The sequence below is a fragment of the Cheilinus undulatus genome, linkage group 18 (assembly GCF_018320785.1).
Source record: "Cheilinus undulatus linkage group 18, ASM1832078v1, whole genome shotgun sequence".
NCBI classification, from domain to species: domain Eukaryota; kingdom Metazoa; phylum Chordata; class Actinopteri; order Labriformes; family Labridae; genus Cheilinus; species Cheilinus undulatus.
In genome coordinates, this window is record NC_054882.1 from 44,095,901 (window position 1) to 44,240,079 (window position 144,179).

At 40.6% G+C, this 144,179-nt stretch overlaps 5 protein-coding genes across 7 annotated transcripts; 3 read left to right on the plus strand and 2 right to left on the minus strand.

Annotated features, from left to right (window-relative positions):
- The first annotated feature begins 21,094 nt into the window (after positions 1-21,094).
- LOC121526785 (glucosamine-6-phosphate isomerase 2) lies at positions 21,095-29,693 on the plus strand. The gene is made up of 7 exons (XM_041813528.1): positions 21,095-21,174; positions 22,095-22,231; positions 22,305-22,406; positions 25,187-25,369; positions 25,456-25,640; positions 27,011-27,185; positions 28,247-29,693. The coding sequence occupies exons 2-7, from the start codon at positions 22,108-22,110 to the stop codon at positions 28,303-28,305; spliced, it is 828 nt and encodes a 275-aa protein (XP_041669462.1). The 5' UTR covers positions 21,095-21,174; positions 22,095-22,107; the 3' UTR covers positions 28,306-29,693.
- A 796-nt stretch (positions 29,694-30,489) lies between these two features.
- Positions 30,490-42,941, minus strand: LOC121526765 (cytochrome c oxidase subunit 8B, mitochondrial). The gene is made up of 2 exons (XM_041813490.1): positions 42,781-42,941; positions 30,490-30,815 (listed from the first exon to the last, which is right to left on the minus strand). Exons 1-2 carry the CDS (start codon positions 42,895-42,897, stop codon positions 30,720-30,722), a joined length of 213 nt encoding a protein of 70 aa, XP_041669424.1. The 5' UTR covers positions 42,898-42,941; the 3' UTR covers positions 30,490-30,719.
- A 6,583-nt stretch (positions 42,942-49,524) lies between these two features.
- dapp1 (dual adaptor of phosphotyrosine and 3-phosphoinositides) lies at positions 49,525-77,365 on the plus strand. Its single transcript, XM_041812449.1, has 9 exons — positions 49,525-49,673; positions 50,720-50,842; positions 50,997-51,130; positions 65,736-65,866; positions 67,599-67,646; positions 67,800-67,862; positions 67,990-68,075; positions 72,883-72,970; positions 77,099-77,365. Exons 1-9 carry the CDS (start codon positions 49,615-49,617, stop codon positions 77,120-77,122), a joined length of 756 nt encoding a protein of 251 aa, XP_041668383.1. The 5' UTR covers positions 49,525-49,614; the 3' UTR covers positions 77,123-77,365.
- A 1,382-nt stretch (positions 77,366-78,747) lies between these two features.
- On the minus strand, positions 78,748-94,346 carry lamtor3 (late endosomal/lysosomal adaptor, MAPK and MTOR activator 3). The gene is made up of 7 exons (XM_041812450.1): positions 94,216-94,346; positions 93,947-93,994; positions 91,677-91,711; positions 91,535-91,593; positions 88,493-88,626; positions 88,171-88,234; positions 78,748-79,102 (listed from the first exon to the last, which is right to left on the minus strand). The coding sequence occupies exons 2-7, from the start codon at positions 93,953-93,955 to the stop codon at positions 79,029-79,031; spliced, it is 375 nt and encodes a 124-aa protein (XP_041668384.1). The 5' UTR covers positions 93,956-93,994; positions 94,216-94,346; the 3' UTR covers positions 78,748-79,028.
- Positions 94,347-95,381: 1,035 nt separating this feature from the next.
- On the plus strand, positions 95,382-111,164 carry LOC121526442 (protein YIPF7-like). Of its 3 annotated transcripts, none has more exons than XM_041813036.1 (6): positions 95,382-96,709; positions 99,071-99,193; positions 99,564-99,709; positions 101,593-101,738; positions 101,848-102,029; positions 110,637-111,164. In XM_041813036.1, exons 2-6 carry the CDS (start codon positions 99,072-99,074, stop codon positions 110,797-110,799), a joined length of 759 nt encoding a protein of 252 aa, XP_041668970.1. In that variant the 5' UTR covers positions 95,382-96,709; position 99,071; the 3' UTR covers positions 110,800-111,164. The 3 variants fall into 3 exon arrangements, with proteins under 3 accessions (XP_041668970.1, XP_041668972.1, XP_041668973.1); XM_041813038.1 differs by lacking the exon at positions 95,382-96,709 and adding an exon at positions 99,343-99,451 and having other exon boundaries at positions 99,122-99,193; XM_041813039.1 differs by lacking the exon at positions 95,382-96,709 and adding an exon at positions 99,298-99,451 and having other exon boundaries at positions 99,141-99,193.
- Positions 111,165-144,179: the final 33,015 nt, after the last annotated feature.

Genomic DNA, 144,179 nt, shown 5'->3' on the forward strand with positions numbered 1-144,179 from the left:
AGTTGAAGACCCCTGTTCTAGAGCAACGTATGCTTCCATACAGATAATGTCTGTCAGGGAAGGCCTAGCATGAAATCTTTTACCACATCAATTACAACATCATGGCTTCACAATAGATGAGTCTGAGTCCAGACTTTTCACATTGGCCCATTACAAAATGAAAAATCCAGCAAAGAGGACCCAGGACTGTTAAGAAGCTATAGTCCTACATCAGACTAAAATGGTACAACATTCCTCTCCATCAGCTGGTCTCCTCACTTCCAGACGTTTACAGACTGTTTTTAAAGGAGAGGGGATGCTACACACTGGTAAACATGGCCTTGTCCATACTTTTTTGGGATGTGTGGCTGCCATCAAATTCAAAATTCTGTTGAGACGTTGAATCTGCTTCTTCATTTTACTCACAGCCGTTGGCATTTGAAATGTAATAAGCATTATTCCACTGTCTGTCCCTCAGGAGACGGGCTCCTATCCAGCTCCTTGTTAAAAACCAAACTGACTCTGACCACCATTCAGACTCCTGCTCTCTCTTTGGGATGAGGACGCCGTCCAAAGGTGTGAAACAGACCCAGTAAAAGGTGTGTGCGTGCACCTGCTCAGTTTGGTCACGGTGCATCTGTTTGTACCATCAAATATTCAAATTAGAGCAGCAAAGAGCGCGTCCATCGGAGCAGAAAACAAAACACGGCAGAGGCTGAGCTGCTCTGTTTAATCAGGCTTCAGTGCATCATAATGAAGTAATTAGTCAGTATTTATACATGTCACAGTTAATCAGCAGCAGGACTTTCAGAGGTGCGGACGCAGCACTGTTTACTGTGTCAGCCACGCTGAACTCATGACCCTGATTCAGACAGGCAGGATGGCGAGTGACGGCGGTGAGTGATGAAACCAGGAGGCAGCGTGACCAATGAAATAACACGTCCTGAACTGAGCAGGAAACTTGTTGCCTTAGTTATTTAAAATAATAGATGTAATAATATTTATTATTCAGTGAGAAAACTGTGACAAACCCAAATCCATGAAGGTGAAACTGGACATGAAGTTCCAGTCAAACATCTGGATAATAATAGCAGCAGGTGTGTGTGTGTGTGTGTGTGTGTGTGTGTGTGTGTGTGTGTGTGGATATTCTCCTCATTATGATAGAAGCTAACCATGTTTACAGACTGAAGCAATCTTCATCCTCAGAGTGTGAAGAGGAGGAGTTTTACTGACGGACTGGAACTACCGCCTGATGTTATAGACAGTTCCAGAATGTGACCAAAGCCTGGGGGAGAAAAAGAGCTTCAAGTCCAGTGAACATGTCTCAAGTAATTGTGGTATAAATACAGCTGTGTCTGGAAGGACCAGTCACTGGTTCATCAGTATTCCTGGCTACCATTACACCATGAAGGCAAAAGTACACTCAGAGAAAAGGTGACTGAAAGTCTAAGTCAGAAACATCTCCAAGTCTCTGAACATCCCCCAGAGTTCAGTTAAATCATCATGAAGAAATGAAGGAATATGTCACATGTGTAAATCTGCCTAGATCAGACCGTCCTCACACACTGAGTGGGCGTGCAAGAAGGAGACTAGAGAGAGAGGACACCAAGACACCTGTGACTACTCTGAAGGAGCTCCAAGCTTCAGCAGCTGAGATGGAGAGACTCTGCAGACAACAACTGTTGGCCGGGTTCTTCACCAGTCAGAGCTTTATGGGAGAGTGGCAAAGAGAAAGACACTGTTGAAGAAAACTCAGATTCAATCTGGACTAGAGTTCACCAGAAGGACTGTGGGAGACTCCATGGTCAAGAGGAAGAAAGGTCTTTGGTCTGATGAGACCAGAATTGTCAGTCACATGTCACTGTCCTACTTTAAGGGCCTCATGTGTGAATTACAACACAAGGAGAAAAGGTCTGCACACCAAGGAGCTCCCATATCAGCTTTCATTAGCAATCGTGACTTTCAAACCAGAATGCACTTCTTCAGACTTATGAATGTATCTGAGAGTAGCCATTTGAAACAGCTGAAAATCAGCATTTATTTCCGAGAGTATACAAAATTATATATATATATATATATGTATGTATGTATATATATATATATATATATACATATATACGTATATATATATGTATATATATATGTATGTATGTATATATATATATATATATACATATATACGTATATATATATATATGTATATATATATGTATGTATGTATATATATATATACATATATATATATGTATATATATATGTATGTATGTATATATGTATATACATGTGATGCACACATAACAGAAACAACATATAAGTACACATACAGAAAAGACATAAATACAAGAGGCACCTCTAAAGCTAACTTTGACTAGAGTAAGTCAAAGGACAAATGAAAATATTATAACATCCATTATAACACAATGCATGCTATACTGCGTGGTGCAGTCATGGCCCAGTGAAAAATACAGAATCTGGATCAGAACCATGGATCAGTCTGTCTGATAACAAACAAGACCAGGTAAAAACCTAGTCTGTGACTGGCTGCAACTATCTGGGATGTCTGTTGAAATGTCTGACAGAAATGTGTGTTCTGGCAGAGGGATTTTGTCAGGATTGTTAGTAGTTTATTATTTTTAGCCAAAGTTAAATGCACAAAAACCTTTCCTCTGCACAAAACAAGCTGTCTGTGTGGCTCTGTGCTCCGGTTTTAACAAGAACAGCGGTCCAGGTCAGAGAAAACTGCAGTGATTGATTGGATTAGATTGATTAGATAGGAAATAAGCTCTAATTACTGCACTAGCAGGCCTGCTAGACTCCCAATAGCTGTGGACAACAACTAACCCTGTCCCTGCAACTATCACATAATCAGTCAGTCAGACAGTCAGTCAGACAGTCAGTCAGTCAGACAGTCAGTCAGACTGACAATCAATCAGTCAGTTACTCAGAAGGTCAGTCAGACAGTCAGTCAGACAGTCAGTCAGTCACACATTCAGTCAGTCAGTCAGACAGTCAGTCAGTCAGACACTCAGTCAGTCAGACAGTCAGTCAGTCAGTCAGTCAGTCAGACACTCAGTCAGTCAGACCCTCAGTCAGTCAGACACTCAGGCAGTCAGACAGTCAGTCAGACAAACACTAAGTAAGTAAGTCAGTCAGACAGAAAGACAATCAGTCAGACAGTTAGGTAGAAAGTCAGGTAGTCAGTCAGACAGTCAGTCAGTCAGTCAGGCAGTCATGACAGTCAGACAGACACTCAGTCATTCAGTAAGTCAGTCAGTCAGACAATCAATCAGATATTCAGTCAGTCAGGCAGTCAGTAAGTCAGTCAGACAATCAGTCAGACTGACAATCAATCAGTCAGTTAGTCAGACAGTCAGACAGTCAGTCAGACAGACAGTCAGTCAGTCAGTCAGTCAGTCAGACATTCAGTAAGACAATCAGACAGTCAGTCAGTCAGACAGTCAGTCAGACAGACAGTCAGTCACTCAGTCAGTCAGACAGCAAGTCAGACAGTCAGACAGTCAGACAGTCAGTCAGTCAGACAGAAAGACAGTCAGTCAGTTATGACTGTCACGTATACAGTCAGGTAGTCAGTCAGACAGTCAGTCAGTCAGTCAGGCGGTCAGACAGTCAGTCAGACATTAAGTCATTCAGTAAGTCAGTCACACATTCAGTCAGACAATCAGACAGACAGACAGTCAGACAGTCAGTCAGTCAGTCAGGCAGTCAGACAGTCAGTCAGACATTCAGTCATTCAGTAAGTCAGTCACACATTCAGTCAGCAAGTCAGACAGACAGACAGTCAGGCAGTCAGACAGTCGGACAGTCAGTCAGACAGTCAAGACACTCAGACAGTCGGTCAGACAGTCAGACAGCCCCAAAATGTCAGTCAGTCAGTCCGTCATTCAGTTAGACATTACATAAGACAATCAGTCAGTCAGTCCGTCAGTCAGACATTCAGTAAGACAATCAGGCAGTCAGTCAGTCAGACAGACAGACAGTCAGTCAGTCAGACAGTCAGACAGTCAGTCAGTCAGTCAGACAGACAGTCACTCAGTCAGTCAGTCAGTCAGACAGTTAGTCAGTCAGTCAGTCAGACATTCAGTAAGACAATCAGGCAGTCAGTCAGTCAGACAGACAGACAGTCAGTCAGTCAGTCAGTCAGACAGTTAGTCAGTCAGTCAGTCTGTAAGTCAGACAGTCAGACAGAAAGTCAGTCAGTCAGTCAGACAGACAGTCAGTCAGACAGTAAGACAGTCAGTCAGTCAGACAGACAGTCAGACAGTAAGACAGTCAGTCAGACAGACAGTCAGTCAGACAGTCAGTCAGACAGACAGTCAGTCAGACAGTAAGACAGTCAGTCAGACAGACAGTCAGTCAGACAGTCAGTCAGACAGTAAGACAGTCAGTCAGACAGTCAGTCAGTCAGTCAGACAGTAAGACAGTCAGTCAGACAGTCAGTGAGTCAGACAGTCAGTCAGACAGTAAGACAGTCAGTCAGACAGACAGTCAGTCAGACAGTCAGTCAGTCAGACATTCAGACAGACAGTCAGTCAGACAGTAAGACAGTCAGTCAAACAGACAGTCAGTCAGTCAGTCAGTCAGTAAGACAGTCAGTCAGACAGACAGTCAGTCAGACAGTCAGACAGTCAGTCAGACATTCAGACGGACAGTCAGTCATACATTCAGTAAGACAGTCAGTCAGTCAGTCAGACACTAAGACAGTCAAACATTCAGTCAGTCAGTCAGTCAGACAGTCAGACATTCAGTATGACAATCAGACAGTCAGTCAGACAGACAGTCACTCAGTCAGTCAGACAGTCAGACAGTCAGTCAGTCAGACAGTCAGTCAGACAGACAGTCAGTCAGAAACTCAGTCAGTCACTGAGTCAGTCACACAATCAGTCAGTCAGACAGACAGTTAGTCGGACAGTCATACAGTCAGTCAGACAGACAGTCAGTCAGTCAGTCAGACAGTAAGACAGTCAGTCAGACAGTCAGTGAGTCAGACAGTCAGTCAGACAGTAAGACAGTCAGTCAGACAGACAGTCAGTCAGTCAGTCAGACAGTAAGACAGTCAGTCAGACAGTCAGTGAGTCAGACAGTCAGTCAGACAGTAAGACAGACAGTCAGTCAGACAGTAAGACAGTCAGACAGTCAGTCAGACAGTAAGACAGTCAGTCAGACAGACAGTCAGTCAGTCAGTCAGACAGTAAGACAGTCAGTCAGACAGTCAGTGAGTCAGACAGTCAGTCAGACAGTAAGACAGTCAGTCAGACAGACAGTCAGTCAGACAGTCAGTCAGTCAGACAGTCAGACAGACAGTCAGTCAGACAGTAAGACAGTCAGTCAGACAGACAGTCAGTCAGACAGTCAGTCAGACGGTAAGACAGTCAGTCAGACAGACAGTCAGTCAGTCAGTCAGACAGTAAGACAGTCAGTCAGACAGTCAGTGAGTCAGACAGTCAGTCAGACAGTAAGACAGTCAGTCAGACAGACAGTCAGTCAGACAGTCAGTCAGTCAGACAGTCAGACAGACAGTCAGTCAGACAGTAAGACAGTCAGTCAGACAGACAGTCAGTCAGTCAGTCAGTCAGTAAGACAGTCAGTCAGACAGACAGTCAGTCAGACAGTCAGACAGTCAGTCAGACATTCAGACAGACAGTCAGTCATACATTCAGTAAGACAGTCAGTCAGTCAGTCAGACAGTCAGACAGTCAGACAGTCAGTCAGACAGTCAGTCAGACAGTAAGACAGTCAGTCAGACAGTCAGTGAGTCAGACAGTCAGTCAGACAGTAAGACAGTCAGTCAGACAGACAGTCAGTCAGACAGTCAGTCAGTCAGACAGTCAGACAGACAGTCAGTCAGACAGTAAGACAGTCAGTCAGACAGACAGTCAGTCAGTCAGTCAGTCAGTAAGACAGTCAGTCAGACAGTCAGACAGTCAGTCAGACATTCAGACAGACAGTCAGTCATACATTCAGTAAGACAGTCAGTCAGTCAGTCAGACAGTCAGACAGTCAGTCAGACAGTCAGTCAGACAGTAAGACAGTCAGTCAGACAGACAGTCAGTCAGACAGTCAGACAGACAGTCAGTCATACATTCAGTAAGACAGTCAGTCAGTCAGTCAGACAGTCAGACAGTCAGACAGACAGTCAGTCAGACAGTCACTCAGACAGTCAGGCAGTCAGACAAACACTCAGTAAGTCAGTCAGTCAGACAGAAAGACAGTCAGTCAGTCAGACAGTCAGGTAGGCAGTCAGACAGTCAGTTAGTCACTAAGTCAGAGAGTCAGACAGTCAGACAGTCATTCAGAAACTCAGTCATTCAGTAAGCCAGTCATACATTCAGTTAGTCAGTCAGACAGTCAGTCAGTCAGACAGACAGTCAGTCAGACAGTCAGTCAGACAAACAGTAAGTCAGTCAGTCAGACAATCAGGAAGGCAGCCAGGTAGTCAGTCAGACAGTCAGTCAGTCAGTCAATCAGTAAGTCAGTCACACATTCAGTCAGTCAGTCAGACAATCAATCAGAAATTCAGTCAGTCAGTCAGACAGTCAAGATAGTCAGACAGTTGGTCAGACAGTCAGACAGTCACACATTCAGTCAGTTAGTCAGTAAGTCAGTCAGTCAGTCAGTCAGACTGACAATCAATCGGTCAGTTAGTCAGACATTCAGTCAGTCAGTCAGACAGTTAATACAGTCAGACAGTCGGTCAGTCAGTCTGTCAGTCAGACAGTCGGTCAGTGAGTCAGTCAGTCATTGAGAAGGTAAGACACTCAGTCAGTCAGTCAGTCAGTCAGATAGTCAGTCAGACAGGATATCAGTCATTCAGTTAATCAGACAGTCAGTCAGACAGTCAGTCAGTCAGGCAGACCAACATTCAGTCAGTCAGTCCATCAGTCAGACAGTAAGTCATACAGTCAGTCATACAGTCAGACAGTCAGTCAGTCAGACAGTCAGACATTCAGACAGACAGTCAGTCAGACAGTCAGACAGTCAGACATTCAGACAGACAGTCAGTCAGACAGTCAGTCAGTCAGACAGTCAGACATTCAGACAGTCAGTCAGTCAGACAGTCAGACATTCAGACAGACAGTCAGTCAGTCATTCAGATAGTCAGTCAGTCAATCAGACAGTCAGTCAGTCAGACAGTCAGTCAGACAGTAAGTCAGTCAGACAGTCAGTCAGTCAGTCAGACAGATAGTCAGTAAGAAAGTTAATAGGTCAGTCAGTCAGTCAGTCAGACAGTCAGGCAGACAGTCAGTCAGACAATCAGTCAGTCCGACAGCCAGAAAGTCTGTAAGTCACTCAATCAGTCAGATATTCAGTCAGTCAGTCAGACAGTCAGTCAGAGACATTGTCAGTCAGTCAGTCAGTCAGTCAGACAAACAGTCAGTCACTAAGTCGGTCAAAAAGTTAGTTACAGAGTCAGGTAGTCAGATTGTGAGACATTCAGACAGTCAGTCAGTCAGACAAACACTCAGTCAGACAGTCAGTCAGTCAGTAAGTCAGACAGTCACTCAGACACTCAGTCATTCAGTAAATCAGTCACACATTCAGTCAGTCAGTCAGACAGACAGTCAGACAGTCAGACAGTCAGTCAGTCAGACAATCAATCAGACATTCAGTCAGACCTACAGTCTTAACGTCAGTCATTCAGACAATCAATCAGACTTTCACTCAGTCAGTCAAAAAGTCAGACAGTCAGTGAGTGAATCAGTCAGTCAGGCAGTCAATCAGTCAGTCAAACAGTCAGTCAGACAGTCAGCAAATCAATCAAACATTCAGTCAGTCAGACAGTCAGTCAGTGAATCAGTCAGTCAGTCAGGCAGTAAGACAGTCAGTCAAACAGTCAGTCAGACAGTCAGTCAGTCAGACAGTCAGTCAGACAGTCAGTCAGACAGACAGTCAGTCAGTCAGACAGTCAGTCAGTCAGCCAGTCAGTCAGACAGTCAGTCAGACAGACAGTCAGTCAGTCAGACAGTCAGTCAGTCAGACAGTCAGTCAGACAGTCAGTCAGACAGACAGTCAGTCAGTGAATCAGTCAGTCAGTCAGGCAGTAAGACAGTCAGTCAAACAGTCAGTCAGACAGTCAGTCAGTCAGACAGTCAGTCAGACAGTCAGTCAGACAGACAGTCAATCAGTCAGACAGTCAGTCAGACACTCAATCAGACACACAGTCAGTCAGTCATTCAGACAGTCAGTCAGACAGTCAGTCAGTCAGCCAGTCAGACAGTCAATCAGTCAGACAGTCAGTCAGACACTCAATCAGACACACAGTCAGTCAGTCATTCAGACAGTCAGTCAGACAGTCAGTCAGTCAGCCAGTCAGACAGTCAGTCATTCAGACAGTCAGTCAGACAGTCAGTCAGTCAGTCAGTCAAAGGGTCAGTCACACATTCAGTCAGTCATTCAGACAGTCAGTCAGACAGTCAGTCAAAGGGTCAGTCACACATTCAGTCAGTCAGTCAGACAGTCAGGCAGACAGCCAGTCAGTCAGTCAGACAGACAGTCAGACAGTCAGTCAGTCAGTCAGTCAGTCACACATTTAGAAGGTTAGTCAGACAGATAGTCATTTAGTCAAACAGTTAGTCAGACCTACAGTCAGTCAGTCAGACAGACATTTAGTCAGTCAGTCAGTCAGTCAGTCAGACAATCAATCAGACTTTCACTCAGTCAGTCAAACAGTCAGACAGTCAGTGAGTGAATCAGTCAGTCAGGCAGTCAATCAGTCAGTCAAACAGTCAGTCAGACAGTCAGTCAGTCAGACAATCAAACATTCAGTCAGTCAGACAGTCAGTCAGTGAATCAGTCAGTCAGTCAGGCAGTAATACAGTCAGTCAAACAGTCAGTCAGACAGTCAGTCAGTCAGACAGTCAGTGAGACACTCAGTCAGTCAGACAGTCAGTCAGTCAGCCAGTCAGACAGTCAGTCAGTCAGACAATCAATCAGACATTCAGTCAGTCAGTCAGACAGTCAGTCAGTCAGCCAGTCAGACAGTCAATCAGTCAGACAGTCAGTCAGACACTCAATCAGACACACAGTCAGTTAGTCAGTCAGTCAGTGAGACAGACAGTCAGTCAATCAGTCAGTCAGACAAACAGTCAGTCAAAGGGTCAGTCACACATTCAGTCAGTCAGTCAGTCAGTCAGACAGACAGTCTGTCAATCAGTCAGTCAGACAAACAGTCAGTCAAAGGGTCAGTCACACATTCAGTCAGTCAGTCAGTCAGACAGTTAGACATACAGTCATTCAGTCAACCAGTCAGTCAGACCTACAGTCTGACAGTCAGTCAGTCAGTCATTCAGACAGTCAGTCAGTCAGTTAGTCAGTCAGACAGTCAGTCAGTCAGTCAGACAGTCACTCAGACACTTAGTAATTCAGTAAGTCAGTCACACATTCAGTCAGTCACTCAGTCAGACAGACAGTCAGACAGACAGGCAGTCAGACAGTCAGTCAGTCAGACAATCAAACAGACATTCAGTCAGTCAGTCAGACAGTCAGACATTCAATCAGTCAGACAGTCAGTCAGACAGACACTCAATCATACATTCAGTCAGTCAGTCAGACAGTCAAGACAGTAAGACAGTCAGTCAGACATACAGTCAGTCAGTCAGTCAGACAGTTAGACAGACAGTCATTCAGTCAACCAGTCAGTCAGACCTACAGTCTGACAGTCAGTCAGTCAGTCATTCAGACTATCAATCAGACATTCCCTCAGTCAGGCAGTCAGTCAAACAGTCAGTCAGACAGTCAGTCAGTCAGTCACAGCCAAGGACTAAAATAGAGCCATGTCTCTACAGACTTGACTGTATTTCCAGGTCAGACTGCTCTCGCTCCTTTGCAGTGTCTCTGTTTGGTCCTCATGTCAGGACTCCTGAAAGAATTTTCCTGAAAGAATTTGAAATCCCAACAGCTCTTCATCTGGTTAAATTAAAGTTAAATTAAAAAATCATCTAGAAAAAAAAAGAAAATTGAATGCTGATGATCCAAGGATGTAAAGACACTTATTTGATTTTAAACTACAAACTCATAAATTTGGCCAATCATGATTCCAGCCATCACAATGAATACTAAATCAAATATGAATTATTGTGGCCTAAGTTTAACACTTTCTACAATATAAATGGAGTTTTGTGAGCACAGGAATAGCAGTATGTTCATAAAAATATGCAAATGTGAGTGTTGGATTGATAATGTCAAGCATTGAGGGACTTTCTGAATAGCATTGACACGCCATCTCATTCTAACTGCTTATGAAAGTCAAGAGAAGCTTCATCAGTGACAGAGCCTCCTTTAATTTCCAACCATCTCTTCATGAATAAACATACATGTAAATATCAGTGAAGATAAGGTCAGAAGACACATTTTTCCATTTTAATCTGTATGCTAAACCAGACGACTCCTCAGTGTCCTCAGATAACAGATCTTTTTATCTAACCTTCGGCTCAAATGATGGGATTTTTCCTGAATGACAACCACCAAATACTGGAAAAACTCGAGAGAGAAAACTGTTCATGAAAAGTAGCAAAACAATACACATGTAGAGTCTTATCTTACATTCACATTATCACATATTAAATACAAACTCTGGTGCATCATGGACAAAGAAATAAAGCCCACATAACATCTGAGAAAACAAGGATGAGGTGTTTAAGTGTTTCTTTAGTCATGTTTGCTGCACTGAAACTTCAACTTATATTATTGGGAAGCTGTTCTTAGAAAGTTCTATTTAATTACCTTATTAAAATGAAATCAGCTGTATTTGACGTTTTTATTTTCATAAACAACAAATATTGATTGGAAAAGATAACATGATGATGGATATCACTCTGCCGTTCATTAATGAGCCACTGTTGGTTTCAGATCTTTGCAAAGATCGCCCTCCAGTGGACAGAAACAGAACTACATCACAGCGTTTGGATTTTCACCTTATTTCTTCATTTCCAGTTACTGTTTTGTCCTTTACTGCATTTTTTTTTTTACTTATTGACTTTTTAGGTGATCATATATTTTCTATACTCTTTAAATCTAATTGTTGTCTAAACTGTATTGTTGCATTCTTGGCCAGGTGACAATGAGACTAACTTGGTTAAATAACCTGGTTTCTTGGAAAATGCTAAATAAATTCAAGATATAATAATTATTATTATTATTATTATTATTATTATTATTATTATTATTATTATCACTAAGTAAAGGGTTAACAAATAAATAATGCCAGAGCATCTTACTGCATTTTCACAGAACTAGGAAAGTGCACAGAACAGTCCAAGTTTGAGATCACTGGACCAAACAGAAAAACGTTTGTGAGTCCCAGAACAAAAGAAAAGATACAAGAACAGAGCTAAGAACGATCAGTAGGAGGCAGTGTGATGGTTGTTTATAATAGTAATGATTAACACTAGTCTATTATAATATTAATGATTAACACTGGTCTATTATAATATTGATGATTAACACTGGTCTATTATAATATTATTGATTAACACTGGTCTATTATAATATTGATGATTAACACTGGTCTATTATATTATTGATGATTAACACTGGTCTATTATAATATTGATGATTAACACTGGTCTTTTTTAATATTGATGATTAACACTGGTCTATTATAATATATATGATTAACACTGGTCTATTATAACAGTAATGGTTAACACTGGTCTATTATAATAATATTGATGATTAACACTGGTCCATTATAATATTGATGATTAACACTGGTCTATCATAATATTGACGATTAACACTGGTCTATTATTATATTGATGATTAACACCGGTCTATTATAATATTATTAATTAACACCGGTCTATTATAATATTATTGATGAACACTGGTCTATCATAATATTAATGATTTACACTGGTCTATTATTATATTGTTGATTCAAACTGGTCTATTATAATATTATTGATTAACACTGGTCTATTATAATATTGATGATTAACACTGGTCTATTATAATATTGATGATTAACACTGGTCTATTATAATATTGATGATTAACACTGGTCTGTTATAATATTATTGATTAACACTGGTCTATTATAATATTATTGATTAACACTGGTCTATCATAGAATAATTGATTAACACTGGTAATATTATAATATTATTAATTAACACTGGTCTATTGTAATATTATTATTAACACTGGTCTATTATAATACTGATGATTAACACTAGTCTATTATAATATTGATGATTAACACTGGTCTATTGTAATATATTGATGATTAACACTGGTCTATTATAATATTGATGATTAACAACGGTCTATTATAATATTATTGATTAACACTGGTCTGTTATAATATTGATGATTAACCCCGGTCTATTATAATATTATTGATTAACTCTGGTCTATTAAAATATTGATGATTAACACTGGTCTGTTATAATATTATTGATTAACACTGGTCTATTATAATATTATTGATTAACACTGGTCTATTATGATATTGATGATTAACACTGGTCTATTATAATGGTAATGATTAACACTGGTCTATTATAATATTATTGATTAACACTGGTCTATTATAATATTGATGATTAACACCGGTCTATTACAATATTATTGATTAACAATGGTCTATTATATTATTGATGATTATAATATTATCGATTAACACTGGTCTATTATAATATTATTGATTAACACTAGTCTATTATATTATTGATGATTATAATATTATTGATTAACACTGGTCTATTATAATATTATTGATTAACACTGGTCTATTATAATATTATTGATTAACACTGGTCTGTTATAATATTATTGATTAACACTGGTCTGTTATAATATTATTGATTAACACTGGTCTATTATAATATTGATGATTAACACTGGTCTATTATTGGTCTAATTATAATTATTGATTAACACTGGTCTTTTAAAATATTGATGATTAACAGTGGTCTATTATAATTATATAATTAACTGGTCTATTATAATATTATTGATTAACACTGGTCTATTATAATATTGATGATTAACACTGGTCTATTATATTATTGATGATTAACACTGGTCTATTATAATATTGATGATTAACACTGGTCTATTATAACAGTAATGGTTAACACTGGTCTATTATAATATTGATGATTAACACTGGTCTGTTATAATATTATTGATTAACACTGGTCTGTTATAATATTATTAATTAACACTGGTCTATTATAATACTGATGATTATAATGTTATCGATTAACACTGGTGTATTATAACATTATCGATTAACACTGGTCTATTATAATATTATTGATTAACACTGGTCTATTGTAATATTATTGATTAACACTGGTCTGTTATAATATTATTGATTAACACTGGTCTATTAAAATATCATTGATTAACACTGGTATTTTATAATATTATTGATTAACACTGGTCTATCATAATATTGACGATTAACACTGGTCTATTATTATATTGATGATTAACACCGGTCTATTATAATATTATTAATTAACACTGGTCTATTATAATATTATTGATTAACACTGGTCTATTATAATATTGATGATTAACACTGGTCTATTATAATATTATTGATTAACACTGGTCTATTATAATATTGATGATTAACACTGGTCTATTATAATATTGATGATTAACACTGGTCTATTATAATATTGATGATTAACACTGGTCTATTATAATATTGATGATTAACACTGGTCTATTATAATATTGATGATTAACACTGGTCTATTATAATATTGATGATTAACACTGGTCTATTATAATATTGATGATTAACACTGGTCTATTATAATATAAATGATTAACACTGGTCTATTATATTATTGATGATTAACACTGGTCTATTATAATATTGATGATTAACACTGGTCTATTATAATATTGATGATTAACACTGGTCTATTATAATATTGATGATTAACACTGGTCTATTATAATATTATTGATTAACACTGGTCTATTATAATATTACTGATTAACACTGGTCTATTATAATATTGATGATTAACACTGGTCTATTATAATATAAATGATTAACACTGGTCTATTATAATATTAATGATTAACACTGGTCTATTATAATATAAATGATTAACACTGGTCTATTATAATATAAATGATTAACACTGGTCTATTTTAATATTGATGATTAACACTGGTCTATTATAATATTGATGATTAACACTGGTCTATTATAATATTATTGATTAACACTGGTCTATTATAATATTGATGATTAACACTGGTCTATTATAATATTGATGATTAACACTGGTCTATTATAATATTATTGATTAACACTGGTCTATTATAATATTGATGATTAACACTGGTCTATTATAATATTGATGATTAACACTGGTCTATTATAATATTGATGATTAACACTGGTCTATTATAATATTGATGATTAACACTGGTCTATTATAATATTGATGATTAACACTGGTCTATTATAATATTGATGATTAACACTGGTCTATTATAATATTGATGATTAACACTGGTCTATTATAATATAAATGATTAACACTGGTCTATTATAATATAAATGATTAACACTGGTCTATTATAATATTGATGATTAACACTGGTCTATTATAATATTGATGATTAACACTGGTCTATTATAATATTGATGATTAACACTGGTCTATTATAATATTATTGATTAACACTGGTCTATTATAATATTGATGATTAACACTGGTCTATTATAATATTGATGATTAACACTGGTCTATTATAATATAAATGATTAACACTGGTCTATTATAATATTAATGATTAACACTGGTCTATTATAATATAAATGATTAACACTGGTCTATTATAATATAAATGATTAACACTGGTCTATTTTAATATTGATGATTAACACTGGTCTATTATAATATTGATGATTAACACTGGTCTATTATAATATTATTGATTAACACTGGTCTTTTAAAATATTGATGATTAACAGTGGTCTATTATAATATTGATGATTAACACTGGTCTATTATAATATTATTGATTAACACTGGTCTATTATAATATTGATGATTAACACTGGTCTATTATATTATTGATGATTAACACTGGTCTATTATAATATTGATGATTAACACTGGTCTATTTTAATATTGATGATTAACACTGGTCTATTATAATATATATGATTAACACTGGTCTATTATAACAGTAATGGTTAACACTGGTCTATTATAACAATAATGATTAACACTGGTCTATTATAATATTGATGATTAACACTGGTCTATTATAATATTGATGATTAACACTGGTCTATTATAATATAAATGATTAACACTGGTCTATTATAATATAAATGATTAACACTGGTCTATTATAATATTGATGATTAACACTGGTCTATTATAATATTATTGATTAACACTGGTCTATTATAATATTGATGATTAACACTGGTCTATTATAATATTGATGATTAACACTGGTCTATTATAATATTGATGATTAACACTGGTCTATTATAATATTATTGATTAACACTGGTCTGTTATAATATTATTGATTAACACTGGTCTATTATAATATTGATGATTATAATGTTATCGATTAACACTGGTGTATTATAATATTATTGATTAACACTGGTCTATTATAATATTGATGATTAACACTGGTCTATTATAATATTATTGATTAACACTGGTCTATTATAATATTGATGATTAACACTGGTCTATTATAATATTGATGATTAACACTGGTCTATTATAATATTGATGATTAACACTGGTCTATTATAATATTATTGATTAACACTGGTCTATTATAATATTGATGATTAACACTGGTCTATTATAATATTGATGATTAACACTGGTCTATTATAATATAAATGATTAACACTGGTCTATTATAATATTGATGATTAACACTGGTCTATTATAATATATATGATTAACACTGGTCTATTATAATATTACTGATTAACACTGGTCTATTATAATATTGATGATTAACACTGGTCTATTATAATATTGATGATTAACACTGGTCTATTATAATATTGATGATTAACACTGGTCTATTATAATATAAATGATTAACACTGGTCTATTATAATATTGATGATTAACACTGGTCTATTATAATATATATGATTAACACTGGTCTATTATAATATTACTGATTAACACTGGTCTATTATAATATTGATGATTAACACTGGTCTATTATAATATTGATGATTAACACTGGTCTATTATAATATTGATGATTAACACTGGTCTATTATAATATTATTGATTAACACTGGTCTATTATAACATTACTGATTAACACTGGTCTATTATAATATTGATGATTAACACTGGTCTATTATAATATTGATGATTAACACTGGTCTATTATAATATTGATGATTAACACTGGTCTATTATAATATTGATGATTAACACTGGTCTATTATAATATAAATGATTAACACTGGTCTATTATAACAGTAATGGTTAACACTGGTCTATTATAACAATAATGATTAACACTGGTCTATTATAATATTGATGATTAACACTGGTCTATTATAATATAAATGATTAACACTGGTCTATTATAATATTGATGATTAACACTGGTCTATTATAATATAAATGATTAACACTGGTCTATTATAATATAAATGATTAACACTGGTCTATTTTAATATTGATGATTAACACTGGTCTATTATAATATTGATGATTAACACTGGTCTATTATAACAATAATGATTAACACTGGTCTATTATAATATTGATGATTAACACTGGTCTATTATAACAATAATGATTAACACTGGTCTATTATAATATTGATGATTAACACTGGTCTATTATAATATTGATGATTAACACTGGTCTATTATAATATAAATGATTAACACTGGTCTATTTTAATATTGATGATTAACACTGGTCTATTATAACAATAATGATTAACACTGGTCTATTATAATATTGATGATTAACACTGGTCTATTATAATATAAATGATTAACACTGGTCTATTATAATATTGATGATTAACACTGGTCTATTATAATATTGATGATTAACACTGGTCTATTATAATATAAATGATTAACACTGGTCTATTTTAATATTGATGATTAACACTGGTCTATTATAATATTGATGATTAACACTGGTCTATTATAACAATAATGATTAACACTGGTCTATTATAATATTGATGATTAACACTGGTCTATTATAACAATAATGATTAACACTGGTCTATTATAATATTGATGATTAACACTGGTCTATTATAATATTGATGATTAACACTGGCCTATTATAATATAAATGATTAACACTGGTCTATTATAATATTAATGATTAACACTGGTCTATTATAATATAAATGATTAACACTGGTCTATTATAATATAAATGATTAACACTGGTCTATTTTAATATTGATGATTAACACTGGTCTATTATAATATAAATGATTAACACTGGTCTATTTTAATATTGATGATTAACACTGGTCTATTATAACAATAATGATTAACACTGGTCTATTATAATATTGATAATTAACACTGGTCTATTATAATATAAATGATTAACACTAGTCTATTATAATATAAATGATTAACACTGGTCTATTTTAATATTGATGATTAACACTGGTCTATTATAATATTGATGATTAACACTGGTCTATTATAACAATAATGATTAACACTGGTCTATTATAATATTGATGATTAACACTGGTCTATTATAATATTGATGATTAACACTGGTCTATTATAATATAAATGATTAACACTGGTCTATTATAATATAAATGATTAACACTGGTCTATTATAACAGTAATGGTTAACACTGGTCTATTATAATATATATGATTAACACTGGTCTATTATAATATTGATGATTAACACTGGTCTATTATAATATAAATGATTAACACTGGTCTATTATAATATTGATGATTAACACTGGTCTATTATAATATAAATGATTAACACTGGTCTATTTTAATATTGATGATTAACACTGGTCTATTATAATATTGATGATTAACACTGGTCTATTATAATATTGATGATTAACACTGGTCTATTATAATATTGATGATTAACACTGGTCTATTATAACAATAATGATTAACACTGGTCTATTATAATATTGATGATTAACACTGGTCTATTATAATATTGATGATTAACACTGGTCTATTATAATATAAATGATTAACACTGGTCTATTATAATATTAATGATTAACACTGGTCTATTATAATATAAATGATTAACACTGGTCTATTATAATATAAATGATTAACACTGGTCTATTTTAATATTGATGATTAACACTGGTCTATTATAATATAAATGATTAACACTGGTCTATTATAATATTGATGATTAACACTGGTCTATTATAACAATAATGATTAACACTGGTCTATTATAATATTGATGATTAACACTGGTCTATTATAATATTGATGATTAACACTGGTCTATTATAATATAAATGATTAACACTGGTCTATTATAATATTGATGATTAACACTGGTCTATTTTAATATTGATGATTAACACTGGTCTATTATAATATTGTTGATTAACACTGGTCTATTATAATATTGTTGAGTAACACTGGTCTATTATAACGTAATGATTAACACTGGTCTATTATAATATTGACGATTAACACTGGTCTATTATATTATTAATGATTAACACTGGTCTATTATAATATTGATGATTAACACTGGTCTATTATAATATTGACGATTAACACTGGTCTATTATATTATTAATGATTAACACTGGTCTATTATAATATTGACGATTAACACTGGTCTATTATATTATTAATGATTAACACTGGTCTATTATAATATTGACGATTAACACTGGTCTATTATAACAGTAATGGTTAACACTGGTCTATTATAATATAAATGATTAACACTGGTCTATTATAATATTGTTGATTAACACTGGTCTATTATAATATTGATGATTAACACTGGTCTATTATAATATTGACGATTAACACTGGTCTATTATATTATTAATGATTAACACTGGTCTATTATAACAGTAATGATTAACACTGGTCTATTATAATATAAATGATTAACACTGGTCTATTTTAATATTGATGATTAACACTGGTCTATTATAATATTGATGATTAACACTGGTCTATTATAATATTGATGATTAACACTGGTCTATTATAATATAAATGATTAACACTGGTCTATTATAATATTGCTGATTAACACTGGTCTATTATAATATAAATGATTAACACTGGTCTATTATAATATAAATGATTAACACTGGTCTATTATAATATAGATGATTAACACTGGTCTATTATAATATAGATGATTAACACTGGTCTATTATAATATTGTTGATTAACACTGGTCTATTATAATATTGATGATTAACACTGGTCTATTATAATATTGATGATTAACACTGGTCTATTATAATATTGATGATTAACACTGGTCTATTATAATATTGATGATTAACACTGGTCTATTATAATATAGATGATTAACACTGGTCTATTATAATATTGTTGATTAACACTGGTCTATTATAATATTGATGATTAACACTGGTCTATTATAATATTGATGATTAACACTGGTCTATTATAATATTGATGATTAACACTGGTCTATTATAATATTGCTGATTAACACTGGTCTATTATAATATTGATGATTAACACTGGTCTATTATAATATTGTTGATTAACACTGGTCTATTATAATATTGATGATTAACACTGGTCTATTATAATATTGATGATTAACACTGGTCTATTATAATATATATGATTAACACTGGTCTATTATAATATAGATGATTAACACTGGTCTATTATAATATTGATGATTAACACTGGTCTATTATAATATTGATGATTAACACTGGTCTATTATAATATTGTTGATTAACACTGGTCTATTATAATATAGATGATTAACACTGGTCTATTATAATATTGATGATTAACACTGGTCTATTATAATATTGATGATTAACACTGGTCTATTATAATATTGATGATTAACACTGGTCTATTATAATATTGATGATTAACACTGGTCTATTATAATATTGATGATTAACACTGGTCTATTATAATATTGATGATTAACACTGGTCTATTATAATATTGATGATTAACACTGGTCTATTATAATATTGATAAAGTCCCATTGCTGGTCTTAAACTAGCGTACACCAAACTGGTTGTCTGCTTTGAGCCGTCCCCTGGGAGCAGTGAGCTGCACCTGTCATGACCTCAGGATGACCTTACCCCCATCCCAACCCTTGATAGTGGTTGCCAAGCAGGGAGGGATTGATCCCCTTTTTTAACATAATTTAATATGAGCTAAAATTCAGCAACGATAATGAAATAAATAAAAATAAATAAAAAAAAATGATAGTAAAGTTTTAAGTCCAAGTGAAATATTTCAGCAAGGACTAGGGACAGAAAAATGCACATATCCTCTACAGTGATTTAAATGCTGCAGCTCGGCCTGTGTCTATCAGAAGTTTGAACTATTGAAAGACTATTATCAGAATCAGAATCTAGTTTTATCTTCAAGCCATTCTAACATTCAAAGATTTTGACTTGGTGTTTGGTGTAAATCAAATAACAGAAGAAGAAAAAAATATTAGAAGTCTATAAAAACAGCAGCAAATCTGCTGACAGGGAACTTACATGGATGAATATGAAATTTAAGTATCAACATAAAAGTAGAAAGATTAAATTGTAAAAAAAAAAAAAAGAAAAAAGAAAAGAAATAAAAATTTAGAATAGAATAAAAACATCACAAAAGCATGGAAGCAGTCACTGAAGTCAAACAGGGATGCAGAGGACCACAGCTATTCCTTTTTAAGTTTCTTTGTTTATCAGCAGTCTATCAGTTATATTACATTTATATTAAAGATGTTTCAGGTGTGTATTAAAATAAATAAGATATATAAAAAGATGATAAAACAGTAACAACCCTGAAATAATCTCAAATTAATCAAATCGGAAAAATTGTTGTTTGTGATTGGAGTTTTTTTACATAAAGGTTTTATAAAAAACTGGTCAGGGGAGTTGATCATGTGACGAACAGACGGTTTGGAGGAACTGGCCTCTCGGCTGACAAAAAGCGTTACCAAGCAGGTAAAACACGAACTTGTCATCTTTGATAGTTGATTTTTATTGTGTTTGTTAGTTTCTATTGATCATACGTGCCGCAGTGACGTAGCCGAGTTTAAACCCGGAAGAGTTTGTATTTGCTAGCTGCTAGTTAGCATTAGCTGCTGCATCACCAAACTCCATAGAAAAATCAGAAAATTTAGCCGAACCCTGTAAACGGCTGATTGAAGCTTTTATCGATCAGTAGTAGAACAGAAATCCCGACAGCCTTTGCCGGGTAGGTTCAGTTTCAGCAGGCTTTACACAGAAGTGACGACATGTTTGATGACAGCCCTGATAACCGCGTATTAAAGTACAAACGAAGTGTCTGAACCTCAGGGAAGTCTGGCGTGGTGTTACGGTTTCAATAGTGACCGTGCTAACTGGTGATCTCCAGCCGTAGGCGTCAGTGGCTGCCTAGTTGGAAAAACACCGTGAATGCCTCTTTATTGAAGCATTTAATTTAAAACTCCGCAGCTGATGATATTTAAACATGAAGAACTACAAACTCAGAGACTTTAGGTAATCAAACACCTTTAGCTGTATCCACGACAACCGCTTTGGCTGTAAGTCACACCTTAACACGGTAGCCTGTTGAACCGCAACCCTGGCTCCAACAAGCGCCTGTTCATGAGAGCCTTCACCATCCGCTGTTCAGAGTGTAAATGTGAATCAGGTCGGACTGAGGTCAGTCAGAAAAGGTCAAATGTCTCAGTTTAACATCTCACATGTTGTTTGTGTGCCGTATAGAATATGGCTTTATGACTTTTTCAGATCATTGCTCTTTTTTGTACACTTTACACAGTGTCCCAGCTTTTTTGGAATTGGCGTTATTCAACAGTAAAGTGGGACGTGATGCTGGATAAACCATTCAGATGTTTTTCAGATCCTTTTTGCTCACTCAGAAAAACCGTCACAATGAGGCTGGTGATTCTGGACGACTACGATCTGGCCAGTGAGTGGGCAGCTAAATACATCCGGAACAGAATAATCCAGTTTAAACCGTCTGCACAGAGATATTTCACTCTGGGCTTACCTACAGGTGAGACTCATCCATGCACAGAGGTATCTATCTTCTGCTGACAGCCTGTTCATTCTGAACTCCTCTCTTTCAGGAAGCACTCCCTTCGGCTGTTACCAGAAGTTAATAGAATATTACAGAAATGGAGATATTTCATTCAAATATGTGAAAACCTTCAACATGGATGAATATGTAGGTGAGTACTTTAACCCGCTGGTACTAAAAGACGACCTCTGGTGCGGTCGTGTCCCTGCAGACCCAGTTTAAATGACCTACTGTTAGTTCTGCTTGGATCGGTACATACTCCTAAATGGTTTCTGTTAACACTACAGGTAATGTTTCACTCCGTGGCGACATAAAAAAGACCAAACCTTTGTTATGTCTACTTTTATTTGAACTCAGATATTTCCAACAGTTTCAAAAGTCAGAGAAATGTTTATATTTGTGACGTGTTTCCTCTCATCCTGACGGCGGCCATGACAGTCATGTTTGTTGTTGCCGTGATACGCTGCTGTTGCGGTCCTGTATCTCACTCCCGTCTGCTGCTGCTTATTTGTGATGGACTGTGATTATTCTCAGTTAATGACTGAAGGTTTTGTGGCTGAAAGCCCTCCACTGATGTGACCTGGAAGGAAGCAAGAGCACGGCTTTAACGTCGCTCCAGCCCTGATCAGAGTCATGTACCTGTAACCAGTGTTTGCTTATTATCGTGTAATAATAATGTAACAGATGTAATAGGTAGTAAATAGAGTAGGCTAGAAACAGAAGAGTAAGAATGTCTGCTGGAGGGCAGGGACCAGTAAATAAAGACCAGTAAAAAGGGTATTTGAGTTATATGATGTGTATTATACAAATTAAAGGTGCAAATGGGATCCCAATATTTACAACACTGCAGATTTACAATACGAAAACTCAATAGTCTCTGATGAATAGTTCAATCAAAATCCAAAAGTCCTTTCTTCTACAATTGTGAAGCAGCGTATCATAACCTAGTCCGTTATGTTTATTGTTTAGGGTGGATTGTCCGAGAGCGCATAGATGTCCGAGGAGTTGTAGGTGGATTCGATGCGTAGCTTGGAGTTGGAGGGAGAACAGAAAGACAGGCAGCACAGCCTCCTACCAGACCATGGATAGTTGCACACAGAACAGGGAACGGGGTCAGCTCCAGGCCGATTTCACTAGCTCGCCATCACTTTAACCCTTTCATAGGGCACCTGGCCAGTTCAGTAAGCACAATGCACAAGACAAGACAAGTTCCCCAGTCACAAGATGATCTATTTTGGTTCCTGTAAGCTGCTGTCCCTTGACTTCTCTCCCACACACTAAAGGAAAGGAAGTCAGGGCAGCTTAAACATTACCTCCAAAGGATGTGATTGGATAACTAAGACCATGTGAACCTGTCATGTGGTGTGTATATAGGAGGTGTAGAAAACCAGTACTGGATTAGAATGGAATGGATTGGATTTCATTACTTAAATAGGTGGAAAACTAGCACTGGCCTACAGGGAATGGAGTTAAACCCTGGGTTACATACCGCTTTCCCACTAAAATTAGCGCGTTAAAGCGGGTTTTTAAACGCGGGTAAACCCGCTAACAATCGGTAAATGACTCCTTCCCCATTGCCAGCAGACCCGGGTCTGATCGCCAGCAGACGAGCTGCATGGCTGTTTGTTTTTTTTTTTCCTCTGGTGCGTCAAGCTGATGTCATCACGTTGCTTTTCCAGCTCAGTCTGTCTATCACAAAGATATCTGCTGAGAATAGTTCCTGTTCTACTGACATATTCAGCTCCTACAGCCGTGAATTTCTCATGGATTATCTAATAAAGCGCAACGCTTCCTACTTATGAGCACAGCCAAATAAAGTTAAGGAGAACCTTTTCACATCTATCTGCTTCTTGGAAATATTAGGCAAACATGGATCTTTTTAATGATTTAACACAGAACTTCAGCCTGCCAAACTCCGGTCTCCTCCATCAGCTGTCATCAGGCTAAACAGCTGATGGAGGAGACAGCAGAGTTTCAGACTGAGATTTAAGGGTGAAAACTAAAGAAGAATATATAGTCATTACCAAGGACATATGATAAAGGGAAATAGGAACAACCTTTTGAAAAGTCTCCCATTCTCCAGCTGTGTTTTTACGCAGGAAGCGCTGCGCTTCATGTGATAATCCATGAGAAATACAAGGCTGTAGAAGCCTGGCTGGTTCATGAAAAAATAATAGCTTTCAGCAGATATCTTTATTATGACAAGAGTGAGTTAGAAAAGCAATTTTAGTGTTTATATGTGCTGTTAAACTGCGCTGCTGTGCTGCAAAACTTCTGCCTTTAAACTCCTGCCTCCTCAGGCTTAAACGCACAGCAGACAGAATAAAGTTTCTGTGCAGCAACAACAAAAAGGATCTATGAGATCACAACAGGCAAGAAGTATGAACGCACTGTATTAATATAAATGTATATGTAATGTATGTAACACCTCATCCGCAAGGTGACAGGTAATGGCTAGCAGCCATCATACTGTGTTTTTCTTCCTTTATGTGAAAGTAACAGTTTGTGGTAAATGGGTTCACATCATCGTCTGATATCGATCACAGGCCTCTAAATCCAATCAAATCAAAATCGAATCATGGCAGACTGTGATATCAGCAGGTCTACCTCACATTAAGGGTCTGTCTCACATGAAGTTTTTTAAGCCCCTGTTCCTCCTGGTTCTCTCCAGGTCTACCTCACATGAAGTTTTTTAAGCCCCTGTTCCTCCTGGTTCTCTCCAGGTCTACCTCACATGAAGTTTTTTAAGCCCCTGTTCCTCCTGGTTCTCTCCAGGTCTACCTCACATGAAGTTTTTTAAGCCCCTGTTCCTCCTGGTTCTCTCCAGGTCTACCTCACATGAAGTTTTTTAAGCCCCTGTTCCTCCTGGTTCTCTCCAGGTCTACCTCACATGAAGTTTTTTAAGCCCCTGTTCCTCCTGGTTCTCTCCAGGTCTACCTCGTGCTCATCCAGAGAGCTATCACTCCTACATGTGGAACAACTTCTTCAAGCACATCGACATCGATCCTGCCAACGCTCACATCCTCGATGGAAACGCCGACGACCTGGAGACAGAGTGTGCAGCCTACGAGCAGAAGATCGCCGAGGCTGGAGGGATCGAGCTGTTTGTAGGAGGTCAGACATGTTTGAGGTTTTGTTGTCTGCTGTAGAACATCTTGGTTCCTTTCTTACACCCAGACTTTACCCGCTGATCTCTGCAGGAATCGGCCCTGATGGCCACATAGCGTTCAATGAGCCAGGCTCCAGCCTTGTTTCCAGGACCAGAGTGAAAACTCTGGCTAAGGACACCATCGTGGCTAACGCTCGATTCTTCGGCAACGACCTCTCCAAGGTTCCTACCATGGCTCTGACTGTGGGTGTCGGAACAGTCATGGACGCCAAGGAGGTTAGCTTATTGCTCCATTAAAATAATTTTATACAACTATCCAAACTTTCTATAGGTTAAATCATATGAAACTGTATTTGTAAGATCTACATATGAACTAAGGAGCTCCATTAGTGACAGGATGCTGTGTGAAGGAGACGTATCCCAGGTCTTTTACACTCCACAACAGAAACAGCTCCAGGTAATCGTGCAGTAAACCATATTCATATGTAGAGTCAGTACACATGTCTGTGTATAACTACATATGTGTATATAGGTGTCTACCTATTTCTAATATGTGATATGTTCAACATGTACATAACAGCTGTAAATAGAATTTATAATTGTTTTGATTCTTAAAGGTGCAGTGTGTAATATTTATCCTGGTAGCATTTAGTAAAACAAACTTGGTTAAATGAAACATGATGTGAATAGGTAGGTCTATCCTAATTAGTGTTTATCCACCTGAAAAAAATGTGTTTTTCTTTATTATTAACTCAGAATAAGCAATCTATTCATACATGGGGAGGGTCCCCTCCATGGGCGCCGCCATCTTGAATTTATTGCATTTTGCATGTTTCTCTGGTGAATACTGTGGCAACCAGTGGAATTTAAAAAATAAAAAAGTGTATCTGTTATTTAGTCGCTTCTGTGGCACCATAGAAACATGCAACATGCAAAAATTCAAGATGGCGGCGTCCGTGGAGGGGACCCTCCCCATGTATGAATAGATTGCTAATTCTGAGTTAATATAAAAAAAAAAACACGTTTTTTTCAGGTGGATAAACACTAATTAGGATAGACCTACCTATAGACATCATGTTTCATTTAACAAAGTTTGTTTTACTAAATGCTACTAGGATAAATATTACACACTGCACCTTTAAGTTACATTTCTATACTTCCTGTTTTGTATTTATTCATGTGTGCTTCGTTTTTCCACTCTTGCTGCTGTAAATTTGGAATTTCCCCCTGCAGGACTAATGAAGGAATGTCTTATCTTACATGCAGGATTAGTCAGTGCAGGATGGATTTTAGTATCAGATTAATGCTGCTGCTGTTGGAGTAGAGCTATTGTCCAACATTTCAGCAGGAATCAGTCAGAAACTGGGAATCAAAGGGGGCAGATTCCAGTCTCATCTATATTTGATAAAAACAAATCTTTTTGATGCTGTCACAGAGCCAGTCAGCGTTTAGATCTCTGTACTTCCAGGAGCACGTAGGAAACGATCGACCTGACGTCTTTAAACGTGTGTTTCTTCTCTCCGTGTGAAAAGACCTCACCAAGCATGACATTTTACTGTCTACAAATCTGAATTTTTGGGCCTGATCTAACCTGGATGTAGTATTTGCTTCTTCATATCATTTCAAAGTGTTTGCCGTCCATTCAGGTGATGATTCTGATCACTGGAGCTCACAAAGCCTTCGCTCTGTACAAAGCCATAGAGGAGGGAGTGAACCACATGTGGACGGTGTCGGCCTTCCAGCAGCACCCCCGCACCATCTTTGTCTGTGATGAAGACGCTACGCTGGAGCTACGTGTCAAAACAGTCAAATACTTCAAAGGTAACGCAGAGTCCATGCAGCCCTAAAAATAAAGTTGCTGAAGATGTAACTAATATAATTCATATAAAAGCTATAATCCCCCCAAAATGTACAGATTTTTTGGAATTTGAAATCTTGGCTCGGAGATAGTTCATCCAAGTGTCTGATGGAGATGTAAATGACCCGGGAGCATGCCTGGACCCCGTTGGTTTGGGCAATGCCACAGACGTTTGCTTGTCTTGGTCCGCCCCTGATGCCAGCCTTATGGACCATTTTAGGGTTAGGGTTAACCCTAACCCTGTGCAAATATATAAACACCTCATCCTGGAGGGTCTAATCACCCATGTTTTTAGGATAAAATCTGCTCCGTGCCTCTTTGGAGTTCCAGTAATCTTCGTCTTTGTTGTTTTTCAGTCAGCAATGATAAAATGAAACACGTTATCAGAATCTGGAAATGTAACAAACAGGCTGAACTGAAACAGAACAGCTTGATAACATTTCAGCGTCACAGGAACATGGCCACCACTGTGGAAATATGAATGTAATATTTATATTGATTATTAATATTAATAATACTAATAAACAAATATCTGATATAGTCTCTTCTAAAATTAGCTCGGCTGTTAAACACTTCAAGCTTTTAATTGTGATTAATCTCAGAATTTCTGCGGTTAATTGCAATTAATTTCCCTTTTGCCACAATTTAAAATTCCACTGTTTTGCATTTAAAACAATTTTTTGTTTCATTTTGGATTTTTTTGGTAAACTAAGGGAAAATGACTTTCTGATGACAGTAAAGCATGCAATGTAACTTTATTTAAAAAAAAATATTACACCGCTGATTATGTTCCTTCATTTTAGCTGCCATGAATGCTGGCAGCCCCAGAAGTCAGATTAAAAAAGTGAGCAGAGGATATCAAAATCACAAAACAGTTAATTAATAATTGAAGTGTTTTATACTGAATGAAATAATCAGTGGTCAGTTGAATAAAAAGAGAAGCTGACGTAGCAGAATGGCTCCTGAATGTTGTGCTGCATCCCCAGATTTGCTGATTCATTGTTGTGTTTCACTCTCGTTGAAGGTCTGATGCATGTCCATAACAGACTGGTGGACCCGGTTCTCAGCATCAAGGAGAAGTAGAGCAGATGAAGATCCTCAAACATCAGACATGGATGGAGGTCATTCTTCCTCTGGTTCTGTCATCAGAGCGCTTTTCTGACCTGGTAGAAGGTCCACCCTCACTCAGAGGTGTCATAATGGGAATCTTGGGTATGGTCATCATAAAACATCCTCACTGATTTTAGTAGTTTTCTTTTAAAGGGATACTGTCAGTTATTCAAGCACTCCTGGGGGTCTGGGTCTATATGGAGGCAGGAAACATGAAGGTTTCAGTGAGTAAAGTAAACTCAGACTATCTCTGCTCTCAGCGAAGGAAACTGTACTGTGTTTTATTTTATTTTTCTTCTTTATTTTTCAATCCTAAAGGTCAGGGTAATGGGGTCAGGGTTAGGCACCCCAATCCTAAAGGTCAGGGTAATGGGGTGGGGGAGGGGGTAATATTAAAAATAACTCACTACAAACTAAGTAAAAACCCTACAATGGTTAGTACGCCACTTCCCACCCCACGGTCTAGGTCTGCAGCCTCTGGTGAGTCCAGGTATCTGGTCTTGACTGAAGATGTGTTAGTGCAGAGTATAGACTCACATGTGCCGTGAACGGAGCATCATGTGAACAACCCCAGAGTTGATTGTACCCAAAACTGCTGCAGAGCCAGCAGACGTCAGGATGATCCAGTTCCGCTGAATCAGATCGCTCAGAGTTGGACTGCCTTCGCTGTCTGCACTTTTAAAGAGGGGGGGTTTATCAGGATAGAAATAAGGATTAATTACTTGATTTTCTACGATGCTTACATCCTTTTCCTTCGTGGTTGAATCCTTTCTGATAATTCTAGAGTAACTACCCTGGGTTTTTCTCTATTTTCATCACATAAATATGAAAGTTGAATAAGTTGTGGTTGTATCTGAAGGGAGATGGTAACCTCTGCCTCTAGATTTAAATGTCTCTGACAGTTTTATCCTGTCTGGTACTCACTCAGCCTCTGAAAGCTGTGAGATGTGGCTGAAAGTTCTGAAAGAAAAGATTGTTACTCCAGCTCATCATAAGGTCACAAACCAAACTCTTCCTCATTCATCTCCTGTATTTTCACTATTTTCACTTTTCTGGAGTGTCACTGTGAAGCATGTCTGCTGGAGTGCAGAGATCTGGTCGACTCCACTGGTTGTGATGTTCATTTCTACTTTTTGTTCATGCAGCAATGAGTGGATTCAACACCATCTGCTCAGACTCTGGATTTTTCAAAACTCCAGCATCTTTAATTTTTTATACCAAGGTTTGAAACATTCCTTTTGATTTGATCCTGAAGTCACTCTGCCTTTTCATGTGGCTGTTACACTTCCTCTTCATGTTTTGCACAAAAGGATGTAGTTTTTAACTTTCTGTTTTGTAATGACAATAAACAGTTTGCTACATTTGGTTCCCACTTTTTTTATGAAAATTATATAAAGACAAAGGATGCTGAAACTTTTTATATCCTACATTACTGACATGGATATAAACAAAGACAATACAACCTCTCTGCATGCTTATTGTATCATCTTTGTTTATAACCATGCTTGGCTAATAGCAGATATGTAGACTTTCTAACACATGATCACGGTTTAGTTGTAACCGACAGATAAAGCTACACCTGGCTGATATATTGTATCTCATATTTTGACTGTTTAGAGTCACAACTTTGAATTTTATCTTCTATCTTGGCCTTTAAACTCATGATTTTAACTCTGTCTCATATATTTGCCTTTTAAAAACCTTATTTTGACTTTTTGTATTTTGACCTTTAGGACTTATAAAGTTGACTTTATATGATCAGATTTTGAGCTTTAACTCATTTATTTATGTAGCTTTTATTTGACATGGACAGTAACATTATTGCTGTGATGTTTAATCATTTTGACCTTTTTTTTTTTTTTTTTTTTAGAAATTTTGACATCATCTATCATCTCTGTTTCATTTTCCCTATAATTTATTATCTGTAAAAACACAGTAGAGAGTGTCTGGTTTAATCTGGACCCTGTTAGGCCCTCAGGTTAGACCTGAATCCAGATCTCAGCCCCTGCTGTGATCAAGTCTGACACCCCCGATGTAGACAGTCTAAAAGACATGTTGTGCTGTGAATCTTTGGTCTGAACTCATTTTTAAATTCAGGCGCATCAGATCCAATGAAAGATGAAACAAAATGCGGTAACAAACAAGCAGGCAGCATAGTTAGAGTTATAGTTAAAATTTAATCTTGTAACGTACTCCCCGAGAGGAAAGATGTACAACACAATATCAAAGGTATGAATGTGAAGAAGTCAGCATTGTTGAAACAGTCGTTCCATTTGGGATGTGGAGTGGAGGCGTCAGAGAGGTAGAGGACAGGAGGTCAACTCTGCAGGGAGAGGATGATGGTCCCAGGGCTGAGGGTGCCTGGTTAGAGACTGCTAAAATGTCCATTATTCGGTCTTCTTGTAGTCCTCCAGGTGAGACAGGATCCACCCCGCTGGTCCTAGGATGGCGAGGGAGAACAAGCCAATCCCAACTGCACTTTCCTAGACAAAAGGGGGGATAGGTTGGTTTACAGCCAATCAGCATCTTCACTGTCAATGACACACCATCCCCCTGCTGGCCCTGAATTTCACTCAGGAATGATGTAAAAACAAGCCAGCTGCCTGTTCAGTAGGGGTGGGAACCGAGAACCAGTTCCAATTGGCTTAATCCATCAACATCATTTACATTTTACCTTAACGATGGGTGATGTTAAACAGAGATTGGACTTTATAATAATTTATGTCTGTTGTGCTTCAATGGTGAGCTCCGTCCTGTTTACACCGATCTTATTCAAAGTTACAGAATACTTAAGCGCATAAGACAACCAACAAGCAGTGAATAATTTCATCTACATTTCACATTAAACGGGTAAAGATACGTTTAAACATTTTTAAAAACCCTCAGTGGTTTCTGTTGTACCTGGCATGACTGCAGCAGCACCTGTGAGCGTGTGGAATATTTTCTCATCACCGATGTGCCCAGAAAGAAGAGTTAGAGTGTTTTTAAGCTCACGTTGTTTTAGATCACATTGGAGCCAGCGGAGCACATCTAATACCGCTTTCCCACTAAAATTAGCGTGTAAAAGCGGGTTTTTTAAACGCGGGTAAACCTGCTAACAATCGGCAAGTGACTCCTTTCCCATCGCCAGCAGACGAGCTGCGTGGCGGTTTTTTTTCTTCCTCTGGTGTGTCAAGCTGATGTCATCACGTTGGTTTTTGTGTAGTAACAAAAAAAAGGATCGATGTGATCGTTTCCAACAGCAAATAATGCAATAAATAAATAAATGAAAGGTTAATAGATTATATCGTTTGAGAAGGCTCTCTTTCCAGCTGCGCTTTATAAGATAGGCAGGAGGAATTAAAGACTGTGCTAAATCTGTCCGAGGGAAAAATATTTTTCTCAGTGCATATCTTCATTATCGCAAGACTGATCTAGCAAAGCATTTTAGTATTCATGTGCCATGAAATTACACAGCTGCACCATGTTGATGACAAGGAGGACTGATCACTGTCATGCACCCACATGTGAAATAAAGGCGTGGTCATGACGACAACTAAACACATAACAGTGAATGTGCAGTACTTTCCCTCTGTAAGACAGATTCATTGTTCTCTTAGATAAATCTCTTTAAAGTGAGTGACTGTGAGAGTCGTTGCCACTCAACATTTTAGCTATGTTGTTGTATATAGTTGCGTCTTGCACAGTCCCTGTGACCTGGCGCCGAATCTCCTCTTCTCCACGGATCAATAGACGCTCTCTGATCTCGCTGTCTTGCCAGTGCTGTGCCATCTTGCAAATATAAATCTCACATGCAGAGTCCCTCCTAACCCTAACCCCTCAGCTGCCGACGTCTTTTAGTTGCTCCAAGTTACGGGCGTGATATTATGACGCAGGCACGTTACGCCAAAGTCATCCCGCATTCACCCGGGTGTGACGTTCCCACTGGAGCCGATCTGAGGTGAGCCGATAAAAACCCGTGTCCATTGCAGGGTCGGTCGCAGGTCTGAATGCCGATTAGAGCCTTTCCCACTGCCGTCAGGAGCCGATTGTTTGCGTGTTTAAACGGGTTTTTCAGCCAGTGGGAAAGGGGTATTACAGTCTGACTTTAGAGAAGGCCATACCCCCCGTCAGAGCTGCGCCCGCGCCGTGCCAAGCCATAGCATGAGTATCTGTGCGCCAGTCTATAGTGAGTGTTCGTCTTTTACAAAACTGTCCCAACAACATTAACAGGAGTTCAGTCATCACTTTGTAGAGCGTGTTCAGACACAGACAGTGGTGCTGTGTGAGGAAAAATACACACATTCTCGAGGAATTTATTATTAATGTGCGCTAATCCCACAGCACCGTCTCCATGATGGTAATCAAAGCAACACTGTGGCTATTTCCCTTAGAATACAGTATTACCTTATTACTACCCATTTCTAGTGAACTGTCACAAACAGACTAAAGTGGTCAAAATGCGGCTTCATTTCTCCAAAGATGACGCACACAGAGCGATGACAAACGCTGTCAAACACTGATGTCTGATGCATGACATTCATCTTCAGCTGTTAATTCAGCAGGAGTTTATTTTGGTACTCTGGAGATCTGGAATCCAGAGAGTAGTTTCATTTTTATTTTAAGGTTTTATCTTTTAAAGAAAATGAGCAGTAGAACTGTATTCTAATTCAAGTTCACGGATTAGAGATCCAGAGAGCAGTTTGTCTTAACAGAGACACATCCAACAAAAAAAGAGATTTTTTTGTATGTTATTGAATGTTCTCCTCCCAAACACTGATGTTTAACATTTTTAGCAATCCAAAAACAAAATTCACACAAAGGAATCGATAAAGAATCGAACTGAAAAGAAGAATCAATTACAGCATCGATATCTATAAAATCTTACAAATTCCCACCCCTACTGGAGATCAACAACCTAAATGTAATATGACTTTAAACGCTACAGATTTAGTCCACTTTAAAGAGCGCTGTCTCTACATTAATGGATATCTTTGAATAATTCTACTCATTAATGAGGACATGGTTCTCTACATTACAGTTCTCTACATTACAGTCACTGAGGACACGGTTCTCTACATTACAGTCACTGAGGACACGGTTCTCTACATTACAGTTCTCCACGTTACAGTCACTGAGGACACGGTTCTCTACATTACAGTCACTGAGGACACGGTTCTCTACAATACAGTCACTGAGGACACGGATCACTACAATACAGTCACTGAGGACACGGTTCTCTACAATACAGTCACTGAGGACACGGTTCTCTACAATACAGTCACTGAGGACACGGTTCTCTACAATACAGTCACTGAGGACACGGTTCTCTACAATACAATCACTGAGGACACGGTTCTCTACAATACAGTCACTGAGGACACGGTTCTCTACAATACAATCACTGAGGACACGGTTCTCTACAATACAGTCACTGAGGACACGGTTCTCTACAATACAGTCACTGAGGACACGGTTCTCTACATTACAGTCACTGAGGACACGGTTCTCTACATTACAGTCACTGAGGACACGGTTCTCTACATTACAGTCACTGAGGACACGGTTCTCTACATTACAGTTCTCGACGTTACAGTCACTGAGGACATGGTTCTCTACATTACAGTCACTGAGGACACGGTTCTCTACATTACAGTTCTCTACGTTACAGTCACTGAGGACATGGTTCTCTACATTACAGTCACTAGGACACGGTTCTCTACATAACAATGACATGGTTCTCTATATTACAGTTCTCTACGTTACAGTCACTGAGGACATGGTTCTCTACATTACAGTCACTAGGACACGGTTCTCTACATAACAATGACATGGTTCTCTATATTACAGTTCTCTACGTTACAGTCATTGAGGACATGGTTCTCTACATTACAGTTCTCTACATTACAGTCACTGAGGGCACGGTTCTCTACATTACAGTTCTCTACATTACAGTCACTGAGGACATGGTTCTCTACATTACAGTCACTGAGGAAACGGTTCTCTACATTACAGTCACTGAGGACACGGTTCTCTACATTACAGTTCTCAAAGTTACAGACACTGAGGACCCGGTTCTCTACATTACAGTTCTCTACATTACAGTCACTGAGGACATGGTTCTCTACATTACAGTCACTGAGGACATGGTTCTCTACATTACAGTCACTGAGGAAACGGTTCTCTACATTACAGTCACTGAGGACACGGTTCTCTACATTACAGTTCTCAAAGTTACAGACACTGAGGACCCGGTTCTCTACATTACAGTTCTCTACATTACAGTCACTGAGGACATGGTTCTCTACATTACAGTCACTGAGGACATGGTTCTCTACATTACAGTCACTGAGGACACGGTTCTCTACATTACAGTCACTGAGGACACGGTTCTCTACATTACAGTCACTGAGGACACAGTTCGCTACATTACAGTTCTCTACATTACAGTCACTGAGGACATGGTTCTCTACATTACAGTCACTGAGGACACGGTTCTCTACATTACAGTCACTGAGGACATGGTTCTCTACATTACAATGACATGGTTCTCTACGTTACAGTCACTGAGGACACGGTTCTCTACATTACAGTCACTGAGGACATGGTTCTCTACATTACAGTCACTGAGGACACGGTTCTCTACATTACAGTCACTGAGGACATGGTTCTCTACATTACAATGACATGGTTCTCTACGTTACAGTCACTGAGGACACGGTTCTCTACATTACAATGACATGGTTCTCTACGTTACAGTCACTGAGGACACGGTTCTCTACATTACAGTCACTGAGGACACGGTTCTCTACATTACAGTCACTGAGGACATGGTTCTCTACATTACAGTCACTGAGGACACGGTTCTCTACATTACAGTTCTCTACGTTACAGTCACTGAGGACATGGTTCTCTACATTACAGTCACTAGGACACGGTTCTCTACATAACAATGACATGGTTCTCTACATTACAGTTCTCTACGTTACAGTCACTGAGGACACGGTTCTCTACATGACAGTCATTGAGGACACGGTTCTCTACATTACAGTTCTCTACATTACAGTCACTGAGGACACGGTTCTCTACATTACAGTCACTGAGGACACGGTTCTCTACATTACAGTTCTCTACATTACAGTCACTGAGGACACGGTTCTCTACATTACAGTCACTGAGGACACGGTTCTCTACATTACAATGACATGGTTCTCTACATTACAATGACATGGTTCTCTACATTACAGTTCTCTACATTACAGTCACTGAGGACACGGTTCTCTACATTACAGTCATTGAGGACATGGTACTCTACATTACAGTCACTGAGGACATGGTTCTCTACATTACAATGACATGGTTCTCTACATTACAATGACATGGTTCTCTAAATTACAATGACATGGTTCTCTACATTACAATGACATGGTTCTCTACATTACAGTCACTGAGGACATGGTTCTCTACATTACAGTCATTGAGGACACGGTTCTCTACATTACAGTCACTGAGGACATGGTTCTCTACATTACAATGACATGGTTCTCTACATTACAATGACATGGTTCTCTACATTACAATGACATGGTTCTCTACATTACAGTTCTCTACATTACAGTCACTGAGTACACGGTCCTCTACATTACAGTCATTGAGGACACGGTTCTCTACATTACAGTCACTGAGGACATGGTTCTCTACATTACAGTCACTAGGACACGGTTCTCTACATAACAATGACATGGTTCTCTACATTACAGTTCTCTACCTTACAGTCACTGAGGACACGGTTCTCTACATTACAGTCATTGAGGACACGGTTCTCTACATTACAGTTCTCTACATTACAGTCACTGAGGACACGGTTCTCTACATTACAGTCACTGAGGACACGGTTCTCTACATTACAGTTCTCTACATTACAGTCACTGAGGACACGGTTCTCTACATTACAGTCACTGAGGACATGGTTCTCTACATTACAATGACATGGTTCTCTACATTACAATGACATGGTTCTCTACATTACAGTCACTGAGGACACGGTTCTCTACATTACAGTCACTGAGGACACGGTTCTCTACATTACAGTTCTCTACATTACAGTCACTGAGGACACGGTTCTCTACATTACAGTCACTGAGGACACAGTTCTCTACATTACAGTCACTGAGGACACGGTTCTCTACATTACAATGACATGGTTCTCTACATTACAATGACATGGTTCTCTACATTACAATGACATGGTTCTCTACATTACAGTCACTGAGGACACGGTTCTCTACATTACAGTCACTGAGGACACGGTTCTCTACATTACAATGACATGGTTCTCTACATTACAATGACATGGTTCTCTACATTACAATGACATGGTTCTCTACATTACAGTCACTGAGGACACGGTTCTCTACATTACAGTCACTGAGGACACAGTTCGCTACATTACAGTTCTCTACATTACAGTCACTGAGGACATGGTTCTCTACATTACAGTCACTGAGGACACGGTTCTCTACATTACAGTTCTCCACGTTACAGTCACTGAGGACACGGTTCTCTACATTACAGTCACTGAGGACACGGTTCTCTACAATACAGTCACTGAGGACACGGTTCTCTACAATACAGTCACTGAGGACACGGTTCTCTACAATACAGTCACTGAGGACACGGTTCTCTACAATACAGTCACTGAGGACACGGTTCTCTACAATACAGTCACTGAGGACACGGTTCTCTACATTACAGTCACTGAGGACACGGTTCTCTACATTACAGTCACTGAGGACACGGTTCTCTACATTACAGTCACTGAGGACACGGTTCTCTACATTACAGTCACTGAGGACACGGTTCTCTACATTACAGTTCTCTACGTTACAGTCACTGAGGACATGGTTCTCTACATTACAGTCACTGAGGACACGGTTCTCTACATTACAGTTCTCTACGTTACAGTCACTGAGGACATGGTTCTCTACATTACAGTCACTAGGACACGGTTCTCTACATAACAATGACATGGTTCTCTATATTACAGTTCTCTACGTTACAGTCACTGAGGACACGGTTCTCTACATTACAGTCACTGAGGACACGGTTCTCTACATTACAGTCACTGAGGACACGGTTCTCTACATTACAGTCACTGAGGACACGGTTCTCTACATTACAGTTCTCTACGTTACAGTCACTGAGGACATGGTTCTCTACATTACAGTCACTGAGGACACGGTTCTCTACATTACAGTTCTCTACGTTACAGTCACTGAGGACATGGTTCTCTACATTACAGTCACTGAGGACATGGTTCTCTACATTACAGTCACTGAGGACACGGTTCTCTACATTACAGTTCTCTACGTTACAGTCACTGAGGACATGGTTCTCTACATTACAGTCACTAGGACACGGTTCTCTACATAACAATGACATGGTTCTCTATATTACAGTTCTCTACGTTACAGTCACTGAGGACATGGTTCTCTACAGTTCTCTACATGACAGTCACTTGAGGACACCGTTCTCTACATTACAGTTCTCTACATTACAGTCACTGAGGACATGGTTCTCTACATTACAGTCACTGAGGAAACGGTTCTCTACATTACAGTCACTGAGGACACGGTTCTCTACATTACAGTTCTCAAAGTTACAGACACTGAGGACCCGGTTCTCTACATTACAGTTCTCTACATTACAGTCACTGAGGACATGGTTCTCTACATTACAGTCACTGAGGACATGGTTCTCTACATTACAGTCACTGAGGACACGGTTCTCTACATTACAGTCACTGAGGACACGGTTCTCTACATTACAATGACATGGTTCTCTACATTACAATGACATGGTTCTCTACATTACAATGACATGGTTCTCTACATTACAGTCACTGAGGACACGGTTCTCTACATTACAGTCACTGAGGACACAGTTCGCTACATTACAGTTCTCTACATTACAGTCACTGAGGACATGGTTCTCTACATTACAGTCACTGAGGACACGGTTCTCTACATTACAATGACATGGTTCTCTACGTTACAGTCACTGAGGACACGGTTCTCTACATTACAGTCACTGAGGACATGGTTCTCTACATTACAGTCACTGAGGACACGGTTCTCTACATTACAGTCACTGAGGACATGGTTCTCTACATTACAATGACATGGTTCTCTACGTTACAGTCACTGAGGACATGGTTCTCTACATTACAATGACATGGTTCTCTACATCATAGTCACTGAGGACACGGTTCTCTACATTACAGTCACTGAGGACACGGTTCTCTACATTACAGTCACTGAGGACACGGTTCTCTACATTACAGTCACTGAGGACATGGTTCTCTACATTACAGTTCTCAGTTACAGTCACTGAGGACATGGTTCTCTACATTACAGTCACTAGGACACGGTTCTCTACATAACAATGACATGGTTCTCTACATTACAGTTCTCTACCTTACAGTCACTGAGGACACGGTTCTCTACATGACAGTCATTGAGGACACGGTTCTCTACATTACAGTTCTCTACATTACAGTCACTGAGGACACGGTTCTCTACATTACAGTCACTGAGGACACGGTTCTCTACATTACAGTTCTCTACATTACAGTCACTGAGGACACGGTTCTCTACATTACAGTCACTGAGGACACGGTTCTCTACATTACAATGACATGGTTCTCTACATTACAATGACATGGTTCTCTACATTACAGTCACTGAGGACACGGTTCTCTACATTACAGTCACTGAGGACACGGTTCTCTACATTACAGTTCTCTACATTACAGTCACTGAGGACACGGTTCTCTACATTACAGTCACTGAGGACACGGTTCTCTACATTACAATGACATGGTTCTCTACATTACAGTTCTCTACATTACAGTCACTGAGGACACGGTTCTCTACATTACAGTCATTGAGGACATGGTACTCTACATTACAGTCACTGAGGACATGGTTCTCTACATTACAATGACATGGTTCTCTACATTACAATGACATGGTTCTCTAAATTACAATGACATGGTTCTCTACATTACAATGACATGGTTCTCTACATTACAGTCACTGAGGACATGGTTCTCTACATTACAGTCATTGAGGACACGGTTCTCTACATTACAGTCACTGAGGACATGGTTCTCTACATTACAATGACATGGTTCTCTACATTACAATGACATGGTTCTCTACATTACAATGACATGGTTCTCTACATTACAGTTCTCTACATTACAGTCACTGAGTACACGGTCCTCTACATTACAGTCATTGAGGACACGGTTCTCTACATTACAGTCACTGAGGACATGGTTCTCTACATTACAGTCACTAGGACACGGTTCTCTACATAACAATGACATGGTTCTCTACATTACAGTTCTCTACCTTACAGTCACTGAGGACACGGTTCTCTACATGACAGTCATTGAGGACACGGTTCTCTACATTACAGTTCTCTACATTACAGTCACTGAGGACACGGTTCTCTACATTACAGTCACTGAGGACACGGTTCTCTACATTACAGTTCTCTACATTACAGTCACTGAGGACACGGTTCTCTACATTACAGTCACTGAGGACATGGTTCTCTACATTACAATGACATGGTTCTCTACATTACAATGACATGGTTCTCTACATTACAGTCACTGAGGACACGGTTCTCTACATTACAGTCACTGAGGACACGGTTCTCTACATTACAGTTCTCTACATTACAGTCACTGAGGACACGGTTCTCTACATTACAGTCACTGAGGACACAGTTCTCTACATTACAGTCACTGAGGACACGGTTCTCTACATTACAATGACATGGTTCTCTACATTACAATGACATGGTTCTCTACATTACAATGACATGGTTCTCTACATTACAATGACATGGTTCTCTACATTACAGTCACTGAGGACACGGTTCTCTACATTACAGTCACTGAGGACACGGTTCTCTACATTACAATGACATGGTTCTCTACATTACAATGACATGGTTCTCTACATTACAATGACATGGTTCTCTACATTACAGTCACTGAGGACACGGTTCTCTACATTACAGTCACTGAGGACACAGTTCGCTACATTACAGTTCTCTACATTACAGTCACTGAGGACATGGTTCTCTACATTACAGTCACTGAGGACACGGTTCTCTACATTACAGTCACTGAGGACATGGTTCTCTACATTACAATGACATGGTTCTCTACGTTACAGTCACTGAGGACACGGTTCTCTACATTACAGTCACTGAGGACATGGTTCTCTACATTACAGTCACTGAGGACACGGTTCTCTACATTACAGTCACTGAGGACATGGTTCTCTACATTACAATGACATGGTTCTCTACAATACAGTCACTGAGGACATGGTTCTCTACATAACAATGACATGGTTCTCTACATCATAGTCACTGAGGACACGGTCCTCTACATTACAGTCACTGAGGACACGGTTCTCTACATTACAGTCACTGAGGACATGGTTCTCTACATTACAATGACATGGTTCTCTACATTACAATGACATGGTTCTCTACATCATAGTCACTGAGGACACGGTCCTCTACATTACAGTCACTGAGGACACGGTCCTCTACATTACAGTTCTCTACATTACAGTCACTGAGGACACGGTTCTCTACATTACAGTCACTGAGGACACGGTTCTCTACATTACAGTCACTGAGGACACGGTTCTCTACATTACAATGACATGGTTCTCTACATTACAATGACATGGTTCTCTACATCATAGTCACTGAGGACACGGTTCTCTACATTACAGTCACTGAGGACACGGTTCTCTACATTACAGTCACTGAGGACACGGTTCTCTACATTACAGTCACTGAGGAAATGGTTCTCTACATTACAATGACATGGTTCTCTACATCATAGTCACTGAGGACACGGTTCTCTACATTACAGTTGTCTACGTTACAGTCACTGAGGACACGGTTCTCTACATTACAGTTCTCTACGTTACAGTCACTGAGGACACGGTTCTCTACATTACAGTTCTCTACGTTACAGTCACTGAGGACACGGTTCTCTACATTACAATCACTGAGGACACGGTTCTCTACATTACAGTTCTCTACATTACAGTCACTGAGGACACGGTTCTCTACATTACAATCACTGAGGACACGGTTCTCTACATTACAGTTCTCTACATTACAGTCACTGAGGACATGGTTCTCTACATTACAGTCACTGAGGACACGGTTCTCTACATTACAGTTCTCTACGTTACAGTCACTGAGGACACGGTTCTCTACATTACAGTCACTGAGGACACGGTTCTCTACATTACAGTCACTGAGGACACAGTTCGCTACATTACAGTTCTCTACGTTACAGTCACTGAGGACACGGTTCTCTACATTACAGTCACTGAGGACACAGTTCGCTACATTACAGTTCTCTACATTACAGTCACTGAGGACACAGTTCGCTACATTACAGTTCTCTACATTACAGTCACTGAGGACACAGTTCGCTACATTACAGTTCTCTACATTACAGTCACTGAGGACACAGTTCGCTACATTACAGTTCTCTACATTACAGTCACTGAGGACACGGTTCTCTACATTACAGTCACTGAGGACACAGTTCGCTACATTACAGTTCTCTACGTTACAGTCACTGAGGACATGGTTCTCTACGTTACAGTCACTGAGGACACGGTTCTCTACGTTACAGTCACTGAGGACATGGTTCTCTATGTTACAGGGTGTTATCAGATGTCCTGTTAGCATTATGAACTATCTGCCTGTCATAGCGTAGCATTATTAAACTGATAACACGACTAAAAAGAAAATAAGCAAAGACTCAGAAACCCATCCCACCACCCATATCAACCACTAATTAACCCTCTAATAACCAGTATCTACCACTTATTAACCCTCTAATAACCGGTATCTACCACTAATTAACCCTCTAATAACCAGTGTCTACCACTAATTAACCCTCTAATAACCAGTATCTACCACTAATTAACCCTCTAATAACCAGTGTCTACCACTAATTAACCCTCTTATAACCAGTATCTACCACTAATTAACCCTCTAATAACCAGTATCTACCACTAATTAACCCTCTAATAACCAGTATCTACCACTAATTAACCCTCTAATAACCAGTATCTACCACTAATAAACCCTCTAATAACCAGTATCTACCACTAATTAACCCTCTAATAACCAGTATCTACCACTAATTAACCCTCTAATAACCAGTATCTACCACTAATTAACCCTCTAATAACCAGTATCTACCACTAATTAACCCTCTAATAACCAGTATCTACCACTCGGTGACTCTACTGTCCTCTAGCCTCGCCAAGGACGGTTAGCATGTAGCTAGCGCTAGCTCCGCTGTTAGCTCGTAGCAGAGGGTTGAATGAAGAAAAGCAGACCCACCACTGCTCCGACCTTATCCTTGGCCGGTCTGGTGTACAGGTTTGCCCTCTGAACGGCGCTCTGTAGCCGCAGAGAAGGGGCAGCACGGCTGGCGATAACTCTCAGGAGTCCCGACATGTTGGTCTGCTGTCTGAAGAAGAAGCTATGACGAAAGGCGGAAGTGAGGTCATTTCCTGTCGCCGTCTTCTTCTTCGTTCGATATTTGTCCAAAGTAACATCACTGCCTACCTCTGGATGTAAAGTGGTACAACAGTTCTGTATGGAAACGTGCTCTAACATTACACAGTTAAGAAACGTCAGTATGCTGGGGCCAGGGTAGGGTTAGAGTTAGAGTTAGAGTTAGGTTTTAGAGTTAGAGTTAGAGTTAGGTTTTAGAGTTAGAGTTAGAGTTAGGGGTAGAGTTAGAGTTAGAGTTAGAGTTAGAGTTAGGGGTAGAGTTAGAGTAAGGTTTTAGAGTTAGAGTTAGAGTTAGGGGTAGAGTTAGAGTTAGAGTAAGGGGTTGAGTAAGAGTTAGAGTTAGAGTTAGGGGTAGAGTTAGGGTTAGAGTTAGGTTTTAGAGTTAGAGTTAGAGTTAGGTTTTAGAGTTAGAGTTAGAGTTAGGGGTAGAGTTAGAGTTGGAGTTAGAGTTAGAGTTAGGGGTAGAGTTAGAGTTAGAGTTAGAGTTAGGTTTTAGAGTTAGAGTTAGAGTTAGAGTTAGGGGTAGAGTTAGGGTTAGAGTTAGGTTTTAGAGTTAGAGTTAGAGTTAGAGTTAGAGTTAGGTTTTAGAGTTAGAGTTAGGTTTTAGAGTTAGAGTTAGAGTTAGAGTAAGGTTTTAGAGTTGGAGTTAGAGTTAGAGTTAGGTTTTAGAGTTAGAGTTAGAGTTAGGGGTAGAGTTAGAGTTAGATTTAGAGTTGGAGTTAGGGGGAGAGTTAGAGTAAGGTTTTAGAGTTGGAGTTAGAGTTAGAGTTAGGCTTTAGAGTTAGAGTTAGAGTTAGAGTTAGGTTTTAGAGTTAGAGTTAGAGTTAGAGTAAGGTTTTAGAGTTAGAGTTAGAGTTAGAGTTAGGTTTTAGAGTTAGAGTTAGAGTTAGAGTTAGGGGTAGAGTTAGAGTTAGAGTTAGAGTTAGGGGTAGAGTTAGAGTTAGGGGTAGAGTTAGAGTTAGAGTTAGAGTTAGGGGTAGAGTTAGAGTTAGAGTTAGAGTTAGGGGTAGAGTTAGAGTTAGAGTTAGAGTTAGGGGTAGAGTTAGAGTTAGGTTTTAGAGTTAGAGTTAGAGTTAGAGTTAGGGGTAGAGTTAGAGTTAGGGGTAGAGTTAGAGTTAGAGTTAGAGTAAGGGGTAGAGTTAGAGTTAGAGTTAGAGTTAGAGTTAGAGTTAGAGTTAGTGGTAGAGTTAGGGGTAGAGTTAGAGTTAGAGTTAGAGTTAGGGGTAGAGTTAGAGTTAGAGTTAGGGGCAGAGTTAGAGTTAGAGTTAGGGGTAGAGTTAGAGTTAGAGTTAGAGTTAGGGGTAGAGTTAGAGTTAGAGTTAGAGTTAGGGGTAGAGTTAGAGTTAGGGGTAGAGTTAGAGTTAGAGTTAGGGGTAGAGTTAGAGTTAGAGTCAGAGTTAGGGGTAGAGTTAGAGTTAGAGTTAGGGGTAGAGTTAGGGGTAGGTTTTAGAGTTAGAGTTAGAGTTAGAGTTAGGGGTAGAGTTAGAGTTAGTGTTAGAGTTAGAGTTAGGGGTAGAGTTAGAGTTAGAGTTAGGGGTAGAGTTAGGGTTAGAGTTAGAGTTAGAGTTGGGGTAGGTTTTAGAGTTAGAGTTAGGGGTAGGTTTTAGAGTTAGAGTTAGAGGTAGAGTTAGAGTTAGGGGTAGGTTTTAGAGTTAGAGTTAGAGTTAGGGGTAGGTTTTAGAGTTAGAGTTAGAGTTAGAGTTAGGGGTAGGTTTTAGAGTTAGAGTTAGAGTTAGAGTTAGGGGTAGAGTTAGAGTTAGGGGTAGAGTTAGAGTTAGAGTTAGAGTTAGGGGTAGAGCTAGAGTTAGAGTTAGAGGTAGAGTTAGAGTTAGAGTTAGGGGTAGAGTTAGAGTTAGAGTTAGAGTTAGAGTTAGGGGTAGGTTTTAGAGTCAGAGTTAGAGTTAGAGTTAGGGGTAGGTTTTAGAGTTAGAGTTAGAGTTAGAGTTAGGGGTAGAGTTAGAGTTAGAGTTAGAGTTAGGGGTAGGTTTTAGAGTTAGAGTTAGAGTCAGGGGTAGGTTTTAGAGTTAGAGTTAGAGTTAGAGTTAGGGGTAGAGTTAGAGTTAGAGTTAGGGGTAGAGTTAGAGTTAGAGTTAGGGTTAGAGTTAGAGTTAGAGTAAGGGGTAGGTTTTAGAGTAAGAGTTAGAGTTAGAGTTAGGGGTAGGTTTTAGAGTTAGAGTTAGAGTTAAGGGTTGGTTTTAGAGTTAGAGTTAGAGTTAGGGGTAGGTTTTAGAGTTAGAGTTAGAGTTAGAGTTAGGTTTTAGATTTAGAGTTAGAGTTAGAGTTAGGTTTTAGAGTTAGAGTTAGGTTTTAGAGTTAGAGTTAGAGTTAGAGTTAGGGGTAGGTTTTAGAGTCAGAGTTAGAGTTAGAGTTAGGGGTAGGTTTTAGAGTTAGAGTTAGAGTTAGAGTTAGAGTTAGGGGTAGGTTTTAGAGTTAGAGTTAGAGTTAGGGGTAGGTTTTAGAGTTAGAGTTAGAGTTAGGGGTAGGTTTTAGAGTTAGAGTTAGAGTTAGAGTTAGGGGTAGAGTTAGAGTTAGAGTTAGGGGTAGAGTTAGAGTTAGAGTTAGAGTTAGGTTTTAGATTTAGAGTAAGGGGTAGGTTTTAGAGTAAGAGTTAGAGTTAGAGTTAGGGGTAGGTTTTAGAGTTAGAGTTAGAGTTAGAGTTAGGTTTTAGAGTTAGAGTTAGAGTTAGGGGTAGGTTTTAGAGTTAGAGTTAGAGTTAGAGTTAGGTTTTAGATTTAGAGTTAGAGTTAGAGTTAGGTTTTAGAGTTAGAGTTAGGTTTTAGAGTTAGAGTTAGAGTTAGAGTTAGGGGTAGGTTTTAGAGTTAGAGTTAGAGTTAGAGTTAGGGGTAGGTTTTAGAGTTAGAGATAGAGTTAGAGTTAGAGTTAGGGGTAGGTTTTAGAGTAAGAGATAGAGTTAGAGTTAGAGTTAGAGTAAGGGGTTGGTTTTAGAGTTAGAGTTAGAGTTAGAGTTAGAGTTAGGGGTAGGTTTTAGAGTTAGAGTTAGAGTTAGGTTTTAGAGTTAGAGTTAGAGTTAGAGTTAGGGGTAGGTTGTAGAGTTAGAGTTAGAGTTAGGTTTTGGAGTTAGAGTTAGAGTTAGGGGTAGAGTTAGAGTTAGAGTTAGGTTTTAGAGTTAGAGTTAGAGTTAGGGGTAGAGTTAGAGTTAGAGTTAGGGTTAGAGTTAGGGTTAGAGTTAGAGTTAGAGTTAGAGTAAGGGGTAGGTTTTAGAGTTAGAGTTAGAGTTAGGGGTAGGTTTTAGAGTTAGAGTTAGGAGTAGGTTTTAGAGTTAGAGTTAGAGTTAGAGTTAGGGGTAGGTTTTAGAGTTAGAGTTAGAGTTAGAGTTAGGGTTAGGGTTAGGGTTAGAGTTAGAGTTAGAGTTAGGGGTAGGTTTTAGAGTTAGAGTTAGAGTTAGGGGTAGGTTTTAGAGTTAGAGTTAGAGTTAGAGTTAGGGGTAGAGTTAGAGTTAGAGTTAGGGGTAGAGTTAGAGTTAGAATTAGAGTTAGAGTTAGGGGTAGGTTTTAGAGTTAGAGTTAGAGTTAGGGGTAGGTTTTAGAGTTAGAGTTAGAGTTAGAGTTAGGGGTAGGTTTTAGAGTTAGAGTTAGAGTTAGAGTTAGAGTTAGGGTTAGAGTTAGGGGTAGAGTTAGAGTTAGAGTTAGGGACCTGAACATTTTCTGGACTGACAAATAACCCTTGTATAACCACAACATGAGACGTGAATATTGGCTTTTTATTAATCCTATTTCTGTTTTCTGAATAGTTAATTTTAATGCCAGTGACTGGCTTTCAAATACAAAAACACTCATCAGAAAGTGGTGAAGGGTATCAAAGCTCAGTTAATGAGCCTCTGCTTTTTTTTTTGTTTGTTTGTTTGTTTGTTTGTTTTTTTCGATCAGGGTTTCACAACATAGAACAGAAAAAAATACCTTTATAGTCATTGCACATTGTGCAAACTGACTACTTTATAAAAACAGAGAACATATAAAAACATTTCTGTCTAAAAGAAGGCATCCAGTGCAAACATCCAGGATTTCATGAAAAGAGAAAGTTCACATGATTACTTAAATCTGCCTTCTATCATCTCAAGAACATCTCCAGACTCCGACCATCACTCCCTGATTCTGGGGCTGAAAAACTCGTTCATGCTTTCATAACCTCCCGCCTGGACTACTGTAATGGAGTCCTGTCTAGAGTTCCCAGCAAAACCCTGGACAGGCTTCAGTACGTCTAAAACTCTGCAGCTAGAGTTCTCACCCGCACTAGACCCTGGCAACATTTTTTAACTAGAATGATCCTGATCTACTAAAAAAACAAGTTAGGCTGTGTTGGGATCAGGTCAGAACGTAAATGTTGCTGGCAGTTAAACTGTTTAAGTCAGTAAACAGGGAACAGTCTAATTCCTTTAAACAGTAAAAACTAACTCTCAGTGGGAGCTGACGGAAGTACGCTGCACTTTTTGGTACTCAAACAACGATCAGGAAACCCTAACCCTCCACCTGCAGCTTAAAAACAAACGAGGAGTACATAAAGTCTGCGAATATCACCCTGATGTTACTATTTCTAATATAACCAGGGTTACATTAGTCCGGACTGTGTGATGTGATTTGAATGCATCTTACTTGAGTTAGCCACAAGAGGTCGCTGTTAGACTATGATGAGTGTTTCTACACCCAGTTAAGCTACAGTAGAAGCAGTGTTGTAGCTGTTAGCCTGTTAAAGATTAATGAAAGTGTTAAACTTAGAGTCAGTGGACTTGATGACGGACTGTCAGCTTTTATAGTCGATGTTTTTGGAGCGTTACGGCTGACGAGGATGTGAGAGTTTTCCTTCATGATTCATTCAGTGAGAAAACTTTGATTAGAACAGTGAAAAAAATTAATCAAGGATGGAGCTTAAGTAAAGGCAATATTATAATTTCTTTACCTGACGCTTTACGTGGAGGGTCAGATTTTAGGAGGAACTGGACACGCATGTTTTTGGTACAGGTGGGAGGGAGGGATGACACACACCGCACAGGCAGGTGTTAATGGTCAGGAAATCAGGAGGAATGGGCAGGTAGGGTGTTAGCTGTTCCACGCAGGGATCTATCTCAACGTCCGGTCAGATCAGCTCTGTGTGAGAAAGAAAAAGAAAACTGGTTTTCTCTCATTGTCTTGCTGGGCTCCCAGTGCGCGTGGGCCGGGGACGCGTGTGGAGAGACAGACAGAGAGCGGCGAGGCGAGGCTGGACTGTTTCATGAAGGAGGGGCACAGAGGTTAGAGGAGGGCAGGAGTGGATGATCTGTTAGATTGGTGGAACTATTCAAAATGTTCAGGGCTCATGACCGCGCCCCCTCTCAGCGTGGCGCCCTAGACGAACGCCTATGCCCAGAACCGGCCCTGCATCTTAGGCTCCTTGTCTCTCCATTATGATGCATTCAGGGACGATGAACAGCCATTGGTTGTCACAGCCCAAGTGACATTTTTGATTTATTTATTCTTATTGAAAAATAAAGTTTCAATCCACAACAAAAATCCCAAACCTACTGTCTTTCACTGACTTTGGCAATGTTTCAGTCAGACTGTAGACGACTCCACAGATCAGAGAATGGACAGATCACATCATAATAAATAAAGGATCCAAATATCAGAAAGTGCCATCATTCACCTCCATATAGAATCTCATCCTCAAGAACTGGTCTATGGGCTGGATCTCATTTAAGGCTTTAAAATTTAGCTCTCTCTTTTGGAAACAGTCGATGTGAGTTTAACTCTTCCTTACATTCAGGATTTCTTCCTCCTCATATTCCTGAAAGATATTTTTCTTTTTTACTGGGTTGAGGTAAAACTGCCGTAACTAAAACTGTGTAATAGATTTGTTGGTAGATTTGTCATCACACCTCGACTGCAGAGCCATCTCAGTCCAGGTGAAACCTTGGAGTGGATAATGTCTCTGACCACTGATATCAATGAGGTTGGGATGGCTTTAATGCCCTGGTTTAGAATAAGTAATGTAAATAGAATACATTTCCACAGCCCAGACTCCTGAGGAAGAAAAGAGCACAGATCTATTATTCCATCCGTGGCTGTTGTGTGGGGTAAAATTATGTTAATAAATCAACGTCCAATAGAGCAGGACCTGCTGATGAATGGCCTAGAGTGTAACAGGAAGTCAGAATCACAGCAAAGGAGAAAGCCCCCCCCCATAACAACAACAAAAGTCGCTAAATGGACACTGACAATAATAAAGCAATTTATCTGTTCCTTAGGACATGTCCAAGAGGTCCCATCAAAACTGAAAAAATGTACTGGGGACATCATAAAAACGAGCATGTATGAAAAAATGAAACCGATAATAAAATAATAATAAAAAAACACTTTTACGCACATTAGTGTGATTAAATATGAAGACCTCAGTCTTTAAAATGACTTTTGAAATGTTTTATTTTGAGTAAAATAAAAGGAGAATATTTTCAACCAGTTTTACTTCTTCAGGAAAGTTTACTATGTTAAAAGTCAGTCTCGTCATGGAGGAAAAAACCTGAACGGAAACCCCCCCAAAAGCAGTAACCCATTCTTGCACATGCCTGTAAAGATGTAAATACTTCCTCTGAGGCGTGTCTGACACACTGGCAGCTTTCACTTCTGCGTCGCTGCTTCACAGAAAACTCCGGCTGGTCCTGCAGAGATGAGTTTCTACAGCGATGTTTCTACTGAAGACTCCAGCGATGAGTTAGAGACTCTGGGGTAAGAATATGTGGATTAATGAGACTAATATTAATAGATTTATGGAAGAATGTCTCCTACCAGTCAGCTGCTGCAGAGAGAAAGGCAGAAACCAACGAGTCAAAGGCTCCAGTGCTACCAGACTGCTAAAATACCCTGGTACATTCATTATGTAGGAACAAGACTTCACCATCTCTGGGTGGGTCACTCTAACTTACTGAGAGCTGGATTAAACATCTGTCTGTGGGATCACTGTTCTAACAGAAAGCAAACGTTTTTTTTTTTTAACACTGGTCTGTTATAATATTAATGATTAACACTGGTTATATATAATATTAATGATTAACACTGGTCTATTGTAATATTAATGATTAACACTGGTTATATATAATATTAATGATTAACACTGGTCTGTTATAATATTAATGATTAACACTGGTCTGTTATAATAGAGCATGGTGGACCATTCTGCATCCTGAGTTCACTGAGAAATGGGCCTCTCGTAATTACACATCAACACTTAACTTCTGCTGCTTCAGGGAGTGAGATAACAATGAAATTAAGAAGAGCAGATTTTGTCCAATGTGTTGCAAAGCAATGCATTAGTGAACTCTGGTTTGTTTTTGTTATCATCGTCCTAGGAATTTAGGAGTGGGTTAATCCTAACAAGACTGAAAAATAAGTGGGTGTACTTTGTATACTCTGCACTACATCACTGGGCAGACCTGGCCACCATACAGAAACCCAGCCACAAGCACTTTTGGTGGTTTTTGGATAAGACCAGGTTTGGGTTGGTTGGAACGTTTTGACGAGGAAATAGCCTCTGCAGACTGCTGGAAACTACTAAGAATGCATTACCTGCATTATTTACTCAATCAGAGTTGTTAAAAAGTGTAAATCATGGCCCGTGATGGCTTGTGGAATTATTCACAGTGCTACAGTAGCATTAATTTAATGTTTTAGGTTTTTCTCAGGTATGAGGCATTTCATATAAATCCTGTCTTTCTATCTATGAAGACTTTATCTGAATAGAGGAACTGACATGAGACGTCTTTATTTCACTGAAGGTGGTACCACTATGACCTGTCACGCCACGCTGCAGAGGCCCTCCTGCTGTCCAACGGGACTGATGGAAGTTATCTCCTCAGAAACAGTAACGAAGGCCTGAGCTGCTTCGCCTTATCAGTCAGGTCAGTCTACACTTTTAATGCTGAATGAGATATAAATCTGAATATCGTCATTCGACTCACTCTGTGATCAGAGAGTGCTGATAGAAATAAAGAACAATGCTGATTTTCATTTAAATGTCTCTGAATCATCATGTATTGTAAATTTGTCACACAGGGCAAAGGACTCTGTCAAGCATTTTCACGTGACACGCAGAGACAACAGCTACGTGTTTGGCTTTAATGAGTTTGCAACACTTCAGGACTTCGTCAACCACTTTGCAAACCAGCCTCTGCTGGGCAGCGACACAGGTACCCACAACAGGAATCCATTAAAGGAGACGGATTATAGCCTTTCTCTGGTCTAAATCAAACATCCATTCTGAGCATAATATGCTTATTTAATCCCAGTAGAAATCCTGTTGATGGAAATGTTTCAGAGGTTTCATTTGTTGGAAGGTGGTGTGAACAAGATGGAGCCGGGTACTAGCCAAGCAGGCTCTAATGTTTTTGTTTCAAGGATTAAAAGTGGAGGGTTTGATTATGAGCAAGTCCAGAATCAGGTTGCAATACTGTGATACAAAATCTCAGAGTGCTTTAGTTTTCAGCCTGAATTGGTATCCAGTTTTTAAAAAAACACAAGGAGCAGCTGGCCGATGCTAGCCACATAGCTCTCATTTTATCCCAAAGGCCAGGAATGGCCATCATGTTGTTCACTTGTGGTTAAACAATTTTTTTCTGATTCTTTCCAGTTTCCTAGCAGGAATCAGTAATATTTAAGAGAGCTGTAGAGTATCAGATTAGACTACTATTTACTGTCTGCTAATACCTTCATTTCTATTTGGGGTTTGTTCCCTTCTGTGGAACTGGAGAGACATGCAGGAATCCAAGATGGCAGAGTCTGTGGAGGGCATCCCCCCTACTTATGAATTAAAGGCTTATTCAAAATTGTTAAAAATAAAACAATATTATATAATAAGGGGATTACACTGTTACAATGTCACAATGCCATTTAGCAGATGCTTTAATCCAAAGATAAAAGATTAAACTGTCATTTAGAAAGGACTTTTTATACACGTCTATGATGTTGTAGATGTAGTAGCTGTAGATGTAGTTGTAGATGTAGATGTAGTTGTAGATGTAGATGTAGTTGTAGATGTAGATGTAGTTGTAGATGTAGTTGTTGTAGATGTAGTTGTAGATGTAGATGTAGTTGTAGATGTAGTAGATTTAGTTGTAGATGTAGTAGATGTAGTTGTAGATGTAGTAGATGTAGATGTAGTTGGAGATGTAGTAGATGTAGGTGTTGTTGTAGATGTAGAAGTTATAGATATAGACGTGGTAGCTGTAGATGTAGTAGTTATAAATGTAGTAGATGTAGATGTAGATGTAGTTGTAGATGTAGATGTAGTTGTAGATGTAGATGTAGATGTAGTTGTAGATGTAGTAGATGTAGTTGTAGATGTAGTAGATGTAGATGTAGTTGTAGATGTAGTTGTAGATGTAGATGTAGTTGTAGATGTAGTTGTAGATGTAGATGTAGATGTAGTTGTAGATGTAGATGTAGTTGTAGATGTAGTTGTAGATGTAGATGAAGTTGTAGATGTAGTAGATGTAGTTGTAGATGTAGTAGATGTAGATGTAGTTGTAGATGTAGTAGATGTAGTTGTAGATGTAGTAGATGTAGATGTAGTTGTAGATGTAGTAGATGTAGTTGTAGATGTAGTAGATGTAGATGTAGTTGTAGATGTAGTAGATGTAGATGTAGTTGTAGATGTAGAAGATGTAGTTGTAGATGTAGTAGATGTAGATGTAGTTGTAGATGTAGTAGATGTAGTTGTAGATGTAGTAGATGTAGATGTAGTTGTAGATGTAGTTGTAGATGTAGATGTAGTTGGAGATGTAGTAGATGTAGGTGTTGTTGTAGATGTAGTAGTTATAGATGTAGACGTTGTAGCTGTAGATGTAGTAGTTGTAAATGTAGTAGATGTAGATGTAGTTGTAGTTGTAGATGTAGATGTAGTTGTAGATGTAGTAGATGTAGTTGTAGATGTAGTAGATGTAGATGTAGTTGTAGATGTAGTAGATGTAGTTGTAGATGTAGTAGATGTAGATGTAGTTGTAGATGTAGTAGATGTAGTTGTAGATGTAGTTGTAGATGTAGATGTAGATGTAGATGGAGATGTAGTAGATGTAGGTGTTGTTGTAGATGTAGTAGTTATAGATGTAGACGTGGTAGCTGTAGATGTAGTAGTTGTAAATGTAGTAGATGTAGATGTAGTTGTAGATGTAGTTGTAGTTGTAGATGTAGATGTAGTTGTAGATGTAGTTGTAGATGTAGTTGTAGATGAAGTAGTTGTAGATGTAGTTGTAGATGAAGTAGATGTAGATGTAGTTGTAGATGTAGTTGTTGTAGATGTAGTTGTAGATGTAGTAGATGTAGTTGTAAATGTAGTAGATGTAGATGTAGATGTAGTTGTAGATGTAGATGTAGATGTAGTTGGAGATGTAGATGTAGATGTAGTTGTAGATGTAGATGTAGTTGTAGATGTAGAAGATGTAGATGTTGTTGTAGATGTAGTAGTTATAGATGTAGACGTGGTAGCTGTAGAAGTCGTAAATGTAGTAGATGTAGATGTAGATGTAGATGTAGTTGTAGATGTAGTTGTAGATGTAGATGTAGTTGTAGATGTAGTTGTAGATGAAGTAGTTGTAGATGTAGTTGTAGATGTAGTTGTTGTAGATGTAGATGTAGTAGATGTAGTTGTAGATGTAGTAGATGTAGATGTAGTTGTAGATGTAGTTGTTGTAGATGTAGATGTAGTAGATGTAGTTGTAGATGTAGTAGATGTAGATGTAGTTGTAGATGTAGTTGTAGTTGTAGATGTAGTAGATGTAGTTGTAGATGTAGTTGTAGTTGTAGATGTAGATGTAGTTGTAGTTATAGATGTAGTAGATGTAGATGTAGTTGTAGATGTAGTAGATGTAGTTGTAGATGTAGTTGTAGATGTAGATGTAGTTGTAGATGAAGTAGTTGTAGATGTAGTTGTTGTTGTAGATGTAGTTGTAGATGTAGTAGATGTAGATGTAGTTGTAGATATAGATGTAGATGTAGATGTAGTTGTAGATGTAGTTGTAGATGTAGTAGATGTAGATGTAGTTGTAGATGTAGTAGATGTAGTTGTAGATGTAGTTGTAGATGAAGTAGTTGTAGATGTAGTTGTAGTTGTAGATGTAGTTGTAGATGTAGATGTAGATGTAGTTGTAGATGTAGTAGTTGTAGATGTAGTTGTAGTTGTACATGTAGTTTAAGATGTAGATGTAGTTGTAGATGTAGTTGTAGTTGTACATGTAGTTTTAGATGTAGATGTAGTTGTAGTTGTAGATGTACATGTAGTTGTAGATGTAGTAGCTGTAGATGTAGTTGGAGATGTAGTTGTAGATGTAGTAGATGTAGATGTAGTTGTAGATGTAGTAGATGTAGTTGTAGATGTAGATGTTGATGTAGTTGTAGATGAAGTAGTTGTATATGTAGATGTTGATGTAGTTGTAGATGTAGTAGATGTAGATGTAGTTGTAGATTTAGTTGTAGTTGTAGATGTAGTAGATGTAGTTGTAGATGTAGTTGTAGTTGTAGATGTAGATGTAGTTGTAGTTATAGATGTAGTAGATGTAGATGTAGTTGAAGATGTAGTAGATGTAGTTGTAGATGTAGTTGTAGATGTAGATGTAGTTGTAGATGAAGTAGTTGTAGATGTAGTTGTTGTTGTAGATGTAGTTGTAGATGTAGTAGATGTAGATGTAGTTGTAGATATAGATGTAGATGTAGATGTAGTTGTAGATGTAGTTGTAGATGTAGTAGATGTAGATGTAGTTGTAGATGTAGTAGATGTAGTTGTAGATGTAGTTGTAGATGAACTAGTTGTAGATGTAGTTGTAGTTGTAGATGTAGTTGTAGATGTAGATGTAGATGTAGTTGTAGATGTAGTAGTTGTAGATGTAGTTGTAGTTGTACATGTAGTTTAAGATGTAGATGTAGTTGTAGATGTAGTTGTAGTTGTACATGTAGTTTTAGATGTAGATGTAGTTGTAGTTGTAGATGTACATGTAGTTGTAGATGTAGTAGCTGTAGATGTAGTTGGAGATGTAGTTGTAGATGTAGTAGATGTAGATGTAGTTGTAGATGTAGTAGATGTAGTTGTAGATGTAGATGTTGATGTAGTTGTAGATGAAGTAGTTGTATATGTAGATGTTGATGTAGTTGTAGATGTAGTAGATGTAGATGTATTTGTAGATTTAGTTGTAGTTGTAGATGTAGTAGATGTAGTTGTAGATGTAGTTGTAGTTGTAGATGTAGATGTAGTTATAGATGTAGTAGATGTAGATGTAGTTGAAGATGTAGTAGATGTAGTTGTAGATGTAGTTGTAGATGTAGATGTAGTTGTAGATGAAGTAGTTGTAGATGTAGTTGTTGTTGTAGATGTAGTTGTAGATGTAGTAGATGTAGATGTAGTTGTAGATATAGATGTAGATGTAGATGTAGTTGTAGATGTAGTTGTAGTTGTAGATGTATTAGATGTAGATGTAGTTGTAGATGTAGTAGATGTAGTTGTAGATGTAGTTGTAGATGAAGTAGTTGTAGATGTAGTTGTAGTTGTAGATGTAGTTGTAGATGTAGTTGTAGATGTAGTTGTAGATGTAGTAGTTGTAGATGTAGTTGTAATTGTACATGTAGTTTAAGATGTAGATGTAGTTGTAGATGTAGTTGTAGTTGTACATGTAGTTTTAGATGTAGATGTAGTTGTAGATGTAGTTGTAGTTGTACATGTAGTTTTAGATATAGATGTAGTTGTAGATGTAGATGTAGTTGTAGATTTAGATGTAGTTGTAGATGTAGTTGTAGATGTAGATGTAGTTGTAGATGTAGTTGTAGATGTAGATGTAGTTGTAGATGAAGTAGTTGTAGATGTAGTTGTTGTTGTAGATGTAGTTGTAGATGTAGTAGATGTAGATGTAGTTGTAGATATAGATGTAGATGTAGATGTAGTTGTAGATGTAGTTGTAGTTGTAGATGTATTAGATGTAGATGTAGTTGTAGATGTAGTAGATGTAGTTGTAGATGTAGTTGTAGATGAAGTAGTTGTAGATGTAGTTGTAGTTGTAGATGTAGTTGTAGATGTAGATGTAGTTGTAGATGTAGTTGTAGATGTAGTAGTTGTAGATGTAGTTGTAGTTGTACATGTAGTTTAAGATGTAGATGTAGTTGTAGATGTAGTTGTAGTTGTACATGTAGTTTTAGATGTAGATGTAGTTGTAGATGTAGTTGTAGTTGTACATGTAGTTTTAGATATAGATGTAGTTGTAGATGTAGATGTAGTTGTAGATTTAGATGTAGTTGTAGATGTAGTTGTAGATGTAGATGTAGTTGTAGATGTAGTTGTCGGTGTAGATGTAGTTTTAGATGTAGTTGTAGTTGTAGATGTAGATGTAGTTGTAGATGTAGTTGTAGATGTAGTTGTAGATGTAGATGTAGTTGTAGTTGTAGATGTAATTGTAGATGTAGATGTAGTTGTAGATGTAGTTGTAGTTGTAGATGTAGTTGTACTTGTAGATGTAGTTGTAGATGTAGTTGTAGTTGTAGATGTAGTTGTAGTGGTAGATGTAGTTGTAGTTGTAGATGTAGTTGTAGTTGTAGATGTAGTTGTAGATGTAGTTGTAGTTGTAGATGTAGATCTAGTTGTAGTTGTAGATGTAGTTGTAGATGTAGTTGTAGATGTAGACGTAGTTGTAGATGTAGTTGTAGATGTAGTAGTTGTAGATGTAGTTGTAGATGTAGTAGATGAAGATGTAGTTGTAGATGTACTTGTAGATGTAGTAGATGTAGATGTAGTTGTAGATGTAGTCGTAGATGTAGTTGTAGATGTAGTGGATGTAGATGTAGTTGTAGATGTAGTAGATGTAGTTGTAGATGTAGTAGATGTAGATGTAGTTGTAGATGTAGAAGATGTAGTTGTAGATGTAGTAGATGTAGATGTAGTTGTAGATGTAGTAGATGTAGTTGTAGATGTAGTAGATGTAGATGTAGTTGTAGATGTAGTTGTAGATGTAGATGTAGATGTAGTTGTAGATGTAGTTGTAGATGTAGATGTAGTTGTGGATGTAGTAGTTATAGATGTAGACGTGGTAGCTGTAGATGTAGTAGTTGTAAATGTTGTAGATGTAGATGTAGTTGTAGATGTAGTTGTAGTTGTAGATGTAGATGGAGTTGTAGATGTAGTTGTAGATGAAGTAGTTGTAGATGTAGTTGTAGATGAAGTAGATGTAGATGTAGTTGTAGATGTAGTTGTTGTAGATGTAGATGTAGTTGTAGATGTAGATGTAGTTGTAGATGTAGTAGATGTAGTTGTAGATGTAGTAGATGTAGATGTAGATGTAGTTGTAGATGTAGTTGTAGATGTAGATGTAGATGTAGATGTAGTTGGAGATGTAGTAGATGTAGATGTTGTTGTAGATGTAGAAGTTATAGATGTAGACGTGGTAGCTGTAGATGTAGTAGTTGTAAATGTAGTAGATGTAGATGTAGATGTAGTTGTAGATGTAGTTGTAGATGTAGATGTAGTTGTAGGTGTAGATGTAGATGTAGTTGTAGATGTAGTTGTAGATGTAGATGTAGTTGTAGATGTAGATGTAGTTGTAGATGTAGTTGTAGATGTAGATGTAGTTGTAGATGTAGAAGATGTAGATGTAGTTGTAGATGTAGTAGATGTAGTTGTAGATGTAGTAGATGTAGATGTAGATGTAGTTGTAGATGTAGTAGATGTAGTTGTAGATGTAGTAGATGTAGATGTAGTTGTAGATGTAGTTGTAGTTGTAGATGTAGTTGTACTTGTAGATGTAGTTGTAGATGTAGTTGTAGTTGTAGATGTAGTTGTAGTGGTAGATGTAGTTGTAGATGTAGTTGTAGTTGTAGATGTAGTTGTAGATGTAGTTGTAGATGTAGTTGTAGTTGTAGATGTAGATCTAGTTGTAGTTGTAGATGTAGTTGTAGATGTAGTTGTAGATGTAGACGTAGTTGTAGATGTAGTTGTAGATGTAGTAGTTGTAGATGTAGTTGTAGATGTAGTAGATGAAGATGTAGTTGTAGATGTACTTGTAGATGTAGTAGATGTAGATGTAGTTGTAGATGTAGTCGTAGATGTAGTTGTAGATGTAGTGGATGTAGATGTAGTTGTAGATGTAGTAGATGTAGTTGTAGATGTAGTAGATGTAGATGTAGTTGTAGATGTAGAAGATGTAGTTGTAGATGTAGTAGATGTAGATGTAGTTGTAGATGTAGTAGATGTAGTTGTAGATGTAGTAGATGTAGATGTAGTTGTAGATGTAGTTGTAGATGTAGATGTAGATGTAGTTGTAGATGTAGTTGTAGATGTAGATGTAGTTGTGGATGTAGTAGTTATAGATGTAGACGTGGTAGCTGTAGATGTAGTAGTTGTAAATGTTGTAGATGTAGATGTAGTTGTAGATGTAGTTGTAGTTGTAGATGTAGATGGAGTTGTAGATGTAGTTGTAGATGAAGTAGTTGTAGATGTAGTTGTAGATGAAGTAGATGTAGATGTAGTTGTAGATGTAGTTGTTGTAGATGTAGATGTAGTTGTAGATGTAGATGTAGTTGTAGATGTAGTAGATGTAGTAGATGTAGATGTAGATGTAGATGTAGTTGTAGATGTAGTTGTAGATGTAGATGTAGATGTAGATGTAGTTGGAGATGTAGTAGATGTAGGTGTTGTTGTAGATGTAGAAGTTATAGATGTAGACGTGGTAGCTGTAGATGTAGGTGTAGTTGTAGATGTAGGTGTAGATGTAGATGTAGGTGTAGGTGTAGATGTAGGTGTAGGTGTAGATGTAGGTGTAGGTGTAGATGTAGGTGTAGTTGTAGGTGTAGGTGTAGATGTAGATGTAGGTGTAGTTGTAGGTGTAGGTGTAGATGTAGGTGTAGGTGTAGGTGTAGATGTAGGTGTAGATGTAGGTGTAGTTGTAGATGTAGGTGTAGATGTAGGTGTAGGTGTAGATGTAGATGTAGGTGTAGATGTAGATGTAGGTGTCGTTGTAGGTGGAGATGTAGATCTAGGTGTAGATGTAGGTGTAGATGTAGTAGATGTAGATGTAGTTGTAGATGTAGAAGATGTAGTTGTAGATGTAGTAGATGTAGATGTAGTTGTAGATGTAGTAGATGTAGTTGTAGATGTAGTAGTTGTAGATGTAGTTGTAGATGTAGATGTAGATGTAGTTGTAGATGTAGTTGTAGATGTAGATGTAGTTGTAGATGTAGTAGTTATAGATGTAGACGTGGTAGCTGTAGATAAAGTAGTTGTAAATGTAGTAGATGTAGATGTAGATGTAGTTGTAGATGTAGTTGTAGTTGTAGATGTAGATGGAGTTGTAGATGTAGTTGTAGATGAAGTAGTTGTAGATGTAGTTGTAGATGAAGTAGATGTAGTTGTAGATGTAGTTGTTGTAGATGTAGATGTAGTTGTAGATGTAGATGTAGTTGTAGATGTAGTAGATGTAGTAGATGTAGTTGTAGATGTAGTAGATGTAGATGTAGATGTAGTTGTAGATGTAGTTGTAGATGTAGATGTAGTTGGAGATGTAGTAGATGTAGGTGTTGTTGTAGATGTAGAAGTTATAGATGTAGACGTGGTAGCTGTAGATGTAGTAGTTGTAAATGTAGTAGATGTAGATGTAGATGTAGTTGTAGATGTAGATGTAGTTGTAGATGTAGTTGTAGATGTAGATGTAGTTGTAGATGTAGTAGATGTAGATGTAGTTGTAGATGTAGTAGATGAAGTTGTAGATGTAGTAGATGTAGATGTAGATGTAGTTGTAGATGTAGTAGATGTAGTTGTAGATGTAGTAGATGTAGATGTAGTTGTAGATGTAGTAGATGTAGATGTAGTTGTAGATGTAGAAGATGTAGTTGTAGATGTAGTAGATGTAGATGTAGTTGTAGATGTAGTAGATGTAGTTGTAGATGTAGTAGATGTAGATGTAGTTGTAGATGTAGTTGTAGATGTAGTTGGAGATGTAGTAGATGTAGGTGTTGTTGTAGATGTAGTAGTTATAGATGTAGACGTGGTAGCTGCAGATGTAGTAGTTGTAAATGTAGTAGATGTAGATGTAGATGTAGTTGTAGATGTAGTTGTAGATGTAGATGTAGTTGTAGATGTAGATGTAGATGTAGTTGTAGATGTAGTTGTAGATGAAGTAGTTGTAGATGTAGTTGTAGATGAAGTAGATGTAGATGTAGTTGTTGTAGATGTAGATGTAGTTGTAGATGTAGATGTAGTTGTAGATGTAGTAGATGTAGTTGTAGATGTAGTAGATGTAGATGTAGATGTAGTTGTAGATGTAGTTGTAGATGTAGATGTAGATGTAGATGTAGTTGGAGATGTAGTAGATGTAGGTGTTGTTGTAGATGTAGTAGTTATAGATGTAGACGTGGTAGCTGTAGATGTAGTAGTCGTAAATGTAGTAGATGTAGATGTAGATGTAGTTGTAGATGTAGTTGTAGATGTAGATGTAGTTGTAGATGTAGATGTAGTTGTAGATGTAGTTGTAGATGAAGTAGTTGTAGATGTAGTTGTAGTTGTAGTTGTTGTAGATGTAGATGTAGATGTAGTAGATGTAGTTGTAGATGTAGTTGTAGATGTAGATGTAGTTGTAGATGTAGTTGTTGTAGATGTAGATGTAGTTGTAGATGTAGATGTAGTTGTAGATGTACATGTAGATGTAGTTATAGATGTAGTTGTAGTTGTAGATGTAGTTGTAGTTGTAGATGTACATGTAGTTGTAGATGTAGTAGATGTAGATGTAGTTGGAGATGTAGTTGTAGATGTAGTAGATGTAGATGTAGTTGTAGATGTAGTAGATGTAGTTGTAGATGTAGTTGTAGATGTAGATGTTGATGTAGTTGTAGATGAAGTAGTTGTAGATGTAGATGTTGATGTAGTTGTAGATGTAGTAGATGTAGATGTAGTTGTAGTTGTAGATGTAGTAGATGTAGTTGTAGATGTAGTTGTAGATGTAGATGTAGATGTAGTTGTAGTTGTAGATGTAGTAGATGTAGATGTAGTTGTAGATGTAGTAGATGTAGTTGTAGATGTAGTTGTAGATGTAGATGTAGTTGTAGATGAAGTAGTTGTAGATGTAGTTGTTGTTGTAGATGTAGTTGTAGATGTAGTAGATGTAGATGTAGTTGTAGATATAGATGTAGATGTAGATGTAGTTGTAGATGTAGTTGTAGTTGTAGATGTAGTAGATGTAGATGTAGTTGTAGATGTAGTAGATGTGGTTGTAGATGTAGTTGTAGATGAAGTAGTTGTAGATGTAGTTGTAGTTGTAGATGTAGTTGTAGATGTAGTTGTAGATGTAGTAGTTGTAGATGTAGTTGTAGTTGTACATGTAGTTTTAGATGTAGATGTAGTTGTAGTTGTACATGTAGTTTTAGATGTAGATGTAGTTGTACATGTAGTTGTAGTTGTACATGTAGTTTTAGATATAGATTTAGTTGTAGATGTAGATGTAGTTGTAGTTGTAGATGTAGATGTAGTTGTAGATGTAGTTGTAGATGTAGATGTAGTTGTAGATGTAGTTGTCGGTGTAGATGTAGTTTTAGATGTAGTTGTAGTTGTAGATGTAGATGTAGTTGTAGATGTAGTTGTAGATGTAGTTGTAGATGTAGATGTAGTTGTAGTTGTAGATGTAATTGTAGATGTAGATGTAGTTGTAGATGTAGTTGTAGTTGTAAATTTAGTTGTACTTGTAGATGTAGTTGTAGATGTAGTTGTAGTTGTAGATGTAGTTGTAGTGGTAGATGTAGTTGTAGTTGTAGATGAAGTTGTAGATGTAGATGTAGTTGTAGATGTAGTTGTAGATGTAGTTGTAGTTGTAGATGTAGTTGTAGTTGTAGATGTAGTTGTAGATGTAGATGTAGTTGTAGATGTAGTTGTAGTTGTAGATGTAGTTGTAGATGTACTTGTAGATGTAGACGTAGTTGTAGATGTAGTTGTAGATGTAGTAGTTGTAGATGTAGTTGTAGATGTAGTAGATGAAGATGTAGTTGTAGATGTACTTGTAGATGTAGATGTAGATGTAGTTGTAGATGTAGTAGTTGTAGATGTAGTTGTAGATGTAGTTGTTGATGTAGATGTAGTTGTAGATGTAGTTTTAGATGTAGTTGTAGATGTAGTTGTAGATGTAGTAGATGTAGATGTAGTTGTAGATGTAGTAGTTGTAGATGTAGTTGTAGTTGTAGATGTAGTTGTAGATGTACATGTAGATGTAGCAGTTGTAGCTGATGTAGTTGTAGATGTAGTTGTAGATGTAGTAGATGTAGATGTAGTTGTAGTTGTAGATGTACATGTAGATGTAGCAGTTTTAGCTGTAGTAGTTGTAGATGTAGATGTAGTAGTTGTAGATGTAGTTGTAGATGTAGTAGTTGTAGATGTTGTTGTAGATGTAGTAGATGTAGATGTAGTTGTAGATGTAGTTTTAGATGTAGTTGTAGATGTAGTAGATGTAGATGTAGTTGTAGTTGTAGATGTACATGTAGATGTAGCAGTTTTAGCTGTAGTAGTTGTAGATGTAGATGTAGTAGTTGTAGATGTAGTTGTAGATGTAGTAGTTGTAGATGTTGTTGTAGATGTAGTAGATGTAGATGTAGTTGTAGATGTAGTTTTAGATGTAGTTGTAGATGTAGTTGTAGATGTAGCAGATGTAGATGTAGTTGTAGATGTAGTAGTTGTAGATGTAGTTGTAGTTGTAGATGTAGTTGTAGATGTACATGTAGATGTAGCAGTTGTAGCTGATGTAGTTGTAGATGTAGTTGTAGATGTAGTAGATGTAGATGTAGTTGTAGTTGTAGATGTACATGTAGATGTAGCAGTTTTAGCTGTAGTAGTTGTAGATGTAGATGTAGTAGTTGTAGATGTAGTTGTAGATGTAGTAGTTGTAGATGTTGTTGTAGATGTAGTAGATGTAGATGTAGTTGTAGATGTAGTAGTTGTAGATGTAGTTGTAGATGTAGATGTTGTAGATGTAGTTGTAGATGTAGTAGTTTGTTGTACCTAATGCTACTTCGCTAAATATTTCACTTTGAAATTTTCCGGAGCGTTGTAAAGAATTAAGTTTGTTTCTTCATCTTTAAACCTTTAATCACATTTTCAGGTCTGAAGTTTTATTTTTGTACAACTTCTCTGCACTAGCGGCGCCAGGATTTTAATTGTGGGTGGGCCTCCAGAAAACTAGTTGGGCCAGTTAAAATAAGCCAAAAATAGTGTTCCCCTTCATCTCTGTTTCAGCGCTTTTCTGCGGTACTGAGGACAGTGACTCTGTAGCATACCTGTGTGGCTCTTGAGTCGCTGTCCTCAGCTCAGTGCTCAAGCAGACAAAAACATACACCATAACGCTATCATAAGTCACCTCTGCCTACTACCAATATTATTTTCACCCCAGAAATTGTGCAAACAGCAGCGTTTCCGCTAGACTTTTTTGTCCCTGGTCAAAATGACCGGCAGTCTTCAAGAATTCTGACCATTTAGAACAACTACCAGACATTTGCTTTAACATTATTTTGCTGCATTAACAGCAGCAAAATGCATAAATCTAATATTCTGTGATACACGGATACATAAAAGTCTGCGCTAAACGGGACTGAAGACATTTTCTTTCCAGACCTGACCCAAAACTGAGACAGTAGAAACCAAGCCAACAGTAAACCTGAGTAATTATTACCCTGTTATTACAGACTGGTAGACACCTACACATGGTTAACCCAAGACACTACTGCACAAAGACTTTCTCTAATTTTTCTTTGTGTACATGGTTTAAAGTATTAAAATGAAAGCTGCGCGTTTTTCTTACACATGCAGTCAGTTACACAATCTACGCCCACGTTAAACTCATAAACAACAACAGTTAGCTTCACATAACCACTGTTAGCCTGTTGGCACATCTAAGCTGGTCGCTGTCATAACGAAGCAGCTTACAAAAGCCAAATACCATCCTTCACCGACAACAACGAAGCATCCAAGCACATAGAAAATAGCGCTCTGTTAACAGGACTCTGCGTTAGAACTCTACATTTCAAATGAAAAATGAGTCTTACCGTCAGTTGCTAATATCAGTCCCTATGATGATATCACTGTAACCTCCAATAAAGCAGTAAATCCAACCATCCTGGTTTATTTGGACTGGTCCCGAAAAGACAAGAGCTCCACAGCAGATAGTCCGGTCCAAACCTCCTCTCATTAACGGCTTATCCAAGACTACTTCTGCTAGTTAGCCGGCGTAGGCCTCTCTCTCGCTGCTGCTGCATCGGTGTTAACGACGCTCAGGTATAGTCCCCTTTGTTTCAGCCTCTTCATTACTCGCAGCGATGGCACAAAACCCCCCCATACCGCTGATGATATTAAGCCTTTGGATAACCAGGAAAACTTCACTTAGATTAAAATTCTGCCTTACGAGAAAGCTCTGGTCAAACTTTTCCTGCAGAGTCTCCAGCAGTACTGAGCATGCGCAGAGAGGTCGGTTTGCTTTGACTTCATCGTGCATACATAATTAGCCATGTGCTTGCCATCTGAGGAAATAAACAACCCCAGCACCGCAGGACAGTAGATGTAGTTAGATTAGGCAGCTTTTAGTTTATATTAAAGCATTCTCGCAACATATCTTCTAGGTTACACAATATATAATATGGAAGTATTTAGTATTTACTAATCTGGTCATTGGCATGTTTACTGCCGGACTTCCGCCCTTTTTACTGGCCAATGACCGGCTAACGGAAACTCAGCATACAGACAGCTAGAAACTAATGATCACATTAGCCTGTTACTTGCCTTGCTAGTGTGTGGGGGTGGCTACGAGGACATGATGGGGAGAGGGCGGCTGAGCTGGACGGAAACTCGTCTCTCGTAACTTTACTTAAAATGGCGGGAGTTTCCTCCTCCTGCTCCTCGGAGCGTTTCTAGAGCTAAAGTTACCGTCTGTGTCAGTCTCGTTGAGCTTGCTGCTTGAAAAGCTAGCGCACCATTATCATTCATTTCATTGGATCACTTGCTGGTGACGATGCAGCCTGTGGGCCTGTAGGCTTAAGAGTCCTCACGTGGGGTACAATCCTCTGATTGGCTGAGAAGCTTTCACTCAAAGCTTTCCTCAGGCTTCTTATTGGATGAACAGCTAGAGTGAAAACTAATGCTGTGTCCAAAATTAGTATGGGCCTGGATCAAAATGGGCGGGCCCGAGCCTAAAATGGGTGGGCCCAGGCCTAAAATGGGTGGGCCCAGGCCCACCCGGGCCCAATAGTGGCGCCGCGGGTGCTTCTCTGATACCATGTCCACACTGGTGTCAGCTACAGTGGAATGTTAAAGGGGACATATTTAACCCTTTAAGACAAATTTATATGGTTCTCAGAGCCTGTGAAGTTTGTTGCCGTTTCCATGTCTGTGGCTTTAAATGTTAATGAGCTGTCTGACCTTGCCCATGACTCCGCCCTCTCAGGGAATGGATGTGGCTTATTGAATGTGGCTCTATCTAAAAAGCTTGTTTCAGCACACCTTTTCTTAAAGGTGGAGAAAGAGAGGAGCGGATCTTTCTGATTCTTGAGGGGATTGTGGACAGGGGTACATATTTTTGTTAGAAAAGCCTGAAAAAGTGATTTTTGCATGAGACCTTAAATATTGCCATATTGGATATCTTCAGAAATCCACTATTGTGCACCTCCTCATATGACACATATTTTAGATAATTAGACTCCTAGGAACTGTAGTAAATGTTAAGTTTGATTTTCTCCAGTTAAATGTACTAAAGTCTCCTTGTATGATGTTGTTCACTTCCTTAATCCTGTCTGCTGTTTTACCAGGAACTCTCATCGTGCTGAAGTGTCCTTACCCGTGGCGTGTGGAGGAGCCGTCCATCTACGAGTCTGTACGAGTTCACACGGCGATACAGACGGGCCGCACAGAAAACGACCTGGTGCCAACTGCACCGTCGGTATGACACCTTCCTGCTTCACCCACTGACCGCCAATAGAGAAAAATACCAGTTCCACCTTTGGATCAGTGTTTATTGAGCTAGAAAATAATTCTGTATATAGAAAACATGGGTATTTAAACATAGGATGCATGGGGGGGCAGGGGTCAGCTCCGCCGAGTTTTCACCATGTAGCTTCCTACCACAGTCAAAGACATGGTTGTAGGTTAGCTGGTGACTCTAAATTGACCGTAGATGTGAGTGTGGCTGTTACAGCCTGAGTGTTCAGCTGGACCCAGAGAAGCAGGACACTTTTAACAGTTCAAAAAGTTTCTTTTATTGCCTCTCTAGAGACACAGAAAGAGAATGCACAATACTAGAAAACCCCTGCAGGCTGTGGCTGCTGGAGGCTGGCTGACCACAGTCCTGAAGCCTGGAGCACAATGAGGCAGCGAGGCACCGATCTGGACAAACACAAAAGAAAAGATGATCAGAACGGATAGTTTGGTAACAAAATACTAGGAAAACTTTCACCTGGAGAAACAGAGACTGGCACTACTGAACAAGATGGAATTATCTGGCAGAGTAGTGGAGGCTGAGCCGGTCTTTATGGAGAGGTGAGCTGATTGGAGAGTGCCATCAGGTGTGCCCCGCTGCACTCAGCAAGAAAGTAGGTCAGCCACGCCCCCAGCCCCAGCCACGCCCCCCCCCCAGCCACAGCCACGCCCCCCCAGCCACAGCCTGCACTGCAAGGGAGAAAACAGGAAAATGAAAACCAAAGCACCACAGAATCTTTCTAGACCAAAACAAAAATCAACACACAATAAACTCAGACCATACCAGTGGCTGCTTGTTTAACGCTGTAAAGCTCTACAGTGACGGTTCTGGTTCCAGAAGTAAATTTCCCATTCAAATCCTCCGTTGACATTTCTAAAAATCCTGCAAATAGACTTGTTTAATGCATGGACCAAGAAAACTGGCTACTTGAATATTTTTGACAATAAAATGTTTGATTCAGCCCCCCCCCCCAAAAAAAAAAAAACCGAAGCATTTCTAAACAGAGGAAAGGCAAAGGATGAGTCTTTCTCATCCCTGAGGAGGAACTCTTCTGTGCCGAATCGTTTTCATTCAGCCACATTCGAGGGTTTTCCAGCATGGACAGCCTGTCAGAGGTCAGGCAACAGCATCTAAATTGGATTTAATTTGGACTTTTACAAGGCCACTCCAAAACATTCATTTGGTTTTTGAAGCCATTCAGAGGAGGACTTGCTGGTGTGTGTGGTGTGTCCTGCTGTGTAACACAAGTGTGTTGAGCTTGAGGTCACAAAATGACAGCTTGACATTCTCCAGGATTTTCTGGTAGACAACAGGATTTGTGGTTCCATCAATTACGGACAGTGGTCCAGATCCTGAAGCAACAAAGCAGTCCCAGACCATCACACTGCCTGCAGGTCTGCAGGTTTTTCTGGCTTCCTCTGTAACCTCCTGGATGAGTTGTGGATGCATTTTGGAGTAATTTTGGTAGAATTCACTCCTGGGGAGGTTTGCCACTGTTCCAAGTTTTCTCCATTTGTGGATAATGGCTCTCACTGTGGTTGGATGGAATCCCAAAGTCGCCTATGCACCCTTTTGTTCTAATAATTGCTTTTTTCCCCTAAGAACACCCATTTAAACAGATTTTAACCTGCTCCAAAGTCGACCATTTAAACATCATGTAATGATCTGACGGTTAACACAGAGCTTGTTGTTCCAGCTCGGCACGAAGGAAGGCTATCTGGTGAAACAGGGAGCCATAGTGAAGGTGAGAGGAGAGCTGCATACACCACTAATCACCTGTTTCTGTGATGGTAGATTTGATCTGTTTCTGAATCATGTGGTCTCCCATCTGACTCTGAGCTAAACTTTCAAATTTACCTGCTCTCTGAAACCTTTTTTATTTTTTATTCTTTGGCAGAACTGGAAGCAGAGGTGGTTCACACTCAACAGATATGAACTCAAATATTTCAAAGAAAAAATGGTGAGTCTGCCTTTGGCATGTTGGCTTCATGTGCTGTTTTAAACTACAAACAGAGCAGATTTGATGATGACTTTCAGCTTCCACTAGTCACTTATGGTAAACTCTTCCTCACATATTTGTGTTTCAGTGTGAGGAGCCCATTAAAATCCTGGATCTAAGATCCTGTTCAGCAGTCCAGTTTGATTATTCTCAGGACAGAGTCAACTGTTTCTGGTAAGTATCGGGCAGCATCTTCAGTGAAAGGGGGTCCGGTTTTTGATTTACATGAAGGAAGGTGGAAGCTTATAAACCACATTGCTCATGTTTATGCAATCCACTTACAAAAAACCTCCAATAGCTGAGCAGCAGCCCTGCAATGTTGAAAAATGAAGCCAGTGTGTGGCCGTCCATTTGTGGCTGCAGAAGTCTCATGCACACAAGTATTGCATCAATAGGAATAATGTCCATTTGTGATCATACTGGACAATACAACAATTACAGTAGAATACATAAATGGTATTACGTGACGATTTGTTTGGTTATGAATGAAAATGCAGAGAGTAATGGTAGTTATGAAGGGTGTATTTCTCAATTAAAAACACAAACATTAAATAGCATAAGAACACAAAAATGAAGAATTAATGGTACTGCTGTCAACATAAAAGTCTTTCATTTTCCAGAAGTTAGAGGTACTTATACAAAGTGGCTCTACTGTAAACTTAAAGGCCTTTGTGCATTTCTGGAAACCTGTCAATACTACTTAACACAAAAATTATTGCAGCATTTTATGAAAACTTCCAAAACTTTTTTAAAGCCATTCAGAGGTGGACTTGTTGCTCTGTTCTGGATCATCATCCTGCTCCAGAACCCAAGAGTGCTCGAGCCAGAGGCCATGAAGTGATGGTGGGACCTTTCTTTTCAGGATTTTATGGAAGAGAGCAGAATTCATGGTTTTAGTGGTCGAGGTCCTGGTCCAGACCATCACACTACCATCACCATGTTTGAATGCTGATGTGATGGTCTTCAATAAAATGCTGTGTTAGATTTATGCCAGATTTAACTTTCCAAAAAGTTCATCTTCGTCGTGTTAATCCACTGAATTTCTCTCCAAGCACGTCTTTGTGTTTGCTTTGGTCAGGTGTGGGTTCAGTCTCATAACTCCCGTGGATGCCATTTTTGCGTAGTCTCATTCTTATTGTTGAATCATGAAGTCTGACCTGTGAGGCCTGCAGGTCTTTGGATGTGGTCCTGGGTTCTTTTGTGACCTCCTGGATTGGTCGTCAGCGTGCTCTAAATAATTTTGATAGGCCAGCCACTCCTCAAAGTTTTCTCCATTTGTGGATAATGGCTCTCACCATGATTGGATGGAGTCCCAAAATCTTCTAAATGGTTTTGTAACCCTTTAAAGACTGAGAGATGTCACTGAGTTTGTTTTTCATCTGTTTTTAGAATTTCTTTAGATGGCGGCATGATGTGTTGCTTTTTGAGATCTTGAAGTCTAGTTCACTTTGTCAGACTGGTTCTGTTTAGTGATTTCTTGATTCAACAGGTCTGGCAGTAATCAGATCATTCATTAAAAATGCTGTCAGGAATCATTCATGCTGTAAACAAAGAATTGATCCAACAAACACACAGATAACTGTAAATGTAATACGATAAAGAAGGCATTTCACTGTTCATTGTTGGTACAATTTCTGAAAAGCCAGTGTGTCAGACAATCAGTGGAGTCATCTGTGTCTACTCTTTCACAACGCAGCAATCAGACGACAGAGTGGCTGTTTTTGTGGCTGCTGTACTTCTGCATGGCAGCAGAACGTGACATTTGTCATTTTAAAAAAGAGAAGTCAGATTAGTTAAACAGCTGAAGGAAACAGGAGGGAAGGAGAAGTTAGCTCAAGCTGAAAGGCAGCAGAAGCTTAAAAGAGGTCAAAACCACTGAAACCAAGCAGCTGCTGCCAGCACAGCTGTTCATCAGGACGAACAGGAAGAGCTGGCTGGTTCTCAGAATGTCCTCCTCCTCCTCACCTTTGATAAATATCAGCAGGTGTCTGCAGTATCAAGGTTTCAGCTCACCTGAATTTAGCCAGAATGAAACATGAATTTAGAGTTTCCTGTCTTTGTTTTCAAAAATAACCCGTCTGAAATGTATCGTCATCAAAACCATTTCATCTGCATAAAATACAGAAGTGCACTGTTGGGGGCTGTAAAGAGCCCGTCACCAGTCTGTCTGTCTCTGTGAAGCTGCATTAGCTCACTGACCATGTCAAAAATGTCCCAGCAGCCCAAACTGGGCCTGTTCCCAACCTCTGATGGTGCTGGGCGTGGTTTTGTCTTCAGACCACTGTTGGCCATTCAGTGGGTATAAAAGGAACATCTTAGAGAGGCAGAGTTTCTCAGAAGTAAAGATGGGCAGAAGTTCATCAGTCTTCTAAAAACTGTGGAAACATTTCAGAAAAATGTTCCTCAATATAAAACTTCAAAGACTTTGAATATCCCTCCATCCACAGTCCATGATGTCATAAATCATTCGGAGAATCTGGAGAAGTCTCTGAGAACACAAGGCTGAAGGTCAGTGCTGGATGCTCCTGATCATTGGGCCAGAAACCATCGTCAACACAGTTCACCTCCATAAATGCAGGTTTAGACTGAATCATGCAAAGAAGAAGCTGTATGTGAACACTGCCATCTTCTTTGGCCCACGCTCATCTAAAATGACTGAGGCAACATGGAAAACTGTTCTGTGGGCAAAAGAATCAAAATCTGAAATTCTTTTTGGTAACCAAACTGGACGGTCACTTTCCTCTTTAGACCACAGACCACCCAGCTGTCCAAGAATGGGACAACATTCCTCTCCCAGGTATTATCACCTCAGACGTTCACAGACTGTTGTTAAAGAAGAGGGGATGCTGCACAATGGTAAACATGACCCCGTCCCTACTTTTTTGAGTTGTGTTGCTGCCATCAAATTCAAAATGAGCTAATATTTTCAGGAACTGGTCAAGATGTCTCAGTTTCAACATGTAATATGTTTGTTAATTTTTCATTGAAGTTAAATATGTGAAATTAAAATATAGAAATGTCTAAAATATATAAATAAATCATTGTTTTAATTTACAATCTACACAGTGCCCCAATTATTTTGGAGTTGTGGTTGTAAAATGTGTTCTTTATGAAATACTAAAGATGCTTCTCTGAAGCTTTGGCCATGGATCGTTTCCGTCTGAGTTATACCCATATATAAATGTATCAGTCTGATTAATACTCATATATAAATGTATCAGTCTGATTAATACTCATATATAAATGTATCAGTCTGATTAATACTCATATATAAATGTATCAGTCTGATTAATACTCATATATAAATGTATCAGTCTGATTAATACTCATATATAAATGTATCAGTCTGATGAATACTCATATATAAATGTATCAGTCTGATTAATACTCATATATAAATGTATCAGTCTGATTAATACTCATATATATTAATGTATCAGTCTGATTAATACTCATATATAAATGTATCAGTCTGATTAATACTCATATATAAATGTATCAGTCTGATTAATACTCATATATAAATGTATCAGTCTGATGAATACTCATATATAAATGTATCAGTCTGATTAATACTCATATATAAATGTATCAGTCTGATTAATACTCATATATAAATGTATCAGTCTGATTAATACTCATATATAAATGTATCAGTCTGATTAATACCCATATATAAATGTATCAGTCTGATGAATACTCATATATAAATGTATCAGTCTGATTAATACCCATATATAAATGTATCAGTCTGATTAATACCCATATATAAATGTATCAGTCTGATTAATACCCATATATAAATGTATCAGTCTGATTAATACCCATATATAAATGTATCAGTCTGATTAATACTCATATATAAATGTATCAGTCTGATTAATACCCATATATAAATGTATCAGTCTGATTAATACCCATATATAAATGTATCAGTCTGATTAATACCCATATATAAATGTATCAGTCTGATTAATACCCATATATAAATGTATCAGTCTGATTAATACCCATATATAAATGTATCAGTCTGATTAATACCCATATATAAATGTATCAGTCTGATTAATACCCATATATAAATGTATCAGTCTGAGTTATACCCATATATAAATGTATCAGTCTGATTAATACTCATATATATAAATGTATCAGTCTGAGTATTACTTTTATAGAAATGTATTTTCAGTTATTGTTTTCAGGATACACAAACAAGTAAAAATGTTATATGAAAGAATAAAAAACACTAGTACAGGTCAGTCTCCTGGTTAATGGCTTGGATCAACTTTCTGTCTGTTTTTGATGGCTTTGTTTGGCATCTGATAGATTTAGAACCGCCCACAACAGGATATAACCACGGCTGAATATGCAGGTCAGAGGTTACTGTTGGACATTTGTCTAAAAGAATATTATTTAGCGCAGGCATCCAGGTAATAACGGTCTAAAACAACATTACCACGTATTATCCACTGCTTTGACTCTTTATTTCAGTAAAATACTGTTATTATTGAATAATTTCCAGCAAGTTTCATGAAAGTACACTGATTTTATCTGAGTTATAAGGAAGTGAAGATGAGTGCTGAGGTTCTTTTCGCTGCTGGTTAAACAGGAAGTAGAGTTAATGCAAAACTTCAGTGTTCATTCTCTCCTCTGAGTCTAAAGTCTGAATCTAAAGTGGATCCAGATTATGAAACTAAAGTTTGGAGGTTTTTATGCCTCATAAAACCACCAGGCTGTAGCTCTGGTTTTTGTAAATGACCCATAAGATGAGAGATGAAGTTCTCATTAAAGTCTGGACAAAGTCCTCGATCCATCTCTGTTACAGGTCAGGACGGTCTGTGTTTGTCATGGTGTTCTAGACGGGCTCATAGAGTCAGCAGCTAGCTAAGAAGAGTGTCTGTTTTTTAAAGTTTGACTGAAGTTATGAAAACTAGAGAGTAAAGGATGATGAACTAGTCTTCCTTCCTCTCTCCGTCCACAGCCTGGTGTTTCCTGAGAGGACGTTTTATCTCTGTGCAAAGACGGGGGTGGAGGCGGACGAGTGGATCAAGATCCTGAGGTGGAAACTGGTGAGTCTCTCACTCAGTGTTTCACAAACCAAGGCAATAACTAAGACATTTTTTTTAATATCAGGAAAAGAATTAGAATTACAAACCCACTCTCTGATGGAATGCCTTCAGTGTGTATGGATGAAGTTTAGAAAGAGTTAAAGATCACACCCGACGACCGTTGGCGCCCGGGTTCAAGTCCAGCCTGTGTCTTCTTTTCACATCCCTCTTTCCTACTCTCCCTCTTTCAATAAAGGAATAAAAGCAGAAAAATAATCTTGGAAAAAAGTTAGGACATGGATGAGAAAGGACTGGGAAAGCTGTGAAAGCTTAGAAACAGCTGGACTGGGAACCAGTTTGGCTCCGCCACCCATACTGGGAGACACTGGTGTTTGGTGCAGTGTTGCCAGATCTCCCGAGACAAATAAGCAACCAGGCCTGTGAAAACAAGCCCAAAACAAGCCACTTCTGCTACAGAGCCCCCCCCCCAGGTTCCAGGGAGAGAAAAATCCATGGAGATGGATTGTAAACTGTCACATTACAGTTTATTCTTCTCCCCCCTGAGCTTCAGGAGAATGACCCCAAGATGTACTTCAACCACCTTTTCACATTATATCAAATATAGACTGGTGTACCAAGTACATTATATACACAGGAAACCTCTGATAATTAAAATTCGCACACAAATAAATATCATCCTGAACTCACAGATTCTTTATTATTGCTTTTATGCACTCATCTTCCTTTTTTGTTTTAGTTACAGGACTTTGCACTTTGTCCCGGGCATTGTTGCTCAAAAAAACCTCTCCCACAGTCCACCATCAGTCGCGCTTTTCATTTAAACGTCACTGACGTTTTCCTTAACAGAAAAACAACAGATTGCCCTGCTCTGCCTCTGATTGGTTAGTACTCGTTGCCATCAGGGTCAGCTGTCCTTAACTGTTACAGCAGTGTCAGCATTCACTGTATGACTTCTATATTTATACACAAGACCAAAACTTGAGATATTCCTGCTGGTACTACGGTCAGATAGACGCACAGATTCTCACTGACGAGTGAAATCAGGAAGGACCAGGAATACACCCTTGTCTGCACCTACTAATAACCAAAGTCTGACCCTGCCCCCCTCTTATGGACAATTTTAGACTTTTAAAAAATAAAATGCTGGAGATGTTGTTTGAAACATTTCGCCCATGATGGAGTCTGTCTTTAATTCATTAACTGGCGCTATTAAAGCATTACTGCCCAATCCAAAACTATGATTGTGTTCATTTTCTGCTCTTTAGAGACCCACAAACCAATAATTAGGAGACTGTTCTTTAACTTGTAAGCAGCAAAATTCTCTCCTTTTGACGATGAGTTTGAATTATTGTTTATTTACTAAACGTGGATAGAGAGAGAGGAAAGAGAGGCGGGGAGAGAGTGAGAGACAGTTAAAAGAGCAGCTTGCAGCGCTGTCGGTCTACAGTTTGATTTTTGCTTTAAAATGATGTAAAGTCATTTAGATCAGACAGAGTAGAGAGATTGAGGAGGGCTCAAAATACTATGTCATCAGCTCTAGACACGCCCTCAAACAGTCAGCTGGGCTGTGGTGGAAAAGCAAACCCCTGCTGCCCTGGGCTGCCGAGTCAAACCAAGTCGAGCTGAGCCGAGCCATGTAATGGAAAAGCCCCAATAGAAGCAGGATGCAGGTGGGAAAAAACTGCTGTCTCCTGTGTGTGTGTGTGTGTGTGTGGGGTGGGGGGGTGGGGGGGGCAGAGGGAACAGTCAAGACAAACTATCCCACGTTTAAATGACACATCGAAAACATCTGACCTGGGAACGAGCCCAAATAAGCAACTACACTTTAGAAACAAGCCCAAAAAAAACAACGCGACCTGCGACTACCAATATTTATAAGCAACTTTACAGAAAAACAAGCCCGAAGTCGCTTTAAATAAGCAGACTTGGCAACAGTGGTTTGGTGCATGTCTTCCTCCTGCCCCATATTTCCTGTCTCTGTTCAGCTGTCCTATCTGAATAAAGGCAAAAATCCCCCAGAACACCTGGAACATTCTGCAGGTATGCAGGTTCAGTGGTAACAGGCTATCGAACTGTTGATGCTCAAATATAGATTCAGGAAGTGAAACTTCTGTATTTTCTAGATTCACCTCATACAAAGGGAAATATTCCAGACCTTTCTTTGTTTAAATCTTGATGGTTACAGCTAAGAGCTCACAAAAATCAAAACCACTATCTGAAAATATTAGGATATTGTGGATAAGTCCAGTTTCTTGTCAGCTATTTCTCTCACTACAACTAGAACCACGGGGGTGACTGCTGGTTGAACCGCTGACTCTGGAGGACAGAGGTTGAGGAGGGTAAGCCACAGAGGGTCCCTGCTGGAACAGGCTTTCCTCTCAGTCCTGGATCAGAGCAGATTCATGGGAAGATGACTGAAGGGGAAAGTGTGGTGAGGAAAGGAACGAGCAGCAGGGAAGAGCCCAGCCTTCAGAGGACCAGCAAACAAAACACATTCAAGAACTTAGGGGGGCTTCTCCAGGACTGAGACTGGAGTCAGAGGATCAGGACCCCCCACACAGACGGGTCCAGGAAGTGGACTACAAGTGTGCTGTTTTAAGCGTCTAAGGAGAAAAAGAACGCTGCTCAGTCATGCAAAGTACTGACCAAAGTCAGTTTGCATTACATTTGGAAATCCAGGTCCCAGAGTCTGGAGGAAGATCTGAGAGACTCTGAATCTGAAGTCCAGTGTTTCCAGTCTCCACAGTCAGTGATGGTTTGAGGTCCATGTCATCTGCTGCCGTTGGTCCACTGAGCTCTAAAGTCCAGAGTCCCATGAGCGGTCTACCAGGAGATTTTAGAGCCTTTCATGCTCCCATCTGTTCTATGGATCTATCTGATCTATGGAGATCCTGATCTCTTTTCCACCGTCCCACAGTGAAGCCAGAACCACCAGAACCCGGTTTACTGACCCCGGTGTTACTGGGTTTGACTGGCCAGCCAACTGGTCTGACCTGAACCCCATAGAGGATCTCTGGAAACTGAAAGACCCCAGACTCAACAATCCAGACCGGCTGAAGGCTGCTATCAGAGAACCTGGACTTATAACCCCCCAGCAGTGCCATGGACTGATCGCCTCCACGCCACGTCACTTTGAACAGTTACTGAGAGCATAAATGAGCAGAATTTTCCAGGTCAACATTTCTGTTATTAATCCTTTTTGTCTTTTGTAATTTTCTGATATTTAGAGATAGTTGACTTTTGATTTGTGAAAGCCGTAATCATCAAGATTAAAACGCACAAGTCTTCAGATATTTCACTCTGTATGAGATAAATCTAGAATAATGGACGTTTCCCTTCTTAAATTAAATCACAGCATAAAATTAACTTTTTCATGATATTCTCATTTTTTGAGATGCCCCTGTATGAGAGATGCCTGTATTTTTATCAGTGTTTTGAATCAATTCAGGCATTGATAATGCATTAAGTGTGTTTTAGATTAATATTAATATTAACTCTAAAGGTTAAAAATGTCTAAAATGTGACTAAAACTAGAAGTCATTTTGATTCTAAAGACTAAAACTAAGACTAATTTTATAATAGCTGCCAAAAATGAACAGTTCTGTGATCAAGGCCAGAATAATCGATCATTTCAGAGCCGGCAGCCGTTCTTCCAGTGTTTCTCTGAAAACTACACACCAGGAAAACATGGACTTAAATTACAGCTTCATCCTTGTAACTCCTCCTTTTATGTCATTATTATAGAAGTATGATAACAACTGCATCTGCATCATTTTAGCGCTTATTTAGATTTGCTTCTTTCATTCTCCACTGTTGATCACGCAGCACTGACAGGAAGTAGGACACGTACCCATAACTGAAACTGCTTCCTCATTCACTCCATGTCATAACTTGGCAAAGAAAGCTAACACTGTTGATAAAATGCAGCAGACACATTCTTGGAAATCCCCAGAGGTTCAGAAAAGACGGGACAGGCTGAGGGAAGTTTGTTGTTACAACACTCAATGACACGTGTGTCTGAGGGAGGAAGACACTAGAACTGGGTCATGTCATCAGACTTGTGTAACACTGACCTTATTACTGAAAAAGGGCTTTCGTGTTAACATAAATATATCTTTATGCTTCCAGTCACAGATCAGAAAAGGTCGATGACTGCTGGAGATGGACAGCTCCACCTTTCCAGACGACATGACCTGAGCTGGACCAACAGCGAAGAGGAGCGGCGGTCAGCAGTGAAGACCAAACACGCAGAAACTACACTCCCACTCTTTTCTCTGAGTGCTGACTGAAGGCAGACAGCTCAGATGTGATGCCACTGTTTTCCTTTGACATTATTTATTAGGTATTGTCACAAAAATAAATGCTATTATTCATTTTTATTGCCCAAAACTTGCAGCTCATCTCTTGGATCTCCTGATGTTGTATTGTGATGTGAACATGCATTATTTTTAAAGAGATGCAAAATCAACACTTACTACTGGCTAAAGTATTCATCCTTGAACTTTTCCACATTTCTTCACATTACAACCACAAATGTAAATATGTTTTATTGGGACTTTGCCTGATAGACGAACACAAAGTGGTGAAGTGGAAGGGAAATTATTCGTGGCTTCAAAAATGTTTTACAAATAAAAATCTGAAAAGTGTGTTGTGCAAACGTATTCAGCCCCCTGGAGTCTGATACCCATGAATAAAATCCAGGTCAACCAATCACCTTCAGAAGCCCCTAATGTGTAACTACAGTCCACCTATGTGTGATCTAGCCTCAGTCTGAATCCAGCTGTTCTGTGAAGGCCTCAGACGGATGTTAGACAACATCAGTGAACAAAAAGCACCATGAAGCCCAAGGAACACACCAGACAGCTCAGGCAAAAAGCTGTGGACACACCAAACATACAGCCAGAGCTACAATGGAATGGTTTAGACTGAAGCATATTCATGTGTTAGAATGGCCCAGTTAAAGTCCAGACCTAAATCCCAGTAAGAACCTGTGGCAGGACTAGAAAACTGCAAAAATGTCTCTAGATGTGCAAAGCTGGTAGAGACAGACTCCAAAAGACCTGCAGCTGTAACTGCAGCCAAAGGTGGATCTACAAAGTCCTGACTCCAGGGGCTAAATACTTTTGCACACCACAGATTTTCATTTTTAAAACATTTTAAATCATGTATATTTTTTCTTCCACTTCAGAAACATGAACCATTTTATGTTGATCTATCACATGAAATCCCAGTTAAACATATTTATGTTAGTTGTTGTGGCGCTGGTGTTCGCGCTGCAGCGCTGCAGTGTTCGGTGATGGCCGACACCTTCAGAAACGTTCTACCGCCAGGCTCTTTACTGCTCACCTCAGAGTTCATATTGTTTTCCATGGGTGTGTTTGACCTTCAGGAACACTTTAGTACATAAAAGATCAGCACTAATGAAAATCCTTCCATCCAAACCAAACGGAGTAGAATCCCTGCAGGATGCATGTTTAAATGGTCGGTTCCTGTGTGCTGAGGTCGAATGTCCCGAATAATTAGGAAAATGTCTGGAGTCTATGAGTGAAAGGGGCGTTAGACTCAGCATAAAACCCTGCAGCTCTGCATGTCTCTGTAAAACACTTTAATGTGTCTGTGAGAGATCACATGAAAATTACAGAAAAATACTCCACTAAAGGCTGGCTGCATCCTAAATGTCATGAAAAATCACTCTCAGAAGTTTATGTCTGCTTTGTATTTTAGTTTGAATAGACACTGACAGATAGAAAGTAGAAGATGAGAGAAACTACTTTAGGTGCAGAAAATGAAACATTTATTCAGACATCTGGATATTTGATTAAACATAAACTTCGTCTAAACTGTGAAAATGCTGATAAAGAAAACCTAGACAGAAAGTGGCAGAAAAGAAAATCAAAAAAAGACAAACAGAGTCCAATCACTTCAGGAAAAAATCTGTTACTTGGAAGAATGGTCAAATTTCCCTACATGACTTGAATGCACCGTTAAAGAGAGATTCAGTGAGCTTGGTGTGATCCGGAGGTTCCTGCTGTGGACCGTGATCAAGGTGAGACTGACTTTATGTCACCTCCACCACCTGCCTCAGCTCCTCTATAAGTGGAGCCAGCTCCTTCTCCAGACTCATGATGAGGCCTGAGGACACAGAAAGAAACCCGTGTTACTGCAACACTCAGACGCCAAACAAAGAATGAAGCTGCTGCTGTGAGATGGAACAGAGACAGGAAGGTTCATCGAGCTCTAAGAACAAAATTCACTGATTGATCTGCTTCTAGAGAAAAGGGTAAATATCACAGGGAGGACTACTTTAACATCACAGGGACTACTTTAACATCACAGGGACTACTTTAACATCACAGGGACTACTTTAACATCACAGGGACTACTTTAACATCACAGGGACTACTTTAACATCACAGGGACTACTTTAACATCACAGGGGACTACTTTAACATCACAGGGACTACTATAACATCACAGGGACTACTTTTAACATCACAGGGACTACTTTAACATCACAGGGACTACTTTAACATCACAGGGACTACTTTAACATCACAGGGACTACTTTAACATCACAGGGACTACTTTAACATCACAGGGACTACTTTAACATCACAGGGACTACTTTAACATCACAGGGACTACTTTAACATCACAGGGGGACTACTTTAACATCACAGGGACTACTTTAACATCACAGGGACTACTTTAACATCACAGGGACTACTTTAACATCACAGGGGGACTACTTTAACATCACAGGGGGACTACTTTAACATCACAGGGACTACTTTAACATCACAGGGACTACTTTAACATCACAGGGGGACTACTTTAACATCACAGGGGGACTACTTTAACATCACAGGGACTACTTTAACATCACAGGGACTACTTTAACATCACAGGGACTACTTTAACATCACAGGGACTACTTTAACATCACAGGGACTACTTTAACATCACAGGGACTACTTTAACATCACAGGGACTACTTTAACATCACAGGGACTACTTTAACATCACAGGGACTACTTTAACATCACAGGGGGACTACTTTAACATCACAGGGACTACTTTAACATCACAGGGGCTACTTTAACATCACAGGGACTACTTTAACATCACACGGGGACTACTTTAACATCACAGGGGGACTACTTTAACATCACAGGGGGACTACTTTAACATCACAGGGACTACTTTAACATCACAGGGGGACTACTTTAACATCACAGGGACTACTTTAACATCACAGGGACTACTTTAACATCACAGGGACTACTTTAACATCACAGGGACTACTTTAACATCACAGGGACTACTTTAACATCACAGGGACTACTTTAACATCACAGGGGGACTACTTTAACATCACAGGGACTACTTTAACATCACAGGGACTACTTTAACATCACAGGGACTACTTTAACATCACAGGGGACTACTTTAACATCACAGGGACTACTTTAACATCACAGGGACTACTTTAACATCACAGGGACTACTTTAACATCACAGGGGGACTACTTTAACATCACAGGGACTACTTTAACATCACAGGGACTACTTTAACATCACAGGGGACTACTTTAACATCACAGGGACTACTTTAACATCACAGGGACTACTTTAACATCACAGGGGGACTACTTTAACATCCTGGGGGACTACTTTAACATCCTGGGGGACTACTTTAACATCACAGGGACTACTTTAACATCACAGGGGGACTACTTTAACATCACAGGGACTACTTTAACATCACAGGGGGACTACTTTAACATCACAGGGGGACTACTTTAACATCACAGGGACTACTTTAACATCACAGGGGGACTACTTTAACATCACAGGGACTACTTTAACATCACAGGGACTACTTTAACATCACAGGAGACTACTTTAACATCACAGGGACTACTTTAACATCACAGGGACTACTTTAACATCACAGGGACTACTTTAACATCACAGGGACTACTAAAACATCACAGGGGGACTACTTTAACATCACAGGGACTACTTTAACATCACAGGGACTACTTTAACATCACAGGGACTACTTTAACATCACAGGGACTACTTTAACATCACAGGGACTACTTTAACATCACAGGGGGACTACTTTAACATCACAGGGACTACTTTAACATCACAGGGACTACTTTAACATCACAGGGACTACTTTAACATCACAGGGGGACTACTTTAACATCACAGGGACTACTTTAACATCACAGGGACTACTTTAACATCACAGGGACTACTTTAACATCACAGGGACTACTTTAACATCACAGGGGGACTACTTTAACATCACAGGGGGACTACTTTAACATCACAGGGACTACTTTAACATCACAGGGGGACTACTTTAACATCACAGGGGGACTACTTTAACATCACAGGGACTACTTTAACATCACAGGGGGACTACTTTAACATCACAGGGGGACTACTTTAACATCACAGGGACTACTTTAACATCACAGGGACTACTTTAACATCACAGGGACTACTTTAACATCACAGGGACTACTTTAACATAACAGGTAATACTTTAAAATCACTGGGAGTACTTTAACATCACTGGGACTACTTTAACATCACAGGGACTACTTTAACATCACAGTGACTACTTTAACATCACAGGGACTACTTTAACATCACAGGGACTACTTTAACATCACAGGGACTACTTTAACATCACAGGGACTACTTTAACATCACAGGGGGACTACTTTAACATCACAGGGACTACTTTAACATCACAGGGACTACTTTAACATCACAGGGGGACTACTTTAACATCACAGGGGGACTACTTTAACATCACAGGGACTACTTTAACATCACAGGGACTACTTTAACATCACAGGGACTACTTTAACATCACAGGGACTACTTTAACATCACAGGGACTACTTTAACATCACAGGGGGACTACTTTAACATCACAGGGACTACTTTAACATCACAGGGGAATAGTTTAACATCACTGGGGACTAGTTTAACATCTCAGGGACTACTTAAAAATCTCGGGGACTACTTTAACATCACTGGGACTAATTTAACATCACAGGGACTACTTTAACATCACAGGGACTACTTTAACATCACAGGGGGACTACTTTAACATCACAGGGACTACTTTAACATCACAGGGACTACTTTAACATCACAGGGACTACTTTAACATCACAGGGACTACTTTAACATCACAGGGGCTACTTTAACATCACAGGGACTACTTTTACATCACAGGGACTACTTTAACATCACAGGGACTACTTTAACATCACAGGGGGACTACTTTAACATCACAGGGGGACTACTTTAACAACTCGGGGAATACTTTAACATAACAGGGACTACTTTAACATCACAGGGACTACTTTAACATCACAGGGGAATACTTTAACATCACAGGGACTACTTTAACATCACAGGGACTACTTTAACATCACAGGGACTACTTTAACATCACGGGGGGACTACTTTAACATCACAGGGACTACTTTAACATCACAGGGACTACTTTAACATCACAGGGACTGCTTTTAACATCACAGGGGGACTACTTTAACATCACAGGGACTACTTTTACATCACAGGGACTACTTTAACATCACAGGGACTACTTTAACATCACAGGGACTACTTTAACATCACAGGGACTACTTTAACCCCACACGGGGACTACTTTAACATCACAGGGACTACTTTAACATCACAGGGACTACTTTAACATCACAGGGACTACTTTAACATCACAGGGGGACTACTTTAACATCACAGGGACTACTTTAACATCACAGGGGGACTACTTTAACATCACAGGAACTACTTTAACATCACAGGGACTATTTTAACATCACAGGGGCTACTTTAAAATCACAGGGGCTACTTTAACATCACAGGGGGACTACTTTAACATCACAGGGACTACTTTAACATCACAGGGACTACTTTAACATCACAGGGGGACTACTTTAACATCACAGGGACTACTTTAACATCACAGGGACTACTTTAACATCACAGGGGGACTACTTTAACATCACAGGGGGACTACTTTAACATCACAGGGGGACTACTTTAACATCACAGGGACTACTTTAACATCACAGGGGGACTACTTTAACATCACAGGGACTACTTTAACATCACAGGGGGACTACTTTAACATCACAGGGGGACTACTTTAACATCACAGGGACTACTTTAACATCACAGGGACTACTTTAACATCACAGGGACTACTTTAACATCACAGGGACTACTTTAACATCACAGGGGGACTACTTTAACATCACAGGGACTACTTTAACATCACAGGGACTACTTTAACATCACAGGGGGACTACTTTAACATCACAGGGACTACTTTAACATCACAGGGACTACTTTAACATCACAGGGGGACTACTTTAACATCACAGGGACTACTTTAACATCACAGGGACTACTTTAACATCACAGGGACTACTTTAACATCACAGGGACTACTTTAACATCACAGGGACTACTTTAACATCACAGGGACTACTTTAACATCACAGGGGGACTACTTTAACATCACAGGGACTACTTTAACATCACAGGGACTACTTTAACATCACAGGGACTACTTTAACATCACAGGGGGACTACTTTAACATCACAGGGACTACTTTAACATCACAGGGACTACTTTAACATCACAGGGACTACTTTAACATCACAGGGACTACTTTAACATCACAGGGACTACTTTAACATCACAGGGACTACTTTAACATCACAGGGACTACTTTAACATCACAGGGACTACTTTAACATCACAGGGACTACTTTAACATCACAGGGACTACTTTAACATCACAGGGACTACTTTAACATCACAGGGACTACTTTAACATCACAGGGGGACTACTTTAACATCACAGGGGGACTACTTTAACATCACAGGGACTACTTTAACATCACAGGGACTACTTTAACATCACAGGGACTACTTTAACATCACAGGGACTACTTTAACATCACAGGGACTACTTTAACATCACAGGGACTACTTTAACATCACAGGGACTACTTTAACATCACAGGGACTACTTTAACATCACAGGGACTACTTTAACATCACAGGGACTACTTTAACATCACAGGGACTACTTTAACATCACAGGGGACTACTTTAACATCACAGGGACTACTATAACATCACAGGGACTACTTTTAACATCACAGGGACTACTTTAACATCACAGGGACTACTTTAACATCACAGGGACTACTTTAACATCACAGGGACTACTTTAACATCACAGGGACTACTTTAACATCACAGGGACTACTTTAACATCACAGGGACTACTTTAACATCACAGGGGGACTACTTTAACATCACAGGGACTACTTTAACATCACAGGGACTACTTTAACATCACAGGGGGACTACTTTAACATCACAGGGACTACTTTAACATCACAGGGACTACTTTAACATCACAGGGGGACTACTTTAACATCACAGGGACTACTTTAACATCACAGGGACTACTTTAACATCACAGGGGGACTACTTTAACATCACAGGGACTACTTTAACATCACAGGGACTACTTTAACATCACAGGGACTACTTTAACATCACAGGGACTACTTTAACATCACAGGGACTACTTTAACATCACAGGGGCTACTTTAACATCACGGGGGGACTACTTTAACATCACAGGGACTACTTTAACATCACAGGGACTACTTTAACATCACAGGGACTACTTTAACATCACAGGGACTACTTTAACATCACAGGGACTACTTTAACATCACAGGGGGACTACTTTAACATCACAGGGACTACTTTAACATCACAGGGACTACTTTAACATCACAGGGACTACTTTAACATCACAGGGACTACTTTAACATCACGGGGGACTACTTTAACATCTCAGGGACTACTTTAACATCACGGGGGGACTACTTTAACATCACAGGGACTACTTTAACATCACAGGGACTACTTTAACATCACAGGGACTACTTTAACATCACAGGGACTACTTTAACATCACAGGGACTACTTTAACATCACAGGGACTACTTTAACATCACAGGGGCTACTTTAACATCACGGGGGGACTACTTTAACATCACAGGGACTACTTTAACATCACGGGGGACTACTTTAATATCTCAGGGACTACTTTAACATCACAGGGGGACTACTTTAACATCACAGGGACTACTTTAACATCACAGGGACTACTTTAACATCACAGGGACTACTTTAACATCACAGGGACTACTTTAACATCACGGGGGGACTACTTTAACATCACAGGGGGACTACTTTAACATCACAGGGGGACTACTTTAACATCACAGGGACTACTTTAACATCACGGGGGACTACTTTAACATCTCAGGGACTACTTTAACATCACGGGGGGACTACTTTAACATCACAGGGACTACTTTAACATCACGGGGGACTACTTTAATATCTCAGGGACTACTTTAACATCACAGGGGGACTACTTTAACATCACAGGGACTACTTTAACATCACAGGGACTACTTTAACATCACAGGGGGACTACTTTAACATCACAGGGGGACTACTTTAACATCACAGGGACTACTTTAACATCACAGGGACTACTTTAACATCACAGGGGGACTACTTTAACATCACAGGGACTACTTTAACATCACAGGGACTACTTTAACATCACGGGGGGACTACTTTAACATCACAGGGACTACTTTAACATCACAGGGACTACTTTAACATCACGGGGGGACTACTTTAACATCTCAGGGACTATTTTAACATCTCAGGGACTACTTTAACATCTCAGGGACTACTTTAAGGGGTTAGGGTGAATCAGTTGCAGTCTTGATTAGAAATCTCCAGAGGGGATAGAAGGTGTAAAACATCCTCACATGATTATTTAAACTTCAAAGTTCAGTTTCTTTGAAACTCTGTTGCTCTTTTAGTACCGTCTATTGCCACTGTGTTCGTAGTCTGTGTATATAGTTGGTATGATACGGTAGTTGAGCTCACAGCCCATGAGTTGCTCTGTCCTCCTCCACCTGTCGCCCTAGCTGAGGAGCGCTCTCAGTCAAACCAGCGCTGTAAAATGACTTACTTACTGAACCGTATGCTCCGTATTATCTTTAAATGCAGTTAAGATCTCAAAGGGTGGGAAGAGCAGTTAAAAATGGCACCAATCCCTGCTGGTGTGATTTGTGTTGTTATATATAACAGCACATTCTGAGCACAACGACAGGAGATGACTTTTAATGGGGTTTGGTTTGTGCCGTGTGTGACGCAGCTGCACACACTCCTGGTAATGATGCTGCATGTCTCAGTTCTTTGCACTGATCAGATAGTCGTCCTTAGGTAAAAGCTGCTGTCTGTTCTTTGGATGCTAAGAACAGGTATCACAAGTGTGGGTTATACGCTGGATTACAGGGTTTCTGCTACATGAAATTGATCGTGGCGCACCGCCACACCAAAATAAAAGCCGCCATGCCTTCGGAATTATAATCTTTTTTATCAGATGCTAAAAATGTAAATTATACTGTATAAATGGATCCATATAAACATATAGTCTATACTTGCACACATTTACGTACCACAGGAGTTCGAAATCGTAATCAACAAGTGTGACACTGCTCTTCAAGTAACTTAATTTTGAAAAATGAACACTGGAGTCCATACTTCCGGTCTGTCGTCACACACGGACGGCTGATAAACCCTATTTTTGCTTAGTTTAGTACTTCCCTGTTTATAATCTGGTGATTAGAAGTAAACTTGAGGGTTAGGGTTAGGGTTAACCCTAACCCGACCCTAGAAATATTCATCATCAACCGTGTATCATGATGGGGATGAGACACTAGCGATCTAAAAATAGCTCGTTGTCGTAAAAACTCTGGCAGAACTTTCGTTCCATTTCTGTTAAAATAGAAGCCTGGATAAAAACAACAGTGATGGACGGTCAGGCGTTCATTTCATCCGTGATTTTTGCCTCACTATGTGTTCTAAATGTTTGCTAAAGTAGGAGAGAAGAAGGAGAATTGTGAGCTTCACAGTCACAGGGCGACAGAAGCAGTTGTGTGTGTGTGTGTGTGTGTGTGTGTGTGTGAGACAGAGAGTGCGGGTCGGTCTGACAACAAGCATTAACGAACTAACGTTAGCTTGTTGAATAAGTGAGTGATAAATGTTTCTAAGTTATAATATCAATAGCTTTTATAGGCTGAGGCTTACCTGTGGCTCCTCTGGGATAAAATATTTGCAAGAGGACGTAATAAAAGCAGAATCCCAACATAAGTCTTTCATTCACATCATATCAGGCTGTTGTCATTAGTATGACCTTAAAGTGTTCATGTATGTTTGTAAGGAGGGAGGCAAAGTTAAAGCACAAGAAATATTATTTTCATTTTTTGAAAATGATATTTGCGTGTTTATCCTGTGGCATGTTCAAGTTATTTAATTTAAGAGAACTAAAAAAAATGTTTTCTTTTAGTTTTAAGAATATAGACATTTAAACTCCAACATTATTTTGACAGCTTTAGAATATCCATGTTCAATGGACCTCAAGGGACCCCAATGTTTTTTTTTTTTGGTTTTGTTTTGTTTTTAAATATTAAGTTTTAAGTTGTGAGAATTTTTGTGATAATTTTACTCAAAAAAAAAAAATCGGGGGGGCAAAGCCCTCCCCCATTTTCAAAAAATCCTGGAGGAAACCCTGGATTACATCTCATAGTCATAAATAGAAGCCATAACCTGAAGTTTGAAATCACTAAAATAGCTTGCATTAACAGGCTTTGACATGTATGATTGATTTTGATGATGTTAGTTTAACAGGGGCCGTATTAAAGATCTGTACAACTTTACATATGACACTGATGACTAAGTGAGCTGGAAACTACTCTAGAATTAAAAGCACAGTGAAAACAGGAAGTTTTATCATTCAAAGAAAGAACAGGGCTTTTTTTTAAAGCATACAGGAAGTGTTAATGAGTGTCACATTCTTATGAGGGACGAATAGACAGGTAACACTAAGAGCTGAGAATGCAGAAGTTTAGCAGCCAGCAGTTTTTAACTCTGGATCTCACAGAGCATGACTGCTTCAGAGTGATAGTTCAGTCATGTTTCACTCATGATACATGAATCTAAACGTCAATGACAGATGTACCTGTGTTGGCGTTGCTGCTGGCAATGAAGCTGATGACCAGAGGTAACCGGTTGAACTGCACAATCTGTTCAGCACAAGGAAACAACAGACATGATCAGACAGAAAAAGATGCATGGAAATTCAAGAACTAGAAGGTATGCAAACATTTCCTCTGCTCGTGTGTTTCACAGATCTGAGAAATAGTCTGTAAAAAACATTCTAGGTAATCCCATACAAACCTTTTCTGATATATTCAGTGTATGATACATGTAAAATCACATCATTAAATCAGAAGCTTTCTAAAAAGACTGAAGCTACACAAGATCAACACACTGTAGTGCACCTGGTAGGCGTTGTAGTAGCAGATAATGCTCTTGTTCTTGGAGAGGCCCAGCTTGCTGCCCTGATCTGTGGCCAGAGCGAACGTGGACAGGAAGCCCGGTCTCAGAGCGTGGACCGGGGCGTTGTCATTGGCAACTACGAAAAAACAGAAGCAGTGTTAACAATGAAATCACATCTACAGAGAGTGGGTCACTGCTGCTGCTCCAACCTGCTCAGAAAAATCGTCCTTCAGTGTAAACAGATTTATTCACTTTCAGTCCTCTGTTCATTTTGCTCAAGCATAAGGTTGGGAAATTAATCACAAATTAGATTAAATCGTAATATGGCCTGCTGCAATTTACAAATTGCAGAAGTTGCACGATTACTTAACTTGAAATTTGTCAAAATAGCAGTTTAATACATTCATTTATTGCAGCAGCAGAGATTTTATGCACATAATGCAATTATTCAAGTGTCATTTTTTTAATGATTAACAACAATCCTCCTTTTCAAGGATGTTTGTTTCAGTCAAAATGAGTGACATAAAAATGATAATCCCCTTCAACAAAGCAATGGGTATCAAATATGCAATTTGAGCAGAAATAACTACTGTAGTTCATTCTATCTAATGTTGATAAAACTTGCCTTTACTTCACACCTCTGAAGTCAGCTTATAGCCAGCTCCACCTCCTCCACCCCAGCCTCCTCCTTTATAGACTAAAGCTCCACCTCCTCCACCCCAGCCTCCTCCTTTATAGACTAAAGCTTCATCTTATCCACCCCAGTCTCCTCCTTTATAGACTAAAGCTCCACCTCCTCCACCCCAGCCTCCTCCTTTATAGACTAAAGCTTCATCTTATCCACCCCAGCCTCCTCCTTTATAGACTAAAGCTCCACCTCCTCCACCCCAGCCTCCTCCTTTATAGACTAAAGCTCCACCTCCTCCACCCCAGCCTCCTCCTTTATAGACTAAAGCTCCACCTCCTCCACCCCAGCCTCCTCCTTTATAGACTAAAGCTTCATCTTATCCACCCCAGCCTCCTCCTTTATAGACTAAAGCTCCACCTCCTCCACCCCAGCCTCCTCCTTTATAGACTAAAGCTCCACCTCCTCCACCCCAGCCTCCTCCTTTATAGACTAAAGCTCCACCTCCTCCACCCCAGCCTCCTCCTTTATAGACTAAAGCTCCACCTCCTCCACCCCAGCCTCCTCCTTTATAGACTAAAGCTCCACCTCCTCCACCCCAGCCTCCTCCTTTATAGACTAAAGCTCCACCTCCTCCACCCCAGCCTCCTCCTTTATAGACTAAAGCTCCACCTCCTCCACCCCAGCCTCCTCCTTTATAGACTAAAGCTCCACCTCCTCCACCCCAGCCTCCTCCTTTATAGACTAAAGCTCCACCTCCTCCACCCCAGCCTCCTCCTTTATAGACTAAAGCTCCACCTCCTCCACCCCAGCCTCCTCCTTTATAGACTAAAGCTCCACCTCCTCCACCCCAGCCTCCTCCTTTATAGACTAAAGCTTCACCTCCTCCACCCCAGCCTCCTCCTTTATAGACTAAAGCTCCACCTCCTCCACCCCAGCCTCCTCCTTTATAGTAGAGCCCGACCGATTAATGGGGCCGATTATAGCGTTTCACAGATTAATCAACATCGCCAAAATGTAGTCGATATATTAATAATTTTTTGTGGGGATTGTCTCTGCTCCTGTCGCTCTGTGTTGTGTCTCCATGCTGGACTCAGCCCGAGCCTGTCCCCTCCCCCTCAGACGCAGAGTGCAGCAGCAGCTCTCCCTCACTCAGTGTTGCCAACTTAGTGACTTTGTCGCTATATTTAGCAAGTTTTCAGACCCCTCTAGCGACTCATTTTCAAAAAAGCAACTAGCGACAAATCTACCAACTTTTTCTGGTGTTACTTGAGAGTTTTGGAGACTCTGATGTAAAAGCACGTATCGTTGTTGCTTTTCTCACTGAGCAGCGCTGCTGCTGTGGGCCCCTCTCTGTCTCTAAGCACTCACAGGCAGCCTCGTCCTCGTGCAGTCGACTGCAGCAGAGTAGAGGACTAACGCCGTTTCAGACTGGGATCGTGTTTTGCTGCTTGCGTGTGCAATGCGTGTCAGCTCCGGTTCCTGCCGGTGCGGCTTTCACACAGGGCGCGAGTTTTCTGCCTGTCAGCCGCATCTCCCTGTTCTCAAAGCGACTTCATTCAGTGTAGAGAGGAAGTGTGTCGGGAACTTCTCAAAATAAAAGTATTCTGTACTAGTGAACAGAGTTTCTCTACAGAAATGCTAAACCGGGCTTTTACTTTGAAAAGCACAAACCAGAAAAGCATTCATATGGTGTTTATGTTTCCTGTGACATATTCTACCAGTGTGGAGACAGAAAGTTTCACTAATAGTAGATCTTTGGAGAACAACTTTATCAAACAGGTGCATTTAAGCTTGTGGCCTTCCTCAGTGTTATCAAGAAACACACTGTAAACATATTCTATGTGCATATTTGCCACAACCATGTAAATATGGCTCTCCATTTATCATTTTCCGGTCTAATATGGTCCACAGCCACAGTATAAGACTATTATACAGCGTTTTAATGTGGTCTAAGTTGCATCTTTGTGAATAAACAAAGATAAATGCAAGTGGTTATTCACATGTCCACATTTGTGTTCATGTACAGTATATATCCTGTTTATATCAATGTTCTTATTTCATATATCGGCCAATATATTGGATATTAGCTGATATATCGGATATCTGCTTTTTTTTAGCCTCCAATATCCGTTTTGGCCCAAAAAATCCCATATCGGTCGGGCGCTACTTTATAGCATAAAGCTTCACCAGCCCTACTCAAGCATTAGGGCCTATTATTCCACATCATTATGAACTTTCTGTTACTGGGAAAATAAAATGCCACTACAGATTTATCATCCCCATTAGGGAGACTCACATCTCTTGAAGGCTCTTTGCACAATCAATCCCTTGTTTAGTGTTTGTCACTCTTAAATTTAATATAGGTAGAATGAATGTTATCTAAAAAGAATTAAATGATACAGTCATGGTCTCCTACCTTTAATAACTGGGACGCCATCTCTGTCTGTCACCACGATAGCATGAAGACCTTCAACACTGAGGACCAACAGCAGATTTAAAATGATTCAACAACATATAACCCCATATCTGTAGAATGTGTCTGCATCACTGGTACACACCTCTGCAGCTGTTTGTACAGGTATCTCTTCAAATCCTGCAAAAGACAAAATAAATAGACATAATTAGCCTTTAAATACTTTAACCATCAGTTATTTGCCAGAAAATCTTTCATCAATCAGGAACCATGCAACCTTCCTCACAGGAAATGTGCCAGTGAAGGAGTTGTTATCCTCTCAATGCTTTAAATCTTTGGATACTGTGCACCATGGAGCGCTGAGGTTTATAACAAACCTTAAGCCTTTAACTCATCGCTGTACCCTGTAAGATCGAGTTGGCTGGCCTTCTTTATCAAAGCATAGTCTAAACTGTTGGCATGTTTTTATTTATAAGGCTTTACTAAATCTGCTTCCATCATACTGGTGTGATCTTATTCATGTGGAAAGTTCTGGAAGTTACAGTCTTCGCTCTGTGACTCAGGCACAACACTTATTTTTGCTCTCTGTTCCCAAAGTCTGTCTTAAAATGGGTAAATCTACTGCAGGAGACTCTATGTCTGGGGGAGCTGGTCTCTTTAAATCTTTTTTAAAGTAGATTGAAGGCGTTGGAGGACGATGCTTTAAGCTGTAGATGTTCTGACCAATGACTCTGTGCTCTGTGATTTGCGATATGTGTTTGTGACTGTTATATTTCATATCTGTAACTCTGTTCTTTGTGCTGCTGCCTTTCTTGTCCAGGACACTCTTGTAAATGAAATTTTTTATCTCAATGAGGTTTTCCTGGTTAAATAAAATAAAAATAAAAATAAAAATAAAATGATCATTTTCTGAACTGAACACAATTTTCATCATTCTAAACATTTTTTTTTAACTGGAGGCTCAAATCGTTTATTCCCCTCTGAGACACTTCTGTCTTTATTTGGACTGTTTTTTTGTCTCTTCCAATATTGCCCATAAATATAAAATCTAAATATATGAAATTATTATCTGGAATAATTTTAAAAACACTTTTCTAGAAACCAGCCAATGATTGACAATTCCAGTGCATGTCAGTGTGATTGACAGAGGGCTGACAGCCTCTCATGCACTCTTTAGACATTTTTCTACAGACGTTCTTTAGTCTAGTGAGGCACTTTTCATTGAATTAGACTGTCTGTCTTATAAAGAAGAGGATGGCTCCCTCCCATGTCCTCAGCCTCACTCAGCTCTCATCCTAGTTTTGATGTTGACCAGTAAGGCTGTCTGTACAGACATGTTCCTGTATTTTTACTGTTCCTTTCAGAGTAGGGAGTGGTATGAGAAAACTATCAAAATATATCCACTTCACACACATTTTCACCACACAATCCTTCAATTCCTATAATTTCCAGTGCTAAATATTTCAAACCAGGTGATGCATATTCATATTCACCTTTCCTTAACTCACAGGTGTTAAATCAAAGGCTGGGGGGCCAAATCTGGCCTTCAGGATGACCCCATATTTCTGCTCTAGCTGGCCCATCAGGCTGAGGCCTGCAGATTTCCTCCAGTATGAAAATGTGAACTTATCCTGTTGATTTAAGATTTTCTTGTTAGGTCATAAAATCTGAAAAGCTCCAACCCCAAGCTTCGACTTCATAATCCCATAGTTTGACCTTTTAGACTCACAACTGAACATTTTGGATCATATTTTGACTTTTAATTTCATGAGTACATTTTTTTTTTCATACTTTGACCTTTAAAATTCATGATTTTGACTTTCTTTCTAATATATCTGTCTCATATGTCTTTTATATAATATTTTATTTCTGGTGAAATGAGGTTGGCAGTCTCTGGTTGAAAAGGGGACCCTGTTAGACCCTCAGGCTAGACCTGAATCCAGGATCCGGCCCCCGCTGTGACTGAGTTTGACGCTCCTGATTTAAATCATAAACGCTGAATGCCAGAAAAGTAAACTGATGGAATTTAAATCCATCTTCATCAAATGAAGCTCACATAAGTCACTAAACAATCTACCACCCACTGCTCAGTTCAGACACATCTGCACCCCTGCTTTATGTATAATCTAAATGAGAGCCTGTTCATGCTTTCTGTGAATGATCTTTCCTCAGTGCTCTGGTTTGGCATCGTGACCTTCATCTCAGCTGTGTGAACAGGTTAAAAGGTTAAAGGTTAGAGGTTTCTCCACGACTGTCTCCAGGAGTCAGAGTCTCATCTACGTGGAGAAGAAACCTCTAATCTACAGAAACTTACAAGTTTTACCAAAAATTAAAGCCAGAATATCCCGTGAATCTTGACGTGAATGCGGCTACTATCAGCTAACGGCTAACGGAGAGCAGGCAGAAAATACTCACATCAGCCATGGCGGACACGGTTCTGCCGTCTTTATGGACCGTTCCCAACTGCGGAGAGAAATTATGCTTCATTAAAAGTCCTCATCTATTTAAAATAAGAGTGAATGTGACCGCGAGCAACAACATGCTAACATAATGGCTAATCAGCAAGCGACATTAAGCTAACGTTTACTTGTGTTAAAAATGAACGCAGATCGCCTTCTGCTATGCTAACCTGAAATTAGATTAAGCTGTAACCACAGAATCACCCTTCAACAGAAAATACAGACCTTTGTGTATCTTTATTTAACTGACTTCACACCGAACAGCTACATACTACGAACTGGTACAAACACAGATCATATGACATACTTTGTTTTGCTTCCGGTGTTGTGGTGCGAAATGTTACCGAGTTAACTGACGACGATCACCAGGAAGTGGATATCGGGGGTGTCGCAGCCAAAGCCCTGCCGCGGGGATTTCTGTACACGGTTTCCTTAAAACGAGAATTTACCGGTGTGATGAAAAACTAAGCGAACATGTTCATGAGGACGCTGCTCCGTTTCAGCATGTCGTTGGAAGTCACGAGTTAGCACGGTTGCTCGTTCATCCTTAACACCTGCTCTTAAAGAGGCGTTTAGGGATATCTGTAATGCACACTTTTGCTTCATAGCAACGATACTGATGCAAACAGAAACCGTTTATAAAGTGGTGGATAGACCGTTAATATTTATAGGGTGAATATTTATTTAAAGTCCACATTTGGGCCCTAGCAAGTATGATTTTCTTCGGGTTACTGCTAAACGGTTTATAGTTGAGTGCTAACTTTCCCGTAATTCTTGAACACCTCATTTAACATTCCGTGAGGTCACGAGCGTGGAAGTCTTGCTGCGTTTATGGGCCGCTCGTAAAACGCCATTTCTCAAGTAGGACACTTTTCCGTTGTTTTTAATGTATTTCAGGTGTGATCTTGAAAAAATACCAACGTCTGTCGGTAGATATGAGTGATTCTGTTATCAGTATATCAGTGTATTGTTTGTCAGTCTAATAGGACCTAGAATTGCTGTGACACCAGCTCAATTATATAGCTTAATATAAATCTAACCTATAGCTCGCAGGGCTTTATTGGTTCTAGTGCTCTGAAGATTGGCTGCATGTTTTAGCTATTAAATAAAAGTCTGATACAGTTTTATGACACAAGTTGATTCCATGTATTGTTAAGACCAGGAGGGGTGGGGGGGGGGGGGGTGTCCCCCTTGTTAGCAAAATGACCAAACTGCATCCCCGTTGTTAACCTGCCTTCCCCTCTCTGTCAGGGCAGAGCAGCGATGCTTAGTTGAGTATGTTCTGCCTGACTCCTTGGTCCTTTACAGGGTTTCCCATTTATGTATTAAACTGCAGCGGATGTCTGATTAGCCCCCGTTTTCACATCGGCATTCCAATCCAGCATAACTTGACTGTCCCACGCAGGGCCGGTTCTGGGTATAGGCGAGAGGCGATGGGCTATAGGTGGTTGCCTAGGTCACCACGGTGAGGGGGGCGCCATCATGACCCCTGAACATTTTTAATAAGTCCACCAGTGTAACAGATCACCAGCTCCTGCACTCCTCTGACCTCTGCACCCCTCCTTAGTGAATCAGTCCAGCCTCACCTCGCTGCTCGCTCTCTCTCCCCCTGCACGCCCCCGGCACACGCACACTGGGAGCCCAGCAAGACGTTTAGAGAAAAAAAAGTTTTATTTTTCCTCGTTCACCCAGCACTGAGGGTAGGGGCTAACCCACTAACAAGGTGCATGAAGAGAATGTTGGATTGGTTATTGCAGCTTCAACTGGTAGCAACTGTAGCATCACTGGATCCTTTGACCCTTGGTGAAAAATGTCCCTGATTATTATCCTCTATAGTTACCCCTTTTTCAATGGCTGCATTTATGTGCAAAGTTTGCAATAACAGTAAAACCCCCAACCAGGCCCCATCTGACAGCTTTTACTGCACTGACAAGCATTGCATGCATTTGCCTGTTGTTGTGAAAATCAAACATCCTGTTTCTACGATGCACCAACAAGGATTTATAATCATTTAGGAAATTTGGATACCGAGTAAACCTCATGTGATGTCTGGATGCACCTCAGCGCCTTCAGTGTGTAATGATATCTGATAACCAGGCTGCATATGGAGGTGGTAGATAGATAGACACATAGATGGGTTAGATGGATCATTTCTGCAGTTTAAACCCAGAAGGAAAGTCAAATATCCAGGGACAGCTTACAAAACAGAGGACATTAAGAAATAAGAGCCAGTCTTTCAGCTCTCAAACAGATGTTCAGTTGGTAACATTCTGCCTTTTTTATATATTTAACATGACAACAAAAATAGAAAAAAGAAAACTACGTCAGGTCGGCAGTGAAAACGGATGAAGAGGAGTCGCTTGGTGAATGAATACCCAAAAAGCATCATGATCCCTGATAATACACTGAACGGCTCCTATGTGAACACAAACTGGAATTCAAGCACTAAAAACAAACTTTGGACAGTTTAGTTGTACTTTTTCTTGTTCCATGGAGAAAGAGGAGGTATAGACTGTGGTAGCTCTACTTTGTTAAAGCAGAATGAAAAGGCCCTGAGCAGTTGTCATATCCCTGAGAGGAGGTCTAAATATAGACACTTATTAATAGACTATCCCACCAGACCGGACCACTCTGTGTCTCTGCCCTGAAGACAACACAGCTCTGTGGGGAGAGGGGAATCTTTCTATGCTGTCTTTCTGTGTGCTGAACCCTCCTACAGGTGAGTTTACTGAACACAGAGGTCATTTTATTTATCTAAGGTCACGTTCTGGCTGTGTTGTTCATTAGTGGTTCTTAAACTGGGCTACGGGGGAATGAAACGTCCATAAACCCTTTTCACTGCAGATATTTTCACATGTGAACAACTAAACAAACTGGGAATCATTTCAAGGTGAGAATCTAAAAAGCTGACTTCATTGTGCTAACAAGCGTTTCAGTGTTGTAAAGCTGAAAACAACAAACAGCAGTAATACTGATTCACAGTATGAGACACACCCATACAATATAAATGAAAAACTAGCATTGAAATATTAAGACAAACATTACTGAAGATAAAACAGCATATAAAACACACTAAAGCTCACTGAAACATAAACATGCTACTACAAAACCCACTGCAGATCTCTGTGAATACACACATGAGAGAAATCTCTAATTTGGCTGATTTGGGAAAATTTCTTTGATATTTGAATGACAGAAACAAACAGGAAATGGGTGCAAAGTGGAAAGTCTAGCACTAGATATGAAATATACAGCCTGGTTTCTTTGTGATTGCATTCTGACAATATTTTCCTGGCTGGTTATCTAATAATTTTAACTTTGTTGTACTCAAAGACCCTGTAAAAAAAAACACACACACACACACACCCACACACACACACACAGAAATGCTGGAACAGGGTTGCTGGATGAAAACACTGAGATCTGTGTGTGACTGAATTTGATTTAGGATGGTCAGAAAGTTGTCCACCTCTTTCCTGGCTTGGTTTAATTTGGGCGGAGCAAATAAAGAAGCCCATGACATCACAGGCTGCTATGGAGACCTAACCCTACCCTCATTAGCCCACCCCTCTGATGCTGCAATGATTTACAGTAAATGATATAAATGAGCATCTCACTACAGTCTGCTTTTAGCCTATGTCACAGAGAGTTAACGGCCATTACATGCTGTTTTTGTTGATTGTGAGATAGATTTACCAACTCTATCAGCTACAGTGGCCTAAAAGCAGAGACATGTGTGCCAGAAAACAGTAAATGAAATTCTCTGCTGCAGAGCCAGGCAGCTACTCTGATCAGAGATCACGCAGGTGTCATTGCTGGAGTGCTTGTCTATCTTTTACTTGAACCAAATGCAGCAGGAACAAACACCGTACCTGCTGAAGGTGTGTTTAAATCCAGACTCCCCTTCTGTTTAGTCCTGGATGATTAAAGATGCAGATTGTGACTCTCTCTCTCCAAACAGCAGCAGTTCAATCCCTCATGTCTGTCAGTGTTGTGATGCTAAAAATGACTGCAGTATCTCCTTGGTTCCCAACCTGGGGTCCAGGACCCCCCGGGGAGGGCGCCAGAGATCTTAGGGGGGGCGCGAGGCTTTGTCTGTTCTAAACCTGCCAAAAATAGGTTTGCAAATATTGACTAAAACCATGATAAAGCAGTTATAAAGTAGTTCATACAAAGGTCTTTTGTTAAGAAAAGTATGCATGGACCTTTTTTAGGGTTTTATCAGTGGAACAATTAAAATCTATGTTGATTTTTGGCAGCAGTGTGTCACTTTTTCTTCTCTCCTGGGTCCTGGGGGGCTCCGCTTTTCTGAGGAGCGTGTGGGGGGGGGCTCCAAGGAAAAATGGTGGGAAACACTGCAGTATCTGATAATAGACACTAACAAGTCCATCACAATAAATGTCTTCCATGATCATTATCATATAAGACTTTTATTTCGAAGAGAAACATCAGGAAATGGAGTGTTTTCAGCAGCAACATAACAAAGAAAGACAAATGGGAGAAACTTAACTTCACATAACTCAGAAATAATGAATCCCTGGATAGTTCAGGATGAGGAATGAGCTCTGAATGTCTGTCATGACATAAATGGGATCATTTCTCTGGTGGCTTGAACAAAGAGAGTCGTAACAGCACTCAGATGATTCCTCCATTCAGGCTGATTTTTTTCTTTTAAAGGATTGTATTTCTGTTGAGTGGGCGTGGCTTTGACTCATTCACACACTCACATCGTCCTAGCTCAGATTTTATTGCCTCATTTTCATGAATTCGAAGCTCACTTTTCTAAACTTAGGGATGTTTTCATGACTGAAATGTTGCTTGGTGGTTCATATCAACGCCGCCTGTAATACAGCAAACCTCTTTTTTCTGACTTTACAGCGACATTCAGGCAAAATAAAAAGTAGAAAGACAAAGAAAGTGGGTCACTAGATCAAGTACTGGCTCAAATCTGTCCCATTCAGTGAGTCAGTAAGCAGATTAACTGCTAAGGTACTTAGCCAGAACAGAAAGTATCTCCAACTCTAGAAAAACTAACATTTGTGCTGCATGACAGTTATTTTGTGTTTTTTTTTCTCATCAGCATGGGTGACATCCAGCAGTTTGAACAGGACTTCTACCAGACCAGATATTACATAGACGACCAGGGTCAAACTGTGGCGTACTACGATAACTACGATTCTACAAGCCCGGCTTATTACGACGAGTGAGTCCACACTTTGAGGGAACATCCTCTATTCTGCCTCTCGTGTTTGACTTCCTTTTTAAATCAGATACACACCTGACCATGAACATATTATCCTACTGCAGAAACATTCAGTGGGTTGTTGCTTTGCTCTTGTGCTCATTAAAAAGAATGTAAGCTCTGGGGCTGTGTGTGTGCAGAGAGGTTTCTCTCCACTCAGTGGGTTAGCACTTGGATGAAGAAAGAAAAATACCGCAATGATCAATGAGGATTTTAAAAGTAAGGTTTAACATTAATTGAGAACTAAAATCAATTCAGCATGTTTGTAGACGACCCACGGAAACACAGAGTGTGTCTTTGTGATGGTTGTATGTTTTCTGTGTTGTTCCAGGGGATCACAGGCCTTCATGCCGGATGTCCTGGATCCTTCCATGCAGCAGGAGTACACCGGACAGTTCTACCAACCTCAGATGCCTTCTGGGACTGTGGAAAACACAGGGATGGACTCTCCCGAAGAGGAACCCCCCCTTCTAGAGGGTAAACAGATATTACACTCTTTCAAAACTTAAAATGCATGAAAAATTGTAAAGAAAGAGTCAACCCACCCGCAGGCAGGGAAATGCAAGATATCCAGTTGCAGCTCAAAAACACGACATAGACGTCTCCTCCATTTAGGCACGTGCATATTAGATGAGTGACGTGTTTACTGACACTACAGATGTCAGCGGGCATAGTGAGGTGTCAGAGCGGACTTGATATCACAATCAGCCTTATTGGCCAACTACGTAACAAGGAATCTGACTTTGGTTAGCTTCCCTCTCAATGTGCAGGAAATACACATGAAATCCAATAATACTAGACCTTAAACATATCACAGTTATGATTTAGATATGTACAAACTTTAGTTGGTATTATTTGTAGTTCTTCTAATGACAGATAACATGACAGGCTACAGTAGGTACAATATGTTTACTAAAAGAACAATGTGTCAGCTGTACAAGTGGAAACTGAGCTGAAATAACTGGTTTCTATTCTGGCGTCACAGCCACAGACCCAAACAGTTGATCAAATAACCTGAGGAGGAACAGCCCGTAGCAAGGCTTGCATTGCAACACGGTGCCACACAGAGGCTTTCTGGGTAAAATGAAACACTTCAGATATTTTGGATAGATTGTACATTTGAGCCAACACAATATTTTGGTTTATTTTTCACCTAAAACAACTAAACTAGACTGAGGAAGTGCACCCATCTGTTATGCTGTGTGGCCTAGCTTTCCTGACAGAAGTACCTCATATGGCCTAATTTAAAAATACCAAAATGTCCCTTTAATGCTGCATGCTTCTCACAAAGAATCCTGGGCATGCTCAGAGCATTAACCAGGAGGCCCACTTTAACAGCTTTTCTCCTACACAGTGGTAAATTCATCCACTAAACCAAAGTTAATGTTTACTGTTTAGTAATAACACTGTATGGAGTGCTGTTGTTTTCTAATCAGACGGTTCGATTCCAAACAAGGAATAAAGCAGGAGGTGGGCAGAGCTACGTAGCACGTCTGGTATCTACTCCTGGAAATGCCTAGTGGGGCCACAGTGTTACAGGAGACGGGATGAGAGATCCATTCTTGGGGTGAATTTGGGCAATTGAACTTGCAGCTGAAATCAGAGAATAAACAATCATGGCCCGTCATAAGTGAGGAATACAAAACATGTATGTGATACAGCAACAGAACGGCGGCTTTCAGCAGTTCATGCTTTTTTTAGCAGCAGGTGTTTCAATGGAAAAAAATTCTCTCACTTTAAAAACTGTTGGAAATGTTGGAGGTAATATGAGTACTCAACTGAAACGCAAATGAAGGAGTAGCCATTGTTAGTTGTCGCTCAGAGGAAATTCTTATTGTTCTGTTGAGAGTGCCCTGAAATTTGTAAAAATATAACTCCCTCTAGCAATGAGAAAAAAACCCTAACCCAAAGTTGGCTATCCCTGCTCTGACAGTTGTTAAGTCCTTGGCACTGTCTGCATAATGGGGAACATCCAGGAGTGTTAGAGGTCTGTATCTGATCAAACAGCCGCTGGTTCTTAGACTGCTCTTCTTCCCATCCAAAAGATGCTCAATGATAGCGGAAAGTTCATGTAGGTGAACGACGTGGTGACGTTTACAGGAGGTAACTGCACTCAGGCTCAGTTTGGCCTTCAGCAACGTGAGTGAAGGCCAGCAGAGGACTTGGGGGGGGGGGCTAATTGGGTTCTGGCATGCTATGTGGTGACTGGGCCTAGTGTGTGTGTCATAGATCCCATTAACACCATTTCATCGTGTTGAGGGACATATCCAGTCTCCATATTCAAAGACAGATGGTTCTGGGATTTCAGTTATTGTGCATGCCAGCAAATCATTTGATTTTTCTTTCTTTTCTTGGTGCAGAGCTTGGCATCAACTTTGACCACATCTGGCAGAAGACTCTGACAGTGTTAAACCCTTTTAAGCCAGCAGATGGCAGCATCATGAATGAAACAGATCTGACAGGTCCCATCCTCTTCTGCATCGCACTCGGGGTCACGTTAATGATGGTGAGTCGCAGCATGCCCTCAGCGTATGACCATGGGCTCGTAGCCTCTGCAGCCTCTCCAGTGTCACATACAGCAGGCTCAGTTGAGTTCTTTTTCATTCTTTTCTCAGGCTGGTAAAGTCCATTTCGGTTATGTGTATGGGACCAGTGCCACTGGCTGCACCGGGATGTACATCCTCCTCAGTCTGATGAGTTCTCTAGCTGTGTCGTTTGGATGTGTGGCTAGTGTCCTGGGTTACTGCCTCCTGCCCATGGTGGCCCTCTCTGCTTTCGCCGTCTTCTACTCATTACAGTGAGTCCATTCAGTGTCTTTTATTCTTTCTGTTTTTAGGAGTTAAAACTCTAAGCAGAGTCGTCTCCAGATGTTATTTATTTATTTATTTATTTATTGTTTACTGGGGTGGCCTCCTGGGGCTCTCACTTATGCAGTGATGACAGAAAAGACTATACGATACAACATGGTTTAATAAAATGCAATGCAATACAATACAATACGGTATGATGTGTTGCAATACCATACCATACTGTAAACTTTATTGTCCCCTTAGGGTAGTTTGTCTTGGACTCTGAGTACTGCACACATACTTCTAGAGAATAGCAGATGTATCATAAATGAATCAGTAGCAACAGTAACCCACATGTACACAGAGCTGCACTGATTAAAGATCCACATATATTGCATATAATAATTGATTAGGGGAGAGTGTGCAGAGGGTGAGAAGGGAGGAGAATTCATCAATAAAATTCTTGTTGGGTTTGGGTGGATGATAAACGGTGGCTAGTACAGTTGGAGTTGGTCCATTCACTTGTAAGACCAGTGATTCAAATGACTTGAATGTTGGGACAGAGAGAGGCGAGACCCTCCAGTTCTCGCGGTGAATTATCACGAGACCTCCTCCCTGACCAGTGAGGCGGGGCTTACAGACGTAAACAAACCTAGGTGGTGTAGACTCATTCAGCTGGGAAAAGTCGTTGGTTTGCTGCCATGACTCTGTCAAGCACAAAAAATCCAGTTTACGGTCTAGGAGGAGGTCCTGGAGAAGGAGTCTTTTGCCCATGAACGAGCGGATGTGGAATAGTCCAAAACTGACGTCGCTGAGATCGGAGGTGGTGACATGGCTAGCTGACCAGGCAAGGTTGGCTAACGCACCACAGTTCCCTTTTCTCCTGGGTTTTATCTGCGGATGACGAGTTGTAGACAATGTGGAGTTAATGTCGTTGGTGTGGAAGCTCCAATGGGACCCCGGGTGGATGTATTTCCGACAGGGAAGGAGAGCAATGTCTGGGAAGAGGTACAGCACCGGCGGTGGATCCTACAGGTGGAGCCGCAGCCGGAGGAGCTCAGCAGCGGTGAATTGGAGAAGGGCTGTCGATGGTCCTAGTACACTGGATGGGACAATCTAAACGAGGACAAACCATACAGCCAGTCAGCTGATCCACATAATGGACAGATGGAGGTTGTAGCCAGCAGGACAGCCAGGTAAGGAGTGAAAGTTCAGCGACACGCCACAGGTAGAGAAATCAAACACTCAAACATTTACTGCAGACTGTCCATTAACCAATACGGCCAGATCAGGGACTCAACAATTCTGCACTAGCTTGGTCCAAAGCCTATTAGGCCGCAAGACCACAAATAATGAAAGTTAGTTAGTTAGCAGCAGCGGCAGCAAGTCGTACCATTCACTCACCCATATAACACGTGCATATCAAATAATCCCCATCCTTGTCATGAACCATGGACTGAACACAGACAAACAAGGACCCAAAATGCAGACACAGGAGACAGGTGATCGTGGAGCAAAAATCAGAATCTTCAATACAGTCCGAAGTCAAACCAGGGATCCAAAAACTCACAGGCAAAGGTACAATTCAGGTAGCAGGCTGGAGCAGAGTCGGTAAGGCAGACGAGGTCGTGATCAACAGAACTAGACAAGAGTAAACAAGAGTGCTGGTACGAGACTGAGAAGGTCAACGGACTAACAACGGAGGTGAGAGTGCAGGTGAGTAATATACTGTGGCTAATTAGTGATGCAGGACCAGCGTGAGGAGCAGCGTGCAGGACGGAGAGCAGGAAAGGGGGGAGACGAGGTGAGTGACACACGAGGTATGGAGAGTCAGTGAGGAAAAGGCGGGGCGAGGTGAGTGGAGCATGATCAATCTAAAACAGAAAAGAGAAATTAGAACATGCAAAAACAAAGCAGACATGAATGTGAGAAAAAATAAAAGTGGAAAATAAACTTAACAGACAAGGATCGTGACAGTGCCCCCCCCCCCCCCAAGGGCCGGCTCCCGACGGCCCATTAACATCAGGATGCGCAGCGTGGAAATCATGGATGAGGGAGGGGTCCATAATGAAGCGGGAGGGAATCCAGGAATGTTCCTCTGGGCCATAACCCTCCCAATCCACGAGATACTGGAGACCCCAACCACGGCGACGAGCGGCCAGCAGCTTCCTGACCGTGAACACAGGGTCACCATTGATGAGTCGGGCGGGAGGAGGGGGCTTGGCTGGAGGGACCAGAGCGCTGTCTTTGGTGGGCTTTACTTGGCTGACATGAAAGGCTGGGTGAATCTGCATTGACCTGGGGAGCTTTAACTTCACTGTGACGGGGTTGATGGCCTTAGAGATGGGAAATGGACCAACAAACCTGGGTGCGAGCTTACGGCACTGGACACGCAGAGACAGATGACGAGTCGAGAGCCAAACCTTTTGTCCATCCCTGTATTCCGGAGCGGGAGCCCTCTTGCGGTCCGCTGCAGATTTGTATGCAGAAGATCTCTTGACGAGGTTCCGCCTTGGCATCATGGTAGACATCATGGTAGACATCATCAACACCTCATTATCATCTGGAATTGTCCCCTCATCCTTCAAAACTGCCTCAGTAACCCCCATCATCAAGAAGCCCGGGTCAGACCCGGAGGACCTCTCCAACTATCGACCGATCTCCAACCTTCCCTTCATCAGCAAAATTCTCGAAAAAGCAGTAGCTGCCCATCTTCAGCAACACATGTCCAACCATGAGCTCCATGAACCTCTTCAATCAGGATTTCGCACTCACCACAGCATTGAGACCGCCCTTATCAAAATAACCAATGACCTCCTCACAGCTGCAGATTCTGGACACATCAGCCTCCTCATCCTCCTTGACCTAACCGCTGCCTTCGACACAATATCCCACACCGTCCTCCTTGACCGCCTGCCTCACCATCTTGGCATCACTGGTACAGCTCTCTCCTGGTTTCACTCATATCTCTCACAAAGAAAACAGTTTGTTACCATCGGCACCTCTCACTCATCCCCCGCCCCAGTTAACCAGGGCGTGCCTCAAGGCTCTGTTCTTGGACCTCTCCTTTTCACCATCTACATGCTTCCCCTTGGACAGATTATTCACAAACACGGTCTCAGCTTCCACTCTTATGCAGATGACACCCAACTCTATCTCAGCACCAAACCATCCACTCAGCTCCCTCCCCACTCCCTGGTAAACTGCCTCCACGACATCAAAGCCTGGATGACCTCTAACCAACTCAAACTCAACAGCAATAAAACAGAGCTCATGGTGGTGGCCCCCAAAGCGCTGCTGCAGAAGGTTGGAGATCTCATGCTCCATGTGGGGACCTCCATCTGTCCATCCTCCGAGGTCCAAACCTGGGCGTCATCCTGACTCCACCCTCTCCTTCCAGTCCCACATAAAGTCTGTCACCAAATCTGCCTTCTATCATATCAAGAACATGTCAAGACTCAGTCGATCACTCCCTGATTCTGTGGCTGAAACACTCATTCATGCTTTCATAACCTCCCGCCTGGACTACTGTAATGGAGTCCTGTCTGGAGTTCCCAGCAAAACCCTGGACAGGCTTCAGTACGTCCAAAACTCTGCAGCTAGAGTTCTCACCCGCACTAGACCCTGGCAACACATCACTCCGACCCTCATCCACCTCCACTGGCTCCCTATCAAGTCCCATATCAACTACAAAGTCCTCCTCCTCACATACAAATCTCTCCATGCTCTGGCTCCCCAGTACCTTTCTGATCTCCTCCATCCATACACACCATCCCGCAACCTTCCATCTTCAGACACCGGCCTACTTTCCATGCCCAAAACCAAACTCCGAACCTATGGAGACAGAGCCTTCAGTGCTGCAGCTCCCACCCTCTGGAACACTCTTCCTGCAGACATTCGTAGCGCTCCATCTCTGGACATTTTCAAAAAACATCTCAAGCACCACCTGTTCACCACAGCCTACAGTCTTCACTAAACCACCCCTTACACTCATCCTACCCCTCACATAGTTTGTCCATGTCTATGTGTTCCTGTAAAGCATCCTTGGGTTTCTTGAAAGGCGCTATATAAATTCAAGATATTATTATTATTATTAGGTCCTCCTGCATCTCCGGACCAGAGTTAATGCAGACGGGACTGTGGATTCAGAGTCTATGGAGGGGAACAGAGGTGGTTGAAAACCATGCACTACATGAAATGGAGAAAAATCAGTGGAAGAGGTAGGTAGGGTGTTGTGTTCAAATTCCAACCAAATTAATTTTTCAGACCATGAAGAAGGCTCCTGGGAAGCAAGGCAGCGCAAACCTGTCTCCAGCTCCTGGTTAAGGTGCTCAGATTGGCCGTTAGTGTGGGCGTGGAAACCTGAAGAGCGGGAGATGAATTGGGGTCCTCTGTCAGACACAATGTCTGTGGGGAAACCATGGAGTCTGAACACATTATTAAGCATGATCTCGGCCATTTCTTTGGCTGAGGGCAACTTTGGCAGAGGAACAAAATGTACCATTTTCCATTTTCTGTGGTGTTACCTGCAGACGGGGGCAGTCCTGTGACAAAGTCCATGGAGAGGTGTGACCAGGGTCTCTTAGGAATAGGTAAAGGTCTAAGCTCTCCCACTGATTTCTGTTTGGGAGATTTGCAGGTGGCACAGATGGTACATGCATTGATATATTCAGTAACCTCTCTTTTCATGTTAGGCCACCAGAATCTTTGAGCGATAACGAATAGAGTCTTGGAGATGCCAGGGTGACATGAGGTCTTGAGTGTGTGAGTCCAACCTATTACTGCACCCCTTAACTCAGGTACAACAAATAATTTCCCCTCGGGACAATCTGGGGGGCTCTTGACCTGATCTAAAGCTTCCCTGACTCAGTCAGCTATCTCCCACGACAGTGTGGAAACAAAACAAGAGGGGGATAACACGGACTTGGGCGGAGAGTTAAAATTAGCAGAGTCAAATAAGCGAGATAGGGAGTCAGGCTTGACATTCTTGGAGCCAGGTCTAAAAGTAATAGTGAAACTAAATCTGTCAAAAATAAAGACCACCTGGCTTGCCAGGCATTTAACCTCTTGGCCGTCTTAAGATACTCGAGGTTTTTATGATCTGTCCAAACTTGGATCAGGTGAGTGGCTCCCTCCAGCCAATGTCTCCACTCTTGCAGAGCCAGTTTTACCACCAGCAGCTCCCTGTCACCTACGTCATAATTACGCTCTGCTTGAGACAATTTCTTTGACAGATAGGCACATGGGTGCAATTTACCATCTATGGGACTCATCTGGGACAATATGGCACCAACTCTGACATCAGAGGCATCTACCTCTACAATAAACTGCTGGCTGGAGTCTGGAAGAGTTAGGACAGGGGCTGTCGTGAAGTGCTCTTTTAGGACCCTGAACGCAGATTGGCACTCTGGGCTCCAGACAAATGGCCTGTGAGGAGAAGTGAGGGCATGCAGGGGTGAGGCTACAGCACTGTAATTACGGATAAATTTGCAGTAAAAGTTAGCAAAACCTAGGAACCTTTGAACGTCCTTACGGGACTTGGGAGTGGGCCAACTGGCTACAGCTGTGACTTTATCAGGGTCCATCTTTATCTCTCCCTCAGCGAACACAAACCCCAGGAAAAACACAGTGGGTTTGTGAAACTCACACTTCTTAGCTTTGACAAACAGCTGATTCTGCAGCAGCCTCTGGAGGAGCAAACGGACATGCTGTCTGTGAGATTCTTCATTGGGAGAAAAGATCAAGATGTCATCAAGGTACACAAAGACAAAAATGTTGAAATATTCTCTCAAGACATCATTAACAAGATTCTGAAAGACAGTGGGGGCATTGGTTAAGCCAAAAGGCATGACTAGATATTCGTAGTGACCAGCAGGCGTATTAAAGGCAGTTTTCCACTCATCTCCTTCTCTGATTCTGATAAGGTGATAAGCATTACGGAGGTCTAACTTGGTAAAAACCTTGGCGCCATCAAGAAGCTCAAGTGCAGTGGAGATTAGTGGGAGAGGATACCGGTTCTTGACTGTAACATTGTTTAAACCTCTATAATCAATACATGGGCGAAGGGTCTTATCCTTCTTATCTACAAAGAGGAAGCCTGCCCCTGCTGGAGAGGTGGAGGGTCTAATGATCCCAGCAGCGAGGGAATCTTGGATGTAGCTCTCCATAGCGGTGGGTTCAGGTGCTGTGAGAGAATAGAGTCTTCCCCGGGGAGGGGAGGAGTCAGGCACCAGGTCGATGGCACAGTCATAATCACGGTGCGGTGGGAGAGAGGTTGCCCTGCTTTTACTAAAAACCTCGGCTAAGTCACGGTAGCAGGAGGGAGCGTTAACGAGATCAAGGTTTTGGTTAGCTGGTTCAATGATTGTCCTTTTAAAAAAACAGGCACTTCTACATTTCTCCCCCCATCCCCGGATCTGTCCTGTGACCCAGTCTAACTGGGGGCTGTGTAGCGCTAACCAAGGGTGACCAAGAATAACATCATGTGACATGCCCTGAAAAACATGGAAACTGATCCTTTCAGTGTGCGAGTTTGGGAGCTTTACTTGGACTGTCTGAGTGCGATGTGTTATCTTGCCCTGCAGGGAGCCATCTACGGCTTTCACCTCCAAGAGACGGGGGAGTCTAAACAGGTTCAACGCTAGAATCCTGGTGAGACGAGAGTGAATCAGGTTAGCTTCTGCCCCAGAGTCAATTAGAGCGGACACAGAGATACTGTAGGGATTTGAAATTAGTTCTGTTTGGGGCCGGATGTGATTAACTGTGTTCACCGTGACGACTTCACTCACCGGCAGTTGTTGTCTCTTGGGGTACAGGGCGGCCTTAACGTGACACTCATGACATGACCTAATTGGCCGCAATAAAAACATCTCCCATCCCTCTGTCGGCGGAGCCTCTCATCTAGGGATAGGCGGGTGCGGCCCAATTGCATGGGCTCCTCGGCGGTGGGACCCGGAGGCACGAGGGCAGAGGGGTGTGGTCGACTCGGTGCAGAGAGGTTGGCGGAGTCTCTCCTCCAACTCCGTGGAGGGGACACACGGTAGGTGAGACGTCCTTTCTCTCTCTCCCTTTCTGACAGGCGATGGTCAATCTTGATGGCGAGGGCGATGAGTGGATCTAGCTCTGCAGGAAGATCGATGGTGATCATGGCATTCTTGATGGGCTCCGAGAGCCCCTGGAAAAAGGCGTCTGTGAGGGCAGCAGGGTTCCAGCCGCTCTCAGCGGCCAGAGTGCAGACCTCGATGGCGAAGTCGGCCACGCAGCGTCTCCCCTGCTTCAGCCTGAGGAGAGCGTGAGAAGCTTCATGCCCTGGGGAGGTCTGTTGGAACACCTGCTGGAGAGCTTGAGTGAAGGCAGCCAGAGACAAGCAGACAGCTGATCTGCACGTCCACTCCGCTGTGGCCCAAGCTGCAGCGCATCCAGAGAGGTGGGACAGGATATACGCTACCTTGGCTCGGTCTGAGGGGAAGGCTGAGGCATGGAGCTCGAAATGGAGTTCACACTAGGTCAGGAATGGCCTAACATCACCGGAATCACCAGAAAACTTCTCAGTTCGGCAGAGCTGCAGCGCGGAGGGAGACACAGGCGGAGCAGGCGAGGGCTCGGTGTCTGGAGCAGGAAGCGTGGCAGGAGTGACGACAGAATCAGTGGCAGGTTTGCTGTCTCTGTGAAGCAGCTGAGTGAGGGAGTTCAGCTGTGCGCTCAGGCTGTGGATCAGCGCCTCCTGGTGCATACTCATCTCCTTAATGTAGGAGTGCATGGAGGAGAGCTGCTCTTCCTGCTGCGTGATCCTTTGGCCCTGGACCTTCAGAGCGTGACGGACAGAGTCTGCTGGGTCCATTCTGGTTAGTCTGTTCTGTCATGAACCATGGACTGAACACAGACAAACAGGACCCAAAATGCAGACACAGGAGACAGGTGATCGTGGAGCAAAAATCAGAATCTTTAATACAGTCCGAAGTCAAACCAGGGAATCCAAAAACTCACAGGTAGAGGTACAATTCAGGGAGCAGGCTGGAGCAGAGTCGGTAAGGCAGACGAGGTCGAGATCAGTAGAACTAGACGAGAGTAAACAAGAGTGCTGGTTCGAGACTGAGAAGGTCAACAGACAAACAAAGGAGGACAGTGAGCAGGTGAGTATTATACTATGACTAATTAGTGATGCAGGACCGGTGTGAGGAGCAGCGTGCAGGGCAGAGAGCAGGAGAGGGAGGAGACGAGGTGAGTGACACAAGAGGTAAGGAGAGTCAGCGAGGAAAAGGCGGGGCGTGGTGAGTGGAGCGTGATCAATCTAAAACAGAAAAGAGAAATTAGAACATGCAAAAATAAAGCAGACATGAATGTGCGAAAAACATAAAAGTGGAAAATGAACTTGACAGACAGGGATCGTGACAATCCTAGAACATTTTGGAAAGTCCTGCCCTGCCAAAATGGTTGTATTGGAGGTTTCCCAGATGAATGAGAGATATATCCACGCAATGGATACGAAACAGTCCATCTGTCACGCCAGCTTTAAAAAACAACTTAACGTAGCGGGTTTCTAATATTCTGTGGTTTACAAGTCTTTCAGAGTAAAGGTGAGGTTTACTGATAGCAGTACCTTTTTGTCTCCACAGAGATGTCCTTGGCACAGTTCTGGCCCTGTTGGGGATCTGTTGGTGTAGTTTTTCAGCCTCAAAGATCTTCAGCTCCACACTTGCGATGGAGGGTCAGCAGCTCCTGGTGGCTTATCCTTGTGCTCTACTCTATGGGCTTTTTGCTCTTCTAACTGTGTTTTAGTAACAACAAACCTTTATTTATGCCCCAATGCTTAGTTTTATTTGTATTTCTTCTATTGAACATTCAGTGAGATTGGAGCTCTGGACCTGATTAAAAAAGGAAAGACTCAGAGGGGTTTGAGGGGGATGTGGTGGATAATTCTATTTTAGACCCTTAGCTATATGCAAATGGAATCAATTTTCTTGCAAAGAAAACTGAAATGTATAATGTTTTTTTTTTGTACATCACTTCACATATCAAGGTCTGATTTACTTGTTGTGTTATCATGCGATATTCAAGCAACACTTCTATGAATAAAGATGTCTGTGCTCCTGTGAAATGACAAATCCCTGCTGGTTTGATGGTGTCATTTTGAAATCTTGATAAATTACTCCAAGATTATATTCACTGTGTGTGATTAAAGTCTATTCTGCACTTGTATTTGAACGAGTTAGTTTTTTATTTGGTTATTATGGAGATGCAAGGTTCATTCTCATAAAGTATAATGTCCAAAGCAAGGATGTGTAAATGTGCAGAAATCACTTTTTAACTTAATACAACCCCAGTTCCAAAAATGTTGGGGCATAGTGTAAAATTACAGCAGGATGAGAAGATTAGCAAATCTCATAAACCCAGCACAACCAAAACAACATATCAGATGCTGACACTGAAATGTTTTGCCATTTCATGAAGCAATATTTTTTATTCTAATTTGATGGCAGCAACACACTTCAGAAAGTAGGGACAAGGCAACAACAGGCTGGAAAAGTGTGTGGTACTATTGAAAAAAAGCTGTAGGAGCAACAGTTCAGTAACATGACTGAGTCTAAAGGAGCATTTCCTAGCCAAAGGTCAATGTTGGATGTTCAGGATCTTCAGGCCCTAGGTGGCGCTGCATTAAAACACAGCTGTGATTCTGTAGTGAAATCACTGCATGGGCTCAGGAACATTCCAGAAATCATCGTCTGTCAACACAGTTGGCCGTGCCATCCACCAATGACAGTTAAAGCTGATCATGGAGAGAAGAAGCCATATGTGACCAGGATCCAGAAACACCGTGGTCCGTCTTCTCTGGACCAAAGCTCATTTAACATGGACTGAGGAAACATGGAAAACTGTTCTGTGGTCAGAGGAGACATGGAAAACTGTTCTGTGGTCAGAGGAAACATGGAAAACTGTTCTGTGGTCAGAGGAAACATGGAAAACTGTTCTGTGGTCAGAAGAACCACAGACGCCGTGTCCTGTGGACTAAAGAGGATCTGGAGCATCCAGCTGGTTCTCCTGGCTCAGGTCTAAAGCCTGCGTCTCTGATGGTATGGGGTTGCATTAGTGCCTATGGCGTGGGCAGCTCTAACATCTGGAAAGGAGAGAGAGCTTTTAGAGACACATATGCTCCCATCCAGACAACGTCTCTGTCAGGGAGACCATGCTAAACCACAGACCACATCCATCACAACAGCATGGCTTCACAGGACAGAGTCCGGGTCCTGAACTGGTCTGCCTGCAGTCCAGACCTTTCACCAATGGAAAACATTTAACATATCATAAAACAGCAAGTCCAGCAAAGAAGACCCAGGACTTTTGAGCAGCTAGAATCCTACATCGGACAAGAATGGGACAACATTCCTCTCTCAGAACTTCAGCTACTGGTCTCCTCACTTCCTAGACATTTACAGTCAGTTGTTAAAAGATGAGGGAATACTACATAATGGTGAACATGGTGTCGTCCCTACTTTTTTGAGATGTGTTGCTGCCATCAAATTCAAAATGAGAGATTTTTTTCATAAAATGGTTAAATGCCCCAGTTTCAACATCTAATATTTTTTATGCTCTGTTGTGAATAAACTATGAGTTTATGAAGTTTACAAATCATTGCATTCTGTTTTTATTTATTGCTCCAACTTTTTTGGAACTGGGGTTGTACAAATTTTTTGAGATGAAATCTACATGACTTAGTTTTATAGTTTTATCAGAGTTGATTCAGAGTTTTATAGAAAGGAATGACAAATGTCTCTTATTGCTGAAAAGTAGACATTCCTTTTTTGAGCAGTAGAGGGAGCCACAACATCACGGTCATTAAATGTTCCAACTCTGGCTGAGTGAGGGCACATTTAGCTGCAGTCAAACATGATGAGCTGCATTATGAGCTGAGAAAATCAATAAAGACCCATAGAACCAAAGAGCTGTCCTGGTATGGTTGCACTTCATGACTCTGAAATCGCTTCAGCTCTGTCTTTAGTTTTCTGCTGAACCACCATCTACTGGTCTTCTTTTGTCCTTTTCCAAGCTTTAAATATTTCAGAGTTAGGAATGCTGTGTGAGTGGCTCTGAAGATGGTCCACATAGCTGTGCAGCATTAAGAGAAAGAAAAAAACCATATTTTTCACCCAGCTTTGGTGATACATGGGGGGTCTCAGCGACTCTGCAGACAGCTTGTTTTAAGAGCAAGTGGAGCAGGCGGGGAAGAGGAGGGAGGCAAGCATGTCCACACAGCTCACTGTGATACTAACGACAGGTAACATCTAAGAGCCTCACTCCAATCAGTCAGGTGGGCCCTGTCCCAGAGGGGCTGCTCAAGCTGACGGGGTCGACCTCTGAATGACTGAATACCAAAGTCGTGATCTCGCTTTGCTCTGTTTCTCTGCTCTGTGTCAGAGACTGTGGTAGCAAACTCCATCATGTAGCTCCAACTGAAGAGAGAAGTGCTGGAGAAGGCTGCTGCAAATCCAGTCACTGCACAGTCAGACTGAAGAATTTTGGACCAGATGCAGTTAATAAAGGCTGCGCCCTCATGACTTGTTGCACCATGGATGCTTCCAACTCTGATTTGTCTGTATAAATGCTAATATGTCATTGCCAAGGCTCACACCCAAGAGGTCTACAGCAGACCACATCCTAACACTTGCAGTCCTCACTGAGCACTTTCCAGAATTCAGTAGGCAGGCCCGCCCCTGCAGCCTCATCACCGTGGGGGGCCTCACTTTTTTCCTCTCTCTCTCGCTCTGAGCATCAGTCCAGGGTTTGCATGTTAAATATGATCCATATACAACATTTAGCAAACATAAACCAGATCCTCTGGTTCATTTTAGTTTAATGTAGAGAAGAAGACTCCAATAAAACAGATAGCTAATAAAATAGGATTAATGTTATGATGAACAAAAATAACCCACAGTAATCACTTTAAAAAAAGACAGATGGAACTCAACATTATTTTTACTATAGCAACAAGGAATGTGATCATTAGAATCATCATCATCATAATGATAATAATAATAATAACACATTTTATTTAAAGGCGCCCCAAGGATTCCATACAAAACAGATAAAAACAAACAGTGGAAACACAAGTTAAAAAGATGTAAGTTAAAAAGAGGGAGATCTGCAGTCAGGGTGAGTACGCTTGTTTGAACAGGTGGGTTCTGAGGTTAGATTTAAAAACAGCCAGTGTGTCAATGCTGTAGAGAAATCAAACAAACATTTACTGCAAGCAGACTGTCCATGAACCATTATGGCCAGACCAGGGTCTTAAAAACTTAGTCCAAAGTCTATTAGGCCATAAGACCACAAAATAAGTGGCTGCAAGTCACGCCAGCATTCACTCAACTGGAACCGGATTTGTCATGATCATTTTTGTGACCTTTTTTAGATAAAAATGAGTTTTTCTGAAAGACACAGGTCTGTGGAAGTTTTTGGTATTGTAATGGTTATGGTGTTGATGTTCATGTTGTCATGCAGGTTCATGTTGGTGCAGGTGGATCCTGAAGGGGAGTGAGTGGTGATTTATTTCAGTCATGTCTCCAACAAGAGCAAGAGCACTACCGTGTACTACTGGCTGTTGTTTTGGCTGCCCGGCACTTTAAATATTATCTGTGCAGCGTGTTTGGGAATGGCGTGCCCTTCACCAGAACGGGCCATGCCGCTCTTCAGTGGTTGATGTCTTCAGGGAGCCGGCGGGCCAGGTAAATCTCCAAGCCATTGCATTCTGCTTATAATTTTGCCACTGAATAAGAGCCTGCATGTTCATTCTAGTATATGTCACCTACTTTGATGTTAGAGCAATCATTTACATACAAACCTGGTAAAGAACAGTAACTTGGTAGTCAGACCTTCACTGTTAACTTAATGTGGTTTCACACAGCTAGGATGTTTTTTATACGAGGCAAAGGAGGACAAAGAAAACAACCAGGGAGAGCCAAAGACAGATGACACTTCTACAAGCTCCAGTCCAGCCTCATCAGCTGTACCTTATTTTTTTATTATTTTGTATTTCTCTTTCTGTTATACAGGAACCCACACCTCCTAACCTCTACACTGTCATTATTTAAGAATATGAAAACGTTTTTGTTTATTATATTGTCTGCAAAATAAAGGCGTCTTCATTTTGTTGGAAATGACTCACTTCATGTACTTTGCCCAAAGTTTGTGTTGACATGTTTTGCTTAGAATCTGCTGCAACAATTATTTATATCACATTCACAAAATGTTAGCTTGCAGAACATTAACCAATGTGTAACACGTTTTGATTTGCAGAGTACGCTGTATGACATTTTCAGCTTTGCTAGATTAAGGATTTCAGTGCTTAACATGATTAGATTTACTGTCAACTGAACACAACAGTACCATACTGCATCATATTTCTTTATTGTGCTGCCAGTTCAAGACAAAATGCTTTATGTGTTTAGAAAGGTATGCTATGAATTTATTTCAGATTCTGTTTCTAAAACTGCATGAATTTAGCAGTAAAAAGTAATATCAAATTACTTTTATTCAATATTATGCTTTGGTTGCTCTTGAAAGGGTTGTTTTTGGTGTGTTTGTGGACTTGATCTTTGCCATGGGACTCCTCTGTCTGCAGAGGTAGGATGTGAAAGTCTCCCTGGCCCAGAAGACCTCCTTTATTAAGTTGTGAAGGGATGTGAAGACCCTTCTGTATTAGCAACCAGGTAGCTATCTGCAGCAGAGGAAACGTGTAATTTAACTAATTTAACTGTGATAAGTAAACAAGATGTAAGTGGTACTTGATATATGCTACAGTAGGCTATATGATGTATTTATTGTGCCTTATATAGTTATAAATACAGTTACTGGCCCGATTTATCCAAACTTCAGTAAACAAATCAAAGTCAGAACACACTGAATGAACTTTCAGTGGACATAAAAAGGGGTAACACATTTATTAAAATTTTATGTCAATAGATAGTAGGACAGAGTAATTTCTGCATCATTATTACTCAGTTTCGGAGTATTTAATGCCGCTGTTCCTGTGAAATGCTGTGCTGTGTGAATTTTCAGCCTCATGGGGAAAAAAAAAAAAAAAACTACTTTGAGGACAAAGTCGTGCAGCCAAAGTCAGTCACCTTTGATTGCCCCTTGACTTTAAATAGACAGGCACCACATTGATGAATAGCCTACGCAATGGAGGACAAACTGATTGTGGCTGTATGTGGACGTCCTGACCTTTATGACACCACATTTGTATCCTACTGGGACCGTTACAAGGAGGAGAAGGCCTGTGACATCAGCGAGGAGCCCAGGATACTTGGTAAGTATATTTTCAAGTTATTTTGCTTTAAATGGTCAGTGTGCGTTTGCACAAGACAGCAATTACGCGTAATTGGCATGCTCTAAAATGCCCAGTTTGTTTGCCTTGGCACGTGCTCTATATGCCTCATATCAGGAATTCAACTTGTCTTTATTTGTTACCTTCCAGACCAGACAGTACGGAAGAAGAGGAAAGGCCTGCGAGACACCAACATGAGGGAGAAAAGAAGAGAGCAGAGCGAGAGGAGGAGAAGGCTGGACTGTCCGAAAATCTGGAGGTCGAGTGCACAGACGGTACCAAAGAGGCAGCCGGACCCTCACAGATGCTAACAGGTGGGCTGAAAGTGAAGACACGCAATTCAAATCAAATTAAGGTTTAAAATTAGGGCTGTCAAAGTTAACGCCTTAATATCACGTTAACTCAAATTACTTTTAATGTCGCTAATTTTTTTGCCCCAAATTAATGCATGCACGTTCTGTATGACCCTCGACCCATCCCGTAGTTTGCCAGATCAGGAAGTGGCGCCATCATGATGCGGTACAAGCGAGCAGAAATAGATACAGGACAGAGCCTTTTGAATGGCAGGTTCAGCTTTCAGATCATATCAGATAAGACTGAAGTTATTTTCTCCTCCTGTCGACATGAACGGAGGTATCAGGAGTTCACAGAGCCTTAAATAGCCCGTACCACTCACTAGCTGAGCACACTGCTAATGCAGAGAGCCGCCCCCTCCATGCTGGATTGTTTACTACGGAGACAGAACACTGCAAGCATGGATGGACTCGCTATCTGACATACCGAGCATTTCCCGGTGTGCCGATGCACTTTTGGGCCAGTATGATTTATTCATTTATTTAGGCTGTTATATCTGCCATGAACCGGCACCACAGCTGCGCTATTGACTGTTGACTGGTCCAGCACGTCTCCTAAAGGTCCGCTCTCATCCCCACGCAGCTCCTGCTTGAAAGTGAAAGTATTCAGAAAAAAAACGACACTTACTAAAACGATCGACTGGAACTGTGAATAAACGCCAAATTTAAATAACAGTCAATCAAGATGCTGCAAAAGTGTCAAAGACTCTGCAGTCCCTGTAGGAGATTGTCTGATGCTGGTGAATGTACAGCTGCATCATGAGGAGGAGGAGGAGACAGAGCAGCAGAGGCTGGTGTGTGACAGGAGAGCAGAGGTTAGTGAATGAGCTCTGTAGAGTATCAGAATAGAAGCTGAAAGCATTATTAGACTGTGGCTCTCCTTTATTTAGGAAGAAAACATGTTTTTAGATTAAATCTGTAGCTCTTCTATGATCTGAAGAATGAAGAGATGGTTCAGTCCTCTTACTACACCTTAAAAGTTCTCAGTCATTTCTGACTGTCAGCATTTATTTTACATTTGGACTACATTTTTTAGTTTGAAAGTAAAAATCTGATAAATAATAGCAGACATTTTTAAGTAATGACTTGCTTTTTCTCTTGAGCAGGGCAGATGTGTCCACCTTACTCACATCAGAACAGTGAAACACCATTAGATGTGTCTGTGCCTTACTGCTGAGCTCTCAGCAGAGACTTGACTTCTTTATGTCCATGTGTGATGATGAGATCTGTTGTTCTGTGTTCAGCTGCTGAGAACAGAGGAGGTAACTTCTAGAAGTCTAAAGTTTGACTCTACATTGTGGTATTATTCAGTAATGTTACATTAAGGTCAGTATCTCCATCTGTTGGTCTTGAGTTTACCATGTTATGCTCTCAGCAGATTTTTGCAGCGTTCAGTATCTTTGAGCTCAGACTAGAGAATGTTCTGGACTTTATCTGTTGTTGTTTTGGGTTGTTGAACAAACATTTGCATAAAGAAAGCATTTTTGTCCACTTGTGTTTATGAGGGTATTTAAATCTTGAGAAATAGTACTGTAAGGTACATTTAGAATGGACAAAAAAGTGCGATTAATTTGTGATTAATCTCAAGTTAACTATGGAATTTGTGAGATTAATCGCGATTAAAAATTTTAATCTATGGACAGCCCTATTTAAAATACATGCAACCAGCTGTGGATGCTACATTTTTCTATGCAGCCTGCTGAAAAAAAAGCAAAATCAAAGCCATGACATTTGCCTCTCAGTATCTCCACAGAACCACGGCCTGGTCCATCTCTGCCCTGTGAGCCAGAGACTGCTGCTGCTGCTCGGAGTCAGAGGCCACCAATTGGTATGAAGTCTCATTCCTCAATGATGAGTAGCCAAGAAAGCTATCACAACAGTAATTCATCCAAAACAGTGGTTTAACATGGTTCCTTTTCTCATGCAGGGAGAAGGAGAACAAGGAAGTCCTCGAGGGACAGTGAGGAGGCTGTGATTCAGGAGCTGCTCACACAGGCCCTGCAGCAGCAGCATAATCTGACTCAGAACCTGCGTCTTATTTTCACGGAGGATGGGAATTTGTGATGATACACCGTGTGGGTAAGTCAAAGTTCCAGGGTGGAGGAGAGGGCGATGGCTGGAGGTAGCCCAAAGGAGGGGCCTCTTTGGCCCGGCAGGATAGCTGCCACCATCTCCTCTTGTTTTAACTAGAAGTGTACCACCATGGGATGGTCAGACCTTTGGGACTCCATGTCTCCAGCCTCCTTCTAGATGCACAAGAAGCTCTTCTGAAGACAGGAGACAGGAGACTGGCAGACAGGAGTCTCTGCCAGTCGTGCCCAGTCCACCCTCACAACCCCAGGTATGTCCGGCACCCTACTTGTTCAACCCTGTAGGTGGTGAGCCCACAGGGTGGCAGCTCCATATTATCTCTTCGGGCTAGGCCCAACCAAGCACCATGGAGGTAAGCCCACATGCTCGCCGTCCAGCGCCACCCCATCAACCCCAGGTCTGGCTCCAGGAGAGTGTCCCTACCAGGGTATCGGTTGTAAGCATCCCTGTGTTCAATCGTGGTGTTTGTGATGGCCATCCATGTCTAGCACAGAAGTCGCAAAACAAGGCACCACTAGGGTTCAGATGGTGTGGGCCGTTCCTCCCAATCAACCCCCGTCCTGGTGTATCTTTGTTGTGCACATAGGCACTGAAGTCTCGGCTTGGCCAAGCCCCATGGGATTTATTTGTGTATCAGAAGGGGAAAGAGTTAAACCTTTGTTATTAGTAGAAGGTAGTTTAAGCACATAAATCTCAAGTTTTGATCATGTTTCATAAATGTTTAAGTCATACAGTTAATGCTGACAAATAGACCACTACTGTAACAGAAAAATAGACAGCTAGAGCAGAGGAAGGTATAAAATGTATCTCCCTGTGTACCCACGGCATTAAAAATTAGTGAAAAATTATTTTAGAGGGGGGTTATCAGTTGCAGAAGGGGTAAATCCTGCTTTGATGTGTCAGCATGGCACTCTTGGAGTTGAGGCTAGCTCGATTTGGTGCCACTTGGTGCAGCTTTGCTCAGCCAAACTGGTGCTGGAAAAGCAAATTAAGCATGGCTTGATGTGGCTTGGCGTGGCCAAAAGTGGTGGTGGAAAAGCCCCACATGTCTAGCAAAGAAGCACCACTCATATCTGTACTTCGTACTCTTAGATCAGGTGGGCCGTTCCTCCCAGTCACACACCTCCAGGTGTACAGTGCATCTGGAAAGTATTCACAGCTCATCACTTTTTCTACATTTTGTTATGTTACAGCCTCATTCCAAAATGGAATAAATTATTTTTTTTCCTCAAAATTCTACACACAACACCCCATAATGACAATGTGAAAACCCTTTTTTTTGTGCAAATTTATAAAAAATTAAAAAAACTAAGACATCACATGTACACAAGTATTCATAGCCTTTGCTTAATGCTGTGTTGATGCACCTTTGGCAGCAATTACAGCCCCAAGTTTGAGTATGATACCACATGCTTGGCACACCTCTCTTTGGGCAGTTTCGCCCATTCCTCTTTGCAGCACTTCTCGAGCTCCATCAGGTTGGATGGGGAGCGTCATGCACAGCCATTTTTAGATCTCTCCAGAGATGTTTGGTCGGGTTCAAGTCTGGTCTCTGGCTGGGCCACTAAAGGCCATTCACAGAGCTGTCCTGAAGCCACTCCTTTGACACCTTGGCTGTATGCTTAGGGTCGTTGTCCTGCTGAAAGATGAACCGTCACCCCAGTCTGAGGTCAAAAGCGCTCTGGAACAGGTTTTCATCCAGGATGTCTCTGTACATTGCTGCATTCATCTTTCCCTCAATCCTGACTAGTCTCCCAGTTCCTGCCACTGAAAAACATCCCCACAGCATGATGCTGCCACCACCATGCTTCACTGTAGGGATGGTATTAGCCAGGTGATGAGTGGTGCCTGGTTTCCTCCAAACATGATGCCTGACATTCACGCCAAAGAGCTCAATCTTTGTCTCATCAGACCAGAGAATGTTGTTTTTCATGGTCTTAGAGTCCTTCAGGTGCCTTTTGGCCAACTCCAGGTGGGCTACCATGTGCCTTTTACTAAGGAGTGGCCTCTGTGTGGCCACTCTACCATACGGGCCTGATTGGTGGATTGCTGCAGTGTAAAAAAAGCCAGACTGCATCAACTTCTGCCTGTGAGCACCTGGCCAATCAGTTAGGCTGGCAGGTCTCCGCCCCCCTGATTCCTCACACATACACATACTCTAACCCTAACCCTGAGCAGGAGGATCAAAAAAGACACAAAGAGACTGTTGCTCTAGATTCTTCTTTATTCTGGACCATCTGAAGATTCGTGTGTCAGAAAAACATGAGTTTGGTTATGTTGAAAGACATGTTCAACTTTATTTGCAAGCATGTTCCTCGAACGTAGCAATGTCACAGATGGTCTGATGCCCATTTACTGTTGTTCTGATATGTAGAGTTTAATAGTTGTTTTGGAGACTGTTAGTAAATTAGTAAATAATGTATACCCTTTAATATACAGTTATGAATGTACAGTCATTTTTATTTGTGTAAGAGTGAAAATGGGATTTGGGAGACTGTGAAAATGATCATTTGGAAATAATTGATTAAGCACAAGTTTAAATGTTAAAACTGTCAGACATAAGTTCAGTATATTTTCATTGGTATTTTGTTTACACGTATGTGGAGTTCACATCAATAATATTTTCCTATTCTGGTTTACACTTTATAGGAGTTGTCATCTTAAGCTGACACTCTGCTACTAAGTTCCACTGCTAGGGGGTGCTAGCGCACCTCTATTGTAAACACAAGACTGTTTTTGGAAAAGAGAAGAAGAGATTGATATGGAGTGAATGTAAACAGTGGATGGCTATGTTATGAGACTTCACTAAAGTTATGAGCAACACCTAGAAGTTGGACTGGACTGAATTTTTCTTCCACACACCCACGTCGCTTACATTTGTGCTTGCAGAACCACGTTAACATCTTCATGTAAAAGTCTATAAAACCTTTGGGAAGTAAAGAAGACATCTTCGGTCAAGTTCTTACTGGATACTCAACAGTGGGCCAATTACTTGCAAACCAGATTGTAGCGGATTTTATATGGTCCTTCGAGCCGGATACAGGGCTTACTGCTGTACAAGGTGTCAACACATCAGGAACAAGACAAAGAATTTGAGGTGCAACCAGAGTGGCGTACGACTATTCCTGACCACCTGCTTGACTTCAACCCAATTAGCTCGAGGTCATTATCCAGAGCCATGACCCATGCTACTGAGGACGCACCTAGCATGGAGGAGTTGCAAGAGGAGGACAGAGACCCACAGTAAACCAAAGATAAACTTCTAGCTGCAATGGATGCCCTTAAGTTGCAGAATTTTAAGCTCAGCCTCAGGGCCCGGCAAAGCGAAACCAAGCTAGATCAAATTCAACGCCAGAACACGGCAGAGGCTGATCAACTCCATGCCCAGATACAGCACTTAGATGAGGTTGTTAAGCAGCTGCGAACCCCACAACCTCCTTTCCACACAGAAATGGATAAATTACAGAGAGCAACCTCCACTTGAAACAGTTATGCCTCCAAAACCCCGCAGATCCTCAAGTCAAGAGTTTTTAAACAGCTTCAATTCATCCCAGAGTCACAGAACCCAACTACCCCGCAGATCACAGAAAAGGTATGCTCCCTCTAACCAGTATAGCCGTACGCCAGAAAGACATCATGTTTACTCCCCAATATGTCACTATTCACCACAGAAAAGGCATACCGTCCACTACAACTACTGTCATTCACCAGAGAGACGGTATGCTGCCTCTGCAGAGTACCAAACTCAACTAAACAGAGCATATACCCCTCAGGACCGTTACTCTAGACACCATTCACACAGTCCAACTGGGGGCCAGGAGCGGTCATACAGGAAACCCACACCTACAATCCCAGACTTTGTCCATCCTAATCCGAGGGAGTTCTCAAGGCTAAGGATGGCATTGGACAACATCCTCCATGCAGATGCCACAGAGCGGTTTAAATTCCAAATCCTGTGTGAGCACTTAAAGCTGGAGGAGGCTTTGTTGATAGCTGACTCTTACGTGAATTCAAAGTATCCATACTCTGATACCGTGGCAGCTCTCAACCAGCAATATGGGCAGCCCCAACAGTTGGCACTCCAGCACATAGCAGAGTTGATGGATGGGCCTAATATCATCAGTGGAGATGTGAAGGCATTTCGCTCTTTTGCTCTTAAGGTCCGCTCACTGGTCAGCATGCTGGAGCAACTTGGATGGAAAGGTTTAGTGGAGCTGGAGTGCAGGTCACATGTTACAAGACTCCTTGGGAAGTTGGCTCATGACCTGAGATCTAGTTTTTGCAGATTTATACATCCTCAACATGTTCCCATACCTACCCTTCTGGACCTCTCTGACTGGCTGGAGTTTGAGATCCAGGTGCAGATAGATACCTCACAGTTCAGCACCAAAAAGGATGTCAGCTCCAAAAGGGAACACGTCAGACCACCCAAAGCTTCAGGAAAATCAGCCACAATCCTCTTGGGAACAGAGCACCCTCTAGCCGAAAATAAGCTCAAGAATCCCACCACCAAGGAGAAAAGGAAGAAGTACTGCCCATACTGTGACCATGGGAAACACTCCCTCAACAACTGTGCTAATTTCAAGCAGCTAGGCACAGCCCAGAAGAACAGCTGGATGAAAGATAACCACAGACGCTGGCACTGTGGTTGGGCTCATCGGGCAGCTGATTGTGATCTGAAGATGCTCTGTAAGACCTGCAATAACGGACATCTACTTGTTCTTCATGATGTAAACAGCAGGGCTCCAGAGAAAATGAGAAACCCGCAGGACAAAGCATCACAGCCAGACTCCTGCCTCCTGAACACTGCTTGTATGTTGACCGTCCACCTGGAGGACAAAATGTCTTGTTAAAGGTCAGCAAAGTTCTACTCCGCAATGGAAATGGAACGTTGGAGTCTTATGCTGTCCTGGATGACGGCTCAGAACGGACAATCCTCCTTCATGCAGCAGCCCAGGAACTTGGACTTGATGGCAAACCCGAAGACCTGCCATTAAGAACTGTGAACCAGGATCTCCAAGTCCTGCATGGGGTGGCAGTATCTTTTACTCTGTCTCCAGCATCCCAGCCATCCAAAGTTTATCAGATAAACAGAGCCTTTACTGCTACAGGACTGGGACTTTCTGAACACACCCATCCTGTCAGCCTCCTGCAAAGTAAATACCATCATCTCAAAGGGCTCCCACTACAGACCATAGAGCAAGCTCATCCAGTTCTATTAATAGGGTCCGATTACCCTCATCTGATTACTCCTGTTGAACCTGTCCAGCTTGGTCCACCAGGTGGGCCAGTAGCCATCAAGACCAGGTTAGGATGGACTCTCCAAGGCCCAGCCCAGGGACTTAAGCATCTATATGCGGCCTCGCAACGCCTTTTCACAACAACACAAATCCCAAGAGAAGAACTGTTTAGCCATGTTGAGCGACTTTGGCAGATAGATGTCCTGCCATGGCAGAACACAAAGGCCAGTGCAAGGTCACGTCAGGACCAGCAAGCAATAGCTCTTCTAGAGGCTAAGACAGTGAGACAGAGTGTTGAAGGTATCAACCGCTACGCAACTCCACTATTACGAGTTCACAGCATGGCTCAGCTCTGTGTACCCAAAGAATCAGTGCTTCCTCAGCTGAGAAACACAGAGAAACGGTTGGCCAAGTCTCCAGAGCAAGCTGCGGCATACATGGCCGAGATACAGAGGTTGGAAGAGTCTGGATATATGTTGTCAAACTAGAACCTGGAGCAGAGGTCACTCCAACCAGTTGGTACATCTCTCACCACATGGTACAACACAACGGAAAGAACAGAGTTGTGTTTAACTGCTCTTTCCAGTTTAAAGGTCACAATCTCAATGAGCTCTTGCTACCAGGACCATCCTTGTGCCCCTCCCTGCTTGCAGTAGTGTTGCGTTTCCGGGAGCATTCAGTTGCTATCAGCAGTGACATCCGAGGAATGTTCCACCAGGTCAGACTTCTTCCAGAGGACTGGCCTCTCCTCAGATTTCTCTGGCGAGACCTGAAGTGGGAAGAACCCCCAGCAGTCTACGAGTGGAGAGTAGTGCCTTTCGGTACAACATGCAGGCCCCCCCCCCCCCCCCCATATTTGCGCTGCAGAAGCACATCCTGGATAACAGCCAACAAGGGGAGGATGTTCTCCAGTCCTTCTATGTTGACAATTGTCTACGGAGTCTGTCATCAGAGAAGGAAGGAAAGGCCTTGGTTGACAAGTTACAGACACTTTTGGCAGAAGGAGGGTTTGAGCTGCGCCAGTGGGCAAGCAACCGACCAGCAGTCATCAGCCATCTTCCCTCTGATTTGAGATCCAACAGTTCTGAACTCTGGATAGCACAGGGTAAGCAGGATGGTCAGGAGTCAGCACTTGGCCTTCAATGGCACTGTCAATCTGACACACTATCCTACAAACTAAGAATACAGACTTACCCTGAAACCACTCTTCACACCATCTACAAGGTATTAGCAAGTCAATACGACCCACTTGGGTATCTAGTGCCATTCACCACAAGGGCTAAAGTGGTTGTTCAACAACTTTGGGTCAAAAAAAGAGAGCAGGATGATCCCAACCTTCTGGAAATGCTGCTCCAGTCCTGGAAGGAATGGGAAACTGAGTTACCAGACCCTAACCCTAACCCTGAGAACACATTACACTCCCCAGATGTTACAGTAGCTCTGATCTGGACGTTCCAAGCAGTCATCGAGACATCCACGTGTTCTGTGATGCATCGGAGAAGGCTTATGGTGCTGTAGTCTACCTCAGAACAGAGGACACCAGTGGTACAGTTGAAGTGGCTTTCCTTACCGCAAGATCACGTGTGGCTCCTAAGAAGCAGCAGACCATTCCTCGCCTGGAGCTCTGTGCAGCTTTGACTGGTGCCCAGCTTGCTTCAGTCCTCACCACTGAGCTGACCTTAACCATCCGCCATGTCTTCCTGTGGACAGACTGTACCACTGTGCTCACCTGGCATACCTCAGAGTCCTGCCATTTCAAAGTCTTTGTGGGTACCCGCATTGCAGAAATACGGGATTTGACTAGTGGTGGAACATGGCGATATGCAGCCTCAGTCAATATTCCAGCAGACGGCATAACCAGGGGAAAACGGCTGATTGAGCTGGGACCACAGAGTTGCTGGTACAAAGGACCACCATTTCTTCAGCAGGGACCAGATCAGTGGCCAGAGAGTCCACCAGCTACATATCTTCATGGTGAGGAGCTAAAGAAAGCAACTCTCTACAATATATCTACGTCAGCCTTACCCTCCACAGTGCCTGATGCCAACTCATTTTCATCATTGTCAGACCTCATCCAAGCCACAGTGCACACCCTCCATAGGGTGGCTGATTACATTCCCTCTGCCAGTGACTATAAGGAAGCTGAGAATCACCTCCTGCAGCAGGCACAGCAAGAGAGCTTTCCATCTGACCTTTCCCACCTACGTGCTGGCAAATCACTACCCAAAAACAGCCGTCTACTCACCTTAGCACCAGAACTGGATAACGTAAACCAGCTGATTCATGTAGGAGGGCTTGCAGAACCACGTTAACATCTTCATGTAAAAGACTATAAAACCTTTGGGAAGTAAAGAAGACATCTTCAGTCAAGTTCTTACCAGATACCCAGCAGTTGGCCAATTACTTGCAAACCAGATTGTAGAAGATTTTATATGCAGAGATGGTTGACCTTCTGGAAGGTTCTCCTCTCTCCACAGAGGACTGCTGGAGCTCTGACAGAGTGACCATCAGGTTCTTGGTCACCTCCCTGACTAAGGCCCCTATCCCCCGATTGCTCAGTTTAGCCGGGCGGCCAGCTCCAGGAAGAGTCCTGGTGGATGATGGAGGCCACTGGGCTCATTGGGACCTTCACAGCAGCAGAAATTTTTCTGTTGCCTTCCCCAGATTTGTGCCTCGAGACAATCCTGTCCCGGAGGTCTACAGACAATTCCTTTGACCTTATGCTTGGTTTGTGCTCTGACATGCACTGTCACCTATGGGACCTCATATAGACAGGTGTGTGCCTTTCCACATCATGTCCAATTAACTGAATTTACCACAGGTGGACTCCACTGAAGTGTAGGAACATCTCAAGGATGATCAGTGGAAACAGGAAGAACCTGAGCTCAATTTTGAGCCTCGTGGCAAAGGCTGTGAATACTTATGTACATGTGATGTCTCAGTTTTTTATTTTTTATAAATTTGCAAAAAAAAAAAAAAAAGTTTTCTCAAATTGTCATTATGGGGTGTTGTGTGTAGAATCTTGAGGAAAATACTCTGTGCTGCCATTGTGAATACTTTCTGGATGCACTGTACAGCAGGATAGGGAAGGTTTTCTTTCAGCCTTGTCTTAATCCATCATTTGGATGTCCGTCACTGAACCAACCAAGGATGTATTTCTTTTAACAATGCTTTGACCTTGTTTTGCACATGCAAAAAGCAAATATTCAAATGAGTCTGACACCATGGAGACAACCCACAGCTGAAAATGTCTTTGTACACAGCTGAGATGATTCATTCAGACCAAAAGAAAACACATTTGACTCCCAAATCAGAAGAGGAACAATCACCACTGTTGATGGAAGTGATCTGATTGGATTAACAGGTTAGATTTGTGTGCTGCTGTTGTTCCTACTTTTTCTTTCTTCCAGTGTTCTTCCAAAGCCTACAGACGGACAGACATTTCAACTTGAGGGTAAGGGTTGATGGGTGGAGGGATGAGGGTAAGGGTTGATGTTGATGGGTGGAGGGATGAGGGTAAGGGTTGATGGGTGGAGGGATGAGGGTAAGAGTTGATGTTGATGGGTGGAGGGATGAGGGTAAGAGTTGATGTTGATGGGTGGAGGGATGAGGGTAAGAGTTGATGTTGATGGGTGGAGGGATGAGGGTAAGGGTTGATGGGTGGAGGGATGAGGGTAAGGGTTGATGGATGGAGGGATGAGGGTAAGGGTTGATGGGTGGAGGGATGAGGGTAAGGGTTGATGGATGGAGGGATGAGGGTAAGGGTTGATGGATGGAGGGATGAGGGTAAGGGTTGATGGGTGGAGGGATGAGGGTAAGGGTTGATGTTGATGGGTGGAGGGATGAGGGTAAGGGTTGATGTTGATGGGTGGAGGGATGAGGGTAAGGGTTGATGGGTGGAGGGATGAGGGTAAGGGTTGATGTTGATGGGTGGAGGAAGAAATGAAATCGTTATCATAAGTAGAATGATCTAGTTGTCATGTATATAATATTCCTCTGTTCATCCCTATTTCCTTCTGTTTATCACATGAATTAGAAGTTTGACCATGAATTTTACTGTTTAAATTGGGGCTAGGAAAGTTACAGTCAAATTGATCCCTTGTTTTGAGGAGCAGTCAACAGGTGCGTCACTTTAAATGAAATTTAGGCAAAGAATTGTGGGTCATTTTGTCATCTCTCTGTTGGTAAAGGATGCTTCAGTGTTTCCTTGGCTGAAGAAGAGAATAAAAGAAGCTCCTTCTCTTATCAGTTGGAGAATTTGAACAGCCTTTATCATGGCCAAACACTAAAATACTCCCGGGTCCATCACTCAGTAAGGAACTTTGGACCATTTGAACTGACCCTAAATCCACAGGAGGAAAAAGCTTGGTGGTGTTTTCTCATGCAGTCCTATTTTAGAGCCAATTTATTCACAACCCGAGCATAGCACTCCTTCGCTCTTCTTTCCCAGCATGGTCTGAGAGCTACTACAGCAGGGGGATCATCCCTGTGTCCTTGTAAATTTGCCCAGTAATTCAACATCACTTTCTTAAGTTGGGTGAGGTTCAGCCATCTCTACTTGAACTGCGAAAGCTGGAAGTCTTAACAGCCTCACAGCATAGCCTCAGTTCTTGATTTTGTACCACTTCTATCTTGTTTAACAATGTTTTTACTGCCGATCTATACACAACACATCCATAATCAATCACTGATCTCATTAGGGAAATATAAACATTTTTCAAAACACCTCGGCGAGCTCCCCATTGAGACCCTGCCAGACATCTTGTTATGTTTAATATCAGTTTACACTTTTCTTCTCCTTCATTAATATGTTCATTGTTTACCAGACATCCTTACATCCGCTGCTTCTCACTTTCTTTTGGTATACATCACGGTCTTTGTTATTTCCACCGAGAATATAAAACCTCGTAAATATCTCCAGTTCTCCAGCCCACTTTTTCTTGAATCCTTGGACGATGTTTAGATTCTTCCCTCTTTCCCAGAAAGTCCCATTGTCAGAAAATAATGTTCTCCCTCTCCACCAGTTTAAATCAGAAAAAACCTGGTTAATCATAACAGAGAACAGTGTTGGACTAATGATACTGCCCTGCCATGATCCAGCTTCTACTTGGTAGAGAGCACTGTGCCGATCTTAACGTGAATATACCGATCAATTAGCAATCTTTAATCCAGCTGAAAGTTCTCCCATTTATCCTATTTTATCTCATTTATTCATCAGTCCCTCTTTCCATGCCATGTCGTACGCTTTTTCAACATCAAAGTATACAGCCGTGATAGCTTCCTTTTTCATGTGAGCTTTCTTAATGGATCCATAGTCCCCCTCCCTTCCCTGAATCCACTCTGACAAAGAGAGAAAAGACCTCTACCATCTATATGAAATGTCACCCTATTTGTAATCATCCTTTGCACTGCTGTCCCAACATTTGAGGGAAACTGGTCTATACTTATAGAGCAGGGGTCATCAACTACATCTGTACAAGGGCCAGGTTTTCTTTAAACAGGCAAATTAGGGGGCAGACTTTCACATAGATAAAGACAATTCTAAAATGGTCTAATTAACATGCTTGTGTTAAGATATTTTTATTTTCTTTCAAAAGTTTGTTATTTTTAGCCTCTAACAGTGAGACTGTTCCCTTTATCACAGTCAGCCACAAGGGGGCAACTGAGACATTTTAGCTGAATATTTCAGATTTCTACGGCTGTCTTCTGTAACTGGGTTGAATACTACTGCCAAAACATCTGAAGCCCAAACCTTCCACAGAAATATGTATATATATATATATATGTGTGTGTGTGTGTGGGTGTGTGTGTGTGTGTACCAGATAGCAAGTCCATTCCTGCTTGCAGAGTTGTCTGAGCGTGTCTGTTGTACGGCATGGCTAAGGGGGCGGCTCTCTGCTGGCGGTGTGCTTGGCTAGTGAGTGGTACAGGCTATTTAAGACTCCACCAACTCCTGGTAACTCCGTTCATGTCGACAGTAGGAGCAGATAACTTCAGTTTTATCTGACGTGACCTGAAAGCTGAACCTGCCATTGAAAGTCTCTGTCCTTTGTCCATTTCTTCTCTCTTGCACTGCATCACGACGGCATCGCTTCCTGATCTGGCAAACTACGGGATGGGTCGAGGGTCACACAGAACGCACATGCGTTAATTATGCGACAAAAAATTAGTGGCGTTAAAAGTACTGTAAGTTAATGCAATAGTAACGCGTTAACTTTGACAGCCCTGATATTTATGTGTATATTGAGTTAAACAGGAAACAAGGAATCATACGGAAGAGTATTAGGGCCACTGAAAAAAAAACATTTGAGACAATTTTTTTTTTTTCACTTGTGAGAAAAAAGTCAGAATTCTGAGATTACAGTCAGGATTCTGACTTTAATCTCAGAATTCTGACTTTTTTCTCACAAGTGAAAAAAAAATTTTCGTCTCAAATTTTTTTTTTTTTTTTCCAGTGGCCCCAATACTCTTCCGTAGTAAAATCAAATGAAAATGAAATTTTGTGTCATGGTGATAACAGTAGCAAATATAATTAAAAGTTGATATCAGAATTTGGAATTTTGTTACTGATTAATTCAAACTTCACTCACATTTTATTTTGTAATCATTGGACAGTACAAGTGTTGGGATTATATTATCCCACAAATGGCAAGAGAGAGAAAAAAGGGAAGGAATTTTAAACTAACTTTCTGATCACCAGAAGTATTTTTTCCAAGTAATTCAATTAAGTCAAATAGCCCTTATAGTTGGCAAAGGGGAAAAGAAGTGCCAGTAATAATAAATGAATTTGATTATTATTATTGTTATTGATTTTATCTGAATACAATTACTGGAGGAAGGGTGTATTGCAACCAGTTCTAATCAATGTGACATTATATCAAGAGCTTTTGTTTAAAAGGAGTAACCAGTATAATTTTTTTAATATTTACACATCACTCAAATCACTTAAACCAACCACTGTTACATGATTAAAGACAAATTACAGTTGCAGGCAGGGATGACAGCTCTTTACCCAGAATGAACCATGCAGGGGCAGTGTGGTGGGTTGCTTTCTCCAAAAGTACCCTCCAAGTCAACCACGACAGGGCGTTAGGAGGCAGTACTAAAGTCAGCCACCAGAGGGCGCTAAGAAGACAACAGTACTCTGGGCAGCAGAGAGGGAGTGGTGTGCTGTATAGCTCCGCCCCCTCAAAGGCCTGGCCTGCTCGTGGTAAAATCCATCAGTTACCACCAAGCAGCCTGGAAAATGAAGCCAATGCAGAAGTGCAAAAAATTGCAATACCCCCAGTGTCAACTTGAAGCTGGCTGCAGGAACAGGAAGACTGGTCTGATCACCTTTAAACAGCCTGGTTTTTACACCAGAAATAAACTGGTTTACAGCCTGGTTTTACACCAGGAATAAACTGGTTTACAGCCTGGTTTAAAACTAGTCATAAACTGGTTTACAGCCTGGTTTTACACTAGTAATAAACTGGTTTACAGCCTGGTTTAAAACTAGTAATAAACTGGTTTACAGCCTGGTTTAAAACTAGTAATAAACTGGTTTACAGCCTGGTTTAAAACTAGTAATAAACTGGTTTACAGCCTGGTTTAAAACTAGTAATAAACTGGTTTACAGCCTGGTTTAACACCAGAAATAAACTGGTTTACAGCCTGGTTTAAAACTATTAATAAACTGGTTTACCGCCTGGTTTTACACTAGAAATAAACTGGTTTACAGCCTGGTTTTACACCAGGAATAAACTGGTTTACAGCCTGGTTTTATACTAGAAATAAACTGGTTTACAGCCTGGTTTTACACTAGTAATAAACTGGTTTACAGCCTGGTTTAACACTAGTAATAAACTGGTTTACAGCCTGGTTTTACACCAGGAAAAAACTGGATTACAGCCTGGTTTTACACCAGGAATAAACTGGTTTACAGCCTGGTTTTACACCAGGAATAAACTGGTTTACAGCCTGGTTTCACACCAGAAATAAACTGGTTTACAGCCTGGTTTTACACCAGGAATAAACTGGTTTACAGCCTGGTTTAAAACTAGTAATAAACTGGTTTACAGCCTGGTTTTATACTAGAAATAAACTGGTTTACAGCCTGGTTTAAAACTAGTAATAAACTGGTTTACAGCATGGTTTTACACTAGAAATAAACTGGTTTACAGCCTGGTTTTACACCAGGAATAAACTGGTTTACAGCCTGGTTTCACACCAGAAATAAACTGGTTTACAGCCTGGTTTTTACACCAGAAATAAACTGGTTTACAGCCTAGTTTTACACCAGGAATAAACTGGTTTACAGCCTGGTTTAAAACTAGTAATAAACTGGTTTACAGCCTGGTTTAACACCAGAAATGAAATGGTTTACAGCCTGGTTTAAAACTAGTAATAAACTGGTTTACAGCCTGGTTTAAAACGATTAATAAACTGGTTTACAGCCTGGTTTTACACTAGAAATAAACTGGTTTACAGCCTGGTTTTACACCAGGAATAAACTGGTTTACAGCCTGGTTTTACACCAGGAATAAACTGGTTTACAGCCTGGTTTTACACCAGGAATAAACTGGTTTACAGCCTGGTTTCACACCAGAAATAAACTGGTTTACAGCCTGGTTTTTACACCAGAAATAAACTGGTTTACAGCCTGGTTTTACACCAGGAATAAACTGGTTTACAGCCTGGTTTAAAACTAGTAATAAACTGGTTTACAGCCTGGTTTAACACCAGAAATGAACTGGTTTACAGCCTGGTTTAAAACTAGTAATAAACTGGTTTACAGCCTGGTTTAAAACTATTAATAAACTGGTTTACAGCCTGGTTTTACACTAGAAATAAACTGGTTTACAGCCTGGTTTTACACCAGGAATAAACTGGTTTACAGCCTGGTTTTACACCAGGAATAAACTGGTTTACAGCCTGGTTTTACACCAGGAATAAACTGGTTTACAGCCTGGTTTAAAACTAGTAATAAACTGGTTTACAGCCTGGTTTAACACCAGAAATAAACTGGTTTACAGCCTGGTTTAAAACTAGTAATAAACTGGTTTACAGCCTGGTTTAAAACTATTAATAAACTGGTTTACAGCCTGGTTTTACACTAGAAATAAACTGGTTTACAGCCTGGTTTTACACCAGAAATAAACTGGTTTACAGCCTGGTTTTACACCAGGAATAAACTGGTTTACAGCCTGGATTAAACTTGTAATAAACTGGTTTACAGCCTGGTTTAAACTTGTAATAAACTGGTTTACAGCCTGGTTTTACACTAGAAATAAACTGGTTTACAGCCTGGTTTAAAACTAGTCATAAACTGGTTTACAGCCTGGTTTCACACCAGAAATAAACTGGTTTACAGCCTGGTTTGACACCAGAAATAAACTGGTTTACAGCCTGGTTTTACACCAGAAATCAACTGGTTTACAGCCTGGTTTTACAGCAGAAATAAACTGGTTTACAGCCTGGTTTAAAACTAGTAATAAACTGGTTTACAGCCTGGTTTAAAACTATTAATAAACTGGTTTACAGCCTGGTTTTACACTAGAAATAAACTGGTTTACAGCCTGGTTTTACACCAGGAATAAACTGGTTTACAGCCTGGTTTTACACCAGGAATAAACTGGTTTACAGCCTGGTTTAAACTTGTAATAAACTGGTTTACAGCCTGGTTTTACACTAGAAATAAACTGGTTTACAGCCTGGTTTAAAACTAGTCATAAACTGGTTTACAGCCTGGTTTAAAACTAGTAATAAACTGGTTTACAGCCTGGTTTTACACCAGAAATAAATTGGTTTACAGCCTGGTTTAACACTAGAAATAATTCGGTTTACAGCCTGGTTTTACACCAGAAATAAACTGGTTTACAGCCTGGTTTTACACCAGAAATAAACTGTTTTACAGCCTGGTTTTACACCAGAAATAAACTGGTTTACAGCCTGGTTTTTACACCAGAAATAAACTGGTTTACAGCCTGGTTTTACACCAGAAATAAACTGTTTTACAGCCTGGTTTTACACCAGAAATAAACTGGTTTACAGCCTGGTTTTACACTAGAAATCAACTGGTTTACAGCCTGGTTTAACACAAGAAATAAACTGGTTTACAGCCTGGTTTTACACCAGAAATAAACTGGTTTACAGCCTGGTTTAACACCAGAAATAAACTGGTTTACAGCCTGGTTTTACACTAGTCATAAACTGGTTTACAGCCTGGTTTTACACTAGTAATAAACTGGTTTACAGCCTGGTTTTACACTAGAAATAAATTGGTTTACAGCCTGGTTTTACACCAGGGATAAACTGGTTTACAGCCTGGTTTTACACCAGGAATAAACTGGTTTACAGCCTGGTTTAAAACTAGTCATAAACTGGTTTACAGCCTGGTTTAAAACTAGAAATAAACTGGTTTACAGCCTGGTTTAACACTACTAATTAACTGGTTTACAGCCTGGTTTTACACCAGGAAAAAACTGGTTTACAGCCTGGTTTTACACCAGGAATAAACTGGTTTACAGCCTGGTTTTACACCAGGAACAAAGTGGTTTACAGCCTGATTTACACTAGAAATAAACTGGTTTACAGCCTGGATTTACACCAGAAATAAACTGGTTTACAGCCTGGTTTAACACTAGTAATAAACTGGTTTACAGCCTGGTTTTATACCAGAAATAAACTGGTTTACAGCCTGGTTTTACACCAGAAATAAACTGGTTTACAGCCTGATTTTACACCAGAAATAAACTGGTTTACAGCCTGGTTTAAAACTAGTAATAAACTGGTTTACAGCCTGGTTTTACACCAGAAATCAACTGGTTTACAGCCTGGTTTTACACCAGAAATAAACTGGTTTACAGCCTGGTTTTACACCAGAAATCAACTGGTTTACAGCCTGGTTTTACACTAGAAATCAACTGGTTTACAGCCTGGTTTAACACAAGAAATAAACTGGTTTACAGCCTGGTTTTACACCAGAAATAAACTGGTTTACAGCCTGGTTTAACACCAGAAATAAACTGGTTTACAGCCTGGTTTTACACTAGTAATAAACTGGTTTACAGCCTGGTTTTACACTAGAAATAAATTGGTTTACAGCCTGGTTTAAAACTAGTCATAAACTGGTTTACAGCCTGGTTTAACACTAGTAATAAACTGGTTTACAGCCTGGTTTTACACTAGAAATAAATTGGTTTACAGCCTGGTTTAAAACTAGTCATAAACTGGTTTACAGCCTGGTTTGACACCAGAAATAAACTGGTTTACAGCCTGGTTTTACACCAGGAATAAACTGGTTTACAGCCTGGTTTTACACCAGGGATAAACTGGTTTACAGCCTGGTTTTACACTAGTAATAAACTGGTTTACAGCCTGGTTTTACACTAGAAATAAATTGGTTTACAGCCTGGTTTAAAACTAGTCATAAACTGGTTTACAGCCTGGTTTGACACCAGAAATAAACTGGTTTACAGCCTGGTTTTACACCAGGAATAAACTGGTTTACAGCCTGGTTTTACACCAGGGATAAACTGGTTTACAGCCTGGTTTTACACCAGGAATAAACTGGTTTACAGCCTGGTTTAAAACTAGTCATAAACTGGTTTACAGCCTGGTTTAAAACTAGAAATAAACTGGTTTACAGCCTGGTTTAACACTACTAATTAACTGGTTTACAGCCTGGTTTTACACCAGGAAAAAACTGGTTTACAGCCTGGTTTTACACCAGGAATAAACTGGTTTACAGCCTGGTTTTACACCAGGAACAAACTGGTTTACAGCCTGGATTTACACCAGAAATAAACTGGTTTACAGCCTGGTTTAACACTAGAAATAAACTGGTTTACAGCCTGGTTTTATACCAGAAATAAACTGGTTTACAGCCTGGTTTTACACCAGAAATAAACTGGTTTACAGCCTGATTTTACACCAGAAATAAACTGGTTTACAGCCTGGTTTAAAACTAGTAATAAACTGGTTTACAGCCTGGTTTTACACCAGAAATAAACTGGTTTACAGCCTGGTTTTACACTAGAAATAAACTGGTTTACAGCCTGGTTTTACACCAGGAAAAAACTGGATTACAGCCTGGTTTTACACCAGGAAAAAACTGGTTTACAGCCTGGTTTTACACCAGAAATAAACTGGTTTACAGCCTGGTTTTACACCAGAAATCAACTGGTTTACAGCCTGGTTTTACACCAGAAATCAACTGGTTTACAGCCTGGTTTTACACTAGAAATAAACTGGTTTACAGCCTGGATTTACACTAGTAATAAACTGGTTTACAGCCTGGATTTACACCAGGAAAAAACTGGTTTACAGCCTGGTTTAAAACTAGTAATAAACTGGTTTACAGCCTGGTTTTACACCAGAAATAAACTGGTTTACAGCCTGGTTTTACACCAGAAATAAACTGGTTTACAGCCTGGTTTTACACTAGAAATAAACTGGTTTACAGCCTGGTTTTACACCAGGAAAAAACTGGATTACAGCCTGGTTTTACACCAGGAATAAACTGGTTTACAGCCTGGTTTTACACCAGGAAAAAACTGGTTTACAGCCTGGTTTTACACCAGAAATAAACTGGTTTACAGCCTGGTTTTACACCAGAAATAAACTGGTTTACAGCCTGGATTTACACTAGTAATTAACTGGTTTACAGCCTGGATTTACACCAGGAAAAAACTGGTTTACAGCCTGGTTTTACACCAGGAACAAACTGGTTTACAGCCTGGTTTTACACCAGAAATAAACTGGTTTACAGCCTGGTTTTACACCAGAAATCAACTGGTTTACAGCCTGGTTTTACACCAGAAATAAACTGGTTTACAGCCTGGTTTTACACCAGGAAAAAACTGGATTACAGCCTGGTTTTACACCAGGAATAAACTGGTTTACAGCCTGGTTTTACACCAGAAATAAACTGGTTTACAGCCTGGTTTTACACCAGAAATAAACTGGTTTACAGCCTGGTTTTACACTAGAAATAAACTGGTTTACAGCCTGGATTTACACTAGTAATTAACTGGTTTACAGCCTGGATTTACACCAGGAAAAAACTGGTTTACAGCCTGGTTTTACACCAGGAACAAACTGGTTTACAGCCTGGTTTTACACCAGGAAAAAACTGGTTTACAGCCTGGTTTTACACCAGAAATAAACTGGTTTACAGCCTGGTTTTACACCAGAAATAAACTGGTTTACAGCCTGGTTTTACACCAGAAATCAACTGGTTTACAGCCTGGTTTTACACCAGAAATAAACTGGTTTACAGCCTGGTTTAACACTAGTAATAAACTGGTTTACAGCCTGGTTTTATACCAGAAATAAACTGGTTTACAGCCTGGTTTTACACCAGAAATAAACTGGTTTACAGCCTGGTTTAACACTAGTAATAAACTGGTTTACAGCCTGGTTTTACACCAGGAATAAACTGGTTTACAGCCTGGATTTACACTAGAAATAAACTGGTTTACAGCCTGGTTCAAAAACCAAACGTGTCTCATTAGCTAGTGTCTTTATGAGCTCTCACTGTAGGGTGGGTGAATTTTTTGGTACCACAATCGTTTAGATTTTATTTAAGACAAACCTCACTTCATGCTGATTGGTGCTTCTCATTTGATTGACAGATAGCTCGACAGGCAGAGGCTATGTTTCTGTCAACCAGAAAGCTAGCTAGCAGGCTGACAGGAAGTTGTGCTTAGTGGGCGGGCCGTTAGGTAGATTCAAAGTTTGGTTGAGACCGCGATTTCAATATGGAAGCCTCCACGGATTGGCTTCAAGAGCCGATTGAGTCCAGCTATTGTTAGCAGACGGCTGATGTCACACGGGTTTGTCCAACTCTTTCTACAGTCTAAACTTTGAAAGGTGTAGAACTAACCAGGCTCTTCGCCTGAATCAGACTCAACCGTAGCCATAAGCGAGTAGCTTTCACAATATTACAGAGGGAAACAAATCACAAACCAGGGAAGACGTAGCCCTGAGAGGCTTCTAAATATGACCGTACAGCTCTGTGCATTTTTTATGAATTATGACTAGACAACAAAATCATCTGATTATTTTCAGACAGTTCAGGGTGTATGCTAACCCACAAACCTCATCCATGTCACAATTCAGTATGTTAGAATCTCTCCTAATTTACTTTAAACAAAAATCTTGACATGCTCCTTTCACCGGCACAACATTTAACATGAAACAGCCCCGTGTAGCCACATGGATTTAAACAGTTTCAGCACAGATAACAGTAAAATCAGCAGGTTACACAGGACCCATAGTCCAGCAACTTCAGCAAACACAAGTGTGATTGTGATTATGCTTGTTTGTCATTAATTCCAGGAATTACGCTTTAATGCCTCACACGGGGCACCAATTAATAAATAATGTAGCGATATAAAATTTAACTGCACTCATTAAAAACAGCGCCACCCACATATGTGGGAAGTTAATATGGAATATATACATTTAACCTTTAAATGTATATCGATCTCATACCTCAAGTTGTCTGGATTCAGTGGTGATATTCCCAAAATTATACTTTTTGGACAAATTACTCAAGTTTTGAAGATTTATTGTAAATAATAGGATTCCAATGTATAACTCATGCGACTAAAATGAACTGTAGGAAAACAGGAATGGCTAAATGTAACAAAAAGATATAATAATCTGATTTGATGAAGGGTGAGGGAAATCTGAAATTGAGGAAAAATATTTAAACGGTAGATCTGAAATTAGGAATTTGATTTTGAAAAATTGGTCTGATTTGATTAATGGCTTTTAATGAAACCTGAGTGAAATACATCAACCCATCCAGGAGAAATTTGACCAGAATTGCCTACTTTGCGGTAGAGGGATGGAGACCCTAGACAAAAGAGGAGAGTCCTTAGGTACTGCCGATATCAGCTGACTCAAACCTTTGATCCGGTCCATGAAGGGCTTACAGGATCTGCAAAGTTGCTTGGTGTATCTTTCCAGGTGACAGTCAGAGTGATTTATTCCTTTTATTCCTTTTTTAAAGTATTATTTATTACTTTAAAATAAGTGTGGTTAAAGTGAGCTGGATGACCTGATCCTTGGTAAAAGGGAGAGGACTACCATCTGGGCCATTTAATATCAGGATTAAACCTTCTGAATAACTCAGCCCTGTGACACTAAAGAGCCTGATGGGCAGTTTTCACCTAAATAAATTTGCATGTGTGGCAGTGACAAGGTTCCTGTTTAACCCCAGCGTTATTCCAGCAGCTGCAGATCTTCATTCTGAGCTGAGGGAGGAGGAGAGAAACGGCGAGGATGGAGAAGGTTCTCCTGAGCATCATCTCTGCAGCAGGCAAGTCATCCTAACTCAGGCTGTTTTAAAGTGGGGCTCCTGGCCCCTGGGGGGTCACCAAGACGCCAGTAGGGCGGTTGTTTAAAGTTGGAGGGAAGAGGGGGAAAAATCAAACAGAAATTTAAGTTTACAATGTTAATTGTGACAATAATAGTTGAATATACATCAGTTTTAGATGATTTTCATGGCTACATTTGAAAATGTTAATGTTTTTTGCCATGGCAGGCTTCAGTTTAAAAGAAAATACTGAATGTAATCATCATGAAAAAATTAAAGTTCTACCATTATTTCTAAAAAAGTTGGGACGTCACTTTCCATTACCATTGAACCTACTGAGCTATAGAATATATAAGGTACTGTAGGTGTTTGAGAATTGCAGAAATTTCTGTCTTTTCCTGCCTCGTTCCCAACTTTTTTGGAATAGGAATCAAGTCCAGAGTGTATGTTTGTTTCCATAAAATCTATAAAGTTTACGGTTTGAACATAAATTATTTTGTCACTGCGGGAGTTGTTCTCACAGAGACGATGGCAGCCATACTTGAATTTCTCAGTGATGTTTGTGTCTGAATCTGATGATGGTGCTTCTCTCCTCTGCAGGACTGTGTGCCGTCCTCTGTCACGCTCAGCGTCGGTATCATTTTGTTTATGAGGAGAAGAACATGGCCGAGGCTCGGAGCTACTGCAGAGAGAAATACACAGACCTGGCTACGATAGACGACATGAACGACGTGAAGATCCTGAATGACACGGCAGATTTGAGCAGAATGGTCTACTCAGAGTTCAGCCACGTGAGTCGTCTGTTCTCTGGTTTATAACTTCAACACCTTTTTAATCAGTGTTTTTGAGCTTTCATCCACCAAAACTAGTCTAAAACTATAAAAATTAAAAATGACTAAAATGTGACTATAAAGCCTAAGAATATTTTAATCTGGAAGCAATCACTAAATTTTAAATAATTTCCAAAATTAACACTGAGGAGTGTGTAGGTTTGAAAAGTGCAGGCTGGCATCAGACCGGTCAGTCTAAGTTTTATTTCCGAATTAAAATCAGCTTTTTTGGCCAGGTATGTGTACATATACGAGAAATTTGACTTGGTTAAACATTGCTCTCTTAGCACACAAGAATATACACTATAAATACACTGATGAATATACACTATGAACATGAATATTTTTAACTTTTATGTACAAACAAGAGACAGCAGGTGCAAGGAGGCTTGGTGATAGAGACTATGACTGTATACATTTATACGTCTATGCAGTTTTTGCAGCTGAGCAGTAAACATGAGGTATTTGAAGCTGTTGAACATGGTTATGGTTATGCCATGTTTACAAGAATACTGTGTGCATACATATGGATATGGGGATGTGTGGTAAAATCCAGGGTGTGTGGTAAAAAATACAAATAAGTTATTATAAATACAATAAATACAGATAAATACAAAATTATTGGAGTTATCTACAGTAAGGTGAGGAGTTGTTATGGCGCTCTGTGGCCATTAAGAGTTCAGCAGAGCAACAGCCTCGGGGAAGAAGCTGGCTCTGTGTCTGCTGGTTTTGGCGTACAGTGCTCTGTCACGCCTGCCTGAGGGGAGGAGCTTGAACAGTTTGTGTGCGGGATATGAGGGGTCTGCAGAGATGTTTCCTGCCTGTTTCCTGACCCTGGTTCTGTGTAAGTCCTGGATGGAGGGCAGGTCTGCCCCAGTGATTGTCTCTGCTGACCTCATTGTCCCTTGCAGTCGGTTCCTGTCCAGTTTGGAGGCAGACCCAAACCAGGCAGTGATGGAGGTGCAGAGAACAGACTGAATGATGGCAGTGTAGAAGGTGATGAGCTGCTCCTGGGGCAGGTTGAACTTCCTGAGCTATTGCAGGAAGAACAACCTCTGCTGGGTCTTCTCCTGATGGAGTTTATGTGGGGGGCCCACTTCAGGTCCTGGGAGATGGTAGAACCCAAGAACCTGAAGTTGTCCACAGTGGACACAGTGTTTTTGAGAATGATGGGGGGGGGGGGTGTCTCCTAAAATCCACTGTCATCTCCACAGTCTTGAGCGGGTTCAGCTCCAGCACCTGAGAACCAGCGGCTCCACCTCCTGTCTTTATGCTGACTCATCACCGTCGTGGATGAGACCGATGACTGTGGTGTCGTCAGCAAACTCCAGGAGTTTCACAGTTGGGTCCCCTGAGGTGCAGTCGTTGGTGAAGAAGGAGAAGAGCAGTGGGGAGAGGACAGACCCCTGGGGGGTGCCAGTGTTGGAGGTCCGGATGCTGGATATGATGCTGCCCACCTGCTGCCTCCTGTCACACAGGAAGCTGGTGATCCACTGACAAGTAGAGGCTGGGACCGTGAGCAGGGACAGCTTGTGTTGGAGGGTTTCAGGGATGATGGTGTTGAACGCTGAGCTGAAGTCCACAAACAGGATCCTTGCGTACGTCCCTGGCGAGTCGAGGTGATGCAGGATGTGGTGCAGTCCCATGTTAACTGCATCATCCATGACCTGTAAGCTCGATAGGCTAACTGCAGGGGGGCCAGCAGGGGGCCTGTAATGTCCTTCAGATGGATCAACACCAGCCTCTCGAAGGATTTCATGACTGCAGACGTCAGGGTGACGGGTCTGTAGTCATTTAACCCCTTGATGGAGGGTTTCTTGGGGACTGGGGTGATGGTGGGATGTTTGAAGCAGGAGGGGACCTCACACAGCTTCAAGGATCTGTTGAAGATCTGGGAGAAGATCGGTGCCAGCCGGTATGCACAGGCTGCCAGGCAGGAGGGGGACTCGCCGTAAGGTCCTGGAGCCTTCCTGATTTTCTGCCTCTGAAAAAGCCGGCGTGCGTCCTCCTCACAGATCTTTAGTGCTGGTTGGGGGTTGGGGGGTGGCCAGAGAGGGGTAGATGGAGGGTGGCTGGGGGTGTAGGCTGTCCATTGATGGGGCTGTTGAGAGGGATCCTGTTTGTGGACTTTAGCTCCTCAGGTTTGATGTGAACCAAGGTTTGCTGTAATTGAATGTGCAGAAGGTCTTGGTCTGCACACACACGTCCTCACAAAAGCTGATGAAAGATGTCACAGTGTCAGTGAGTTCATTGAGGTCTGAGGCTGCAGCTTCAAAAATGCTCCAATCAGTGCAGTCAAAGCAGGATGCAGCTCCAGCTTCGACTCCTCTGTCCATCTCTCTACAGTCTTTAAGATCAGATAAACTTTTATTGATCCCCCATGGGGGGAAATTTGTTATAAAAAGCTCAGCAGGGAAGGGAACAGTGAGACACGCCCCATTCAAATGAAGGATTTCTCCTGGTTTGGAAACTGTTGGGAATATTAGAGGTTAGTTAGAACTGAACCAGAGTGATGTACAACTACTCAGAACATTTTCATGGTTTGGTAGATGACTCCAGTAAAGATTCTGAGGACTTTTTCCAGCACTGAAGCTTAAGACACCATCGAATTTTGCTTTCAGCGAGCCTGGATCGGTCTGTACGACGACGTGAACAGTTGGAGGTGGTCACTGACAAACACAAGTTTCTACAAACCTGGAGAAGCCGAGTTTAGAAACTGGTACCCTAGAGAGCCTAATAACTTTGGCAGCAGAGAGCACTGTGTGAGCATGGAACCCACTGGACGGTGGATTGACGTTTCCTGTGGGGGCCACTATCAGCCAGTCTGCAGTGATGTTACAGGTAAAAATACGAAACATTTGAGCTTTAACCAGTGAAGTTTCTTTACCTCTCAGCTTCTTGTTGGTGCAGGGATCATCGTTTAAAGTCGTTTATTCTGGACTGTGTTTCTGTTGTGTGCTAAGCTATAACATGTTATGGAAATGTCTTTAATTATTTGATGTAAAACACCAAATTCAAGATTTAGGGGTGTGGTCACCATTACTTACCAGGGGATCCACTGGGGCACTGAAGGAGAGTCCTCCTCTCAGGACAGATGTCCTTGTTATGTTGATCTCTCTCTCTCTGGTCCATCTTCAGGGCCCAGTGTGACATTTGTCCTCGGCCCCACCGCCATGTCATGGTCTGATGCTGTGATCTACTGCAGAGAAAACCACACTGACCTGGCCAGTGTGAGGAACATGGAGGATAACCAGAAGATAAAAGAGCAGGCATCAGGACAACTTGTCTGGATTGGCCTCTCCAGGGAGACCTGGAAGTGGGTGGATGGAAGTAGATCCACATTTAGGTACTGGATTGTTGGTGAACCCAACAACCAGTCTGGGAAGGATACATGTGTGACAGCTGACTTTGGAAACTCTGGCAAATGGGAGGACTGGCCATGCGACAACAAGAGAGCATTCATCTGCTACAGCGGTAAGATCAGATTCAGTTCAGGTAGCTGTAGCTAGCTGTTAGCTAGCTGCTACATCTATTGTTGTCTGTTGGACTAGTTTGTTTTATAGGACATGTATAAACACTCCCACTGTCGCCACAAATCAAGAAGTTGCTCCTCTATTTCTGATGTCTATCGAACTTCCTGCTTCATGTTTACAATCATTGCCATGGCTGTGTTTGTTCTGCTTCCTCCTTCAGTCAGCTTGCTTCCTGATTGGCTGTCATTCCATTTCTTTCAACAATCCACAGAGAGCATTCCCGATTGTCCTCGGTGTTCCCGCCACACAGCAGGATTTCTGATCATTGATACTGAACACGTAAAATGTTTTACCGGGCGTTCACACCAAGCGCCAACGATTGCCTGATTCACGCAAATTACTTGCGTGAATAGAGGCAGTGTACTCCCTTGATATTTTTGAATTCACGCAAATGACGCGCAAATAAATTCACTCTATACGTGCAAACTCGCTGCCAAAAGACACGATGAGGGAGGGGCTTCTCACACATCCGGCAACACGCAGTTGC

Bases quoted from the DNA above. Each gene is read 5' to 3' on its own strand.
- LOC121526765 (XM_041813490.1), bottom strand. From the start codon at position 42,897: ATGTCGGGACTCCTGAGAGTTATCGCCAGCCGTGCTGCCCCTTCTCTG. The intron at 30,816-42,780 runs GTGGGTCTGCTT...CCTTTTGTCTAG, and splicing joins AGGATAAGGTCGGAGCAGTG to GAAAGTGCAGTTGGGATTGG.
- dapp1 (XM_041812449.1), top strand. From the start codon at position 49,615: ATGAGTTTCTACAGCGATGTTTCTACTGAAGACTCCAGCGATGAGTTA. The intron at 51,131-65,735 runs GTACCCACAACA...CTGTTTTACCAG, and splicing joins TCTGCTGGGCAGCGACACAG to GAACTCTCATCGTGCTGAAG. The intron at 65,867-67,598 runs GTATGACACCTT...TTGTTGTTCCAG, and splicing joins TGGTGCCAACTGCACCGTCG to CTCGGCACGAAGGAAGGCTA.
- lamtor3 (XM_041812450.1), bottom strand. The intron at 88,627-91,534 runs GTAGGAGACCAT...GTTTTTTCGTAG, and splicing joins TGGCGTCCCAGTTATTAAAG to TTGCCAATGACAACGCCCCG. The intron at 79,103-88,170 runs GTACATCTGTCA...CTGTGTCCTCAG, and splicing joins CAGCAGCAACGCCAACACAG to GCCTCATCATGAGTCTGGAG.
- LOC121526442 (XM_041813036.1), top strand. From the start codon at position 99,072: ATGGGTGACATCCAGCAGTTTGAACAGGACTTCTACCAGACCAGATAT. The intron at 101,739-101,847 runs GTGAGTCGCAGC...TTCTTTTCTCAG, and splicing joins TCGGGGTCACGTTAATGATG to GCTGGTAAAGTCCATTTCGG. The intron at 102,030-110,636 runs GTGAGTCCATTC...TTGTCTCCACAG, and splicing joins GCCGTCTTCTACTCATTACA to AGATGTCCTTGGCACAGTTC.
- LOC121526785 (XM_041813528.1), top strand. From the start codon at position 22,108: ATGAGGCTGGTGATTCTGGACGACTACGATCTGGCCAGTGAGTGGGCA. The intron at 22,232-22,304 runs GTGAGACTCATC...CCTCTCTTTCAG, and splicing joins CACTCTGGGCTTACCTACAG to GAAGCACTCCCTTCGGCTGT. The intron at 25,370-25,455 runs GTCAGACATGTT...TGATCTCTGCAG, and splicing joins GATCGAGCTGTTTGTAGGAG to GAATCGGCCCTGATGGCCAC.